Here is a 129,173-nt window from a genome sequence, read left to right on the forward strand (position 1 = left end):
TGGATAGACCTGGTCTGACTGCAGTCTTCTGTCATGGTGAGTTTTAGTGATTGGATAGACCTGGTATGACTGCAGTCTCCTGTCATGGTGAGTTTGAGTGATGGGATAGACCTGGTCTGACTGCAGTCTTCTGTCATGGTGAGTTTGAGTGATGGGATAGACCTGGTACGACTGCAGTCTTCTGTCATGGTGAGTTTGAGTGATGGGATAGTCCTGGTCTGACTGCAGTCTTCTGTCATGGTGAGTTTTAGTGTTTGGATAGACCTGGTATGACTGCAGTCTCCTGTCATGGTGAGTTTGAGTGATGGGATAGACCTGGTCTGACTGCAGTCTTCTGTCATGCTGAGTTTTAGTGATTGGATAGACCTGGTACGACTGCAGTCTTCTGTCATGGTGAGTTTGAGTGATGGGATAGACCTGGTCTGATTTCAGTCTTCTGTCATGGTGAGTTTTAGTGATGGGATAGACCTGGTCTGACTGCAGTCTTCTGTCATGGTGAGTTTGAGTGATGGGATAGACCTGGTCTGACTGCAGTCTTTTGTCCTGGTGAGTTTGAGTGATGGGATAGACCTGGTACGACTGCAGTCTTCTGTCATGGTGAGTTTGAGTGATGGGATAGACCTGGTACGACTGCAGTCTTCTGTCATGGTGAGGTTGAGTGATTGGATAGACCTGGTACGACTGTAGTCTTTTGTCATGGTGAGTTTGAGTGATGGGATAGACCTGGTCTGACTGCAGTCTTCTGTCATGGTGAGTTTGAGTGATGGGATAGACCTGGTCTGACTGCAGTCTTCTGTCATGGTGAGTTTGAGTGATGGGATAGACCTGGTCTGACTGCAGTCTTCTGTCATGGTGAGTTTGAGTGATGGGATAGACCTGGTCTGACTGCAGTCTTCTGTCATGGTGAGTTTTAGTGATTGGATAGACCTGGTCTGACTGTAGTCTTCTGTCATGGTGAGTTTGAGTGATGGGATAGACCTGGTACGACTGCAGTCTTCTGTCATGGTGAGTTTGAGTGATGGGATAGACCTGGTACGACTGTAGTCTTCTGTCATGGTGAGTTTGAGTGATTGGATAGTCCTGGTCTGACTGCAGTCTTCTGTCATGGTGAGTTTGAGTGATTGGATAGACCTGGTCTGACTGTAGTCTTCTGTCATGGTGAGTTTGAGTGATGGGATAAACCTGGTACGACTGCAGTCTTCTGTCATGGTGAGTTTGAGTGATTGGATAGTCCTGGTCTGACTGCAGTCTTCTGTCATGGTGAGTTTTAGTGATTGGATAGACCTGGTACGACTGCAGTCTTCTGTCATAGTGAGTTTGAGTGATGGGATAGACCTGGTCTGACTGCAGTCTTCTGTCATGGTGAGTTTGAGTGATGGGATAGACCTGGTCTGACTACAGTCTCCTGTCATGGTGAGTTTGAGTGATGGGATAGACCTGGTACGACTGCAGTCTTCTGTCATGGTGAGTTTGAGTGATGGGATAGACCTGGTCTGACTGCAGTCTTCTGTCATGGTGAGTTTGAGTGATGGGATAGACCTGGTCTGACTGCAGTCTTTTGTCCTGGTGAGTTTGAGTGATGGGATAGACCTGGTACGACTGCAGTCTTCTGTCATGGTGAGTTTGAGTGATGGGATACACCTGGTACGACTGCAGTCTTCTGTCATGGTGAGGTTGAGGAATCAAGTATTCCTTGCAAAGCTCTTTGGTTGTACTAGCTTCTAGAATTCTAGTGAAATACACCATTCAACGGTGTTTTGTGCTCTGTTGTGCATATGATGTTTTTGTGATAAATTTTGCTCTTCTAGATTGATGAATGTGATGTATTCTTAACCACCTGTACAATTCGACAAGTAGACTGCATGTACATGGAAGTCTGATCAGAACATGACTAACTTTCATGAGAATGGTATTCTATTCAGGATACCCGAACTCCAAACCAAGCTTCACAGCAAGTATACACTTTGCAACTTTCAAAATTCATGAGTTTCTTATTGAAATCCAACTTGTGTCAATTAGTTAGTTTGATTAATTGACAAAGCTGATCACTAAGTACAATTCGTTGAGAAATGTTTAAAATTCTCTGTCATTACTTTCCCTTTTCTGTGTCTCAGTTTGATACAGAGATGAGTGAAGACACCACGAAGTGCTGAAGACCTCGCCAGTGAGCTGACAGTGTGGGAGTGTGCTGTACAACTAGCCAGTGAGCTGACAGTGTGGGAGTGTGCTGTACAACTAGCCAGTGAGCTGACAGTGTGGGAGTGTGCTGTACAACTAGCCAGTGAGCTGACAGTGTGGGAGTGTGCTGTACATCTAGCCAGTGAGCTGACAGTGTGGGAGTGTGCTGTACATTATACCTGTAGGTCTCTGCACTGCAGGAAAGATCACCTTGAGATACAGCAGCATACTATAGGGGAGTGTGCTGACATCACACCTACAGGTCTCTTCACTGCAGGCAGGATCCATATTAAGAACACCTTGAGATACAGCAGCATTGGAGAGAAGTGCTCAAGTTTGACAGTGAGTGTAATGGTTTGTATGGTATGTGGAGATAGCTGTACAATTGTAATACATGTATGTATGCCTACAGACCCTCAGCATTGTCAAAATGAAAACTATTCTCACAAGAAGGCAATGTATATAATATATATTTATATCTTTTCTTACTCTGAGTGCAATGTGTGTGTGTTTGTCTTTTTTTCACATGGGGGGGGGGGGGGGGGGGGGGGGTTGTAAAGAATAATTTTGCTGTATCACAAAATGATGAGTAGTTTAGTATATATTACAGCAGCCAAAGCAGAATTTACCCCAATTGGAAAGATGTTATTTTGAGCAAAACCTGTTGTGGTTAAGCAGTAATTTGCTTAGATTTTAGTGAAATCATTTGTTTTTGTTTTTTTTAATTCACTTCAATTTTGTATTAAATGATGTATTTTATTATTGGCTTTTCAAAAAGCCAACATGGTTGTATAATGTATTCTCTCGTAAAATATGAATTTTCTTTGTACAGAAAGTATCCAAGAAGAATATTTTTAGAGGTTGTTAAAAAGTGTTTTCTGGGCACATTCAGGGGAATATACACAGTGTAGGACCACTGTCTGCCATGTCTTGTACGGTGTCAGGGAGTCTTTCACTGTGGAGTTGATTTGTTCATCTCTTTGTTTTTAGGCTGTACAATCCAAATGCATGTATTAAAGTGATTTGCTACTTTATAAGCTCATCTCAGCTCAGCTTGAAGAACAAAGCAAATCTCCCAATTCTTAGCCCTCTGACCAACTTTGCACACCAAAGAGTTCACTTCTAGTCCTCTCCTCTACTTTCATGGCCAGATTATGATTCATAATACTCATACTTCATATGTTAATGTCATTTTTAAACCAGCTGGAAGAAAGACAGTCAAGTTATGTGCGTTAGGGAGGGGAAGGGGAGGGAAGGGAGGGGAGGGGAGGGGAGGGGAGGGGAGGGGAGGGGAGGGGAGGGGTGGAGCTGTGCCCAAGGTGCTATCATTGGTATCCAAAACAAGACAGAGACGGGTATTAAATAGTGTCATGTCTTTTATTGTATGTCTGGTGAGCACATGCAATGTTAGTAAGATGATTTCTTCCTTTTGTGATACCCTCTGTGAGTAAATTGTAGAACTAACTCTGTCCTGTGCACGTACTCAAACTTGGCTGAATTTTAAGGGGAAATGCACAATTAAAGCATGGGCATGAATTTCTTCATAATTTTCACAGAAAGGAAGTTTACCAGACATGTTTAGAGGTACATCTAGTGTATCTAAAGACATTGAGAAAATATAAGATATGTATTGTTGTTGTTTTCATTGATGTATTGCCTATGTTTATTCATCAGTGTATGTAGAATGAATTGTGTACCTTTTATTGATCACACTTGAAGAGGCTAGTGTTAGTGGTATGTAGTTTATAATTGTTTGTAGTGAGATTAGCGACTAGTTCTCCCCTCTTCCCATATGACCGTTTCTTGTTTCTTGAAATGATTCCATATTGAGCCTGCTGATATGTCAGACCTTGTTTACCGCTTCAAAGGATTATTCAACTTTCAGAAGGCTAGCAATGCTCAGCCTTCTGCCTCACTAGAGATCAGATCTGATAGCTGCAATGTGTACCACTCTGTGGAAAGATGTTTTTAATGCTGTTTCAAAGAATATCACAAAATGATATTCAGAAGTAATGCTAAGTAATACCGTGTTTATGAGGAGTTCAAGAAGCTTAAATTTCTATTATCCAGAAGGCATAACAATGTTTCCATTATGTAACTGCGATATCAGACAAGAAGGAAACCCATTTGAATACTGTAACCACTGAAGTAAGTTAGAAAGAAGTGAGGCATTCTGGAAGTTTGGTTACAAACAACAACAAAACAAAAAATATACATTTAAATAGTAATGTGGTCTCAGAATATGGCCATGCATTTCCAGTTATGTAACACCTTATGTTGATTAATGTGTTCAGTATGTAGCCAACTTTGTGCTTTCATGTTTTTTACTTGTATGTAGGCCTACATTGTGATTTTTTTTTTCTGTGTATGTGTGTGTTGTGGCCTTCTGCGTGCATCGCACACATCTATGAGTCCCTAGAATTCACTTATTGATTATGCTGTGCAGATAACTATACTAACATGAATGAATGGACCAGACCTCCAGAATGGCAATACTCTGTGAGTTATAAAAAGTCTTGAAAATAATTTTCATTACAGTCTAGCTTGACAAATATGATATGGTTTTTAATGTGTTCAGGGGCTTTCAAAAGAACGGCAGTAAACATCATCCTTGTGCCGACTACTGAATGTGTCTATAATTAGAAGTGAGATTACGATCCTGCTCCAGATGAGAGAAAAAGAAAATGATCTAATTAACACATGGATCAGATTTGCTTACCTTGGAGTGTATTATAAGAGGCAGGATCAGAATGAGGTGTCGTTTGTCTCATCTTTTGTCACTGGTTGTCTACCAGTCTATGGCAATATTTGCTGCAGTTTGAAATCTCTTGTGTTAATGTGTGTTTGTGTAACAAATAGTATTGAATAGACAGGAATTCTTAAGTCAAATGTAGGGTAGTTATGAACAACAATTGTGCACTGCAGGAACATTAACATATGTTCATCCATCTGTAAGTGTGATGAAACCATCACATACTGTAACTGTAGATTCATTTTATTGTATTCACATACTTGGCAGTTGTATTTTTTGAACACAAATCTTTATGAATATAAATTCAAGTTTTTGTATCGTGAATGTAATTTATTGCAAGACAACAGAAGGTTGTACATACATGCATTTAGCTAAATGTTGATACATTGTATTGTCAACAGTACTACAATTTTATCAGGTTTTGAAACAAGTATGAGCTTTGTATTTTTTTAAACAGCTGATTAAATTTCACCAAAGTAAGTTAAGTACCTTTCACTTTCATAAAGCCTGACGCTTTAGGAATCAATTATTTTTTTCTCTCTAGAATGTAATACATTGTTCAAAATCTGATTAAGGGTGACATGATTAGTAAGAAACTATTAATATTTGTGGTTTCTACTAAACAAGAATTTAATAAGTGTAATCTTCAGGTCGGCATTACTAGGATCACAAGTCACAACATCTCATTCCATGATTTTGATGAGACAAAAGCCAGTTTAATGGGAGTATACAAGTCAATCTCTGCCTAGGTCAGTGATCCACAATCATTGGCCCGAATTCACGGAGGTAGTACAAATGAAACCATGGTTTAAACCATGGACAAAAACCATTGAGTGCCAAGTGTCGCACAGAATATTTCTTTACGGAATTGGTAATTTCGTCGACAAAATAATTGTTTCGTTAACAGAATTATCATTACGTGGATGAAATGTTCATTTAGTTACAAAATGTTGTCATTTTGACACAAAGTAATCATTTCATCGACGAAATGACTGATTTTGTAACGAAATATTTCATGCGACACTTGGCGCTCCATGGTTTTTGTCCATGGTTTAAACCATGGTTTCATTTGTACCACCTTCGTGAATTAGGGCCATTGGGTTTGTCTTTTGTGTGTGTGAGATTATGCTGTTCTAGTAGAATTCAATGTCAACTAATAAAAATCCAAATTTTGTGGGCAGCTTTTAAGTGTCTGTATATCTGATGCTTTTCCAATATGACAATCTGTACAATAATCATGATGCATGTATTCTGTATGCATTCATGCAGTAAGTTTATGATTCTCGTATCATAAACGGTATGCTGTCAACATAATGTCTGTAAAGCTGTACATAAAGTCAGACATACAGACTTGTAACAAGTTACCCTCATTCTACAACATTCCTCATTCCTACATCCTCTACAAACTACCTGTTTCTTGAAGATCATTCAGGGCAGCTGGTGATAATGATCTGTGAACCAAATAAAAGTAAATCGTACATCAAAATATTGGAAGTACAATGTGAAATTGCCTCTTTCTGTGTTTCATAAACTTTGAAAATGCATCCATGATGCAATGTAAATCCATTGAGGAATAATGTTTTCCTCCAAGCACACAGGTGCAAAGAATAACTAAGTGGAGTTAAATCTGTGGGGCATTTCATGAAGCGTTTTGTCAGATATTTCGTCTGTCAAACTGTTATAAGCTACCGAAATCCTTGCATCTGATTGGGTGACAGCAAATTTGTACGACAAAGTTGTCAGACAAAATGCTTCATGAAATGCCCCCCTCCCCCGTATACTGCTGTCTGCTGAGCTGCTTTATTACTGCCCCCCTCCCCCCGTCTCTCTCTCTCTTTCTCTCTATCAATATTAGACTATATCTTGTCAAGCTCCCTTGACTTGTGTTGAACCACTAATTCGTGGGACTTTGATACAAAAATAGGATAATTATGTAGAATACAAACAACCACAAAGGCAAAAACATGCACAAGGAGTCACTGGATGAAAGAAAGACGGAGAGATTGCTTGCACATAGCTCAAGAGATAAGAACATTCATGTAAACAATCACTGGTAAGGGCCAGAAAACTACACTGACTGGACAAAAAGACTAGATTGACATTTTAAAATGAGGGATGGAAGTAGAGAAACCAACATGTATGTTGTAGATGTGATTTTACAGCAATTTTGTGAGTGGTTGAATTGGCACCACGAGATCTTTAGTCCATTGTCATGCATTGTGACGACAAATTCTATCATGGGAACCAGAATGTTAAATGGTGCATACACTGAAGTGATCAAGATAATACCGAGCTTGGGATCTGCGACGCGAACGCTAAGACGACGCTAATTAGGGGGGGGGGGGGGGGGGGGGGGGGGGAGTCACACAAATAGATAAAAATTAAATAAATGAATAAAGGGAAAAGGAAAAAAATGGTGTTTTGCACATGCGCGAGACAGTTATTTCCGTTGTTCAACCCGGGAGGAGGCGCCGCAGCGTCGTCTTAGCGTTCGCGACGTAGATCTAAGACTCGAACTCGACGCGCCGGTCGACACGTTTCTGTCACATCCATTCGGCTTACGGTCTTAAATTAGAGCACTGTATGGCTGCACTTCGGCTAAGTATGTATTTGTCGTGTTTGTTTCTGAGCATTTGAAAGCACGTACTGACATGATAAATCGTAATCATGATTCGTGAGACGAAAAATCGGCCAGCTCTTGTGGGCCAGATTTGTGGGCCAGATTTGTGTTGCATTAGAAGGCAAGAAAACGCCTGTGTAGTTATCAAAACTCCACTATACTCTTTAAACTTTGTCACAGAGGGCTACTGGTGTGAAACTGACTTTTAGAAGGGTTATCTCAGAGTAAGAGAGATAATCATATTGAGTGAAAATTTGATCACAATAAAAAGTTCCATATAGTCTTGTGAAAAAGGTCACATTCATCGAACTTGTTAGGACTAAAGAAATGAAACGTAGCCAACTAAACTTGTAAACCAACATGCTTTTATAGAGCTGTGGTGATATACAACACCCGGTTGTCTGTCCTTTAAAGACCTAGTAGCGTGGAGAAACATGAGTGGTCTCATTGAATGATCTTTATTCGCTGCTCATCAGGGTACATTCGAAAACCACTATAGCACCTGTCAGCCACGACCGTGTCAGCAAATTGTGTTCATTGAAGCGCATGCCCATCGGTAACGGTCGATTCTAGACGAGATTCTTCGGCTGTACTAACAGAAAAACCTGCACAATATCAGAGACTCCAACTCTCCCGCTTTCGACGGGAGATCTCCCGCCGAAACCCCATTTTTGCAAAATCTCCCGTTCTCCCGCTTGTGAGTTAATTTCTCCCGCCCTGGTTCTGTGTCTCCCGCTTGAAATTCTTTCTGACTTATTACCACCGTATGTTGCAAAAATAAGCCTTAGATAGCATGAGAGAGCATCTAGAACCTTAGAGCTTCCAGGGCCCTTAAGCGGACCCTGGACCCGGGCCGCAAGGAAATTCGCGCTCGTGATGTGCGCTTCGTGCACATCAAGTTGAAGTCTCCCGTTTGTTAGGGGTTTCAGGCGAGAGAATCTCCAGATCAGAAGGTGCTTGGGGTTGGAGTCTCTGCAATATATACGGGGAATCTCATATCAGAGTCGGGACTACCTTCCTACTCCATGGTCCTCAAGCTACAGGATCTATAAAGAGGAATCCACCCAAAAAATAGATAAACTCAAAAAGCAAGAGAGAAAATTCCCTACAGAACGATCCAAAAATGACAAAAATCGGATAAGAAATACAGAAGTTTTGACGTTTTGAAACTTCACTTCTTCTTTTTTTCGGGAAAACATTTCTTGACCAGTTCTTATGAATATTCAAATAAGCCAATTGATGTCATGCCCTCACAATTTTGTATGTCATGATATATGAAATTCGAAAAATTGTTATTTTTAGCAGATACAGGTAAAAGCATATTCCTATACCAAATTATATCAGAGGTGATATTTGTCCTGTTTTATTTTAGGTGGAATTTAGCCAAGTTTTACATTCGTACAGCTAAAATATGAAACCTTGTCATTTCGGTATAATCAATTATGTATAGTGAATACGAAATTGTGAGAGTATGACATCATCAACCTGCTGATTTGAATGATTATTCATAACGAGTGGTGAAGAAGTGTTTTCCGAAAAAAAAAAAGAAATTTCAGATTTATGTCGATAATCTCCTTATTTCGTATCCGATTTTGATCAGTTTTGCACTATTTTGCAGGGATATTTTTCTTTCTTATGAAATTGATGAATTATTTTGAGTGGGTTTGCTGTGGAATTGTCTTTTATAAAAGATTATGCGTTTCAGGAATTGCATAACAGACACTGTAAATGTACACATATATCACACCCTTTACAGGTGTATATCACACGACTGTGTTGTGAAATTTGCATTTATTGCATATCAACATTTCAAAGAAAAATTCAACTCCTTTGCTTGGCAGAAGCAAAACGTCATTATCCCGTACGTATTCTAAAGACTTAAACTTCACATCTGCTTGAGTCAGCATAGGAACCAATACTCCTCGTTATTTCGGAATAGCTAAACATCCAAAGTTACACTCTAAACTCTAAATTAACAAAATTAAATAACGGATGTCACACTGACGCTATAGCTTTAACAGAAAAGCAATCACTACCAGTATCGATTACAGCTTATTCAAAGTTACAATGTAAACTGGTATGAAAGCTGACTATCCCACTCGGCTAAAAGGAAAGTTACATTTTGGTTTTCACTTGAACCTAATGAGCCAGAGCGTCCTCGCCTTGTATTTCCAAACGAAAATAAGGTTATGCATTGAATAACATTGCATGGATAGACTAAGTGAATTCATACGTCATTCACTGTCATCTAATAACATGAGGTAGAAGGATCGTTACTATACTTGAAATCTTGTCATCTTGATATGTGCAACACGGCATATCTAAGACATTTTTCTGAGAATACAAGACTTTTTAGCTACAGAAAAATTCATAATACTAATAAAATTAGTCAATGTCGTGCAGACTGCCATTTTCTAGTCATTGTATTACTATATACAAAATTATTGCTCTGACATTTACATTGTTATAAATATTTAACGAATCTGTCAACTGCACATTTTTTCCACATGTTTTTGACATTAACCATGATACGATATTAGCCACGAGTTCAAGCACAGTGTCAAAAGAACACTTGCAAGGATAAAAGAAAAAAAAATCTCTTTTTGCTGAGAATAAAAGTTATCTCTATGTGAGACTTCCCATTATTGGGAAAAAACAAACAAACAAACAAACAAACAAACAAACAAACAAACAAATAAATAAATAAACAAACAAACAAACAAACAAACAATCCTATGAACAAAGGGATACAACCAGGAAGGTAGGCGGGAGACATACATCACTTGATTTTATTAATGTAACATGACAGATGAGAGACAAGCAGTGGCGATCTTCAAGTGACAGCTGTGTGAACATACCAGTTTCTACTTTCTTGGATTGCAGCTGTATTAAGATCAAAATTATGTCGTGTGAGCACTCGTATTCATTAGTTTGCTGTGTATAACTTCTTTTGTGCCCCTCTAAAAATACAGTGTAGAAAGCTGAACATTGTTTCAGTCGTCACTCGATGTCTGTCGCAAGTTTATTTAATTTTATTCTCGGCAAGACGAACTGACATCTTGAATAATGCCACAACACCATTTTTTGTCTGGGATGTTTCCTGTTTGCTGTGTATGATAATTAAACGGAGTGTCAGCTGATTTCATGGAGACGTTTAACTTTAGTCTAGTCTCGCCTTATACAATCTGGCATTTGGTACCCAAACATTGTGGCATCTGTTGCAAAACCACGGCTAACTGTCAAATGATCTAGATCTTGGTCGGTAAGCTGCGAGTAAAATTTCGCAAGAGTTTCTTCATCTGAACTGTAGGTCGGTTTCTTTTGTGGTGTGGGGAATCGGACATTTGCTGGCGCATTGGCGAGATCGAGAATGAAATCCGAATCCGGTTTCAGCGTTTCGTAGTGACCAATGAAATCATAATTGACGTGGCATGGAAAACACAACTTGTTCATGTCCTCCCAATGTTGGTTCTTTTCACCGGCTTTCATGTAATGAGTGACGAACTCTCGGTATGTAAACGGCTGGCTTTGGTTTTCATGCGTCTGACCAGGATGATGTTCCTTGAACCACTCAGTGAGCTCGTTCTGAATCTTCGATTCAGGATGATAGAGAACCTTTTCAAGATATGCCGACAGCACGCGGGAATACGGGTTTCGCACGAAAAAGAAGCTGGTGTAAGATGTGAAAATCTCCTGAGCAGCTGCCACCGTCATTCTCGACATCCGCACAAAACGTCTCCTCGCCAACATGTGAGCATCGGCACCACATGTGTCGTTAAGGAAACATGTGTAGCCATTGAGTGATAGAAGAAGACGTTTCCAGCTTGTACAGCTCACCTTTGGTACGTAGCAATAGATCAATTTCATGTCAGGAATGGCAAGTAGAAAGTCGAACTTTTTCAAAGTAGCTGAGTCCAGGTCAGTGGAAATGTTGTAGGTCATGTCGAAGCCCATTGCAGAGCAAGTCTGCCGAACTCGAGTGCGTCGTTCTCCCTGAATACGACGGTAGTCGTACGGCGTTTTCGTATCAACCTGCAAATGGTCAACGAATCACACAACGATGTCAATTCCCATGGCTTAGAATGCTGTCATAGGACGACGCTGTTTACTTCCATTTTATATTCATTTGTGTTCATTCCACTTGTATTATTTTTAATACTTTGTATTAGTAAAATTTTTGGTGCCACAACATGATGGCGACAAAGAGAGTGGATGGGTTTAGTAGAAATCATCTATGAATAACTTTCAATTACTCTTTACGACCAGGAGATTCGATGAGATAATGTCTCAGTGTGATTATTGTCCCTCAATATGTTGTTGTTTTGTTTGTGTCATTCATATTTGAGTGTTTGCGCCTTCATCTGCGTAATATCAATATATTCAGGGAGTGTAGAAATATAAACAGAACGCAATAGTGAAGAGGACAAATCGACTACTGTGTCCACTCAGAATCTTTGAATATTTAAAACGCAGATTAAGCCATACTTATGACGTCATTACTTATGCCGTCATTATTTGATAAACAGAAATAATGACGTCATAGCAAATTGATATCGGAAAGATATATAGGCCTATAACAAATTCCATATATTTTCATTTTATCTAGAACAATTATAGAGCTCATGCAGGAAAAGTACCTTCTTAAAAAGACCGGGGGATATTACTCTTAGCACAACAGTAAAATTTTAAGTCGAGATAGTGTTTGCTTTGCGAAAAAAAAAGAAATATCATGAATTTCTAGTTATATTTTCCCAAGCATTGAGAGTTGTAAATGATTTATTTTGTATTTACAGATTGTCTGATTATCTTCACTGATGTGTTCTTATAATTTCCCTGCGTTCACTGAATCCACTGAATTGAATTAAATCCCCTTTGATCGCCTGAGGGAGAAACATGCATGTGTTCTTGTTATTTTAGGAGCCCCGGGTTGCCACTCCAGAAATCCACTGCGTAAAATGCTGTCGACAAAAACTTGGCAATAACTGCTCATTGTCGGCTTCAATTCACATCTGCCTATACTCAACAGTAACTGTATTAATTTGCAAGCCCTTTCCGCGGTTATCATCGTTCCAGACTCATTAAATGGATGGTCAATATGGTAAAATGCTCATCGAGTAAAGGAATTAGGAGACTAGATGACGGAGATGGTTTTACCTTTGGTTTCTTGTTTGCCGTTGAGGGCCGCGCAGCTTCCTCCTGCTCGGCGGTGCGTCGTGATAGCTTCCTGTCGGTGAGTGCGCTGTCGCCCCGGTGCAAGGATGCGTCTGCATTTATAGGCATTGTTATTTTGAAAGAAGTAAACCCTATTCATCACGACATATATTCGCTGTATGATATCCATTTGCTTCTCAGCACATATAATGATGAATTGTTAAATGGCGTAATTTGATACGAATCATGCAACTCTTCTTCATTTAATTCTAATCTGTCGACTCGAAAAAGCGCTTATAATGTAGAAAATAGTATTGTATCTCTCTCCCTCTCTCTCTCTCTCTTCTTTCCTGCCGTTATTTTGTGAGCTTGCGTTGTCACTGCTTTCGTCACACTTTCTGTTTTGGTAAAGACGACAATGTTACTCTATTTCTATGATGCACAGGAAATTAACAGTCATGAGCAAGACTTCATAATCCACCCTAACTCATACCTCACCACTAGTCAAAATGTGCGTGAGTGCATCCGTGCGTAAGCAAACAACAAACCCTATAAAGCCCAAGCTGTTTTGACCCCTTCCAGGCTGGGGGTGGGGGCATTTTGTGCCCCTATAGAACGCCTTTATTATTTGATGTATATTAACGTTATACAAATTTGGCACATGAGTAGAAAAACTCAACATAGTCCACATGACCTACATTTAAACTTTCTCAAGGTCATTCATTGAGGGCACTATTCATTACAATATAAAGAAATATTTGAGACCTGTAATGTATTGTTTGGGAGAAGCACATAGGTATCGCGGCGGCACTGGAATATTGAGTTTGAAGACTGATATGATAAACAAAATGATACTACCAGCAAAACTTGTGTGAAAAATTCAAAACAGCACAAAATGAGATGTTAGTCTTTGGTATGGTAAATACTGTTTTTTCCCAATCATCTATATCATATCTACGGTTTGATGCCTACGTCAATGAAAAAAAAAAGGAATGGAGTTAAAATGGGCGTGAGCTTTCGATCCTAAATAGCAGAATCTTCGTCAAATCACATAGATACTACACACAACAAGAACATCAGTCCGGGGAGGTGGGACACAGAACAAAGAAAACAAAGGTGAGGGTTGGAAGTCATGGGCAAGGAGCTCAACTTTAAAGAGGGGGGTATTAGCAGGAGGGTGGACAGACAGAAGGCAGAGGAGGGTCAGTGATGATCCTGAGGACCATGGGGGGGGGGGGGCAACCTATGAAAGATGGGGAGGCAACATCAAACATAAAGGAACAACAGAGAGATAAAGAAAGAAAGGAATATAGTGAAATAGCAACAGCATAGTGTGTGTGTGTGGGGGGGGGGGGCTGAACATGCAGCGAGCCTTAAACCTGGTGAACCAAGAAGAGGCAACAAAATGAAAGTGAGTCAACTTTCCCAACCATGCCAACAGCCTAGTAACGAAGAGTTTCATTCACCTGCTCCCTCCCATTAGGCATACGTTCCAAAGACAGGAATTCACTTAGCTGTTGCTAGGTCGGGCAAGCCTCCGACAAGCTTTGTGGTTGTTAACTTAAGGCTGCGTTCACATAGAAGTATTCGGTATTCGTATTCGCTATTCGCTATTCGGGCACCGAGTACACCATCGCCCGCACCGTCAACTCACCATCCCATGCAGTGAGGATTTCTTCCTCCTACATCCCAGCAAATCTTATTAACAATTTCTAAACTGCATCAGACTGTCAGTCTACATGCTTATTTTTGCTAAAGGGCAAATCCAGACCAAAATTGTCATTATTTCATAAACGAGAGACGGTATACGCTGCAAGAAAATCGAACAAGCTCGATTCCCACTTTGCTATACTATTCGCAGCTATTCGGTACTTTCGAATAGTGCCCTCTTATGTGAACCGGTGTGAGGAAATCCTATCGTTCAATTCAAGCTATTCGCGTGCCCTCGAAAACGAGCCCCGAATACCCGAATAGTATACTTCTATGTGAACGCAGCCTTAGGGTAACTTTTGTGAACAAAACATGCATAAAATCCGAATAAATTACACCACAGAACCGGCCTAAAATTAATAGATTGGGAGAACACTTGCATTTCTCTCTGAACCAGTCTGAATGTTGAGCTGATGTTTTGTAATGCTTTCTACATTTATACACCAAAACATCAAATACCAACAGAGCACACGAGTAAACTAAATTGTTGATTGTATGCGTTTTGATGGACTCACTTTTATCAAGGATGATGTGACATGTGATAGGCAATTCACATATATTGCATACTGCATGAACTCCATTGGATCATTCGAGTTTCGATGTAAAAATATCGAATTATACAAATTATAGCTTTAAGCTCTTGTTGACGGTTGAGGCATATATATATATATATATATATATATATATATATATGTATATATATATATATATATATATATATATATATATAAATTGTGTGAGATATTCGTATTCTTATACATGTATGCCATATATGGATTCCAGAGTTATGTTACGAAACCTCTAAGAAACAAAGAACTTAAATGCGTAACCTCCTGCTTTAAAAAGGAATTCCACACCAGCTGAAAGTTTGTCAGAAAAGGAAGAATAAAATGTAATATATGGTAAGCCCAGCAGTGAAAATTTGATCACAATCGAATCAAAGGTATAAGGCAATTACGAAACATTCCCTAATTTTCTTTTATAATAGTTCTTGAACAGTCGGTTAATGAGTGGGCTGATGAAGCCATCACCTCACAAATTTCCACTGATCGTGAAAAAAAAAAAATGTTGAAAATTCAATTTTCCGCTTTAGAATTATGAAACGCCACGTTATTCCCGGTTGAATAACTTTAAAATGATAAGTCATGTAATTATGTATTTTGTTTTAAGCAGGATCGATTTGAGTCGGGTGCGTAATTACGTACGATTACAACAAAATGGAGATTTTATGATTGTACAATGTATGTACATATTCATTGGCGTCAGGCACACTGTGAGGGGCTGACATCAATTCACTATTCTTATGAATGTTCAAGAGCCTTTTCCTGAAAATTAGCGAAACATCACAATTTCATAACTTCCTTAGACTTCATGCCGCTTTGATCAAACTTTCACTGTTACACGGGTAAGATTTCATTGTTTCACTCTAGGCTCTATCTAATAAGCCAGTTCGGGGTTCCAGTTTGAGCATGAGCAGAAAAAGGTCATTTGTACCGAGAGACAGGTTGGATTTTAATTTCACTGAGATAAGCATCTGTAATGCTTTGATTATTCATGGAATCCTTATAAATGGTGCCTGCCAGCACATCCACCTGACAGCAAGCCTGGTATTTGGCATTGTTATCGGCAAAAGTTTGTTAATGTATTCAAAACAGCACAATGAAATAGATGCCTCCCAAAGTGTTGATTGACGAACCATTCCGGTCACTTCATCTGCACATGTTCATTCTTTGTTAGAATACGAGTTCCATAAATTGCTATGTTGGACAAGCTGCTGCATTATGTCGCTTTGAATTGAGTAAAGTGCCTAACCAACTGAGAAAAATGAAAGGTCATTTGTACCCATGTGCACATGAGCTATCTCCGAACTGGCTTATTATCATGGATTGGTCTTTAAGTGTCGTTGAGCAGTGCCCTTACTGCCGCTGCTGCCGAACCGAACTCAGGGCCTCCAGAGAGTTCGTGGTTCTTTTCGGTTAACCATATCCACTCCTCTGACCAAGAACATCCATGCTATGATTCAAGTAATGGTCACCTGGTCATCTAGAACGGATGGTCCAACAATTATTGGAATGAAATCTTGAATGTTGCCTACTTTATCAATAACGTACAAATCTAAATTTATACGCTAACAGAGAGCTGCGTCACTATTCACTGTCTAAATCTCAATAACTGTTAACTATTGAATCAAATCTTATTATTAGATAAACGTTGACAAACTGGGAACACCTTACCATAAGAATGAATAAAATGTGGAGAAAATCAAACTTTCAGTACGTGACATGTCGATAATAAGCTCACCTCTTTTCACCATATACACGATGACAACCAGAGCTAAAAGGAGCATTGAGTAGGTGACCACTCCACAGAAGGCATGGGAAAGCTTTCGCGCCATTACGCTCACTGCCGCTAAAATTTGGCCCAATCAAGTCTGGCCCACAACTCGTGGAGTTGCTGTAATGACTACTGTCTCAGCCTTACTGACGCGAATATTACCAGTTACAGGTTAGACACCCGAGCTCCGGTCTCTCGCTGCCAGGTAGACGCTTCGATTTGACTGGTTGTGAACTCCCAACTTCTCCTCGATTGAGGCAACTTGCATACTTCCTGTCAGCTACAGTGCACGAAGGTCGTTCAAAGAAAGCACATAGCTCACTTGCGAAATTTGTAGCGCTAGTTCGAAAGTGCGAAACATTGTCTTGTGCGACGAGGTCCTGGAAGGATGAATAGTTCCTGTCCCCCGTTCCAAGGGATATTCACTCGTATCGTAACAGATGCCCCTTTATGGCAAGACAAAGAAGCTAATGAAAGCTTCAAGCTTCAAGTATGTAAACCAGGGAGGGGCAGGTGGCATCTCCCTGGTGCACAAGGTGCATGACTTACCATTGTTAAAGGCCGTGTCACACCATAACGCGGGCTTTTGGCGAGGAGGTAGTTTCCAGCACGTAGAAGATTTTCAGCGGGCGAACAAGAATGTTTGCAATTTTCATTCATGCCTTTACATACCGTACGGGGGAACTTCTGCGGCTTGACTTGCGGGGAAACAAATTTACTCCAAAGGGCTTTTTACACTTGTGTTTCTTAACCCCGGACTTTCTCTGACCCAGGACTATCGTTAGTCCCGTACCAATTTTTTCAGCTTTTTACACTCGCCAATTAGTCCCGTACTATCTCTTGTCCGGGGCTAAGGAGAAAATTGACCTTTTAACACTCGTATTTCTTAGCCCCGGGCTTTCCAAACTACATGAATATTCATAATTACGCTGTGTACTGTACACGTACACGCACGCACCGGCAGCACTTGATTACCTCGTTTCTGATTGGTCAGTGAGGGTCGGACTTCGTCTCCGTCGCTTAGCCCAGGATTATTTTTTCGTTCTGTTTACACTCACTTGCTTGGCACCGCAATTGCGGTGCTAACCCCTGCTATTTTGCAGGGCCAGATAGTACCGTACTATCGGTGGGGCTAGCCCACTTTGGCAAAAACGAGTGTAAACAGAAAGTGGGCTAAGGATAGTCCCGTACCAACGGTGGGGCTAAGGCCCCCCCCCCCTTAGCCCCACCGTTGGTCCGGGGCTAAGCAAAAATTTACAAGTGTAAAGGGCTTTTTACACTTGTGTTTCTTAACCCCGGACTTTCTCTGACCCAGGACTATCGTTAGTCCCGTACCAATTTTTTCAGCTTTTTACACTCGCCAATTAGTCCCGTACTATCTCTTGTCCGGGGCTAAGGAGAAAACTGACCTTTTAACACTCGTATTTCTTAGCCCCGGACTTTCCAAACTACATGAATATTCATAATTACGCTGTGTACTGTACACGTACACGCACGCACCGGCAGCACTTGATTACCTCGTTTCTGATTGGTCAGTGAGGGTCGGACTTCGTCTCCGTCGCTTAGCCCAGGATTATTTTTTCGTTCTGTTTACACTCACTTGCTTGGCACCGCAATTGCGGTGCTAACCCCTGCTATTTTGCAGGGCCAGATAGTACCGTACTATCGGTGGGGCTAGCCCACTTTGGCAAAAACGAGTGTAAACAGAAAGTGGGCTAAGGATAGTCCCGTACCAACGGTGGGGCTAAGGCCCCCCCCCCCCTTAGCCCCACCGTTGGTCCGGGGCTAAGCAAAAATTTACAAGTGTAAAGGGCTTTTTACACTTGTGTTTCTTAACCCCGGACTTTCTCTGACCCAGGACTATCGTTAGTCCCGTACCAATTTTTTCAGCTTTTTACACTCGCCAATTAGTCCCGTACTATCTCTTGTCCGGGGCTAAGGAGAAAACTGACCTTTTAACACTCGTATTTCTTAGCCCCGGACTTTCCAAACTACATGAATATTCATAATTACGCTGTGTACTGTACACGTACACGCACGCACCGGCAGCACTTGATTACCTCGTTTCTGATTGGTCAGTGAGGGTCGGACTTCGTCTCCGTCGCTTAGCCCAGGATTATTTTTTCGTTCTGTTTACACTCACTTGCTTGGCACCGCAATTGCGGTGCTAACCCCTGCTATTTTGCAGGGCCAGACAGTACCGTACTATCGGTGGGGCTAGCCCACTTTGGCAAAAACGAGTGTAGACAGAAAGTGGGCTAAGGATAGCCCCGGACCAACGGTGGGGCTAAGGGGGGGGGGGCCTTAGCCCCACCGTTGGTCCGGGGCTAAGCACAAATTTACAAGTGTAAAAAGCCCTTAAAAAGCCCTCAAGTAGCTCTCCGCAGTTGGTCCGCACCTGACAGTATCTAGCGCGTAGTTGCCCGGAGGTGCTCACGCAAGTCCGATTTAACCGCAGCCAAGTTTTGAGCATGACCAAAACTTTTTCCGGGTGAGTCACGGGAATGCCCGTAGAGGTCCACGCAGAACGCCAGTAGGAGACCCTTAGCGGCAGTACTTCCCAGGCAATTCCCACGCAGGTACTTCGCAGTCCCGTATGCAGCCAAGATAACGAAATTCTGTGAGATTTCAGCCATTCCATTAGAGGAATTCCTTCACTATATATATATATATATATATATATATATATATATATATATATATATATATATACATATATATACACTCAGCAAAAAAAAGTAAGTTCCCCCCTAACATTTTTGGATATATCTCAAAAAAGTATTTTACGGATGTTCATAATTCGAACTGGAATGGATAGGGAATTTCATTACTCATAATATGAATGGCATATCATTGTCACCAGATATCATTATTGGTGTAAAAAAATCGCATTTTATGTCAAAATGCATGGGAAACAAGTTGCACTTTAGGCCATAGGAAGCATATTGTATACATTTCCTATGTAAGTTATCAAATGATCTTTTTAACTTGTGTAATACTTAGGAATTTCTTCAGGTACAATGCCCTTCCCTATTAAACAGATCTTATGTATACTTTTTGAACAATAGGCCTTCTCAATATGAAAATATTGGTAGAAGCCATGTGATTTGCAATTCCAATTTAGGTTGATCACATTAATGTGCCTGTGGGCATTTTGCATCATGCCCTCAAGTTGTAGATCAGTTTGCTGAGGGAAATGGCATCGAACGTATGGAGTGGCCTGCAAGATCCCCTGACTGTAATCCAGTAGAGAATCTTTGGATATCATTAAGGGGAAAGCGAGCAAGAAGTTGAAAGATGACACTTCACTGCAAGAATTTCAGCGCATCTTGAAGAGAGCATGGGCCAACATTGAGCAGCGCCAAGTACAAACTTTAGTTAACAGTATGAGGAGGAGATGGCGGCTGGTCATTGCGGGTGGTGGACATATCAATTATCAAATACTTCACTATATGCTCATGAAAAGAAAGAGATGGAGAAATATGCAATAACCCATACTTAAATGTTCAGAATCATGAGTGATTGTTTGATTATTTGTGTAAAAGTCATTGCAAGTCACTAAAGTGCAACTTTTGTTTCCATGCATTTTGACATAAAATGCATTTTTTCACAGCAATAATGATATCTGGTGGCCATGATTTGCCACTCATGTTATGAGTAATAAAATTCCTTATCCATTTCCGTTTGAATTATGAAAATCGGTTGAATACTTTTTGAGATTATGTCCACAAATGCTAGGGGGAACTTACTTTTTTTCGCTGAGTGTATATATAAGTTGTCAGCCCCCACGCGACTGGTACAAAGGTCACACAGTATACTCGCAAGTATATAACGCGTCCAGCAAGTAAGACACATGCGCTGACTCGCACAAATCCTTTTCCGCCCTCAGGAATGTCCGGTATGCTAGAAAATCCCTACACGTAACAAGCCGCGTAGCTTGCCCGGAAAGGTGTGACAGGGCCTAAACACGGTTGCGGGTAAAAAAAATATGCGTGCGCACCTCCGGGCGTCTACTTTCGAGATACATGCTAGGTACTGTCATGTGCGGATATCTACGGGGACCTCCGGGTAGTCAAAATTGTTCTTTGCAAGTCGCACGCAAGGCTGGTGTGACACGGCCTTAACTGATAGCTGACATGAATTGGTGTCTACGGCATGGAATTACTGGGTTTGTTTCAAACTGTCCAGTCACGACCAATTCACTATTTGCCTCCATAGAGGAGCATTCGCTCTGTACAATTCACAATGTTAAATAGCAAGAAGACAGCTATTCTATACACATTATTCAGTTTCGCGAAACTCGGTATACAATGGAAGCAAATAAAATGACTTCACTGGTTGAATACCTGCGGCAGCTGATTGATGATTTACGTTGCGTTCTCTTTACAGTGCAATACCCTAGTCATAATGTATTTGAGTATGGGTTTGCTTCATCTGGACAATGTAGCCAATGACTGTTCTCTGTTCAATAGGCTGCGTTCACATAGAAGTATACTATTCGGGTATTCGGGCTCGTTTTTCGAGGGCACGCGAATAGCTTGAATCGAACGATAGGATTTCCTCACACCGGTTCACATAGGAGGGCACTATTCGAAAGTACCGAATAGCTGCGAAAAGTATAGCAAAGTGGGAATCGAACTTGTTCGATTTTCTTGCAGCGTATACCGTCTCTCGTTTATGAAATAATGACACTTTTGGTCTGGATTTGCCCTTTAGCAAAAATAAGCATGTAGACTGACATTCTGATGCAGTTTAGAAATTGTTAATAAGATTTGCTGGGATGTAGGAGGAAGAAATCCTCACTGCATGGGATGGTGAGTTGACGGTGCGGGTGATGGTGTCCTCGGTGCCCGAATAGCGAATAGCGAATACCGAATACCGAACACCGAACACCGAATACCGAATACCGAATACTTCTATGTGAACGCAGCCTTACAGAAGCTCCTCTGGTCTAAATGTACTGGAATGTCTGCTGTGTACATGGAAAAAAAAAGAAAAAAAATACTAAGTCGGGTATGCCCTCTGCAAGCTTTAGGCTGCGTTCACATAGAAGTATATACTATTCGGGTATTCGGGGCTCGTTTTCGAGGGCACGCGAATAGCTTGAATCGAACGATAGGATTTCCTCACACCGGTTCACATAAGAGGGCACTATTCGAAAGTGCCGAATAGCTGCATATAGTATAGCAAAGTGGGAATCGAGCTTGTTCGATTTTCTTGCAGCGTATACCGTCTCTCGTTTAGGCTGCGTTCACATAGAAGTATACTAGCTATTCGGGTATTCGGGGCTCGTTTTCGAGGGCACGCGAATAGCTTGAATGTAACGATAGGATTTCCTCACACCGGTTCACATAAGAGGGCCCTATTCGAAAGTACCGAATAGCTGCGAATAGTATCGCAAAGTGGGAATCGAGCTTGTTCGATTTCCTTGCAGCGTATACCGTCTCTCGTTTATGAAATAATGACAATTTGGTCTGGACTTTCCCTATAGCAAAAATAAGCATGTAGACTGACATTCTGATGCAGTTTAGAAATTGTTAATAAGATTTGCTGGGATGTAGGGGGAAGAAATCCTCACTGCATGGGATGGTGAGTTGACGGTGCGGGTGATGGTGTCCTCGGTGCCCGAATAGCGAATAGCGAATAGCGAATAGCGAATACCGAATACTTCTATGTGAACGCAGCCTTAGAGATGCCCTGGATATGATATATATTTATATATATATATATATACACACACACACATATATATATATATATTATATATATATATATACATATATATATATATATTTTTTTTTTTTTTTTTTTGGGGGGGGGGGGGGGTTACCATGCAAGATATTTTAGTGCATTACGAAAGCGATCGATTTTAAATTTATCTCAAATTTTGGTTGGATGGGCCTATGACACAACTATATCTTCTTAGTAATACTAATATAAATTATCACCAAAATGTTTAAACTGTTTTAAAAGGAGATATAAACAATATTTTTGTTGAATAATGTGTCATAATTTTCATAGGAAATTACATCATGTGTGTGTGTGTGTGTATTGTGTTTAGTGTATAATTGTTATGATTATCTCAGGGTCTTAGCTTTTATGTAAGGCCTCGGCCTTTCTGCTGATTCCTTACACTTGCATAATTTCTCCTTGTACAATTGTCATGACCTTTGTATTGTTTTATTTTGCGATGTATCTTTGTATGTTTTATGCCAAGTGTTAAATAAAAGGACTTGAACTTGAACTTGAACTTGGATCGTCTTAAATGAGCAGGGGATATGTCTACTTGTTTCTGCATTTCTCTAACTGGTTTTGATCAAATAAGTAATAACAATCCTTAAGAACTTATGTTGTTATGTAATTATGTTGTTTCTATTTTTTGTGAATGTTGTATGTTGATTGTACAGCGCTTTGATCACGCTCAATAAAAATAGTTACTATTATTATTATTATTACTATTACTATTACTATTATTATCATTGTTATTATTATTATTGTTATAAATATTATCATTATAAGACGTACTTTCCTTAGTGGTTGGTTATTATGCTAATAAGAGACATGAATCAACTGTCTTCCTATCTGTGTGGCAGATCCAGTTAAGCACATACTTCAAATTGATACTTTTGAGTGGTATTAAAGACATGGGTTCAAAGGGGCTTGTTACTCCTCTCTAATCTCTTTGGTAAGACATACTAATGGAGCATGGCTTTTTTTGTTTCATTTGGTTGACTTTTCCTAAATATGCATCAAACTGGTACAAAGTATTCGAATTGCTTGTTCTTTACCCTACGCATCCATAGTTTGTCAATGACATGTCTGCCGTTCTTGACTCATAATAGCGGGTATTTCCGATTCGTAATATCATCACCATGCACTATAGGCTACTAAATGCTTTGGTAAGTACATCCATTGACTAGACTGGGCTTTGGTAAAGCTTGCTTGCATAACGTCTTTCACCTTGACCTTACTTAATGACAACCGCCGAGAATGCTGCTGCACAAAATGTTAGGAAGAAACTCCAAGAAGATTCCACGCAATGCTCCCTTTCCAAATGTCACTGCTTCCTAGAAGCTAGAAAATCACATCATTCTGCTCTATACTCAAACTTTTGTTACAATACATGTCAACACCTGGAATAATCATGGTATGCATTAGCTACATGTATTGCTACAAATGGTATGTTTAGCGAGCCTCGGGGAAGCATTTGGCAAGCTCATAGGTTGCCAGGAAAGCTAGTTATTGAGAAATGCATACAATTTGAATCATGTTCATAGTAAACCGGTCAAAAGTTTCTGAGCTGATGACCAGGCAATGTGCTTTCGTGTGCCGTAATACGTCATTTTGGATCTATTTTTGAGGGGGATTGGAGGTGGGTAGCTGCAGGGAGGTGAGACAAAACCTCACCTCCCTGGTAGCTGATAGCGACCACCCCGCCCCCTCGGGGTCATTGACAGACGGAACCCCTACCACAACTACCATTAACGTACGGTACTTTTGAAGTCTAATTGTAATGAGGCATTTTGGACTGATGAGAACTCTGTCATCATTATAATTCATTTGCTGAGTAATAATGACACTACGATATGACTTCTCATAGGGATTATGTACTATTTTATGGATGGTTCTATGTCGCTATAGATTTAATGTTTACGGTAAGGTACTCTTGTGCAGGCCCTACCTATTATCAGATGCGGATCCAGGAATCCGTAAAGGGGGGGGGGCGCAAACAATATTTGTGGGCCCCGTTTTATCAAAAGATAAAATCGATTTTAAATTTCCTTACCACACAGGCTGCCATAGACTTACAGCTGAAATCAATTATATAATCAATTTTAACTGTTCATAAAACAGGGCCCTGGTGCTACTTCCGGTTTCATCTCATTTTTTCTTTTTATTTCTTGTGTTTTAACAACAAATAAAGAGGGCGCGCGCGCCCGGTGCGCCCCCTCTAGATCCGCCACTGTATACTGTATCAGTGTACGTCAGCGGCGACCAGACCAGACTTTAATGCTGTGCAGGAGTACAGACACGGAGTACATAGGATTTATATTTAGGTGCCCTTCTGTACCTGTCCAGGTACCTACAATGTGTATTATGTCGAATGACTCTCCCTTCTGCCACTCGACCTCCTCTTCCGACATTCGATTCTCCTCACTCATTTTCCTCGACCATACAACCTAACTCCATTTGTACTCCTGTCTGCTAATACTCTGTCTCCTTTCACCCAAATATGCATTCCATCTTTCTCACTCCTCATGTTCAGTCGTCTTTCTCTCTCTCTCCTTCCACCAATTATCGCCTCTTTCCTCACCTTCTTTCTCTCTCTCCTTCCACCAATTATCGCCTCTTTCCTCACTTTCTTTCTCTCTCTCCTTCCACCAATTATCGCCTCTTTCCTCACCTTCTTTCTCTCTCTCCTTCCATCAATTATCGCCTCTTTCCTCACCTTCTTTCTCTCTCTCCTTCCACCAATTATCGCCTCTTTCCTCACCTTCTTTCTCTCTCTCCTTCCACCAATCATTGCCTCTTTCCTCACCTTCTTTCTCTCTCTCCTTCCACCAATTATCGCCTCTTTCCTCACCTTCTTTCTCTCTCTCCTTCCATCAATTATCGCCTCTTTCCTCACCTTCTTTCTCATCTCTCCTTCCACTAATCATCGCCTCTTTCCTCACCTTCTTTCTCTCTCTCTCTCCTTACACTCTGTATCCTTGTATCTCCTTACAATATTAGGAAAATCTAATAGCATACCATTAACAACGTTTATCAATATTTTTGTGATGAAATGAGTATGCGCATAGTAGTTCGTTAACGATGCTGAAATGTCTTTTTCGAGAGGAGATTTTATTTCTCAGTGATTTGTTTGCCAACACAGAATTTCAAAAGGGAATTTAGTTCCAGTTAAAAATTTTGCCAACAGTGACTTCAATGTTATCAACTGGCTTTAATCAAGTTTCACAATTAAAAATAAAATTCTTTCTGTGTTGATAACGAATGTAAACTTGCACGATTATGTTCAATTGTCACCGAAGTTATGAAATTGATTTATGTTTTGTTGTAAAAGAAGAGAAATGTACAATGAATCGAAATCAAACTATACAGGTATCGCTGAGTAATTATTTTAACATATTTATTCAGATTGGACATGCATTTGAAAGTATACAAAATGCAAAAATAACGATGTTCATAATGTTTCATCTATACAATCAACTTAAAAAATACCCCACACCTATAATCTGTCCCCTCCTCCCTCCCCCGAAAAACATAAAAGAACAGACGGTACTCAAAAGGATGGTTGTAATAATGGGTCTCTCTGAAAGAAAGAAAAGACGATGAGAAGCTTACAACTATGGAGTGCGGAAGAGAAAGAGGAACAGAAGAGAGTCATGTCGACTTGGTTTGACTTGACTTGACTTGACATTCTCTTCTTAGCAGTGTAAACGTTGTACATTCACAAAAAATAATCTTCTTCAGTTATTAAGTCTTGCATAAGAATAGAATATCATACATAGGAGTATATCATAATTAGATAATATAACATTTTTTAGGGTGTTACTGTTTCTTATAGAATAATTGGAATATGAGAAGAAAAAAAAGAAGTCACAGTCCGCCGATACCAGCTTTTGGTATTCTTTGTTTTCTTTCTTTGTGCTCAAGACACAGAGATAATGAATGAAATGAGATTGACAAAGTCTATGAAACTAAAGTCCAAACGAACAAACGTAACTTACAAAAAGTGCATTTGCAGAGATGTGGTTTACGACCTTGTCCTGAAGGAAGAATTCTGTGATTTCACTATAGAGCTGAAAAGATATGAAAATATTCGGCTCACCTTCTAACTTAAACTTAAAGGATATCACATAGTAACTCAAACATCTTGAGACAGAGGTCTTCTGTCCGAGTAATTGAATACCATCATATATATAAATTCTTCATGAGAGCTTGTTCATCTCTCTCGAGTGATCAATCAATGGAATTTTATTCATGTTTTCCAGAGTGATTGTCTCTTCCAGAGACGTGTATAGTTCTCTCAAGTTCTCTCTTGAGGTGGTGCGAAGGCGGGATTATCTCTGCCTTTCCGTTGGGAGAGTTGGTAACCGATGAGACCATCTAAGACACGGGAGGGGTAGGGGGAGGGGGAGAAGAATACGAGTGGCAATGAATGTTTCAAATACATTTTACACGACAAGAAGGTAAGATGTTATCGATAAAACGAAGAAATCTATATACAGTTCAAATAGACACACGTACACTCGATCATGGAATGTTTCTGTATATTTTTGTTCTGCACTGGCGTAACTGTTGTCTTCTTGATATGGCGGCACCAAAACTTTAAAAAATGTAACTTCTGAACAGACAACGACGAATGATTTTCCTCAAATTTCACAGATATGTTAATGTTGCTGCATTCATTAAATCCACAAGATCATGTAGGGGAACCTCTAACAAAACCAAGAATCATGTCCCATTTCCGCAGTGCTCTAATCAAAATTTGGATTTGGGTTACAAAGTATTCGATAATTGAGATCATGTCCACACGAGTTTGATTAATTTTGTGCAAGTAACAGAACGAATATAATCTAAAATAGCATTTTTATTAATTGACAACAATTTTGACATATAATGCAAATACAAGTTTGAAAAAGAAACATCGAATGTCATATGCTCGTGTGTGTATGTGCGCGCGCGCGTGTGTGTGTGTGTGTTTTGGCTTTTTTTTTTTGTTAGAAAAGAAAAACATCGTAGCTGAGTTATGATGTTCACGAACGTACCTTCTGAGTTACCTGCCTCTACCCAGTCCCTGCTCTACCGCAGATCTGGTCGGGTGAGACGACCAGCTGAAGCAGCAGCCAATAGAAGAAAAAAGGACCGGTAGAAAGACCAGACTGTGCAGCATTCCGAAGACCATCACTAGGAGCATGATCTTGAAGAAAGCTCGGAAGATGTAGCTAGGCGACCAGTAGAGGACGATGATGGCAATGATTGTTGAAAGGGCTCCTTGGAGGATGGGCATTCCGAGAGAGTAGAGCGCCATCACAGCGTGCTGAGAGGAGACGGAGAGTTTATTTTGATGCCTGCCATCGTAATTCTCCCTACCAGTCCGAAAAGAGTAAGTGATGTGGGCAGAGAAGTCAACACTAAATCCTATGCAGAGGATGAGGTTGATCATAGAGATGCTGTCAAGGTTGACATCCCAGAGTGACATGTAGCCGATGATACCAATCTCGATAGATGCTATGCAGATTATGACCACCAGGGAGCAGGTGGGGTTTGGAATCAGGAAGAAAGCCACGACGAACATGCTTGCTACGGCAATGCAAAGATTTTGGATCGTGACGGGACGAATCCTAGAATACTGCTCGTAAATAATGAAAAATGGTGAAAATGCAATCAAAGTTATGTCGGCATCCCTTGCCTTTTGACGCACGTCCTCCATCATCTGTACTTGCTGGTTCGTAGTCGACAAACCGCCTGCAGTGATTATGAATCGAGAAGCCGCTATCTCACTTTTGTTCGAGTCATTTCTAAAAACAATATCTTGGTTGAACTTCGAGAAGGAGGGGTTTGCCAGGAAGTGGTCAACAAGGAGGCTAGAAAATTGTCCAGGATCTGTCCTTGCACTGGTAGAAATGTTTGCTCTGTCGAGGAAGCTTAGAAACTCTCGAAGCCAGAATTCGGTATACATAGAAGGAAATATGTATTCACTGCTTTCAAATTCTTCTACGATGCTTTCTAACTCTTGTTGTACAGTAGGGTCGCTGTAATTAAGAGTTTCTTGGATTAAGACTGACACGAACGGTCCATAATCTGAAAAATAAGCAGACTGACGCTCAAAGAATTCGTAAGCCTTGGAACCGGTTCGGGCTAACAGCTTCAGCTCCAGACCCTCGGTAATATTCAAGCATCCGTAGATTGCACCGGCCAGATAGGCACAGAAAACTATCAAGGTGAGGATCTTTGAGAAGGGCGTCAGTAGTATCGGTCCGTAGTATTCTTTGAAGAACATCATGAGACCAGTCTCACATGTCTTCTTTTTATTGTCACGGCGGTCCTCCTCCGACAGACCGCCCGCACAGCATAGCTTGTATGCCGTAGAGGGCGCTTCCTCGCGAGGTATCACTTTTATCAGAGTCCACACGTGACGATTTGCTGCCTCCCTGCGACCAGTGAGCGCCATGCAGGCTCCGAAGAAAGTGATCTGGAAAATGTAGTCGAAGATGACAGCGACGCCGGTGTAGAGACAGAAGACGCGGACTGCCGGAAGTGGGTTGATCGACCCTATACCGAAGGCGAGAGCGTCGGTGATGCTGGTAATGGTGATGGAGACTGCCGCCTCGGAGAAGGCCTTCCCCATTCGCTCCTCTACACTCTCACATGGACTGGTCTTCCGCCAAGCAGCAAGCATGATGAACATGTCATCAATCCCAATACCTTAAAAAAGATCAAAATGGAAATCAAATGAGGGTTTCCGTTCCTGGTTGATAAGTATTTCTGCATAGGATTCGAAAATGCACGACAGTTTAAGAAGGTTCTTCCCCCCCCCCCCCCCGGCTCGTATCAAGTAAAAAGAAGGAACCTTCGGTGACAAAATGTTGTTTATATTCATCATGTTCATAGATATTAGATTGGCCTAGACGTCACTGTGGCTGAATTTAGATGTGAATACTACTCAAATGGTATAAATGGTTTACCAGGTTACGCCAAACTTTACTCTCTGTCTTCCTTTTCTGTCTCACTCTCCAAATCAAATAAAGTAAAGAAGAGATAATTTGGAAATGACAACTTCCTTCTTTTACTGAACAAACTCTGCTTGGGCGGGGTAAAAGCTCAATCTTCTTGTTTTTGTTTGTTTGTTTGTTTGTTCGTTTGTTTGTTTTTTGCCAGTATTTTTTTTTACCAGCACTTAGAAACATGACACAACAAGATAATTAGGTTTTTAGCGCGTGTTTTTATCACAAGCAAAATATCACAGATCACAGAAATGTAAAGGACGAATAATTTAATTTCCTTCTAATGTAAATTTCACTTTATTATATTATAAGAACATTTTGTTATAGTAAATTATAAGAAACCATAATGATACATTGTTGCCCTATATAGTCTGTCGTATATACAGACAGCGATAAGTCGAAACCTCTTGTGCACTTTAGCAGTTCAGGACAGGGACGCATTATGCTAGTATAATACAGTTGTAGTATAATATTTCTAGATCAAGACTTTTCAGTGAATGCAATCGGAACCTTTACCAACGATTAGGAACGGCATTGACGTGGCCACAATGTTAAAGTTGACACCAGCGTAGGAGAGTAGACCCAAAGATGAGGCGACAGCTAAAGATGCAGAAATTGTTCCCAAAATACCAAGCCAGGGTTTACTGAAAACCCAATCTGCTACCACACAAGATGTGATTGCAAAGGTGAAAAGAAGAGTATATGAGATGGAAAAGAGTGGGATAACGTCCTGTGTTGAATGTCCTACTTCGCTATCAAGTGAATGGGAATGGATGTACGAGATAGAAATGACTGTTGAGTCAAAGTTTGCTGCGAACTGCTCAAATTTGTTTTCCCAGTCCTCGCCCTCTCTCTCTAATGTCGAAGTTGTTTGCAAGATATACGTCAGAGCAAGTAGTCCTGCTGTCACGACTGTGGAATTGTCGTCAGCTAAGTCCACATTCCCAAGAGTGGCACCCAAAAAGGAAAGTTCTGCATCTGATGATTTGAAGAATGGATACGTGAGAGTGACGCTGTTCACATAACTTTCGTTGTACTTGAGAATCTCAAGAACAGGATTCTCCACACAGTTATTTCCCTCCACAGCACAAAGAGACTCGTAGGTATGTCGTACACCACTAGTGTTGATAACTGTCACGTTCTTTAATTCACGATCGAAGCGAATTATTTCAGAAATCACCTCCTCCACCAGCACGTTTCCTCCACCTGCTGGCTCCACGATAATGTTTGCTGATAAATCATTTGTGCCATTCCCACGTGATGCTGAGTAATGGTCATAATCTACTGGGAAAAGATCGTCAAAAATGATCGCGTCATCGCGTGCCGTGCTAACATCGGGCGTGAAGAGAAAGATGACATCAGAGTCTACGCGAAGAAAAATAATTCCAGTCGATAAAAATCCCGCCATAATCAAAGAGGTAAGGAGGAAGATAAGAGGCCATCTCGAAATGAATTTCCCATAGTTGTAGAAGACCTTCGCCAACCCGCGGTCAATACAGTCACAAACGGCCATCCTCACTCGTAGAACAATTTCGAGTTTGATAGTTTTGATTAGTCGTTCAACCCTGTCCAGAGACGCAGGGGACTATTCATGGATTAAACTTGGATGTCCCACCCAAGACTTCTGAAAAAAGGTAAACAAGAACAGAAAGGGAAAGGAAAGAGAAAAACATTAAGGGGTCAATACATGAAATATCAAATCAATTACATGTTCATCAAATCAATAAGCTGCCAACAATGTTGGTCACTTGGACAGGGAAGACAAACGACCATATAGCAAAACCGTTTTCTTCATACGAGGCGTGAATCAACTCCAATATAAGAACGATAATGAAACTACTTTCAATCGAAAAACGTGACGGCTTAAAGCAAACCAAAATCATCGAGCAAATAAATTTTCGTACTGTCAGTATACCTGTGAAAATGGTATATCATATCATATTCATTATGTCTTCACGTTAAAATGCACACATGCAATAATCTATTTTACAACATTCGTTTGACACATATACCACAAGAAAACTAACAAAAATAGGCATTATATGGGAGTGTGGTCGTTGACAGCAGTACAAACGAAAAGCACGAAAATAACAGTTTCTACAGAGAAACTGAATTAACCTCAGACACTCAGTATTTGAACACACGTGATTGGAAACAGTCAACGTTAGCTCACATGTGAATGAAAGTCATTACCAACAAGGCATCCAAGCGCTTAATCCGCCTAATGCAATTTTGTGGATGATACGTAAAGATTCAGAGATTCTGAAATTATTGTTACCTTCTCTTTAGATCCACTCAGTTTTCTTCTAAAGCTTGTAACACAACACACGAATCAATCGTTTCCGATATCATTCTACTTATGTCTCCCAATAGCTGTAGTCTAGTCGTGAGGTATAGAAGAGAGTTTATACACACTGAATGCGCGTCGAGTATGGCTGACCGCAAATCATTGTGTAAAATACGAGGGTTGAGTGAGCGCTGTGAGACACAATCTGTATCAATTGGTAAACGTACCTATGAATATGAATAATCGGACTGATAAAAAATTGTAATTTCAATATCCACAAACATTCAGACATTTTCAAATGTGGGTGTATTCATACCTGATCTGATCAAATACTGAAACGGAGATGAGAAGATAAAGAGAAAAACGAGAGAGATAGGAAGATTCCAGTAGGTGTGCAAAATGGCCACACAGTAGAAACTGATTGTGACATGTTTTCCCCTCCCATGACATGAGTTCTCATCTTGAATTCGTTGACGATTTTATGGCAACCACAAAACAAAAGACCAAAAGGAACAACAAAAAGTGATTGGAAACATAACAATTCGTCATGCACCTTTTTTTTTTTTTTGCTCTCTTTTCGTAACATTGGAATCTTCAGCATTGCCACCACTCTTTTCTGTACTTTAAATATATCATAATGATCAAAATAAGTATAATCATAACAGCATAACAACGATAGAAAGCAGAAAAATCAGACGAAATGCAAATGCTCCTTACCTCAAAAAATATGATCTCTTTTGTAGAAAAAAGATATTTTCACACCCATACTGTATGGGCTGCACAAAATGTTCGCTGCGAAATAAACGTGTTGTCTGCATTCAGGTTGGTCGAAGCTATTGTACCAATAGCCTTCAAATCCAGTTCGCTTTGTTAAGGGACTCCGTCGCTCAATGCTAGTTTGCATGCTGTTCACTTCTCGCTTGCCTTGACCTGCATGCATTAAAGATATATTGACTCCAGGTATAGATATCAATAGAGCTCTCACGTATACTTTGACATGTGAACAAATTTTGTACAGATTCGTTCATCATTCACTTCTCCGCATAATGAAAGAACACTTGACTTGTCTCTTTCAGAAGGCAGGGGGATGAAATATGCCCTTTCCTATGAATTATATTTTGTGAAATTCTCTTAATATTTTCCTTATATCGTTCCACGCATGTGATATCATACACTCTACTAGTCTTCTCATCCAGAAGTGACTGCGCAGAAACCGCAAATGTCATTACTTTTGAACGGATCGTCCGATTTTACCCAAACTTTCACTGATGTGTTTTACTAATATTGCTGCATTCACTCGATCCACATGTATATGAAGGTGGACTTGTCCTTTAAGCACGCTAGACCACTGACGTCACAAAAATTCCTACAGCACACAACTAAAATGGTGAGATAAGAAAATTTTGTCATCAGGAAGGTCATATTATTTCTAGTGAACAATGAGCATTGAAAATCAACAGCGCAAAGCAGCTTTTCTTTTTCAGCTGCATATTTGACACGGTAGTTCATAAAAAGGCTTTTCTCGTGGGGCGCCGTACTGACTTTAGAATGCTGTAGTAAACAAGAAGGTCTCATTTCTGGTAATGGATGTGGTTGATCGATTCGTTGACTGCGTGGACATGACCTATTTCAGTACTTGTGTTCTATAGACAGCTGATAGAGGCCAAAGTACACAATTTTGTATCTTGTTTTTGTGATATAAAATGGAGCCGCCGTCTATCTAGCTATTGAAGATGATTAATCGATTTGTTCATCAATCGACAACAGTTACTGTTCTGAAAGCATCTCCATTGTTTCACCTTATCCCTCTCCGTGCCACATTAATGATATGTCTATAAGTTTGTGTGTGACATTTGACTCATTGACACAGAAATACAAGTAAATTCCTTTATGAAGTTCAAGTTGCAGATTCATACTTTAGTACTAAACAATTGCTAAAAGTGATCGTTACACTGAGTCTAAACATTTAAGCGTATCGTCAGTAGATAGAGATGTAAGACGTCTCTATTTATTTCTGTTTGAAGAGAACTTCTCTCGGTTTACTCCACAGCAAGCAAAATACAATTTTCCTTCTAATGAACATGATGTTTACTGGATGACTTCAGCTCAAGGTATTACACACAGTGTTGAACGGAAAGAAGAGTGCGGGCCGCCTGTACCTAATTAGCTGAATGAACGTTGAGTGTTGCTTGACCAAAGTCAAATAGCTGTTCCTATGAGTACTGACAGGGGTTTGTTGGCATCCTGACCACTTATAAACAGGTTGACGAGGCTGGTACTTTAACCATTTTTTAATTCTTTATTCGAATTTCGTTCAATGCCACAAAAATCGACATTCACAAAAGCAAAACAGAACATTTTACACAGACAAAATGCATTTATGATATACACAAACATTGTACAGAAATATATCAATCTTACATTATGACTCATTTGACCAACAACTAAATCCGGTTTTTTCTTCTTTCTTTTTAAAGCACACATCCACAGACACCAGGCTCCATTAATATAAGTACAGACACGTTATTAAGACATACATGTACATGTAATTCCGGGGTCATCCCACTAGATCGACACCCACGAGTCATACAGCCCACGAGTTCGACATTGGAAACAGGTCCATGAGTCACGGGTCATACAGCTCATAAGTTCGACACTAGGCAAATAAAGCCCATGAGTTCGACACTATAGGTATAAACAGCCCACGAATTCGACAGATACAGCACGGGGCTTAATGTGTCGGTCTCGTGGGCCTCGCTAGCTTAGTGTCGAACTAATGGGCTGTATGACTCGTGAGCTGTATAGCTCATGGGCTGTATGACTTGTGAGCTGTATGACTCTTGGGCTGTATGACTCGTGGGTCTCGGTCTCGTGACGTGCACCCGTAATTTCCTCACTCGAAACAATCTGAAATACTATTTGTCACACGCAAATCACAAGCATGCTCACATATGCAGTCAAAGCGCCCCCTCATTTGCCTCAAACACTCCCAGTGATATCAAGTAACGATTAAACAAAAAAGTACTGAAAACAAGGCACTTTGATGACATATTCCTGATATCTAATACATTGTAACAAAAAAAACAATCATCTTTTCTTCGAATGCCTGATTTTAAGAGCATAATGGTTAACGGGTTTTCAGAAGAGGATAAAAGTGCATTATTATTATTATTATTATTATTATTATTATCATCGTCATTAGTAGTATTAGTATTAGTATCATCATTATTATCATCATCATTATTATTATCATTTTAAATGTAACATGTACTGGAGAGTTGTTTAAGCTGCATGTGAGTACATGGGAGCATTGGATTACCGATACAAGTTGAAGTCAGGTAAAGCAAACGCGCTTATTTTACCCTTAGAATAAGCATTAATTATGCTTATAGGCCTATACACGTCAGCTTGTCACAAACACTTCTGAAAGACAAAGCAAACGATCAGATACAACCAGAACGGCTAATTTGCCCGTTCACTATACTACGTTCATTACAACTGAGGGGTTAAAACACTGTGCACAGAAAGACAGTTGCCACCGAAAAGGGCTACACGTTTTGTTCACATGATCAGGGATCTGAATTACTTACAATACACAGAAAACTGCATGTGTACATTAATCACCAGCAGCTTGAGAGCAAGGCTCGTCGTCTCAGTCTTCAAGCCAAATCAATTCGCAAGATCAACGGAGGCCCATATTGTTTTGAATCCCGTTGCTACAAAGTACACCTGTATACTTAATTTGCGCTTGTGATATCCATAATGCCTTAAACAAGAAGTATAGATTTATACGTCGTGCTTAGGCCCTATCAATACTGAACGAAATGTTACAGTTGATTAGAGATATTTTAGATTAAAGCTGTTACAAACAAAGAAAACAATCAAAATATATGATTTTGCAATATTTTCAAAACTATTTCTTGTTATGTTAAGAATGCGTTATCATGGGAATGTGTTATTCTTGTCTATTATGGTAATGACCTTACTTAAGAAATCAAAATGGCGTTCGCCTGTTTCGCATTCAAACTCTTTAGATGACGTAAGTAGTTAGTAGATGACTAAGTAGATGACGTAAGTAGTTAGATGACGTAAAGTCATTTTCTTATTAATACATGTCAAATGTCAAAGATGTCTGTATAGGAAATACAGCTTTAACGCTATTGTCCGTACTAACGTATTCTGCTTTGAAGTATTGTAATCACAATTTACTACCTTCGCAATATTCTCATGAGTAGTCACGCTATAAGCTGACATCAATTTCACTATGTATGAGGATGACTCATGTCTTTACGTTTGTCAGTAACTTTGATGTCCACAATCAACATCTAACATTCTCCTCGAATCACTCAAGGGTATTCTTCCAATGAAGGACTGGTCTTCTTGAGAGAGGGCGCTTCAGACAACATAAGAGTGTTTTGTGAAATACGGTTCATGGATTACAACCACTCATTTTAGCTGAGCTCAAACTCATTTCTAACATAACTTTGCACAGGCCAGACACATATAAATAGCGTAGAGCTGATTATATTCATGCATTCATGTGAAAACTCTGGTGAGGGAAGATAACCAGGTAAGAGGCTCTCGGTCCAATTGCGCCCCGATTCGTCTTCGCTCACAAGAATTTTCGCCTTCGGGACAGTGAGAGGCTACAGCTTGGTTGTCGGATCAACAATGTACCGTAATATAACGGAGTCTGGATGGCACAGACTGATCAAGACCAGTGCCGTATAAAAGCACCAACGACGCAGCATAATCATCTAGAGTGAAGAATTTTCATCAGGAGCACACTCCATAAAACATGTCTGTCATGGCTATGTCTCTCGCTCCGATCTGGATGGTCGGGTGTTCTATAGAGGCGTGCCATTCGATGTGCTTTCCTTGTCATCTGTTTGCTGGATGTCACGAGGCCCTCCCAGCATCACTGTGAGAGAAAATAACACAAGCTAAATAAGTATCAACCCGTTTATTCACCCTCCATCTATAAGTAATTAAGTCAATGGCTACAGACACGGCAAAATTGTTCCGCAGTTTTAATTGGATAAAAAACCCAAATCATTTACAGAGAACAACGATGAAAACAATCAAATCGGAGAAGAAATAAGGACGTTATGAAATTTTAAAGATTAGCTGGTTTTGGCACAAAAAAAGAAGAAGAAAGAAGTTCTCAAACAATTCGTGATTTGAATTGATATTGGAGTGAACTGATGATGTCACCACATCCCAATTGTCCATTGAGTTTTAAAAAAAAACCTTTCGACTATTAAGATGTAAAACAACGTATTTTTCATTGCTCAATAGGTTGCACGTATTCGATGGTCAGTTATAAGTAGGAACTGAAACTGGGGGAGAATTAGATTTTTAAAAAAAGAGAGAAATGGACATTTCAAGATTTTGGACAAAATATACGGCGAGTTGTGAGACGATGGCATCATAAACTTAGGTCTACTCACCTGCATAATATCTCATTTCTACAATTCAAGAACTATTCGTGAAAAGTCGCGAAATGTCAAAACTGTAGAATTTCTCTCATTTTTATTTGACTTGACTGCTCAAATTGCATCGGTCTTACATTCGATATGTTCGAGATTTGGCATGCTTGGTAGACAGTTCATTGCACTCTACATGGAAAAAAAATCTATTCAAATTCGTCTCAGAATAGCTCTTATTTGTCTAGCCTCTGTTGAGGTCTCTTCTGTGCCTCTCTACTCCTACCAACTCCGTTTCCATAAGTCTACATACTCAAAACAGCAATTGATAATTGATTGTTGACTTATCGTTGTAATCTCTAATTTTTTAAAATTCGGTTTAAAACAAAGATAATTCCATCGTAAATTAAGCAAATCAAGTCCTAAGATTTGATGGTCAGGACGTCAAGCTTACTGTGAAATTTAGGATGCTTTGGGTTGCCTTCGAGAAAACACTCACAATGAGAAGTAGCTATCGAATTAGCGATATCAATTTGGCACCGTCTGCTGATGTGAACAAAGCTGTCAGTTATTTTACCGTTAACACAATCTCCGCGCCTTATCATTGGTTCAAAGGATCCCATCCATCATCTTTACAAAATAGTGAGTGTACACATTTCATATTTGACGAGGTGACATAATTACTATGCTATATTCATTACCTTCCCCGGGGCCATTGTTTAGGGTGGCAGACTCTGAGGTTGAGAGTGGTACCTTGATGCATCCCCCCAGGCAAGACAGAAGTGTAGGCAAGAACACAAGACTGTGAAGCATTCCGAAGAGCATTACCATAAACATGATTTTAAAGAATGTCCGAAAGATGTAACTAGGCGACCAGACGAGGACAAGCATTGCGACAATGGTAGAGACTGCTCCCTGAAGGATCGGCATCCCTAAGGAGTAGAGCGCCATCACAGCTCTTTGTTCGGGAAAGGAAAGTCTTCCTCTGTACCTGCCATTGTACGTCTCCGTGCCAGTAAGAAATGAATATGTGATGTGGGCGGAGAAGTCTACACTGAATCCGATGCAGAGGATAATGTTTATCATAGAAATGCCATCGAGACGCACATCCCAAAGTGACATATATCCGATAATTCCAGCCTGGATTGAAATGATGCAGACTGTTACCATGACAGCACAAAACGGGTGCGGGATGAGAATGAGAGCCACGAGAAACATGCAGGCAACAGCAATGGACAAGTTCTGGATAGTGAGGGGTCGCACACTCGCGTACTGTTCATAGATAATAAACAATTGTGTAAATGCTGACAAATTATACTTTGCATTGTCAGCCTTCTCGCGAACATCAGCCATCATTTTCATTTGTTCAGTGGTGGTCACCAAGCTATCGCCCAAAATGATAAAGCGAGAGGCTTCAATCGTAATTTCACTTGTGTTCTTGAATTTTATGTCTTGGTTATATTTTAAGAATGCGGGGTGTTTTAAGAACTGGTCTACAAGAATGGAATGAAACTGTTCTTGCACTACATGGCTTGGTAGGTTCAGGGTTTTAAGATATCTTACGTAGTCTCTTAGCCAGAACTCTGTAAAATTTGATGAATGCACGTAGTGGCTATCTTCAAATGTTTTAACTATATTGTCTAAATCTCTCTGTACATTCGCGTCACTGTAATCCAAAGAATCATGAATCGCGACTGAAACAGATGGACCGTATTCTGAGAAAAAATTGCTCTGCTCTTCAAAAAACCGATAGGCGGAGGAGCCATCACTGGCCAGCAATTTCAGTTCCAGTCCCTCAGTAATATTAAAACACCCGTAAATAGCTCCTCCCAGATACAGACCAAACGCCAAAATTGTTGCCACTTTAACAAAAGGATTTATCATTGCTGGACCGTAGCTGTCTCTGAAAAATGCCATGATTGCAGTTTCGCAGGACTGCTTAACATTCCTAACTCGTTCATCTTGAGTGAGTCCACCAGCACAAAATATTTTATACATCATTGATTTTGCTTCTTTCCGGGGAATCACCCTAGTTAGAGTTAAACAGTGGCGATTCGCCGCCTCCCTGCGACCGCTGTACACCATGCAGGCCCCAAAGAAAGTGATCTGGAAAATGTAGTCGAAGATAACAGCAACGCCGGTGTAGAGACAGAAGATGCGGATTGCTGGTAGAGGGGTGATCGACCCTATACCAAACGCTAGAGCATCGGTGATGCTGGTGATGGTGATGGAGACTGCTGCTTCCGAGTACGTCTTTCCCATCCTTTCTTCTACCGATTCTCCTGGACTAGTCTTCCTCCAAGCAGATAGCATGATAAACATATCATCCAAACCGAGACCTTCAGAATAATAGGAATCACAAAAAACCCAAACATATTATGATATGATAAAAGCTGCCAAAACATCGTTGAATTATGATGTTACGCAGTTGAATGTTTGATTTTGCATGATATTATGAAGGGAAAAATTACATATTGTGAACGTACAGTACGTGTATATACGGGTGCACGTCACGAGACCGACACCCACGAGTCATACAGCCCACAAGTCATACAGCTCACAAGTCATACAGCCCATGAAATCGACACTAAGCCAACAAGGCCCACGAGACCGATACATTACGCGCCGTGTTGTATCTGTCGAACTCGTGGGCTGTTTTTACCTGGTGTCGAACTCATGGGCTTTATTTGCCTAGTGTCGAACTCATGAGCTGTATGACTCGTGAGCTGTATGACTCATGGACCTGTTTTCAATGTCGAACTCGTGGGCGGTATGACTCGTGGGAGTCTGTCTAGTGGGATGACCCCGTCTATACAAGAGCGACTTCACGAGACCGACACCCACGAGTCATACAGCCCAAGAGTCACACAGCTCATAAGTCATACAGCCCATGAGTTATACAGCTCACAAGTCATACAGCCCATGAGTTCGACACTAAGCCAATAAGGCCCACGAGACTGACACATTACGCGCCGTGTTGTATCTGTCGAACTCGTGGGCTGTTTTCACTTTAATAGTGACGGTCTCATGGGCTTTATTTGCCTAGTGTCGAACTTATGAGCTGTATAACCCGTGAGCTGTATGACTCATGGACATGTTTTCAATGTCGAACTCGTGGGCTGTATGACTCGTGGGTGTCGGTCTACTGGGATGACCCCACAAATTAGGCCTACTTGGGCTTTGTTCAAAATAATGAATTGATCTAATGCCTCCTAGCGGAGGCTCCTACAGTATAAAGCAAAGGTGGAAAGGAAATGTGTTTCCTTGCATAAACATAAAATCTAAGTTCTTATAGATGGAAATTATGTATAATGTTCATACTGTCAAGGATCATACGTTGTAGCAAACTATAAGGGAGGGGATATATTGGCGAGTAAGAGTTTGATTGCAATATGTTTCAACTTGAGCATTATATCTGATTTGGAGAAAACCATTAATTGGTTTTAATAATTAAGTCAACGCCTTATACACTCTGTAAGTACAATAGTTTGACGCTTACACAGTTCTGTCTGACTATACTGCCTTACTTTGTAAGTTCACAAGAATCACAAGAGGTATGACTTATACCTTCTGTACAGTTTTTGTGCCAGGTTAGCTGTTGACAAGAAACCAACAAAACAAGCCATCAACAAGCAATGGATCCATAACCTACTCGTTAGATTCACTTTTATCATTCAATTCCTTGTAGTATCAGTGTATTATCATTTTCCCTTCTTCGGACTCCCATATGTATCCAAACCAACAATCTACGTATGAACCCATACATTGCGTTATTGCAGATGCAGTGCGGAGCGGAACATGATAATGACCGTACGAAGGATCCCTCCCCCGACACACCCTGCTACGTTGACAGGAGGAAGCTTTGTGTTTTTAGAATTAAAATTTAGTGATCTATGCCCTATTTCATATAAACAAGTTGCTATAAAATAAAATCTTGCCGGAATAGCATTTTTTTTGGGGTCATTGTAATGGCAAGAATTCAGATTATCTGTTGCTACGTGAAGTTCTATTCTATCAAAAGTTGCTATCCTAACATCTTTTATGAATTATAGTTATGAATCTAGGTGCGGGTGTACACTGTTGATGGAATATTCGGAAAATTTAAAAAGTAAGGCGACACGTTCGTATATTTGCAAAAAAAAAAACAATAACTAAATTTTGTCATTTTTTGCGTAATTTTCTCATTTACTGGTCAAATTATGTGAAATATTTAATATCTATAAGAGCAGCGACTAAGCAGGTGAAGGGTATGGGGGAGCTAAATTGGACAATAAAGAGGATAATTTTGGTTGAAGGTTTGGAAAATTTTTAGCAAAAAAAGCAAGATGAAAAATTAATTACTATCCGTCTTATTATCTTACTATCAATCTTTCAATACAATTCTAAAGTCTGTGTATTGTGCAACGCAGGAACATATATACTTTAATTGTTGCATTTTCTTGGTCATGTTTGAAAATGTAATAATATCTGAGTCGGAAGAAGGAGAGGACAGACATTTTTTTTTTATTTATTTATTTATTCTTTTTTTTGGGGGGGGGGGGGCAAACGCCCTGCTGCATACAATACGGCTAAGAGTATATTGTACTAAGCAATCTGGTTATTTGATATTGTAAGTTTATCATGATTATGAATAATTACTACACAGTATGATTATTTGAAGAAGGCGGCAGTCATACTTCTCTTTGTACAACCCGACTTCGATTTCGACCAGTTATCATTGTGTATTACGTATGTATTTTGTTGTTGTTTGTATATTATTGACAAAGTGCAAGAACTTGTATGTGTTATTACTTTTAATGTAATATTGGTATATGAGAAGTATGAAACAAATTGAACTTGAACTTGAACTATAAACTGTTACACAATTGGAAAGATAACTCGTATAGTGGCGTAAACAATCACTCCTAAGAAATGCATTTTATTGGATGGTGATGAATGATATGGAACACCATTCGGTTTCTTTTGTCTGACAGATCAAAAGTCTTATCTCAAACTGAAGAAAAAGTTTTTATTTGTATTGACAAAGTCTTTTAACATCTAATTTCATTGAAAGGACTATCAAGGGAAGATGACTAAACCGCATTAATTGACTCGACAGTGAGTAATCTACCCCGTTGTTACATTTCACCAAATCTGTTAATGAATCATGCACGCTTAATTTAAAAATATGTGTTTCCTCATCAACTGGTTACCATATATAATGCATGGTTACATGCTGATTTGTATTTAGTTGTCAATTGACTTATCATACAAGCTGTCATATAAATCTATTCATAATTAGGACTACAAGATAGAGCCTTCATCACTGCAAAAGCTTACCAAAATCTTCTGCTGTATACTCGCAAATCATTCCTCAAAGCTTGCACAGCAGCATGTAAAAGGAGTAAAACACACACACACAAATATGCACGCACACACACACGCACAACGAAATTAAAGAGGATGATTAATATTATTGCAAGATGTGACAATTTAGAGGTTTTCAGTTGAGAAGAGTAAATTGTCGTTTAGTGCGAAATAGTTGACTTTACAGTAAGCTATCTATTAGTATAATAAGAAACCAAAGATGACTGTCAAAGCCTCACCTATAATGAGAAAGGGCATTGATGCCACAACGAGATTGAAGCTGGCTCCCACGTAACCAAGGAGACCCACAGAAGAGGCGATGGCTAGCGACGCCGACAAAATGCCAAGAGAGCCCAACTCGGCCTTGCTGAAGACCCAGTCCGCCATGGCACAAGATGTGATGGCAAAGGTGAAGAGAATGGTGTATGCGATTGTGAAGTATGGAAAAACTGCCAAGGTCAGTGATTTCATTTCGTTATCCAACGACTGTGATACTATGTATGATACCATGGTGATATTGGAATCAAAGTCTTTGATGTAGTCGATGAATGTGTTTTCCCAAGTTCTGCACGAAGTCTCAAGCTCTGGAGTCGTCTGTAAGTAGTAGTTCAAGGCGAAATATCCTGCCCTCGTAATCTTCGAATCATGTTCATCTGTTAGGGAAACATCACCGATGGAAGCTCCTATAAAAAGTTCGGTGCTAGTGTTAGGCAAACGAAATACTGGATGTGTCAGTGCAATGTCATTTATGCGACTTGCATTGTACCGCAAAACCTGCAATACAGGATTTTCCTGGCAAGACCCCTGCCATTTTGAGCACAGATTGCTATACCTGAGTGCAGTGCCGTTTGGAGTTTTAATCGTAATGTTTCGTACAGCTTTATCGAGCCTAAGTATTTCAGCCATGATATCCTCAACGAGAACGTTATTATTGACTCTCGATCTGACGATAACGTTCGCACCGAAATCAGCAGTTCCCTTCCCGCGACTTGGGAGATACTCGTCATAGCGAACGGGAAAGACATCGTCCATCAGATCTGCATCATCTCTAGCCTGGCTCTCATCCGGTGCAAAGAGGAAAACTGAGTCTGTCTCAAGTCGTATAAACACAATGCCAGCGCCTAGAACTGCTGCCATCATTAAAGAAATGATGAGTACTGTAAATGGCCACCTGGCGATGAATTTTCCATAACTTGTGAAGGACTTGGAAAGTCCTCGTTCAATGCAGTCAAAAGCAGCCATTGCGCCTTCTTTCAACCAGTTACGAGGGACACCTGATGGAAAAAATGGAGAGGGAGAGTGAGAGTGAGAGAGAGAGAGAGAGAGAGAGAGAGAGAGAGAAACCAGTTCATCACAGTTCCTTCTAATGCTCCTGGTTTAGACCAACAGGTGCTTTATGTAGTTCTAGATTCCTGACGGTAAGACTGTTATATGCACTATGAGTGAATAGATGGATATATCAATATAATAATGTGTACACAACGATGCATACATGCATACATACGTAAATTATGTATGTATGCTCGTGATATTAAAATTAAAATAATATCACAATTAAAATTAAATCAAATTAAATTGATATCAAAACTATTTATGGAAATTAACATTGCTTTCTAATACTTTTTTATTACTATTACACTCTTGTGACTTGTCTTAGGTTTAAAAACGCAGAATGCCTGTCAACCTATCTGTACATGTATAAAGTGTATGAGTGTGTGTGTGTGTGTGTGTGTGTGTGTGTAGTGTGTGTGTCTGTGTGTGCCTGCGTGTGTATACCTAATACAATTGTGAATGTAGGTTGTGTGCATATGCCATACATATTACACATTCATGATCACTCTGCGCATATGAATTTCTTTGGAAAGGTTATGCTGGTCTAAAAGCCAGAAAATGGGAGATCCAAGAAAGCTTTAACGTCCTGCGGTGTCATCTACGTCTACCTCCTATTCCACTGGTGTATGTATGTATATAGGGTGGCTGCCATTTCAGATATGCAAAAAAAAAAGCTGGTCCTTTTTTTTCACGTCTGTGTAATTGCATTTCAATGGCAGATATAACACTATAGTCACTCATTACATTAAAAAAACAACACTAAACTGATACAGCGATCTCATTTTTTTAGTTCCTGTTTAAACACTAGTATGTAAGGCATAACCAAATATATAATAATAATAATAATAATAATAATAATATATATATATATATATATATATATATATATATAACACAAAACTCAAAATTCAACAGCACATAATTATGTTTCTATATAGTTCGTGGCAAAACATGTCACCTGTTCACATGCATGAATAGCTGAAACTGATCCGTTTTTGTGTTAAAATCATCTCTTGATGGTAAATCAGTCGTCATTGCAAGCAGTTTGACATTCAAGTCATACGGCAACCGTAAAGGGTATTCAAAAGAAATAACATAATTATGTGCACTGATATGACATGGTAATACGTTGCACCACATGATACACCAAATCAGAGGATACACACACAGTAAAATGCCTGTTCAAATACTGTACACGATTATACGTGCTTTGGAAAGCCGTGGCATGTAGCCTCTTACGACTGCCAAGTGCTCATTTCATCACTGGATGATACCCTATCTTTGAACGATGTTTACAAAAACTATAGCAGAGGCTGTGATGTAGCAGCATGTCACCTTCCTTATGTGACATCAAATGGTCTACATGCATTCTTTTATCTATGATGAACTACAATATGAAAAAAATATTAAATATATTCATATCACGCTTTCTCTTTAAGAAGGTGAAATAATAATAAAATAAGACTAACAGCAGTGAGCAAGGAGCCAGTCTCAACCCAATAATGATTTCTTACCAACCTTTCTCAATCGAAACGTGACCAGCATGCAGATATTAACGAAGATGAATTCCAGTCCTGTATATTTCTTCCCACAGGACATGGCTCGATGGCCGGCCATGTAACGTCCACGCCGCACAAACGCCTTCGCAGTTTATTCATACCGTGGATCCCATACGTAGGGTCCATGTTCATGCATACTAGTACACTACGGTAATTAGATGCAACCCGAGAAACATTATGCAATGCCGTACGGTGTGTCGTGTGTTATTATTATTATAATGATATGCAGACTTTCGCTAGTCCGCCGCGTGGCGCACTGCACTGAAGAAGACGCTGATATAATATGATGGGTTTTAGTTTCGATCAGTATAAAATCTGTGGCTATACAGACATATACACTGTAGCATATATTCTATGTGACGGCGGCTTGGACGGGAACTAAGCTATCATTTCATGTTTAAGAATGGTATGATATTTGTAGTATTGATATGCACACAGCAGAAAAAAAAAAGTATTATAGCCTTTGGCAGGATGAATTCAGGTGAATTAATGGAGATTTAGAACGGGAAAGGTACCTATGCGAGCAGAGTAAAATTTACGTATTTACGTATTTCTCTTATTTGTAACTCAAGACCTTTAGCATTGGTATCAATACATGATCAATATCAAGTATCGGTTTCTTCTGCAAGCACCTTATGGGTTAAGACGACCGTAACTTTGGAGGCACGTCATTCTTAACCTAAAGGAATTTGGACATTTTTCTTTGGTGTATATTATGCGTGGCCGTATATTGCTACTCACCTATATGTTGATTCAATCAAACAAAATATCTAATCATCATAAGAGCAAAGTCAAACATTATTTTTTTTCATACCACTGGCAGTTTTACCCAATGCCTCGGGTATAAGACGGGCCAGTGGAAGTGACAAAACGGATCTCTAGGCCCGCCTTTTTGCTCCAGGCAGTTCAGAAAAAAAAAAGACATGGAAAACACGGTTTGAGCAGCCTCAGAACACACGCAACCAAACTCCATAAAAACATTTGCGCAGCATCCAATAACACTATTTACACACAGATTCAATGAATGAAACATATGTAAGTATATCTGCAAGTCAACATAGCCAATTCGTGATTATCTCTTTTATTTAAAAAAAAAGTCTTGTGTGGCAATACAACCATATACAGTAATAACAATATTTGAAACACAAAATGAACAAAAATAACCTAAACAAATCGACAGACAGGAATACTAACTCTTAACATATCTTTAACGATGATTAACTTATACAGATTATTCATATAAACATACGAATGGTAGTCTTACATATGAAACAACCAGAGCAAAACTAAACATTACGTTTATCTTGCTGTTCGGCGAAGTAAAAGATTAATCAATTATTCTTCTTTCATTATTGTTGTTATTGTGATGACAACCTAATCAACTGTTTATAAACAAAGCCGTGTAAGCCTGTTATGTGTTCAACCAAGGATCGTTGTTACTGCAAACTACACAACCAAATTTGATTTGATTTCAATGTCATTCGTGGTGTATTTTTTTTTTGTTCCATAAATCTCATCCTATTCGATCATTGTCTAATAAATAAATCATTATTAAACTGCATTTTGTGTGCTTCATAATTGGGCATATAAACTTGATTATCAATGTAGCCATGTATGCATGTATTGAAGAGTTTTATTGCAAAATGAGCTAAGCGCCATTTTAAAAGAAAGTCCATCATCAGACAGAGCAAAATCAAACCTTTCCAGTAATATCTCACTTGTGACATAACAAGGTATGCTAAAAGTTATGATTAAAAATATCCTGTATTTTCTTATCATTTTCCTTGTTTTTAGCAGCCTTAATCACAAATACATATGTATCTCAACTTAACAAGAATGGAGTTAGCTCGTTTGCGATAACAGTCTTCATTTGGTTGTTTGATTTAATTTTTTCAACATAATTTCATATCTATATAGAAATAAGATTTCTTTATAATGTAGCAAATACATCAACATAAAAAATACATGATTCGAAGAAAGCTAATAAATAAACAGTGAATTTCATTAACAAGATTTATTCTGTATTGACAAATTAGCAAATAGTCAACTAAAAATTTATACAAAAGATTAAGGACTGCCACTTAAAGGGATCATATAGTTTTGGTTGAGACCTAACTTCAGGTATCTAGCATTTTTTTTTTTTTTAGATAATGAGAAACATCTATATAAAATATGAAATAGCATGTAATTCCAAATGGGATTCAACGCTTATTTGATAAATTGGTTTTGAAATGGCCGAAATATCCAAAACAGAACAACCCTAATAAAAGGTGGGATCCACCTTTTCTTCGGATCGCTTTGTTTTACTTTGTTTTCGATGTCACAGCTATTCCAAAACTGATTTCCATCTCATAAACTTTGAATTCCTAGAGAATGGTGTGCTCTGTATTTTTTCAAAGTTTTTTTTTTGTATCTCGAAAAAAAGTGAAAAGCCCAATCCTCATCTCCACCAATACTATACCACCCCTTTAAGCGGTTGCCTATTGCACGTGGGAGTCCAGAAAACCTATGGGGGGGGGGGGAGTGGTGACACGGGAGTATAGGAGAATTATACGACGTTGTACTGTAATACATTTTGTTTAGCATGAATGGGGTGAGAGAATTGAAAGTGCGTAAAAGCTTTTGTATGTTTTATATTCACCACTAGAGCATAGATACTACACTGTGTGTTCATAATGAATTACATGTATATGCTCAAACAATGAGCATTGATGCAAATTACAGTCAAATATAATTTCAGAGGAATTTGTGGTGTACACTTTCATTTTGTCCCTAGCCAATAGTTTCAAGAATTCAGTAACTGCCTATCTAACTACGACTCAGCGTGTAAGGACGCAATGCATTTGATGTGCAAGTCTCCTTACTTTACAGTCTTGATATATGCATGGCCTGTAGCATAATGTTAAAGGCATAATTTACTATTTGCAGATGAAGCAAAAACTCAGCATTAGTGCTTCAAAATACATGTAGTTCTTAAATGTGAGTGAGGAAAAGAAACAACCAATGTGAAAATTTGAGTCAGTATAATCAATGTTAAATTTTGTTAATATACAAAATGTGAACAATAGTTATAATGAAAATGTTTCCAGACTAAATGGTTTAATGAGAAAAACAGTGACATGTCCACATGTCTTAAGCTTTATTGCGACATGTTTATATGTTTTGTGATACAACCGACCTACACATATGCATCAAATGTGATCTTCATGAATTTCTCAATTTTCTTTCTGGTTTTTTTTTAACCATACTTAGCCTAGAAGCATAATAAAAAAAAAAAAAATCATAACCTATTTGACGATCCAAATAATTGTAAACCAGATTAGAATACAATTGCTTTCGTGATATTTTTGTGCCTCCGCCACGAAGTGTCACCGGAGGCATTATGTGTTCGGGTTGGGTGTCCGTGCTTCAGTCCGTCAGTAGGATAGTGGACAGCGTAACTCAACCGTTTGAGTTATCCACTTCACAACTACGCCTTAGATCATTATACATACACTGTACCAAGTTTAAAATGAATTTATTCAATACAATTAGAGTGTATGTACTGTGTGAGTACATGTAGTTCGCTCCACAAGGTTTTGGGAAAAATGTGGTTACCATGGCAACGCTTTCTCCGACAAACACCAAAAAAAAAACATGTCTTGCACATCTACACCCCAATGTCATCATGTACCTAAGTTTTCATCTAAATTGCTTCAAAATTGTAGGAGTTCGCAACGTAAGATTTGCAACGAACCGCCCGACCAACCACACGCCGATTCCTATTCCCCCTTGTACACTTCGTGTATGCGGGAGGTATAATTCAATATGGCATACCAGTCGCCATAGCAACATTTCTAGTTCTAATGTCATTTGATGTCGCCTATATAGTTTATATTTCTCCAATGAAAATTGTAGATGGACAGGAGAGTTCTTTTCTTATGAAAAAGAAAACTTGTGTGTTGTTTGATAAGAAAACATATTCAATAATTACAGACCAATATCGTTATTAACTTCAATTTCTAAAATTTTGGAAAGAATAGTATATATCCGAACTGTAAAATGCTTTAATATGAGTAATATATTCACGAATTTTCAATTTGGATTCAGAGAAAGTCACAACACCACCCACGCTTTACTTACCTTTGTGGAAAAGATTACACATACACTTGATACATTTTCGCATACAATAGGCATCTTCCTGGACTTTACCAAGGATTTTGATACGATTAATCACGGTATACTTCTCTCTGAGTTATCCCATTATGGTATTCGCGGAAAAGCCTTGCAATGGTTTACGAGTTATTTATCTGACAGATTTCAATATGTACATGTAAACAGTTTTGATTGTTCTATGAAGAAAATAGAATGTGGTGTTCCGCAAGGAAATTTGTTAGGCCCACTGTTATTTATAGTGTACATTAATGATTTTTATAGATCTTCAGATAAACTCTATTTCATATTATTCGCCGATGATTCCAATCTTTTTTATTCCCACCCTGACCCTAATACTTAAGTACAGTGAATTATGAATTGAAGAATGTCTCACAATGGATATATGCAAATAAACTGTCACTGAATATTTAGAAGACAAAGTATATGTTTTTCAGTAATTCTTTAGATAGATTACCAGGTAATGTTATATTTGACACTACTCCCCTAGAAGAGGTTTCGTCTATTAAATTCGGAGGTGTTTGTGTTGATAATAAGTTATCATGGAAGTGTCACATAAACGATATTTGTAATGTAATTGCACGTAACATAGGCATAATGAATAGATTGAAATATTATCTTCCTTCTTCGGCTTTGATTACGCTTTATTCAAGTTTGGTATTGCCGTACTTGAATTACAGAATTCTTGCTTGGGGGAATACATATTCGACATTAAACTTTTTCTTTTGCAAAAGATGGCGTTCAGAATTGTTTTTAACCTTCATATCCGAGCACATACTGACAAGCTTTTCCTTGAACACAAAATTCTGAAAATAAAAGAGTTGTATTTGTTTCAACTTGGTCAATTTATGTTTAATTACAACTGCAACCATCTACCCAAAATATTTTATTCTTTATTTCACTGTAACAGCCACGTACATAATTATCCCACGAGACAATCTAAAGAATTTCATCTTCCCTTGGTGAGAACTGTACACACTCAAAATACATTTGTTTATACCGGACCCAGATTTTGGAAAAGCTTAGATAATGATCTAAAAGAATCTGTGAAGTTAATTACATTTCAGTATAAACTCAAAAAATATTTGTTTTCTAAATATACCAGTTAATTCTGTTCAATGAAAAACCCCGTCATGTTTCACTTTTCCTTGAGATTTTGTAGTGTGTCCACAGACCTTTTCCATCCCTCTCCTTTTCCCTCTCCTTTTCCTTCTCTATTCTTCCCTGCTCCATTTTCCTCGTTCTTCGTTGTCCAGTATCTGTCTGAGTGCATTTCCTCAAATTCTATTATTTCTGTGTATTGTGTTATTGTTATTGTTGTCGTCGTTATGTTTTTTTTGTGGCCGATTGCATATCTTCCTTTCCGTTCAATTTTCCTGGCACACCTGGCCCCATATAGTCCAGCGGATATAGAGCACATAATAGGGTGAATCATGCACATTATGGTAAAAGCACCATACTTGGTACACATGTACATGATGCCAATACAAGTCATTTCTGATATGGAAGCCACTCTGATTCTGCCTGTGGCGGCCGTGGCGGCCATTTTTCAAAATGGCCGCCATGTGATATAGCAATGATGTGTATTTTGGAAACTTCAAGTCCGATTGTCGTGATTATTGTACCAATGTATAGGTTTTGAGGGTCAAGGATTCCAATAAAATATTTTTGAGAGGATAAAACCATGGTAACCTACTTATTAGCGGCCATTTTGAAAAAAAAAGCATGGCTGCCGCTCTTCATTCTATTCATATATCTTTAAAACCAATGGATGCATCTTCATGATTCTGGTACAAAAATATGTTTTTGAGGTTCAATTATTTATATGGATACATCTTTTCGTGTATACAACCATCACATCCAATATGTTTTGGCTGCCATTTTAAAGGGACTGTACAGTACTGGTTGAGGTAGGGATTCATGTTTTGAACATTCCTAAGTGAGATAATGAAAAGCCTCTTATGAAATATGAAAGAGCATGTAATTTTTAAGAAGGATTCAACGTTTATTTGATGAAAATGGGTTTTCAAATGGCTGAGATATCCAAAAAAAAAGTGCTGATAATAAAAGGCGACATGCCCCAACTTTATTAGTATCTCTTTGTTTCACCTTGTTTTTGGATATCTCAGCCATTTCAAAACCGATTTTCATTGAATAAACTTTTGATACCCCATAGAACTGCATGCTCTTTGACATCTCATAGAGTGGTTTCTGAATATCTCACAAAACGTTAAAAGCTAAATCTTCACCTCGACCAGAACTGTACACACCCTTTAAAACATGGCCACCGCAATCCTACTATACTGTACGTCTTTGAAACTAATTGGGTCAATGATTTTAAACGAGCATTTGCTGATGAATAGAACTAACACATCTCGTTTTCAGGTCCATTTTGATAAATATGACTGCGACACTACATAGAGTATATATATATACACACACACACACGCACACACACACACGCATTATATACAATGTGGCATAGAATTAATGGAAACGCGAGTTTTCGCAAATAATTTGCACATTTGCATTACTTTATGCAAAAATGAATGACATAAAGTTATAGAGAATTTATCTAGAAGAAGAATGACACCAAAATCATCCGATTCGGTTGAGTAGTTTTTATTCTACAGATGTTTTTGTAAAGACGGGTTGAGCGTAAATTTCTTAGCTCAATTCAACAAATTTCAGCATCGAACAAAAGCCACTGCCTTGGGAGACTAACAAAGAATTGAGGCCGCACATCACAATGTGGAATGCTTGAATAGGATTATTGTCGAAAATTCACCTTCAATTGTTGGGTAGTCTCCGTTGCTGAGCTTTGATAAAATAAAGTAAAAAATTAATGATCAACAAAAACATGTCTCGAAAGAAAAGAACTCAACCAAATTGGACAATTTCGTTTTGGTTTCGAAAAAAATATTCCTTTCCGTTTTCTGAGGGGCCACCATATATAATTATTATATATATATATATATATATATATATATATATACCCTCACTTGCCATATGTAGTGTCCCATTGACAAGAATCGTTCACCTGTTATTGGTAAATGAACCTCCTTTGTTGTTGCGGCGTTTAGTTCTTTATTGTTCATTGATTGTTGTTGATTGATCATACCTCTATCACATTCACTATTCAAGTATAGGTATTGAACATCACAGAAGTACAATTGTTACATAACTGGAATACTATAAAGATAATTATGTTGAATATCAGTTAGGTAGAGTAAATGGTGAGAATGGAATAGAAGACTTTCCCCCCAATTTTGGATGCATAGACAGGAGAGCACAATAAGTGTAATGTCATAGTTTCCAGCCACAAAAACATGATTATTGCAGTCTTATAAGACCTATTGATTTCTAAAGTTCTCAGTTCTTTTTCATTATTACAAAATTATAATGAATCATATAAAGGAATCGAATGAGCTCTGACAATCCAAAACAATTATTGTTCCTGATCATCCATTGATGAGCAGTGATGAACGTTAATGCATAATTATGTAGATGCAGGTGCGCTTTGGAGAATGTCTTCAGTATTTCTACTGGTGCTGATGGTAAGTAGAAAGATCGATATACTGAATATTTCATTCTGCAGTTTTATCTTCCAATAATTATGAACCCCAACATTTGTATTTCTTTTAGGTTTTCCTTAAATTCATAAATTAGCATAATTTTTCTTGTAGTTTATATTTTGGATGGGTGCTATTACGTTATAAAATTGCGTTGAAACGCCCACTGTCCATTTACCTGTAGAAGTTGCTTTTGAATTATGAAACCTTAATCCTTATTCCATATGAGAATGGCAAATGCATGAAATATATATTTGTATAGTTTCTTTTGGGTTAGGGTAGGGTGAAATTCAGTTCAAGAGGCTAAAATCATTGATAAAAATTAATGCATATAGATCAACTATAACAAGTAATGTATTCAGAGTAGAACTACACACAGAAACAGATGATTTGATTTTTCCTTGTTCTTGTTCTTTACAAATTACTGTACATCAAAAGGTAAAATTCACAACCACAAATCCATTTAACGAAAATGTTTGTCACATTTCTAGAAAAAATGTACACATAATTTTTTTTCTTTACCTCTGTGAAGCACATTTACATAAAATGTTATCTTTTTAAGTAATTGGTAATTGGGTTTATTTGTAGGATAACATGGCTTCAAAAGCAAAGCTCATTTCAACCGAGACAAACCAGCTCCCAGGAAAGAAACAGATTGGACCAAGTACATCATATTCATATATCAAAATGATGACACAAAAAAACCTATCATGTCCAGCTTTGTCTAAAAGAAATGATGTTGGTATAGGATACAAAACTTTGGCAGAAGATCTGATTTGTTTTCATGAGGCTGATTCTTTACCCACTACGCTTCAAATCACAATTGGATGTAAACCTATAAAGATGTATTGTATACTACCTATTGTATTTACTTTATCGTTTGATGTACAAGATTCAGTGTAGTTGTAAGTATCAGAACAGCCTGGTCAATTATGAATTTTACAGGCATACATAATTGTAGTGTGTTTACATTTTATGTAAGTGACCCAATAAGCTTTAGAAGTTTTCTCACACTTAGTGTCATATTTCCAAAGGAAACAGATGTACTATATTGGTTGGAAACTATGATTTTCATTCCATGGTCCAGGGGCCAGAGAAAGCGAGAGTCTATATTTCCAGAAACTGTATAATCGTGAGAAATATGTACTTCAGACATGAAATTGTGAAGATCACAGGCATAATTGTAGTGTGTTTACATTTTATGTAAGTGACCCAATAAGCTTTAGAAGTTTTCTCACACTTAGTGTCATATTTCCAAAGGAAACAGATGTACTATATTGGTTGGAAACTATGATTTTCATTCCATGGTCCAGGGACCAGAGAAAGCGAGAGTCTATATTTCTAGAAACTGTATAATCGTGAGAAATATGTACTTCAGACATGAAATTGTGAAGATCATGTTTTTCACATACACTGTACACACATAAATCCTATAAAGGAAGTTGAGCATATTTTCCAAAATGCTTCCAAAGTTGACTATGCCCAGATGTTCCACATTAGAATACTAAAAATGAGTGAATAAGTAATTGTTGAACTCTAAAACAAACGTTTACACCAGAATCAATCCACAATGGGCATCCCGCTTTCATAACACTCGTACGCTATATAACTGGAGGGAGGCCATATTTATCAAGCTTAATGGCCGCCAAAACAAAGGATGTGATGAACCTATTCACTTTGCTAAAACATCATTAAATTGAAAACCTTCACCCCAAAACTATACTTTTACACTTGAATCGTGATTATATATCTTTTGAGTTCGAAGGTATACAATATTCATTTTTTTGTTGCATGGCAGCCATATGCATTAAAATGGCCGCCAAAACGTAGGATGAAGCGATTCATATTCACTTACAGTTGAATTTATGGGAGTCCTTGACCCCAAAAACATATAAGTTGGTACCAGAGTCATGACCCTTTGTCCATACGTTAGTAAGGATATGTTTTTATCTAACATGGTGGCCATATTTTTTTTTCAAAATGGCCGCCAATAAGTAGGTTGCCATGGTTTTATCCTCTCAAAAATTATTTTATTGGAATCCTTGACCCTCAAAACCTATACTTTGGTACAAGAATCACGACAATCGGACTTATAGTTTCCAAAATACACACCATTGCTATATCACATGGCGGCCATTTTGAAAAATGGCCGCCACGGCCGCCAAAGGGAGAATCAGAGTGGCTTCCATATCAGAAATGACTTATATTGGCATCATGTACATGTGTACCAAGTATGGTGCTTTTACCATAAAGTGCATGATTTTTTCTATATCTGCTGGACTAATAGTGTCTGTGCCACAAATGTGATATGTTACATAGTTTATACGTTTGCATTCTAAAATCCTAGTAAGTATTGCTCATAGTATCAGCATCATATATCAATGAGTAAAATGTACAATAATATATAGAAGAATTTGAAATGACTATGTCTTATTGGTATAACAAATTGGTGCTAAATTGTTCTTTTGTTCCAGTGTTCCACGTCTTACAAGCTTGGTTTTTTTAATGGAACACTGTTTTCCATCATTGTGATTATTTACTATTTTTGTTGCCATGGCAAAGTGCATTGTTTCTTTTTTACGGCATCATTCGTGTATAATATACTTTATATTGTATTGAAAAAATCCTTTATTAGACGAGTGTAAGAGAAATGGAAAAAAAATTGTATCACTTTGGATTATGTCAACTTTTTCTTTTCTTTTCTTTGTGATGATGGAAATAAATAAACTATTGAATTGAATTGAATATTCCATTTCATTGATTTTTTTCGTAGGTCATGTTTTGATTTCAAAAGGGGCTGTTTCTTATTTTCAACTGTGAGAAAATGTGTGAATACAATGTATTGCACTCTGTTACATGTTACAGCTGTAACTGGCAGCTCATTTTTTCCTTTGCATACAGGTATTTCTTTCTTCATTATTTCTTTACAGAAAGCTTAAAAAAAAAAGAAGCTCAGAAGATAAAAGCAAATCCTGAGCTAGCTTCAGAGTCTACTCCTTCAACAAGTGGTGAGATGTGTTTCTATGCCTCCCTTGTCATGAATGTGTTCAGCTTTTATCAGCCTTCTATTGTATGTGTGACAAAGTTAATCATCATCCTGGAAGGAAAAAAATATCTCCACATTATGCTGATACGCATTGAATATTTAATTGGAGTTTTTGTATAGGTTAATAGGCCTACTGGAGATGTCTCACTCTTACCTTTTCTCTCATCCTTGTATACTTGTACCCTTAAAAAGTGTTTTTGCATAATGGTTTTTTTTTTTTTCTCAAAAATCTTTATTCAGTATATGAGATATTTTACTCTTTACTTATTATGCCCCTCCGGTTTCAAAATTACTTTCGAACAGCGAAAAAAAAAAAACAAAGTAAAAAAAAAAAAGAAAAAGAAAAAAAAAAGAGGGAGAAAAAAAGTGGTTACTGCGATGGCATTATTCCTATCGGCTTATTCACATAAAGAATGTTATCAGCTAGTACAGTGTGCATAATGACCTAGGATAATGACTTCAATTTTAGTCACTGTTGTCCAATCAGCGTTGCCAGATGGTGATCTTGGCAACCAAAAATGGTGGAATTTCTTAATACACACATTAAGCTTGGTACCTAAATCAATACAGGACTTGCATTTGGTAATTGTGGTTATTTTTAGTGATTTCAGAACCAACAAAAAATAATTACAATAAATAAAAACGAATTTTCCCCAAAGTTTTCCCCTTACACTACATTGCAAGTTCCTGTAGATACATAACATGTGCGTCTTTTGTAACTCACACACACGAGAAACAGGCCATACTGTAGACCTACATGTATACCCATGTACACATCTTGTACACATGTTTTGCATCGGGTGTGACTACATGTTCTGCATGACTTTTGTTGCTGTGAAGTTACAAATTGTTCTAATCTACTGATCTATGGTTTGTAATGCTCTGCAGGGGACATCAAGTCAGTGAATTACATCTTACAATTCAGCTTATGGAACATTCTGCAGGCCTATGTTCCCTTTCACGTCAATGCATGTATCTGACAAACAACAAGTGGAGTGAAATCAATGCAATACATGTACATTAAATGAATTGACATTTATTCATTGTCCTGATACACATTGTTCTGGTGTACATAATCATTCCTACAAATTAAAACAATATCCTTCACAGGTTGGAACACGTGAGGTACAGTATTCACATAAATATGCACGCACACACACACACACACACTCACCCCCCCCCCCCCCCCCACACACACACACACTTACAGTCTTCCATTACCTAATGAAAAGGAAAGCATTTTTAATCTAAACTTTTCTCACAGAAAGAAAAGAAAAGAAAAGAAGCATGTACATGTACACTGGATTTACATTTCAAGAGGGCAAGAGAGGGGAGTGAATTACAAGATTTACACTGAAGCCTACAACTCAAGGCATGCACTCCTCTTGCAAACCAGTAACCAAAGTGAGGTGGTGTGAAGACCATGGTATGTCAGGAAGTGAGAGATATTAAGGACCAGCTGAGCAGGGAAAGACCATGGACAAGAGGTCAGCAGGTGATCTGTCAATGGTCTATAAGATTTCCATGTCATGTGTATAGGTCAGACAGGAGGATGGTGTATTGGTTCATAATTCATTGATTTACATCTAATGGAGATCTGACATCAAGTTGAATGAGCTAAAACTCAAGTTTATCATTACATCTCATTAAAACACAAACACAGAATAATAAACATGGGAAAATTAGGCACATATTCATGTCATGCAGATTTACACACAGCAATATAACATTTACAGCAGCACTGGCCAGAATACAGAGTAATCCTTTTACATGTACAAAGACAGCTGTAAAAACACTTTAACTGATAAACAAATTACATGCAGTTTCATAATGGGAAGGAATGGGTTCCTTTTTGTATTCTTTATCATCAACATAATGTCCTGGTCTCATGGAATTCTAAGCACTAAATTTTCACTGTACAGTGTAAAGAGTTTAAACCCTAACTAGGCTGCGCTATTAAGGTAGATGATAGAGCTGGGGGGCTCTCCAGGTCTCGGTTGACCGTGCAATCGCAACGAAAATTGGCACACACATTGCCTGTTACATAATCTTAAAAAATGTGATGTTGATTTTTCAAAAAATTATCCATTTATGCTAATTTATGCATAATGATGTGAAATCAGACTATTTGGTATAACTCACTAAATAAAGCTCAGAACAGGCACATTTTTTGTGTGAATATTCTTTTTAGTGTCCTTAGCAAATGTAAGAAAAAAAATTGTGCTAACAGAAACATTTCTTAAGTATTTAAATGTTTTTTTAATTTCTTACGTATTTCTGTTTCTTCGACTTTTTGTTTTTCATTGCTTTTTCGATGAAATTTGTCCACAACATTGTTCCAGACATGCAAGTATGTTATTAATTGATTTTAATCAATAAACCCCCCAAATAATCATGCTTTTATGAGTTTTGCCTTTAAGCACAGTTTGCATTGAAATTGTACATGAATTCACGTTTTTGAGCAAGTTTTGGTCTGACATGCATGTACATATTTATGCATAACTTCGGAACCGCGCCTCCGGGCATCGCAATTTTGGTGACAAAAGATGTGGGAGACTCAAAAGAAAAAAGTCAAGAATTATCGCAGCGATAGCTTTTTGCGATAGCGATACATCGCACAGAACGTCGAAGGTTGGGGGGGGGGGCAGGGCTTCGGAGCCAAATTTCAAATGTACTTGTGATATGACATGGTCTTCTTTACATATCAGATGGTTCTATTGCTTTGCTACAGCCCCTGCTACGTTTACACCCCCCCCCCCCCCCAAAAAAAAGGAAGAAATTTAATAGTGCAGTTATATTGTAGAATTAGACACAAGGAATAAGTCTGCTGATACAGGTAGAACATGGTGACATTATTGTATAAAAATAATTTCTAATGGCAAAACTGGAATATAATGTCAACCCATATCGTCGCTGGGGCAACAAGACCTCGTATCTACAAAATGTCAAATGTTCAGGAGAGCCAAAAAACATGGTTGCCAAAGTACTATACTGAATGGGATAGCCTTTCCTTTGACACGCCGTGGTGGCTTCATTTTTGGGGTAAGACAGCTAAAATTTGGACAGGACATCACTTAACCTATTATCAGACCATCATTCTAAAAAAAGTCATTTTGACCAAAATTTGAGATACAAGGTCTTGTCATCCCAGCGACGATATGTATGTTCACACTGCCAACTTTTAACGCAGACGAGTACACACACATATCATCCTGTGAGCAAGTTCACACTGATGCCTCATAGCATAGAAGGGATTGTACTTTACCCAGTGAGCGTATTAACTTACAGGTGCCTCGTAGCATAGTAGGGTCGTATGTCATCCAGTGAGCTTGTTCACATGGGTACCTCATACATTGTATCACAAAAAAGGATTGTATGTCACCCAAAGTGTGTTCATACGGGTGCATCAGGGCATAGCAGGGATTGTATGTTACCCAGTGCATTTGTTCACACTAGTGTCTCATGGCATAGTAGGGATTGTATGTTACCCAGTGCGCTTGTTCACCTTCCTTGCTATCCTTTGAGAGAAAGAGTGATTTGTAAACTTTGCTATTCTTGGAGTTATACTCTGGTGCCATAATGCTGGGGTCTAAGGTAGTCTTCTGTGTCTGGGATTGTGGAAGTCCTGGTTTCTTGTCTGACGTTGCCTTTATGTTATCCTCCTTCCTGGCTGCAACAAACTTTTTGTTGAGACAACTTGTGCGATTCAGACCATTGCTACCTGCATCTTCTGTATATAAAATACAAAGGGATAGATAATATACATGTACAATCAAGCATTATAACCTTATACCTGTAAATGGAAAGGTTGTTGTATTAGTCACTGACATAAAACTCACTAAGTAACATCTCATAAAAAAGTGCAAGTGTGAGTTTAAACAAGATTGTAACATGGACCATGTGTGAACACTTATTCTACATCATAGTTGGAGGACTATTATGGGGAGACCATATAATGAAAAGGTTGGCCCGTCACAAAATATCTTAGGAAATCCAAGTAATGCTTTACAAAACACTTGGGCAATGGACTTTTGCAAATTAAAAAAAAAATCAGAGAAAATTATCAATCAGATAAGACCTTCCTTCACTCAACCCACCAGTCCATGCCAAGGATCTATTCTGTTATTGCTTTGGTGCATATGTGACCCTGCATCACAAAACCAACAAAAATTCACCAGACATTGATTTTAAAGTTAAGGGCAGATTCTGAAAGAACAGACTCTAAGCTTTAAAATGATGTATAACTTGATTCAAATTGACCCTCCTAACGTATTTAAATATTGGAAGGAAAGCACACACTTTCGGAAAGTGTGAACAGAAAAAAGAGGTTCTGAAGTACAGGGTCTATTCAAGCACTTAATCTTTACCAAACTGGGCTAGCTGTGTAATGAATGGGACAAAAAACATGATGTAAGCCACTGGAGTAACAACAATGAAGGGATTATCAGATTAAGCTGAAATTGATCATGCTTATTAGCACATTTTGTCCATGATTAATAGCAACTTTCAAAACAGTAGCATTATGGTACTGCATGTATTTCAAAAGTTTTTAGAGTTGAAAGTGAAGAGTGTGTATAAAGGATTTTAAGAAATGAAAAGAGGCCTCTAAGATATACCTAATCACACTACTCTACAAAAAAAAAAAAAAAAAAGGTTGTAGAAAAATATTCAAAATCAAACTTTCCAATTCGTTTTATGATCCCAACCTTAAGAATAATGTAGAAGGACAGCTCTTTCAGGAAATACGAAAAACTCAAGATTGAAATGGTTGACCTGTTTCACCTTTTTGAATCCTCACGTAAAATCAAGTGGTGCAACTTTTTGTTGGTTTTGTGATGCACAGTCACATACTCTCTGATGGTCAGGTCTATACTAGCAGGCCTGCCCTATTTGTGTTTGTTAAGACTGGTGTGCAATGAATTAAGACTGCTTCAAACAAAGGACCATACTATCTGCTGAGTAGTCCCTTTAAGGGGATTAGCCTTTGGAAGCTTTAAGAATCATGACTTACCTCACTGACATAAAAAGTGACATGGGACAGAAGGAGAGCACACGACTGACAATGGTTCATCAATAGACTACATGTATCAATTGAGAACTAGCCGAAGGGAATGGTGCTATCACAATAACTACTGTTGTTTTTTTTTTTGCTATTGGAAAGTAATTTTGAAACTGAATGGGCATAATAGTTAAAAAAAATACTCATACACTGAATACAGAATAAATCAAAATGTCAACCATTGTGCAAAAACACTTAAGGATGCATGGATGAGGGAAAAGCTAGCAGGGAGACATCTGTATTATGTTACAAATATCATCTGATCAAACAGTATAAAAATCCAATTTGATAATGCATATCAAACATGTGGAGATATATTTTTTCCTTCCATGATGATGATTAACTTTGTAACACATACAATAGAAGGCTGATAAAAGCTGAACACATTCATGACAAGGGAGGCATAGAAACACATCTCACCACTTGTTGAAGGAGTAGACTCTGAAGCTAGCTCAGGATTTGCTTTTCTCTTCTGCGCTTTTTTAGCTTTCTACAAAGAAAAGATGAGAAAGAAAAGATGAGAAAAAAAAGAAATATGCAAAGAAAAAACAAGATGCAAATTATCATTCGTTATTTTTGTTTTCGACAGAGTGCAACATTTACACATTTTCTTACAGTTTGAATACAAAACAGCCTCTTGTGAGATCAGAACATAACTTACATAAAAAAAAAAATCAAAGAAATGAAATGTTTTCTTTGCTATAGAACTCTCCTGTCTGTCAACAATTTTCATAGAAAAAACAAACACTTTAAGCAACATCAAATGCTGCCACTAGAACTAGAAACATTGCTATGGCGACCAGTATGCCTCTGCCATATCGCATTTATATTCTCCAAATAGGTCTACAGTACATATTGCCAATGTGAGACAACAATTTCACACAATTGGCAAACAGGCGCGCCGGAAGCAGTTTTGGATTGGGGGGGCAAACATTGGAGGGGGCTCAAGATTAGACCATGCATATGTTACACAATATACACATACACACACACACACACACACACACACACACACACACACGCAAACACATCTATTATATAATATATATGTAAAGTGGCGTACGGTGGGTCGAAACATGGGGGGAACCATAAAGTAATTTTGACGGTCTGTATGCTTGTGCATGTGTGCGTGAGAATTAATGGGACTACAATACATTCAACAACGCAGTCATTGAGGAACATTGTAAGTTTTCCTTACATGGATTATGGAATGACGGTGTGAAACGATCGACAAATTATATACTGTCAGCAACATAAGGTGAATGGCATAACAATAAAATGCGAGCGAGCGAAGCGAGCGAGCATGAAAATTTTGATATTCTACAGTTCCAAAACTGGAGTTTTAATTGTAGCTATATATTTCGCTTTGGAAATAGATGGGGGCGCATCGGGCACAACTGCTGGCAGTTATTGGCAGCAACATTAGGAGAATGGCATAACGATTCAATGGAGCGAGCGAAGCGAGCAAGCTTGAAAATTTTGACATTCTACAGTCCCCACACTGGGGTTTGTAGCTATATCTTTCACTTTGGAAATTAATGGGGCGGCGCATCGGGCGCAACTGCTGGCAATTACTGGCAGCAACATTAGGAGAATAGCATAACGATTCAATGCGAGCGAGCGAAGTGAGCGAGCTTGAAAATTTTGACATGTTACAGTCCAAAAACTCCCGATTGTACCATAACTATACCTTTCGCTTTGGAAATTAAGGGGGGCATCGGGCGCAACTGCTGGCAATTACTGGCAGCAACATTAGGAGAGTGGCATAACGATTCAATGCGAGCTTGAAAATTTTGACATTTTATACAGTCCCAAAACTCCCGTTTGCAGCTATATTTATCTTTCGCTTTGGAAATTAAGGGGTGGGGGCATCGGGCGCAACTACTGGCAATAACTGTCAGCAACATTAGGAGAATGGCATAGCGATTCAATGCGAGCGAGCGAAGTGAGCGAGCATGAAAATTTTGACATTCTAGAGTCCAACAACTGCCGTCGTAGCTAAGTTTTTCGCTTTAGAAATTAAGGGGGAGGCGCACCGGGCTCAACTGCTGGATGCGAGCGAGCGAAGCGAGCAAGCTTGAAAATTTTGACATTTTACAGTCCAAAAGCTGCCGTTCGTAGCCATATTTTTTCCCTTTTATTCATATACATAAATTTTATTTTCTTTGTTTATTCATTTATCTTTATTATTATTATTACTATTATTTTTTTTTTTTTGGGGGGGGGGGCTTTTTGGGGGGCAAAAATGCGTTTTGCCCCCCCCCCCACTTTTTTGATTGGGGGGGCGGCCGCCCCCCCCCTGCCCCCCCACTTCCGGCGCCTATGTTGGCAAATAATCATTTTATAAACCAATTTTCATGACAATACTACAAGTCACTTTCAAAATATGGAAAACAGGTAACATTAAGCATTTTCACTTGGCCTTTGACCTTTGGCCTTTGACTTTTAGTTTTATGGTCCGAAACTTCCCCTAGAAATTCCTAATTTGGTAATAGATGGCTCAGTATGCATACAAAAAGTTTCATGGGAAAACACTGAGGCATTGTAGAGATATTGGGTGAAATCGTGAAATGTTAGCATTTGACCTTGACCTGTGACCTTTCATCTTGAGCATGTGCACCCAAAAGTTGATACATGTAGGCACAACTTTGTCCACTTACACAAACATACGCCAAGTCAAATTGGATACATCAATTGGTTTTTAAGTCACGCTGTCCTAGAACTCCATTACAGACGTACCGATGGTTGGACGGTTAGACGGAAAACCCAAACACATTAAGCCTCCAGCAACACTTTGTGGCAGAGGAAATCAATAAAGATATCATGAAAACACTTAGGAATTTATTACAAACATGACAGTGCTAACATTTTCTTTTACACACTACTGTCTCTACTTTTGTTTCTCTCTCTCTCTCTCTCTCTTTTTTTTTTTCTAGTCCTAAGGTCCATCAATGACACATACCTTCTGGGCTTTAGCTAGAGCCCTGCGCTGCTCCATGCGGACAGTCAGTAGTTTGACGTCCTCTTCTGTTCCATGGATGATAATACCATCATCACTAGAGAAAGGCTGGCCACACTAAACATGTTAGAAAAGAGTAATGTAGAGAATTCTCAAATATCAAGTTTGAATTTCCTTTTTTCAACTCTCCATTGACATCCTACCCATGTGATACTAACTAGTGGTAAAAGTTGTACCAGTATACATAGACTCATGCAAATCAGCTGTTGTAAGTTTGTAACCTGTCATCATACAGACAATAAACCAGAGAAACCAAAGAATGAGCTAATATGGCTGACAAGTCAAAATTAGACATTTTAAAAAGGATATAGATGTCTGATATCTTCACTACATCCAAGCTTAATTTAAAAGTCTGCAAATATGTTCGGAACTTGACATTCCCTTTCCTGAGAAGCATGTTACAATTAAACATACCATGTAGGCCCCTACTGCATTTTATGTGAATAGTGTATACGCTGTTATTCTCGGGTACACATAATTATTTTCATGAATGAGGAGGTCATAGAAATTTTCATGAGATGTTTGGCGAATTGACACCGGCGCTAGCGTACTAAATGCACTACTACCCTAGCGCATGGAGACATTTTCGGGTGTTGCTACACTCCTGATCTAAGTGTAATAAAAAAAAAAAATCACCAGAAAATTAAATCTTCACCGAAATAACAGCTAATATTGTAGCCATTCATGTGCCCTAAAAGTTTATCACCAGAGCCAGACTATTCAGAGATTTAAGATGAATTACAGTATTTGAGCCAAGCAAAAGACTTCATCAAAGACAAATAATGGAAGTTATATAATGTCTGGAGATCAGTAAATATGCATGTATGTATGGATGTTGGATTGTAGCAGATTATCGTACATATTGAACTCTTTCATACTCTGTGAAACATGCACTGTAAATGTACTGTTTATGTTTGTTTGGGTTTTTTTTTGTGTGTATGTGCATGTGTGTTCAGCAAATACATTTCCATAGATGTCCTCTTGTCACCTCGAAGTAACATTCTCTCCACAGTTCGAAACATGTGATATTCTAACCATTGTATAATACTTTACCAATGTTTCTGTCTCACATACATTGCTAACTTTCAAAAGGAGAAGCAATGAATTCACAAAAGAAACTGCTTACCCGAAAGTAGCAATCACAGTATGAAAAACAATAAATTTTCATGGTATTTTGATTTCTCATATCTTACCTTGTGACAAATGTCTGACTTGACTTCTTTGAAAGCCTTTTCTGACATTACACAGCCACAGTTCCACATGAAGCAAAATCTAGCAGTAAAAAGAAATAGAGAACACACTATAAAGATATGTGTATACAGGTGAAGAGACACTTCATCAAAATCCAAGCAGCCTCACCACTCTGTACAAAATATAATAGAAGGAGTAATTCAAGCCCCTCTCTGCACACTACAAGGGAATGAAGAACAGGAAAACTAAGCCAATTCTACTGCCATGCAAAGATGACTTGGCCTTTGGCACTTCACCCTGTCATTTCAGGCAACTATGGTTTAAGTCTTTATTCATTTCTATCCTTACCAGATAATAATAATGCATTAGACGTTCCGAGCTGAGGTGGTGACAACTTGAAGTACAATAACTTTTAACCTAAATAATTATCCAGATATTTTACCTTTCCCATTAATCAAGATTACATTATCACGAAAGATATCAAGCAGGGCTGCACACTAACCCATTTTTTCCAGTGGTTCGACCTGTCTGTCGGACCAGTAGGTACCCAGTTTTGCCATATTTTACAGGTGTATTTCTGAAAAAGTTACTGGTCCGACAGTGATTTTTACTGGTCAGGAACTGTCGGACCAGTGCCAGTGTGCAGCATTGCATAAAGACAGTTTCAGTTTCTTTCATTAATATGTTCTTGCATTGAGTGAATGAATGAATGATCAAGACTGTTTACTGACAGCATACAACATCTTACATACAAAAAAGAAACACAATCCTTCTACTGGCACTGATTAAGAGAAAATAGTCGCCATGACAACATTGCATGACTGTATGATAATGAACATGAGATGGCGCATTAACGAGATCTGGGATGGGCAGGATACACATCCTGAAAACATATTACCACAGGCACCATCCAAGATGGAGACCTTGGATTCTCAGAATAAGACAACATACATGTAACTCACAAATGACTACAATGTTATACAAACAAGATGATCTGCAAGTCATTCTTACCATAAGAACTTTTGTGACCATCTTAGTAAGCCATTATTATGGGAAAATACAGTGTATGAACCTGTGTTTATTATTCGGTGTTCATCTACAAATTGCAATGTCCTTTCCTTGAACAATTTCTTGTTCAATAAATCTGTGAAATGCCAGAAATGTTTAGGGTAGGGGAAATACTAACCGATATTTTCCATTCATCTCAAGTCCTGTAACAGGGCAGATGTATGGTGCTGTGTGTCTATCCACGTAGGAATCACCCTTGTCTCCTTTCTCACCTTTGTATGCTGGGTTGTCAGTGAGGTTCAGTTGACGGATATCCTATGAAAAGAAAGAGCAAATCAAAACACAACATGGCATGTTACAGGAGTATGACACCATGGACACATAGACAACTGCAAGGAAAACTTATACATGTATATCAGAAACAAAATCATTCCTCTATATTCACTGAGTCATGACACATCCTCTGCCTAATCAAATTTCATTACACCAATGGTCCAAGAAATGCTTCAAAATAATTTCATAGGAATACCATTGTAAATGTTTTCATTCATTTTGTGAAAGGAAAGAAGTCTAAAATTTCTGAACTATTGGCTCATGTTCTTTAAAAGTAGAAACAACACAAAACTTTACATGCACAAAGGTGCACAATCAATTCTGACTGGAGCTTTTATAGCTGTACACCAAAAGCCAGGTAAACTGCTCATGGCAGATAAGTATGGTGTAAATAACCTGCATTTCAATACAGCTACACAAACTGTTGATACATGTAGAACTTTGACTGTAACATGTAAGTTTGAATTTCAGATAATTTTCACAACATTCAGTTCAAAGGTTTCTACTCTCTGGGGCCCGTTGCATAAAAGTTACAATTATGGTAACTTTGCCATCCAATGGTAACTACTATGGTAACAATACTCAACAGCCAATCAAAATCAGGAATTCCATGGAAGTTACCATTGGATGGCAAAGTTACCATAATTGTAACTTTTATGCAACGGACTCCTGCACTGTATTTACCATCACATTAATGCTGAACATAAGATTACAATGTATAATTTATGGAAGTCACTTTTAGATGTATTTTCATAATTTGTTGCTTTAATTCATACAATGTATATCTTACCTTTAAACTCTTTATATGCTGGGCAGAGTCACACTTTGATTTATCAAGAAGATATTCCAGTACTGCCTCCTTGTTATATAATCTATTCATGGAATGACAAACACAATTACAGAACAGTTATGTCACATTCTGATGATGAATGTGTGACCATGCATCAAAAAACCTATAATCTATTATACATTATATGAATGAATGAATACATAAATAATAATAAAAAAGACAATAAAGAATCACATATATTGATACAAAATGTATGTGTTTTGGGGGCCAACAAGTTCTTTTTCTAGTTTCTAGTATTTCCTGAAAAAAAGTTAATGTTCTTCTATCTTTTATCTACATTTAATGTAAACCATGGCTTTGATATTGTTTTTTGGGAAGAACAGTCTACTTAAAAGTCTACTTGCTCAATTACTGGCAAGCATTTTATCATCATCATTATCATTTTTTGAATACAGATTCAAACATCAATCTACTCTTTTAAGTGGATTTGAAACGTTCAACTTGGAAGAGTCACATATCATTCTATTATGGCTGAAAATCTCTTCTGTCAATGTTTAAACAAACTCAAACATTTTCTCTCCTGACTCTTATCGTTTTTGTTTTATACAAGGCAAAATCTGGTGAAATTGTGTTTCTATAAACAGCATTATATGTCCACATCTTCAAATGATAAGTAAAGAAAATATACAAAAACACAATTTAAACTAGAACTACTCCTAACTAAAAATATAATAGAAACCCAAGTTTAATACATTTTTGATTACAACTACTAGTTCTACTACAGTACGAGAGCTCTGAATACATGAATTGGAATTACAATGCAGACTTAGATTGTTCTTTGTTTGTTTTTTGTTTAATTATAAATATAATACAATTTTGGTTTTCATTTATTTTCATCCTGTTTCATAACATTATAATATCGGTCATGTATACATCATGAAATGAAGAGTCATTCTAGTATTAGTAGTAAGGAAGACTCTTTACCTTCCAAGTTCACAAGATACAATGGGCTGTCGGAGCTTCTCCTGGGTGATGGCACAGTGATGCCACTTGGCAACTCTCTCCATATTATGGTCTGCCTGCAAAGAGAAAGAAAACCCATTTGCAATACACTGTATGACCAGGATGGCACCAGGTACATGTATGATGGAGAATGAGAACTTTTTGTGCACCATACAACTTGGCCCCCTCCCCCCCCCCCCCCCACATTTTTTTCAACAGTGGAAGTACGTAAGTGGCAGTGCAGTAAAAAGAAATAGAGAGAAATCTTGAAGTGTGAGCGCGGCCGGTTAGGTTATGCTTTTGCAATGAAGACCTTTTTTTTTTTTCCTTGTAACGTTAGAGCTGAAGAAACCTGGAAGTTGAAGATTTTTTTTTTGCTTGTCAGGTGAAGAAACCGCAACACTGGAAATTGAAGCTGGGAGAGATGAGGTGAAGACCCTTTTTTTTTTTTTTTTTTTTGCTTGTCATCTGAACTTAAGAATCGGGAAGCGGAAGGAGAAAGAATCAAGATGAGCTGAAGACCGCCCCCTCTTTTTGCTTTTTAGCTCATGAAATCCTGAAGTGCCCCCCCCCCCCCCCCCGCCACTTTTGAAAACGCTCCGCCGGCGCCGCACCGGCCCTGTTATTAAAGGGACTGTACAGTACTGATTGAGGTAGGGATTCATGTTTTGAACATTCCTAAGTGAGATAATGAAAAGTCTCTTATGAAATATGAAAGAGCATGCAATTTTAAGAAGGATTCAACGTTTATCTGATGAAAATTGGTTTTCAAATGGCTGAGATATCCCAAAAAGTGTTAATAATAAAAGGCGACATGCCACAACTTTATTAGGATCTCTTTGTTTCACCTTGTTTTTGGATATCTCAGCCATTCCAAAACCGATTTTCATCGAATAAACTTTTGATACCCCTTAGAACTGCATGCTCTTTGACATATCATAGAGTGGTTTCTGAATATCTCGCAAAACGTTAAAAGTTAAATCTTCACCTCGACCAGAACTGTTCACACCCTTTAAAGTATGTGATGCTCAGCATGGATTTCTACCTAAAAAAACAGTTAGTAACTGTGTTACTAGTAGGGTTGGACCTACTACTCATCGACCGCCTAATGTTTATTTGCTTGATAAGAATATTTAACACTGAAATTCACATAAAAAACTTGACCTACGTGATTGAGAAAATCCAGCTCTATCAAATGCCGTTGTTCCCTTTTCAATTCGAAGTTTCAGTGCAAAAATATCGCAGACGAACTTGCGTGGCCTCGTTTCAGCTCCTCGCGGTAAATTGCGTTATTAGGATCGACCGCTGTTTTGACAATGCACGCAAACGAGTTGTACTGAACACCGTGTTGTACGAAGCTTTTTAGAAGCCTTTTAGAAACTTCCATAGACATTACATTGTGCTGTCATTACGATTTGGTGAAAATATTCATTCGAAATTTTGTCCTTGATTAAAACCATTAATGAACAGTGAATCATCGCGTTTTCCCACACCATCCTCATCTACATTCAAAGCCAATCCATTTTTATGTGCTTTGCGCGCAGAGAAGTGCGTACTAATAAGTGTCTAGTGCGCGAATTATACACGATCGGTTTAAAAGAAGGTGGTCGATATGTAGTAGGGCTACCATACAAGATTTTGTGTCACACTAATAAGAAATCTTTAAGGAATGTGGAATGCGTCTCTCGATGAAGGTTGTGAGTTTGTTGACCGAAAGATCGGTCTCTATCTGTCCGTCGGGGAATGTTCCGCGGAGACTGCGTCTGGCTTCACGGATCCCCTCTGTCTACGGAGGACAGCGTTAATGGCAAAATATAAAAGAGTCCTCCGGACAGACGGATCTTTCTGTCTAGTGAGTTTGATGCCATTTATCTTGACTTCTCTAAAGTTCGACTCTATGCCCTATGTTCATGACTGCCTTGTTTGGCTTGTGTAAATGAATAAACTCCATTGCATTTTTATGGACAATGCAGCTGCGCACAGCTGCAGCTGCACAGGCAAGGCGTCTGGTCGGGCTGTTGATATAGGGCATAGCCAGATTAGGAGACACGATAGTCTAACCTTAGTGGTGGCACTGGTGATAGTAACATAATAGACCTATACAATATACAACGTTTTTAGCAGTTGAGTAGATTCTAGTGCTAGTGGTAGTGGGCTGTAGCGTTAGACTACTTTTCAAATCCTCATCAACAAAATACAAAATGTTCACGTTCACATACTCTCTCGGGCTTCCTCCTTGTCCTCACAAGATCTTGACGACCAGGAATACTTCCTCCGTCCCCTCCCATTGTATTTACTGTCTTCCTCCACAAATCTGGTAAGAAATGGTGCAGACGTTGATCCCCTTAATTCACTGGACAACACGTAAATATCGGTACGGGTCTACGCATAGGACGTTCCGGACGTCTGTTCGTTACCAAAGATCGATCGTAGTGTACACTGCACTGAGTATAGAACATTTTTGGTGTACATGCATATTGTACGATCTTTACGTTTATGCTCACTTCCGATGAGACACGCCAACTACGGCTAGTGTAGTGGGCAACAGCTGTTTACGTTTAGCTAGGCTAGCTAGCGCATGTAGTTGGGCATGTTAGACGAGTCAGCTGTCTAGCTAGCGTTTAGACAGGGGGCCTACCTATTCTCCCGTACTCCTACAGATGGGTCATCGGTGCCAGGGCAGTGGTAAAGAAAGAGATGCCAAGTTTGTTTAAATGACTGGGAGTGAGAACTGAGGACAGTGAGGTGACTCCGGTAGTGGTGGTTCCCGAAATTTTGGTCAAGAATTCCAGAAAGGTGAATGGGTGAATCATTGACATTGATTGAATGAGTCTGTGACTTTCTAGATCTATAGTGTGAGTGTGAGTTCTTGAACGTCAACAACACAATTTGGCAGTAGGCGCCTAACAATCAAACGTTACGTGTAACATATAAACGTTTATGGCCCTATTTTCAACTATCCCTCACCTCTTTTTGGGGACTAGTTATTATTAGACCCTATATTGTTATTTTTTGTAAAAAGAATTATATTACCCTGGCCTAGGCTAAACTAACTCAGTCTCAGTAACTGATTACCGGTACTAAACATGAAATTTTAGGCCTTTTGTACCGGTATCCTCTAACGTTAGGAAGGCTCTATCCAACAAAAATCATAGGGCCTATCGTTCCCCTGGCAACTGTCCCTTGGATAGGATATAAATTTAAAATGTTGTTATGGAGATTCTGTTTGTGAGAGAGTCAAAAGTCACAATTCATGCACGTACATGGTACCTGCCGCTTCATTCATTCATCGCAAAGTCTAAAAATATTATGGAAGAGTAGGGACAGGGACATGTCGGGGTGCTAGAGGATCCTAGTAGTAGAAGTGCAAGTGGTCAACAGCTAGTGAGCTAACGTTACACTTTTTGGTACCCGTGCACGTACACACACAAAAAAACAACAACAAACAAAAACACAAGCAAATTAACAAACAAAAACAGTGTGTGTATCTTCAAGCATGAAACCTGCACTTTAATGGAAGAAGAAGAAAAAAACAATTATGAAAAAAATTATCTAGGGGCCTACTGGTTCAGCATGCCATAGGGTTGATAGTGCTAGTGCCAGTGGTGTGCTTCCCGTTCGATTATTGATCTGTGCCCCCCCCCCCCCCCCCCCCCCCCCCGCTCTGAGAAGGAGGTGTGAGAAAGTGATTGCTGAGAGTACAATATCATACTACATTGTCATTGTAAGTACCAGTAATGTGGAAGAGTCTAGTTTCCAACTTGAATCCACGTTGGGGAGTGGGACTGGCATCAGGGTGTGAGGCTTGATTGGTACACAATATGTGACCGTGCACCTCAAAACGAACATAAAGTCGCACACACTGATTTTGCGTAAGGACTGAAAATAAGTGAAATGGGTCAATTTAGCCGAACTTGACTTTTTCATATTTTCTGAAAGAGCGGGTCTTCTTTTACATTATGCTAAAATTTGGTATCATAAAACGGGCAGGAAAGTGTGTTTTTTTAGCAGTTTATCTCGAACATTTTTGGTAGAATAGTGTGATTAGGTGTGTCTATAGAATCCCTTTTTCATTTCTGAAAAACCTTGTCCACACTCTTCACTTTCAACTCTAATAACTTTTGAAAGGATAGTGCTACTGCTTTGAAAGTTGGCATTGATTATGGACAGAATGTGTTAATGAGGCATGCTTAATTTCAGTTTTATCTAATAATCTCTTCATTGCTGTTACTCTGGTGGTTTACTTCCTGTTTTTTGTCCCATTCATCACACAGCCAGCACGGTTTGGTAAAGATTAAGTGCTTGAATAGACACTGTACTTCAGAGCCTCTTTTCTCAGTTCACACTTTTCCTGAGTTTGTGCTTTCTTTCCAATATTTAGATAGGATAGGAGAGTCCATTTGATTTGAGTTATACATCATTTTAAAGTTTAAAGTCTACTCTTTCAGAATATGATCTTAACTGAAAATTCATGTCTGGCGACTTTTTGTTTGTTTTGAGGTGCAGGGTCACATATACACTGTAGGTCTAAAATGTACATAATATAGATGATCTACTTTGAATAAAAGTAGTTTAATCAAGGAGATAGTTCCTTGCTTGAAAAGACTTCAGTTTTAGCTAGCAATATTAAAGTAGCATGACTGTCTGATCATTTGACATTGCAGCTAGCTGGCGGCAGCTAACGTGAAAGAGACTGGTTTAAACCAATTGGACATGGAGGATTTGGATAGTGCATTACACACAGACTTCCTGTCTACTCTTGGAGAACCTGTATTCAAGGATGGCTGCATATTTTGCAAGATAGCGCAGGGTAAAGAGCCAAGAACAAATATTCTATTTCAGGTGAGAATAAACTCTTACAATTGTACGTGTATCATATATACTCAACGTTAACACGGCCTCGACCTCGGGTTCTGTCAATGAAAAATTTCCATACATGCATCTTGTGACCATATGATTTTAATATGTCTCCCCCACTAATTTTGCCATGTAGTAGTTGTACCATGGTACCAGATTACAACTCTGCTCACTGTACTGTATGTATGCCATATATTTCGCGAGTCTAAATTTTCGCGAATCGGGAATTCCGGACAATTTCGCGAGTGGTTATATTCGCAATCGTGGAGTCCTGTACTGAACAGAGAAACGTACACGCAAACAGGATGTAAGTCACATTTACATCGGGATCAGAGTCAATATTTTCGGGTGTCTTTAATTTTGCGAATAGCACCTGACGCGTGAAATTCATGAAAATAAAAACCTTGCGAAATATTTGGCATATAACTAACAGTAACCTAACCCTACCCATCCCTTATTGTTAATAGTTGAAATGCATGGATGCTCTCATGTACAGTACATGCACATTTGGCGACAGTGTGCATGCATGAGTATTTATATAAAGCTAACAATATGGTATACAGACCAAGGGTAGTCATAGACCACATGTATGTACCTACCCGTTATAGAGTGGTGATATGACAGAATAAATTGGGAGGGGATAGGTAGGGGACATACAATAATGTGAAGGAAGTCTTTCAAGTGAAAGGATGAAAGATCAGCTCACAATTGTACATGTATGCTACCTTTCCTCTCATTTGACAGTGACTTGTGTTTAGTTTGTTTGGTGCAAATGGGACATGCTCGTCCATGTTAGTACGCAAAAGTTGACAAAGTGTGCACAGTAGAGAGTCTGTAGATTTCTAATAGGTCTGTACTTATACTAGATATTTGTTTTGTGTATACTAGAATTTAACTTGATAACTGTTCTGTGTAGCCCACAATCTACCCTCCCATTCATTATTATTATGTTACATTAAATACCATTACCAATGCTCTGATTCTCATTATTCTATATTATTGCATGGAAACTGGCGTACTATTCTAATGTTTCTTTGCATTGCTGTAGAATGAAGCTGTGACAGTTTTTCATGATATACGACCAGCAACCAAGGAGCATCTCCTCATCATTCCCAAGTCACACCATGGTCCCGTCAAGTCTCTATCTGCAACAGATCTCCCTCTCAGTAAGTGGATTCAGGTCTTCACAGTAGTGCTGTCCATATAAAGCTTGATGTACTTCTGATGTACTTTAGTAATACTGGTATGTCTTCAGGGATGAGAGTTAGGCCACCAAAAAAAAAAAGAAAAAAAAAGAAAAAAAGAAAACTTGATAGAAGATCTAAATCTTCCAACTTTATTTTGTCATATTTCACATATATGTGGATTGATGGCATTACAGTCAAACCTGCCTAAAGCGGCCACCCAAGGGAGACCAAAAAAGTGGCTGTTGTAGACAGGTGGCTGCCATAGACAGGGTCATTAACATGGCTTTTCTCTTGGGGGGCATTGTGTATAGTGGTTGCATAGGCAGGTGGTCGCTATTGACAGGTTTGACTGTAACTGGAGCTTTATCTGACAAAGATTCCTACATAAAACCATTCTGACCTTAAAAACATTGCAGCTTTGTTTGAAAGTGGCAAAGACATTGTTCCAACCTCAACCATTCTGTTACCTGCAGACCTATTAAAATCAGCCTTATATTGTGCAATAAGTAATCTAGGGAGGCAAAGTACTAGAGACATTTAAAATTTTTCACTTTTTGTATCACAATTACAGTGTACTTGTATATATACATGTATATATATTTTTTTTTCCTAGTGGGAAAACTAGGCAGTGTGAACATCTGAGACAGAGACATGTGAGGAGTATGTCATTCAAAGTTAGCAGCTACAGACATGGGTGTGTGTGTTTGTGTATGGATTAGTATGTGTTGAGGGACTGACCAACCCAGGTGCAGTGATTCTGGGGACAAAATCCCTGTTGAAGGTCTTGAGGTCTTGATACATATGTAGTGTGTTTGTAACCTACAGGTACAATGCATTTCAGATTTTATGTCTAATATTTGTTTTTTAATTGCGTGTGTGTGTGTGTGTGTGTGTGATTTGTTTAAATGGTGTAATGATTGTGTGTGTGTGTGTGTGCATGTAGTTCCCGTAATTCATTCTGCCCTATGGCGAAAGGAAGCAAGTGACATTTTTATGAATATTGACTTTTTTTTTATTGATTTGGCATATTTGAGACATGCTCTATTTAACTGAAAAATCCCAAAGTTACAATTTTGGCCCATTTCTGAGATATTTGGGTGGCAAAAGGAAGCAAGTGCACAAAATTGCATGAAAAAAATTGGCAAAAGGAAGCAAGTAACTGCAAACTAAATTGACCAATCACAATCCACCACTCCTACTGCTCAGGCCCTCCTAATGCTTCAGCAGCCAATCGTCGTGAACAGCAATTACATGCACATTCACAGTGATCAGTGCACTGATATAGTGGATCAGTGACACAATGCATGCATGATATGTATTCTTCATTAAACATCATAAAAACATGCTGTAATTTCCAAAATATATCAATATAAACGTATTTCTTTAATAAGTTGAAAAATCACAATTTCAGAATGTCACGGTTACCTCATAGCAATGACGGTTGCCATGGTAACAACTGTTTTAAAAAGAAAATAACAATATTTTCATGAAAAGCATTTATGAAAACATGAAAAGATCGCGTAGCATAGGGGGCCAAGATTGGGTAGCATAGGGGGCCTACATGTATATTCATTAGAAATTATTATATTCCACATACTAAGAATGTTGCAATAGGATTGGTCCAGAGCTGATCACGTGATGAAGCGTACAAGTGTAGTTTTGCCCATCACATCACCTGCGAAGAAAAGTTCGTTACACTCTATGTTGATAGTCCCTTTTGTTTCGCTGATCTCCACACAGTTCACACAGTCCTAACGCAAGATGAGTGCGCGCGAAATAAAAGTGCGTTGCACTGTGGACTATCATGTGACCTAGGTCACTTGATAGTACACAGTGCAACGCGCTTTCACTTCGGTGCCGCGCAGTGCGCGCAGCAAATTCATTGTTTTGTCATCTATGCGCACACGTAGCCTAAGGCAAGCCCTATTAAGGATACCTAAAAAAGACAGCTAAAACAGTTTCAGATGTGGAATAAAATGGGAATTTCTAGGACCTTAGATGTGGAATACAAGGCAAATAATCAACTTTTAGTTTCAGGCAATGAGACAAACTATCACTTCCTCGGCGATACCCTGAATGTGTACGCTATCTTTCCTCAGCTGCCCTTCAGAAAGATAGCTACATCCAGATCGCCTCGGAAGTGATAGTTTGTCCCATCACCTTCACCAACGTTGATTATTAGTTTACTATGATGATTATCAGCTTTTTGTTTACTACAACTGTATGTTCATCCCACATTATTATTGTTGCTATGGCAACTAACAACATGAGGAAAACTTTTTGTACAAAGAAAAGGTATTTCATTAAAAATGAAAGAAAGAATAAAATAAACAATAAATTTCTGTAGAGTTTAAATTTTTGTGCTCTTTCCTCTATTTTGGGAATGCTGAACAGGAATTCACCTGTTGAAATTTTTCTGAATTACTTCTTTGGCTTTTGCCATGGCAGCAAATTATTTTCTTTAAAAGATCATGTGTTCTTCTTTAATCATCATAAAAAACATGCTGTGAATGCCAAAATATGTCAATATAAACATATCTCTTTAATTGAATAAAAAAACAAATTTTCCTTATGATACAGTACGCTGTATGATTGTCACTTGCTTCCTTTTGCTAGATTTTTCATGTTTGCCACAAATCTATAATACTTTGGCAAAAGGAAGCAAGTTACATAATAATGAGTTTCAATGGGAATATCAAAATTCTTCGATTGTCATAAATGCATCACCATATGACTTGCATGAATACTGACAATATTTCTCATCACAAATTTATATAGAACTGCATACCAAAAAACACATTTTTTTCATTCGTAGCATTTGTACTCGATGTCACTTGCTTCCTTTTGCCAAAGTAGGGCAGCATTGTTCAGATAATGGTTTATAAACACTGCCATAGACGTGTCATTAAGGCATTTGAAAGCACAGTGTCATGGGCACATTTGTAGACCTTTGCAGCATTACCGAGTACTGTATGTATTAAAAAGCCTTGGATGATATACCATAAGTTTTGTTGTCCCCGCCGAACGAGTTCGAGCAGGGGACTATGAAACGGGCTCCGTACGTGTGTGTGTCCGTGTGTCCGTCCGTCCGTGTGTCCGTCCGTCCGTGTGTCCGTCCGTGTGTCCGTGTGTGCGTCCGTGTGTGATCAAAATCTTCAATTTGCTACTTCTCTGTCATTTATGAGCCAATTTTGATTCTGTTTGCTTTATATGATAGCACTACATGGGAGCTTTGAAACTTCTACACAGAATTTCAGTCGTGACCTTTGACCTTGACCTTTGACCTATATTGTACATTTTGCTACAAAATGCTACTCCTTCGCCATTTCTAACCCGATTTCGATTCCGTTTGCTTTATGTGATGGCACTAGGTGAGGGCTTCAAAACTTCTACACAGAATTTTGACCTTTGACTTCTTTGACCTTTGACCTTGATTTTTTGACCTATATTGTACATTTTGCTACAAAATGCTACTCCTTCGCCATTTCTAACCCGATTTCGATTCCGTTTGCTTTATGTGATGGCACTAGGTGAGGGCTTCAAAACTTCTACACAGAATTTTGACCTTTGACTTCTTTGACCTTTGACCTTGATTTTTGACCTATATTGTACATTTTGCTACGAAATGCTACTCCTTCGCCATTTTTAACCCGATTTCGATTCCGTTTGCTTTATATGATGGCACTAGTTGAGGGCTTCAAAACTTCTACACAGAATTTTGACCTTTGACTTCTTTGACCTTTGACCTTGATTTTTGACCTATATTGTACATTTTGCTACGAAATGCTACTCCTTCGCCATTTCTAACCCGATTTCGATTCCGTTTGCTTTATGTGATAGCACTAGGTGAGGGCTTCAAAACTTCTACACAGAATTTTGACCTTTGTCTTCGTTGACCTTTGACCTTGATTTTTGACCTATATTGTACATTGGCTACAAAATGCTACTCCTTCGCCATTTCTAACCCAATTTCGATTCCATTTGCTTTATGTGATGGCACTAGGTGAGGGCTTCAAAACTTCTACACAGAATTTTGACCTTTGACTTCTTTGACCTTTGACCTTGATTTTTTACCTATATTGCACATTTTGTTACAAAATGCTACTTCCGGCGGGGACATATGTTACGCACCGCGTAATTTCTACTTTTCCTTGTTTCTCTCTGTATTAAACTTGCCTTTCATGACAAAGTGGACTACCTCAGACAAGTTGGCAAGGCTGTCATCGAAGCAAGAGGTGGAATTCTGGAGGAATCCAGGTACATTGTATGCTAGCACAGAGTAATAACATTAGACTTTTGGTGTACTTCATGCAGGATGATAATTAACTCAAAAGATACGAGTTTATTACTGTCAAGAAGCAAGTATTTGAGCAGATTGTAGGCTCTTTGGCTTTCCAAAACTGTATGCTGTACAAACACAATCACATCATATTTCCTCTCCAACAAAGCAATCCTTACATTATATTATAAACAAATCCATTCCATCTGGTTTTCAGTTTCTCATAAAATTCCAGATCAATCAAATGCCATAGGGGAATATAAAAACAAACAAGCAAAACAAACACCTGCCCATCCACCCCCTCCCCCACAAAAAAAAAAAAGGAAAAGCAGGAAGTTTGCAAATTCCATTTTTCTTGCCAAATTTACTGTCTGCTGACATGACTGGAAAAAGAAAACAAATCAAAAAAGAGAGAGAAAAAAAAAACACCTCCAACAACAAAAAACATTGACTGGGCAAGTCAGAAAAATAGAAGAAGAAAGAACAGGACCAGTAAATTTCAGGTTCAGAAAAGTGAGTCATGGAAAAACTGAGCATCTGGTCTGTCTGCTGATCTGACAGGAACAGGCTGGACCAGTAGAAAAGTGGGTTTAGTGTTCAGCCCTGTATAGAAGCATTTCACTTGTAGACTCCAATTCCAATTAACATTGATTATAGAATGTATAAAGGATTTTCATAGAGAAGTCTACCAACTGAAACGTGTTTCTGTTCCTATTGCAGAGTTGGGTTTCATTGGCCTCCATTTTACAGTGTAGAACATCTACATCTGCATGTCATCTATCCAGAGAAACAAATGGGATTTCTTGCCCGTCTCATCTTCAAGCCAAACACATACTGGTTTGTGTCAGTGAGTATTGGTGAATTACATTCTAATATTCCCAAAATACAGTGGAGTCTCCAATTCACACTAAATGTTTAATAAATGTCACACAAATCTTGCAAGATTAGTATTACAACAAGTACGATTATTGTTTTGTGTAATACATGAAAAGAGTATTCTACTTCAGGTACAATGTATCATCACTAAGTTTGAGTTTTCTTTCTTGTTTTTTTTTTTGGTGTAGAAGTACAATTAGTTTGTACATTGTAGTTGGTATAGGAGCTTGAGATTTATCTAGATTTCTTTTGTATTTGTATTTTCATTATCAAAACGTGCTTTGCTTCATTAGAGTCATTTCTAAAGGGCTTTTACACTTGCAAATTTTTACTTAGTCCCGTACCAACAGTGGGGCTAAGGGGGGGGGGGGGGGGGGGGGCCTTAGCCCCACCGTTGGTACCGGACTTTCCTTAGCCCACTTTCTGTTTACACTTGTTTTTGCCAAAGTGGGCTAGCCCCACCGATAATCCCGTACTATCTGGCCCTGCAAAAAAACAGGGTTTGCACCGTAATTGCAGTGCTAACCCCGCAATTGCGTTGCCAAGCAAGCGAGTGTAAACAGAACGAAGAAATAATCCAGGGCTAAGCGACAGAGATGAAGTCCGAACCCCATTGACCAATCAGAAACGAGGTAATCAAGTGCTGCCGGTGCGTGCGTGTACTTGTACAGTGCACAGCGTAATCATGAATATTCATGTGGTTTGGAAAGTACGGGACTAAGAAATACGAGTGTAAAAAGGTCAGTTTTCTCTTTAGCCCAGGACAAGAGCATAGTACGGGATTTATTGGCGAGTGCAAAAAGCTGAAAAAATTGGTACGGGATTAACGATAGTCCTGGATCAGAAAAAGTACGGGGTTAAGAAACACAAGTGTAAAAAGGGCTTAACAGATGTCAAAGCTGAGCTGGTTTAGACTGCATTTGAAAACACTTTCTATGTTTTTATTTTGTAACCAGAGAACTCTTTCATTCTGTACAGTTATTTTGAAAACATGATACTGTACTACTTGTGTGTGTGTGTGTGTGTGTGTTTAAAGATTGGCAACAAAAATATCCGTCCATCATCCATTGTTTTCAGTTTTTGTGGTAACATGTTTAAACCTTTCCATATCAGGTGTGTGGCTCAATTGTAATGACGCCTTTACTTTTCAATAACTGATTTTTTTTTTTTAGTTCAGTGCAAGTGAGATTGACTGTATTCTTTGACTTCTATTAGAATACAGTGTATATGTGTTTAATCTCCCTAAGTTCACTCTCTTTCTCTTTCTCCCTCTCACACACACATCTCTCCCAACCCACCTTCTTATACATGTCAGTATGATTGGGCATTTGACTGGCTTCAGCGTAGAGACAGACCAAGACGAGAAAGCGTAAAGGAAGTATCAGAGGCAAGCAGTAGAGACAGTGGGACTGGGACACACATATGACTGTTCACAATCAAGCTTCTCTTTACAATTTATTGTAGTGGCTTTTGTCTTTCATTGATACTGGCAGTGCAATACCCACTTATCTCATGTTTGTTGCACTGTGATAGCGTTCATTTTGGTAAGCATTGTGTTTTAACAAAATGCTGCTGTCACTTGAAAGTTGTTCATCAGCAAACAGTCATTTCATGATACTGTTTGGTCATATTGTTGAACACAGACTATCTTGCATGAGTGTATTTGTCTGCTGTATATTTTAAATAACTTTGAAGGAGGAAAAGAGAAAGACCCATATTCAAGTAATACCTTACTTCTTGAACAAGAGATTGTTGGCCTTCCGTACAAATCTTGATGATTATGTGTCAGCCGCAATTTACAGATGGCATTTACACACAAGAGCCACCAGTTTGTACCTTCAAGGCTTTATCTGATACTGTTTGTTAAAACTGCACAAATGGCTGTGATACAAAATTGTGTATGTCTTTTATTCAAACTGACCAAGTTGCAACTTTCATTGAACTTCAACTCCTCTGCTGTTGATATATGTCAGGCTCTTGTGTTGATGTTTATTATTAGATTATATTTGTCAGTCAGCCTGAAATGAGTGTTAGGAAAACTGTTTAAGTTGTTGGTTTTAAAAACACTATTGGCTATTTATGTCAGTATTAAAGCAAAAACTAAACTAAGTTTGCACAGTGCTGCTGTCTGCGAGTGCTTTTGTTTTTGTTTTTTGCTTTAGTAGAAGAAAAAAGTATCATTTATGCATTGTTTAAAAAGTTATAAGCTGCGTTTACACCATGTTTCCGGCAACCACGACAACCCCGTTTCAGGCCACCGTGGAGAAAATGGGATGGACTTGAAACAACACAGTGATACGGGATTGTCAAATGTGACAGGCCGTGGTTGCCGTGGATGCGGTGTCAGGTTTTCAAACTGTCATGAAGTGATAAAACGGGAGGAATGCATGAAAATGGGGCAACAGGTGATAGCCGTAACAAAACTTGGAAGCTGCCCATAGCAGGACGTGACTAAAGATATTGATAGTCTAGCCTGACCAGACACAGTAAGAACAGCGTATGATAGCTAAATGTTCACTGGGGCGAGGACTGAATGAACAAGACTAGAGTGTGAAGGGGAAAAACAAGAGAATGTCTCATCTATCCATGGGACTCACCGTTCGGGCAAATGGGCTGCTGTGGCCGCCTAGAACATGGTGTAAAGGCAGTTTAATTTTGAGTTAAAAAAACTTCTCTCTTGTGTCCTACTTTAAACTCCTTTTACTCATGTACACATATCAGCAGCATTTGTGAAGACTTAATTCAGTACCTTTATGATAATTGTACGGTGTATCTCCAAAACTAACTTTACACCATGTAGGCCTATCGTATGAATATGTATATATAAAAAGAAATTGCACAAATGTTGTTATTCTGATCTTGTTAAAAAGAATAGTGTATAGCCTTATCTTTGTCCTTGGTCTTTCTGTCAATGTGTAAGCATGGATATCAGACTTAAAGATAAACAGCCCACCAATTCTTTTTCTATAGCACTTTTTTTTTTGGGGGGGGGGGGGGCTGGCCTTCGACAAGTGTATGAGGATCAAACCTGCTATTTATTTGTCAATGTATTTTTCTGCTGGGTGTTATTCCATTTTTGTTATTTGGTGTAATGATAGAAATGAATTGGAAACAATCCTTGGTCAGTGGTCAGGATTAATGAACTTCAAATGTATTCCAAATTTAAATGAAGGGCTATCTTCTCCTGGCAGATGTTGTTGTTAACAATGTAGTGAAAAATGGAGGCCTCCCAGTGGACTGCACAACAGTTGAATTGCTTCTGTCATCAAACACTATGAAATATACATTATTCCACATTCCTACATCTGTCTTGAAAGGTCTTTTGTTGTTCAAGTTGACATTTACAGATTTTAATTTAGATCAAAATGCATTGCAAAATCAATCACTTTGGTGAATAATGAAATGGTTGCAGGAAATCTTGTCTTGTTGCCCTGTTTTATCAGGTCTTGTGATTGCCAGTGTGATGCCATAGTTGTGCATTTAGAGTAAGCCAGAGTAGTCGGTATGTATTAACGACATGTACTTTGTGATGTTGACCCCTCATCCTCTGCAGAGTGGACTGAATAATGGTGTGTGTGTGTGTGTGTGTGTGTGTGTGTTTGTGTTTGTTCATGTGTGTATAAAGTAAATTGAAAATTAAAATTAATAATGAAGTTAGAATTATTTTTCTGTTTCTTCATGCCATCACTGCACTGTGCATGATAAAAAAGACAAAGTCTGTGTTTCTACCCTACTAGAGGTAATCAATTGTTAGTATACAAACGTGTACGTATGTACAGCTGTATTGCACAAGTATAAACTAAGCTGTGCATCATAATGGCAAAGATTAAATATGCACTGTTTCAATATGTTTTGCTGTTGTGCTGGGGTCTGATTTATCTCTAAATGAGGCAAAGACTTTTGTATTTTTAACTCATGCATTGCATAGCATTGTACATGTATTTTACAGTCATCCATTAAATCATAAAATGCAAAAACTGGTAGTTTTATAATAACATATCTGGACCGTACATAACAAAACCAACAAAATGTCACACACACTGATTTTGTGTGAGGACTCAAAACAGGTGATATGGTTCAATGTAGTCAATCGTGAGTTTTTCATGTTTTATGAAAGAGCAAGACCATCTTCATTATGATAAGGTGTCGGATCATAAAAAGAATGGGAAGTTTTGTTTTAGCATTTTTTTTATAGCATTTTTTTTTTTTTTTAAATACAGCCTTTTCCACCAGTCCTACACATAGACACACTTGTATTAGTTTGTTTGTATATGTGCATACAGTGCACTCTCGTTATAACGAACACGGTTATAACGAAATTCTGGTTAAAACATAATAATTCAGGCCGCAAGATTATCGGCTCTTTGTATTTTATTGTTTATTTGTTTGCTTATTACAAAATTTTGATACAATGAAAGAAAACTGCCAGTCCCGAGGACTTTAAGTTATAACGGGAGTCCACTGTACACATATATGCATTATACGTGATACATGCATGCACATCAACATATGCATATTTCTCTCTCTTTGGATTAATATGTGTTTTTCCCCCCTTTTGGTTTTTTCATAATTATTCATATCATTATCATTACTATTTTCAGTATCATCATTATTGTTACTGTTATTATTTTATAACTTTACCTTGATATGTTTGATAACTTGCATTTGTTGGTTGACTCTCCCTTTCATTTTGTTGCCCCTACTTGGTACACCCAGCAGTATACACCAGCGGTACACCAGGATAGAGCTCGCTGCTTGCTCAAAGCCCCCCCCCCCCCCCCCCACACACACACACATGCACACACACTCATGCTTTTGCTATTTCACTCTTCCTTTCTTTATCCCTCCCTTCTTCCTTTGATTTCTTGTTTGATGTTGCCTCCCTATTCATCCTTATCCTTCACAGGTTGCCCCCCATGGTCCTTGGGATCATCACTGCCCCTCCTCTGCCTTTTGTCTATCCACCCTCCTGCTTTAATCTTCTTGCTCCTTGCCCATGACCTCCAATCCTTCCCTTTTGTTTTCTTTCTTCTGTTCCCCTAGCCCTCCCCTTGATTGCTCTTGTTGTGTGTACAAATGTAATCCTTATGTGATTGCTTTCCCTGCTGTTTTTTATTTTGCCTCTGACAAAGATTGTGCTATAGGATCAAAAGCTCAGGCCCCTTTTGACTCCATTTTTCAGCTCACCCAAGCCAAAGGCACAAGTGAGCTATTGCGATCGCTCCTCGTCTGGCATCCGGCGTGCGTCGTGCATTGTAAGTTGTTCAAATGGGCTCCATGCCCCATCTGTGGGGCCCCCAGGGGGCCCAAACCCCCCAAAATTAAGGAATCTTTAAAACTCTTCTTCTCTAGAACCAAAAGTGATAGAGCTACTTTATATGAGTTAGTGCATTGATCACTGTAGTTTCAAGTTTGTTCAGGATGGAATCAGGGGTGCCCCCCCCCCCCCCCTTGGGACCCAGGGGAGGGGTCCTAATGGGGCCTAAAGTACACATTTTCATCTTTTTGAAAAACCCTGTGATTAATTTTTACCAAACTTAGCATGTAGCATTCCTAGGGAGATAGAATCTCAATTCCTTCTAATGGGCACCATGTCCCACCTGGGGTTCCCAGGGAGGCCCACCTCCTATATATAAAACCTATATATATGACTAGATTGTAGAGCTTATTTTCTCAGTAAATACTTTTCCAGAGTATATGTGTTTTTTCTTTTTTTTTTTCTTTTTTTTGCAATATTTGTATAGGTTAGTGGAGTCCAACTGAATTGGCCAATATGTCATTTTAAAGCTTGAAGTCTTTTCTTTCAGAATCTGTCCTTAACTAAAAATCCATGTCTGGCTACTTTTTTTTTGGTTTGCCCCCATTTGGTGCAGGGTCACATATAATTATGTACAGTATATGAAAATATTGGAAGCAGAGTGGACAGCCCCATTATGATGTGATATATAATATTGTGTGTTTGAATGGAGGTACCATCTTGCCTACAATGTATATGCCCTACTTGGGTCACCAAGAGTATAAATTAAATGAAAAGGTGCATTATTGTACAATATGAATATATAGAAGAACTGTCATACAGATGCACATGTTTTCAAAAACTCTTCACTTTTTGCTCACATTTTTCCAAATTCTTGCTGTTCTCCCCCTCCCCCACAATATAAATACACCTTTTGGAAGATATTCATGGATTTAACTTTGATTTATATGCATATGTTCATGTTGCTTAAATCATACACATGCACACATCACACACAAACACACTCAAACGAGTACACACACTCTCCCCCTCTCAATAAACATTAGTATAATTAGTAGAGAGAGAGAAATTATAGGACAAGTTCACTTTCATAGACATGTAGGTTGAGTGAATGCAGCAATATTAGTAGAACACATCAGTGAGAGTTTGAGGAAAATTCGACAATTCGTTTGAAAGTTATGAATTTTTAAAGTTTCTGCTCACTCAAGGCTGGATGAGAAGACTACTATAGCTTGTGATGTCACATGTGTACAACGATATAAAGAAAGAATAAAGAAAATTCAACATATTTTCACTTTTCTCGCATATAACAAAAGAACATTTGACTTCTCTCTTTCAGAAGGCAGGGGGAATGATATTACCCTTAACATATTATGTCAGTAACAATTCAAAGAAATGTGCACAGCTTTATTCAAAAAGTGAGGTTTTGTGAAATTTTCTTTTTATTTTCTTTATATCGTGCGCATATGACATCATATACTGTATAGTAGTCTTCTCATCCAGCAGTGACTGCGCAGATACTTCAAAAATTCATAACTTTTGAATGGATTGTCCGATTTCCCCCAAACTTTCACTGATTCGTTCTACTAATATTGTTGCATTCACACAATCCATATGTATATGAAGGTGGACTTGTTCTTTAAGAAAGATCTCCAGAGTGCATGAGAAAGGGAACTCCCTTGAACCACGTATTGATACACACTCTTTTGTTTAATACAAAACTGCCAAAACACTAAAGTATCTATGTGTGTGTGTGTGTGTGTGCATGTGTTTGTGTGTGTTGTGTGGGTGTTTGTTTGTGTAAAGAGTGAGATTGAGAGACAGAGAGATGGAGAGAGAAAGAGAGAGGAGAGGGGAACTTGGTATACATGATACATTGTGTGTACAAGACGTGCCAAGTATACATGTACCTGTTTCTACAGGAGGTTTCTTAAAAAAGGAATATTTTCTCATACTGACCAAAAATAAATATATATATATATATATATGAATGAATGAATAAATGAATGAATAATTCATGAATAAATATATTGATTGATAAATACAGCTGTAATAATGAATAGTAATGTCATGATAATAAATAAAAACTTGACTCACAAATTTTCTTCATTATGAAAGTAAACATATTCCCTTGGCTCCTCACTGTGGAAGCAGTTAATTACTCTCTACATGTCTACTGGTGGAAATAGATGGTGTGTGGGTGTGTGTCTGTTTCTTTTTTTTTTCTTTTTGCTGTTGCTCACCTAATATAAATATAGCTATAGGCCGATAATTTTCACCAAGAATTAAAGTTTACAAAGACAACTCAACAACTTAATTCCTTTTATAGTTATCTGGATTTGTATTCTCATGCACAAATTATTAAAAATGTGAATAATCGTAATTCCTATAAACTAAAGCTTGTAGGCATATACACCACAAAAATTACACATTAGGCCTAATAATTCTTTATTATATCATGCTTACAAAACTTATGTGACACTATTGTATAGGGGTCTAATCATTGATAATGATTGACATCGTCATCATCATCATCATCATCATCAACATCATCATCATCAACATCAGTGTTTAGGCCCTGTATGATGATATAAATGTTGCTCGTTTCATTGCAATTTTACACAATTCCGTCATATCCCCCTCCCCCCCCCCCCCCCCCAAAAAAAGAATGAAATCTGCGTCCACTATATATAAATGATTTAAAAAAAAACACAAAATAGTCCCCACAGATGCTCAATGGAAAATGAATCGTCACAGTATATAAAGAGAACTAAGAAAGAAAGAAAAAAAAAATAAAAAGATCTAATTTTACTGCGCATTTGCAATTAATAGGAATCACAATATGGATTTGCTCTCATGATCTGAATTTGTTTGTTTTGCTTAATTGCCACTAGTAGAGCGCTCATTTGCTGATAGCAGCTCTGAGCTAAATTACATTTTGAAATAAAAGAAAAAAGAAGAGCACAAATTTTAATCCCATTGTGAGGGTTGTTCACTTTTCGTGGCAAACGTCCACAATTTTGTTGGGTTAGAAAATCAGACTGAGTACTAGTACTAAAGTACCTGTAGTGGCCGCGTCGAAGCGGCCAGCGCGTTTTGTGACGTTGGCAGGCAGGCTTAGTGTAATACGCAACCTTTCACACATTGACACACGTTACTTCCGGTTGCAAGTGGGTGTACACAATTCTGACGAACTGCCGCACCGGCCTCTCATTTCGTTAGGATATTTGTTCAGGCAAGGAGTGCAAGATGTCAAGATCACATTCTGAGAAAGACAAAAAACATCAAGAAAAATATCAGGCCATCTTATCGAGATTGCTGCGAGAGGAGGACAATAAATATTGTGTAGACTGCGATGCAAAAGGTAAGGTGTACGAACTTCCCTATTTACATGTAGGCTGTACCGTAACTGCATTGCAGCAATGGCATTATGTGAACATGGTTTAGACTGAAACGTTAATGCGGCTGCGGTAACAACAGTGAATGCATGCAATATGCATGGCTTCAGCTCAGTTGAATCGCATTCCCCGACCATGTGTCATGCGTTTGAGGCGGAGGTGTGAGAATGAAATGCGGTGTAACGATAGATTTGAAGCATATGTTACATGTGGGAACCATCACTTAGTGGTAGGCCTAAATTTACAGCAAAATTAGCCAGTGTATTGGTCGACAAATAAGTGAACAGTGGTGAATAAAAGTGTAGGGGCCTATGGCCCGGGCTATGCCCCTAGACCTATCTAGTTGCCAAGTTGGGTGTCCAACACATCGTCATCGACACCCTAATGTTTTTCTATCAATGATACTTAAAATATCTCACAATTTGCCTGAAATTTTACTCACATGTAAAAAAAAATACTCTGAATTCACAGCACTCATTTATGCGATTTGCGGTATACATTCCAAGATACTGTAACTAACTGCTTCGAAGGTGTGGGTTGTTGTTTTGATGCGCTCAGCTCAGTTGCGCCGTATTTTGAAACCAGCACCCCTAGTCCTACCCTCCATTGACAATACAGAGATTAGAGTGGTGTCTCTGTACAATATACAATGAAAACACAAACACAAATTTAAAGGGGATGGCTGGTAACTGATCAGTGGGAATCAGTAGTAGGAATGCTGGGGGATGATTGTTCCAATCCTTGTGGGATTCATTTAAGAGTATATAGTCTATATATCTATTGTTATGTGAAAATTATTTGCTTCAGAATGGACCATTCAATGGTCTCATATTCAAGAAATGTGCAGTTCAATGTTTCCAGGTTTAGCATGCCTGTACAGTGACGGGGCGATCATTAACGGGCCGTTAACGATCGCCCCATCACTGTACAGACATTCTATTGAAATGTAAGTACTTTAATAGAATGTATACAACGATGATGCATACATGTACATTGTATACATGTACGTAGGTACCAGGTAATTCACACAAAAGTCAGGTAATCTGTGTACAGCGGCCACCTGTCTATGACGGCCACTTTTTTTGTTTCCCGTGGGTGGCTGCTGTAGACAGGTTTGACTGTAGGCCTATGATTTCATGTTTCCAAATGTTACATTTTTAACCAACAAATGAATTGCACCTCAATAGTAAATTGTTCAAAATTAGGATGAGTTAGTAAAGGTGAAAGAATTTGCAGAATATGCAGTTCAGTTACAAATGTTACATACATGTATGTGGCCTACACAAAACATTATTCTGTATGAAGAATTATTTGAAAAAGGCTGCTTTTTGATACCGATAACATGTACATTGTAGATATTCTAGTATACTAAAAAACAATATACATGTATGCCAATTAAACACAATTTTTATAATACTGCTCACAGAACATGATTTTCTTTTACACCCATCCTGAGGAAAAAGAGATTGATATGTTAATTAGTGAATCATATTAAATGTTGTTGGTCAGGAATGAAAATTCTTAATCCTGTGATTACAACGTATATATGCGAAACAATGTACAAGTGTACATGTCCCCACAAGGGGTTTGTGTTTTACTGATTTGTGAAAACAAATTGAAATTGAATTTAATTGAAATTGAATGGACTTAGAGTGATTGCCTTGGTGTATTTAAGCAAATAACCTGCATGTAGAATCACCCTGTACAGACCAAACATCTAACAGGACAATTACATGTATGTATTGCAACACCACCCTAGGATCATAGAACAGAAGATGTCAAAATTATTCTGAGATTGATATCAATTGTGCTTTTTCTTTCAGTCAGATATTATGGAGCAGGGCAAGTCCAAGATAACGTGCGCGTTACGTACAAGTGTATGGGACATTCAGAGACTTTTATGACCTGAAAAATAGTGTTTCTGGCCTTTGATCATATTGAACTTTATCATAGTCATTGATATCTAGGAGAAGTACATGTATATAATCATGTAAAAAATGGAGAAAAATGACCTTGACAATTATATTCTAGAAGAGAAAATATGTGCCGTTACGTATGACACCAGACATTTTTTTTTAAACATTTTTTTCAACCTCAAAACTCACTGAAAATATTTCATTCTACAACTTGTAACTCACTGTGATGAAAGTCACAACACTCAAGATTATCAGAGGTAAGTTTCAAATCATGAGGCAAAAAGCACTAATTACAGGTTCTACATTGTAAAGACAGACATGACGTGTTACGTATGGGACACTTTGTCCTCCAATCGTTTAGTGTGTGGAGAACCATGTTTATGGGTATTTTGCATAATTATTGAAGTAGAATCAGTTGAAATTACTCAAATACTGATCCAGATTGTCAAGGGAATCAGTATTCCCCAAATATTTACCATCATAATCATATTTAATCATATTCTATATTTTTATGACCAACCTGAATATGCATGCCCTGTATTTTTATCAGAATAGTTACTACTAAAAAATTGAATAGTAAAGTGTTTACTTCCTTTGATGAAGGGCAGTTTGCCATTCAGTTTCAATAAAAAACAACTTGACACAAAGAATAGTAATTTTAATAAATATGCAATACCTGCTGCGTGGAACCCCAGTGATCGAGTAGATGTACAACTGTATGATGTCTGTCTAGCAATCAGGTTGTTGATTCGAGTCACACCTCAATGTCTACCCATGATTTTATCGTGGCTACTACTAAAAACTGAATAACTGAATAATTGAGATATCCAGAAACGTGGTGTCCTAATAAAAGGTGGGTCACATTTTTCATTAGGACCACTTCGTTTTACTTTGTATTTGTTTGTTTTTTTATATCTCAGCCATGTCAAATTGGATCTTCATCAAATAAACTTTGAATTCCTCTTTAATGATTAATATAAGTTGTTTCCAATCATCTTGTAAAATGTTGAAAACTGAAGCCCCATTTGTACGAAAATTATACCTTCCCTTTAATGCTGATTTTCATTGTGTATTTTGGCATCTCCCCCTCCCCCTTTCTGAAAATTGTTCAATCAAGTACATGTATTGTTTTAAGTGTCTATAACTCAAAAGTAGCTCTGCAAAGTTGGGATACTTTATGCAGGATGATTGACGATTTGTGTACCATACTGGGAGACCTTCCCAGCTAGCTTCATGCATTCACATGCAATATGTATGATGATGTCCCATACGTAACGCATTTGTCCCATACATAACATTATTTAATTGCCTAATAAAAAATATTTCTTTTACTATTTTTTCTTCTTTCTGTGGTATTTAACTTCTTTAAACAATAAATTAGAACTTCCCAAAAGGGCGTTCAAATAACCTTAGAAATTTCAGAAAAAACCTAAAAAAAATGACCTCAATTTGTTACGTATGAGGCATCTTATGATAGGACACAAGCTAATTTGCATTTTAATCATTGCATAATTCTGTACCAAGTTAACTATTTGATGAACTTCTTATGTCCACATATTAATCAAATATAACTTGCTTTCCTTTGAATAAATATGAAATTTTATGAATGTCCCATACATGTGTATGTAATGCTGTATTTTACATTTATGCAAGTGAAGCCCTTGAAATTTGCATAAATTTACATAATATATATTCCTCCCTGGAAATCAAAACTTCAACTAATAAGCTTCAAAATGATACCAAACACGTCAATATTCAGCAAAGATGAAATTTTGCCTTCTGAGGGGACCTTATCTTGGGACTTGCCCAGCAGTTATTTACCCTTTGATTTTCTACATTTCATCTCGTACTGTAGGACCAAGATGGGCCTCGTGGAACCTGGGTATTTTCCTTTGCATACGGTGTGCAGGAATACATCGCAATCTAGGAGTGCACATATCAAAAGTCAAGTCAGTCAACCTGGATTCATGGACGGAGGAGCAAATACAAGTATGTTGAGATGTCGGGAAGTAGGTCGTAGTCATCTTCTACGAAGTATTCTGTAGGCTTATTACCTGTCCGTGTTTTCCAGCAACTCCCCCCCCCCCCCATATTTGTGTGTTTGTGAGTGTGTATGTGTGTGTTGTTCTTATGGGGGGGGGGGGGGGGGGGGGGGAGGATAAAAGTCTCAAATAAAGGATGGAATTGGAATTTTTAACTTTTTCTTAAAATCAGCAGATATTTGTAGGAAAAGGGTTACTTTCTCAGAAGTTACCAGATTCTCAGAGTACCTGTATGTATCTTAAGGCCAACTTGAAATAGCCCATGTGACCTTTGTGGGTCTCATGGTGAATGATCTCATAATACCAGTATGCTGACTGATTACTTCAGAAGATGGCACATGGCATTTAAATTGCTTTTAATACAAGTGACACATTTGTCCAGTATTATTTGACCAGTGTCATTGTCTTTTCATTTCTCTTCTTTTGCATTAGAGTATGGAGAGTGTGGGAAATACACTGGCCAGGAAATACTACGAAGCCAATCTCCCATCCAGCTTTAGGAGGCCGCAGACAGACTCGTATCCTTCAGTAGATCAAATCTGGGAAACTGTCGGTACAAATAAGGCATGATGAGGTCAAATAATGACAGCTGAATGTTCTATACTCTTTTTCAATGTTTGTCCAAATTTTTTGCTCATTTATAAATAGGATTATTGTTGTATAGAAGATGTACAAATACATTTTTTTTTTTTTTTTTTTGGGGGGGGGGGGTCTTCTTCGTGCAAACTCTGGATGAAATGTAAAGAAGTGTATTTAGACTGTGAGGTACTTTTTGTGAAACTGAGACAGAATGTGTGATAGAGTCATCTTACAAAAGCTCTGCTGCATTCTAAATAATACAGTAAACTCTGCAAAAGTCAAATGTGCATATTCATGTCTATCAATAAAAATAAAAAGTTTTCATTCATATGCATATAATCCTCTGTACAAGTCATTTTTATGCCTCCGCCACGAAGTGGTGCCGGAGGCATTATGTTTTCGGGTTGTCCGTCCGTCCGTCCTTCCGTCCGTCCGTAATGAATTTTGTGGACAAGGTAACTATCAAAACCTGTTGAGGTATCCTAATGAAACTTGGCATGTATGTGTATTAGGGGGTGAAGTTGTGCCTATCAACTTTTGGGTGCACATACTCAAGGTCAAAGGTCAAAAGGTCAAGGTCAAATACATAAAATTTCAGTATTTCCACCATATCTATTGCATGCCTGAAGATATTTTCTTGAAACTTAGTGTATACATGTATTACCCAATTAAGATTCTCTGGTGAAAGTTTGGGTCATGAGGTCAAAGGTCAAAGGTCAAAAGGTCAGGGTCAAATACATAAAATTTCACTATTTCCACCATATCTATTGAATGCCTGAAGATATTTTCTTGAAACTTAGTGTATACATGTATTACCCAATTAAGATTCTCTGGTGAAAGTTTGGGTCATGAGGTCAAAGGTCAAAAGGTCAAGTAAAAATATTAAAACTTTTTTTTTTTTTCCGTACCTTGGAAAATTGTTCAAGGTATCTTCATGGAACATAGTATATACATGTACTGACTGGAAGTGATTATCTAGAGAATGTAGGGTTCATGGGGTCAAAGGTCAGGGGTCAAAGGTCAAGTGCAACACTTCAAAATTTTACTATTTCCCTCATATTTATGCAATGCCAGCAGGGTTATTTTTTTTTTTACACTTGGTGTATGCATGTGTAACCAAATAGAAATTCTTTGGAAAGTTTTTTTTTTTCTTCTTTTTTTGCCTCAAAGATCAAAAGGTCAAAGATCAAGTGAAAGTGCTGAACTAACTTTTTCCTCCATATCTCGGAAGTGGCTCAAGTTATCTTGAAACTTAGTACACATTATGCATGTTCTACCTGAAAGTGATTATCTTATGAATTTTAGGGTCAAGGGCCAGATGAAAATGGTAACAATTTACTATTCAATTCAGAAATTGCACTTTTTCTCCACACCTGTACCTTGAGAATTACTCGATGCCTAAATGTATGAATGGGTCAAAGTCAAGTTAAAGTCCTTAAATCCCTAGATACATGCTCTCCTATTCATCCAATTAAACCTAGGTCAAGGAAGGTGAACATTCAACACATTTGTGACAAACTTGTCATTTCAATATTTTGCCAATTTTGTGAAAATGTAATCACGCATTGTCCACATGTACTATCTAGACATATTGGGAAAATCATGCATTATGGCGGAGGCATACCAGTCGCCAAAGCGACATTTCTAGTGTTGTTGTTGTTATTGACTTATCACAGAAGTCGATCAATTTCTGTGGAAAATTTCAAAAAATCATTACATTTGAACTGTCTTTTAAAAGTCAAACTATGCCACAAAGTGTAATCAATCACTGTCAAAGTGCACCATGCTTTTATTTTGTATTTAGACACAAGTCCCCAGACGTGCCTACCTGCCCCAGTTTAAACTGTGAAAGCCAGTGGGAGCATATTGGAAAGATATTAGATGGTCAAACAGGACTTCAAGAAAGTGATATTTTGCTTTCTTTTTTCAAAGTATGCTATTTCTCTTGACTGATTCTATACCAGTCCCCTGGACAATTTCATCAGGGCAAAGTATGAGCACAAAAAATACATTGACAAGAACATGGCCCCTCCTGGAGCCACCAAGGTAAGTGGGTTTTTTTTTTTTTCTCTCTCTCTCTCTCTCTCTCTCTCTCTCTCTCAAAAGTCCATGTGTGTGTATTCTTTATTTTCTCGTATTGGTATGTTCTTCTTTTTTTTTAAGCAAATGAAATGTGTCAAAATGTGCAGAAAAAAAAATCAAGACATGTGTACATGGGAACAGCTGTAGTTGTAGTGGGACCAAAACAAGAAAAAAAAAAGACAAAAGAGAAGAAATGTTAGAGCAGGGGTCTTTGAGCCCTTTTTGTCTTTAAACAAGGAAGTAAGTGACACCAGCTTTAATTGAGTATCTTTTCTGACAGATTTTGCAATAAAAGATGTATTAATCCCACTTTATACTCGGGCACATTTCTGCTTTCTACTTCTTGCTATTAACTACACTTTCATGTAAAGTTATCCTTTAGTTTTAGTTTGTCTTATTAATGCAAGAGAGTATCATTGTATGGGGGGGGGGGGTACTTCAAATTTTAGTAAGGTACCACTTTTCCCTAGTACCATTCAAAGCCATGGTTATTTGACTACTGGAAGGTGTAAAACTTGTAGGATGTATTATTTCTGTGGATGAAGAATGCTTCAAATATTTGTGTTCTATCATTTCTAGGTGAAGAGAGAAGACAAGGAAAACAGTCGAGACAGTGACAAGGAAAAGAGAAAAGTAAAGAAGGCAGAGAAAAATAATATTTCCATCCCAAGGCCATCAGAAGTAAGTATATACATGTAGTGCAGATTATTATCATATATTTCAGTCTATACTTCTTCAGACAAATGTAATTAAATTCACAATTATTTACCGTTAGCAAGGCTTTGAAGGTAATCACATGCTTACAGCATACATGCAGTGGCGGATCCAGAGGTGGGCGCAACCAGCGCACGCCCCCCCCCCCCCTTTATTTTTCGTTAAAAACAAAAGAAATAAAAAGAAAAAAAATGAAATGAAACCCGGAAGTGGCACCAGAAATATTAGTTACGCCCCCCCCCCCCCCCCCTTTACAGAATTTCTGGATCCGCCCCTGTACATGTCATGTACTTTGATATAAATCCCTTCAGAAAACTACTGTGCCATAGACAGTGTTTACAGTAGCTACATATCCAACATACATACCACCCATCAAATCTCAGTACAGTTAGTAGTTAATTGGTGGCTAAGTATTGCCTGATACTGGAGAGTTCATTATATACTGGTATTGTGCATTACAAAATATCCATACATGCTGAGACATAAAAAAACAACAACTTCAGACTATTCCTTTTTAAATAATTCAAAGTTCAATTGTGGGTTTATGACAATACCTTCGGACTGCAAACTTAAAGAAACCAGATCCATTGATCATTGAAACTGTCACTTTCTCTGTGTGGTCTGTAGATGGCACCCGAGAGGTGTCTCTGATGTTTTTGGCAAGTATTCTAGCAGTTGTTTTAAAACTTTTGAACAAATTCACTGATAACAAAATTCCATTCAATGTTTATACAGTGGCCAAGCTTGATTGGGATGGGTTTGGCGACAGCTTTTTTCCTGTCATGGCAGGGCTCCTGTGTTAGTAGTGGCCCCCACATGAAACCCAATATGTGGGCATCACACTAATCCATGCACAGTATACACCTTTGTACATAATTTTAAAAAAAAAAGGAAAAATGTCTGTCATATTCTTTGTCCAATCATCACTCCTAAGTTCACTGTCTGTCACAAACACACACACACACACACACACACACACACACACCCACACCCACACCCACACACATCCACTTTATACACACATTACATGCCGGTACATATCATAGCTAGTGATGAATAGGCCTATAGAGGGAGAGTACAATGTATCATTGGTATAGACTGTATGTGGGCAAGGTGACTCTCTGTACTCACACTAGTGGAATATATGTATGAATGGGGGGGGGGGGGAGGGGAGCTGAGAGTGCTCAATATAGCTGCCAGCATAATGTCACTGTGCTGTGTAGTCTTGCAAATATAAATGTATACTGCCCAAATCTATTTAACTTTTATAGACTTCAGTTAAGATGGGAATATTGTGCACAAAGTTGTAGAGAAAATGCCAAGCTTTGCTTTGATTCAAATTGTATGGCAAATCTATGACTGTTTTTCTTTCAAATGACCAGTAGCTACATTACTGAAAGGCATAACTTCTGCAAACAAACCTGTGGCAGGACTGTAAAATCTATAATCAAATCCAGTAGTGAACAGTGCTTGCTACTCGATCACACGCATAAAATGCAAGCTACAAGTATATGCTTGAGAGGAACAGAATCTTGAGAAACGCTTTCATTGTACTGTGCCATTTAGCGATTTATTGATCGGTTTGGGCGGGTTTGTGCGTATGAGTAGAATATGCGAACTTGGCACGCCGTAGACTGAGTCGGGCGTGCGAACTTGGCACACAAAGAGCTAATTTAAAAAAAGTAATCATTCTTCTATCATATCCATTTGATTATTCTTATGGATTTAGATATCATTTTTAAGCATCAATGGGGCTCAATGGAAGTGCGTCAGCCCAAATATGTCAGTTTGTAGTTTCAGTTAGTTTTAGAAAATATCATGTACAAAATTTGTTACACTGAGTGTTGTTGCACTCGATGTTTCCACCCGAAAATGATCAAAATTGTACAAATTTATGCTGAGATGGCTGTGAGGAGCTTGCCAGAAATGATAAGAGGATGGCATTAGAATGGCAAGATGTTTCTTTCTGATAACCATCTGGACTAATGCTTGTTGAGTCCTGCTTGTAGATTATAGTACCTGTATGTCTCTTAGATGTATGCAGTGAAAACAAAATTATTTCTCTTCTCCTGATTACTGCTATAATGTACATCATTGCCAGATGTGATAGATTATCTGAGAACAGAAGGCTGTGCACTTTGAAAAAAAAAAGAATGAAAAGTGTGTTCAAGAATTTTGTTTACCTCTCTTTGGTGGCACAAAGTGATTAGATGAGTGGAAAAAAAAAATGTTGGTCTACTGTACATTTAATTATATAGAGTACAGTTCCATTGATGCAATATATTTCAAAGTTTATGAGATGGTTTAACAGACCAGAAATGTCACAGACACATTATTAAAAGCTGAATAGTACACAGACTTTTTATGAAAGTGCACACTCATTAGGGATGAAGTGGGCTTACATTCTATGTATGATTGCTCTTATTCCAATTTTCTCCTCATTTCTTTATGAAATGACTCCACCAATGCTTGTCTTATATTGGAATTATATTTCAGTATTTGTCAGTGTCTTTCATTCATAGTTTTAGTTACTAGGACATTTCTGAGTTATCAAGCAAAAAGTGAAGACATTAGATTTTTTATTTTGAAAATTCAGTGCATGAAACTACAGGAAAAGTGTAGAATAGAATTACAGTGTAAGTGTAAATTTACTTAAAGGTACCTTGCCAATTAAATCACTTTACCTGGCATGGACTGCATACTTTCAGGAAATCAAAAAGATGTTAGAGTGAAAATCATGACTATTTAAATGCTAGTCATTGGTTGCTTCTAATCTAGACTGGTTACATGTACACTGTCTGTTTACAGAACCTGGCTCCAGTAAGGAAACACCAGTCACCTGGGGTACAAACTCTCGCAGCCCAAGCTGCCACAGTGACGGCGGTACAGAGTGCTCCTACTGCTGCTGCTCCACCACCATCTGAGCCGAGGGCTGCAGCCCCCTCCTCAAATCAGCTTGACCTTTTTGGGCTTGGTAACCACCCTTGTCTTTCCTTTCTTTACACTCTATGCCATGGAAGTCAACTCTATTGTGGGGTATGCACTCACTGGTTATAAATATGGATGATAATTTCTTGATTAATAATTGCATTTATAACAGAAAGAGAATACTTCAGATGAACCAATCATTGTATCAGAAATGTCTTATGCATGATTAAGAGAAGATTTCAGTGTGTTAAGAATACCTCCCCTTGCCTTGTCTGGATAATCCATATTTGGAACAGTTCTGTCAGGTAAATTACTAATTTATTTGCAAGCTAATGTGAGCTATTTGCAATCACTCATATGCAAAAAAATAATTTTGTATCATAGTGTCATACCTTTAGAGGAAAGTTACCACAAGAGACTCTCAGCTAGTTATAATCTGATGTACACATGTATAAACTAACATTTGAGTTGAATGCCAATTTTGCTGTGGAAATGCAGTAGATATATATTTTAACACATGGATTAACAAGTACTCCCAAGGGCACTGGCATACGAGGTAATTTGATATTATCGTTTCATGACTTTTTTATTTGAAATCTTGCGCAACTTTTGGCACTAAATTTTTGAAGATCAGATCAAGCAGTATAAGGTCACATGAAAATCAAGGGTCAAAGGTCATCCAAAAGTAGTTACTTTTCCACACATGGATGTGTGTATTACGCAATGGACATTTCATAAACATTGTGAAAAATAATCCATTTCCCCCATATAATAGTATATTTGCATTGTCTTTGTGGTTGTCATTTCCAGTATCATTGTCAAAATAATACAAAACATAGAAAATAAACAACAATAGATTACAAAAGAAATGTAAACAAAAGAATACATAATAAATTCCAACAAAATCCTGGAAATACTATTTATACTTGAGAATTATTGTCGATATCTTCTCTGTTGCTTTATGTATCATCCATGTTGAAAAGTAAAGTGTGGTTAGTTTTGAATATTACAAAACTCTTCACTCTTTTTCTTGGGAAAATTAAAAAAAAAACAGCAAAAATTACTGTTCTTGGTACAATGTAACTGATATGGGCACCATTTGCATATTTTACATTTGCTCATTAAAATGAAAACATGAATGTGTCACTAATACTTCAGTGTACCTTTAATTCAAACTTTTGCATGAACCAGATCATCGGTCACCATGAAACTTGGTTTCAAGTAGCCCAGTTGAAAATGGGTTTAATTTTGAAGGGCTTCTATGTGTTCAAGCCTATCCCAATTTTTTTCCCCCTATAAAATGATGCTTTCATGCATGATATCTTCCACTTCTTCAATGAACAACAGATGCGCCAGCTTCAGTAGGAAATGGAGACCTTCTTGGTATGCACACACCTCAAAAGCCACCTTCCAACCAAATCTCACCTATCCACAATGCCAATCCTGCCCCAGCTGACAATGCAATAGAAGAGTCATTATTTGGCACAGAGACAAAGTCTACTTCATCCAAAGCCTCCAAGGAGTCTATCCTAGCTCTCTATGGTTCATCTGGCCAGTCCAGCCAACCTATTTATGGTGTTCCAGGTATGTATCAATCAGACTATTTATACCCGCTGTACTGGGTATTTATCCTTGGATGCTATTGTGTGAATTGTTTGTGTTCTAGATATGTTTGCAAACCAGTGATAATACATATGAAGTTCATCCCCCGAACAGAGTTCAGGGGATACTATGGATTTGGCCTCGTCGCGCCGCGTCCGCCGCCGCCGCCACAGAGATTTCTTTGTGAGCGCTCTACCAGCTGCGTTTCTTTTCCGATCATCTTCAAATTTGGCATAAAGGTGTATTATGGATAAACGAAGACGCCTATTGTTTTTGGTGATGGCGCCCTCGCTTGTTCTGTCTTTCAATATGAAAAGGTAAATTCAATAGGGTCTGCTTGTGAGCGCTCTACTGGCTGCAGTTCTTCTTCGATCATCTTCAAATTTAGCATTAAGGTGTATTATGGTATTAAAGATGAAGAGGCCTATCATTTTTGGTGATGGCACCCTCGCTTGTTCCGTCTTTATACATGAAAAGGTAAATTCAATAGGGTCTGCTTGTGAGCGCTCTACTGGCTGCAGTTTTTCTTCGATCATCTTCAAATTTGGCATGAAGGTGTATTGTGGTAAGACGAAGATGCCTATTGTTTTTGTTGATGGCGCCCTCGCTTGTTCCGTCTTTATACATGAAAAGGTAACTTTTAAAGGGTCTGCTTGTGTGTGTGACGCTGGCCTTGTTTCTAGACCAATTTTTTTCAAATATGGTATGCAAATATATCATAGTCAAATCTATACATCTATACCTATTGATAATGCTGCCCTCACTGTTCCACCTTTTACAGGGTCAAAGGTCATCTTGATCATGTCAAAATTTGCAAAAATGCTTATTTATGCAATAACTTGATTGTTACGTAACAGATTTTATTCAGACTTGCTAGGGAGGAGTATGGGTGATCATTCTACATGAAGGACACAACAGTTTGTGGTGACGGCGCCCTCTGTGTTCCGACTTTGGATGCCAATGCTCATTTTTTGTGTGTGCTCTATCAGCCACATTTCTTATTAAAGATTTTCTTCAAATTTGGCAAAAAGGTGCATTATAGTGAAATGAAGATGCCCATATTGTTTTTGGTGGTGGCGCCCTCGCTTGTTCCGTCTTTATACATGAATAGGTAAATTTTACAGGGTCTGCTTGTGTGTGCGACCCTGCCTTGTTTCTTGACCGATTTTTTTCAAATTTGGTATGTAAATGTATCATAGTCAAATCTATACTTCTACACCTATTTGGAATTTATTGTATCCTGCAACAGTTGCCATATCATACAAAATTCTGGCCTTAAAAGTAATCCAGATGGAGTATGGGAGACGGGTTTGGGGAATGCATGTGCTCGATTGCGAGTGCTTCTAGTTAAATGATGTCACTTCACCACCTGCAGTCTCTATAAATGCTGTGTGTTAAAGAAGATGATGAAGAAAGCAAATGTCTGTGCACCCTTCATCTTGGTAGTCTCACCACAAGCAACTATCTTTCTTTAATGAAGTGAAGTATGATAAACATACACATGGATCATGTCAGGTCCTGTACTCTGATAGTCTTGCAACAAGGCCAGTCACATTTGTGTTATCAAATATTATGGAGGTATGGCATGGAATAAATGATGGAGGCAGATATCTTACGAACCCTTGGTTTCCATTTTACAGGAGGCATGTACATTCCATCACAGCAGAATCAAATGGTGAATGGCTACCCAGCCACAGGTGCAATACAGCAACAGGGTGGCATACCACAAGGTGGTATACCACAGCAGACAGGCATGCCACAACAAATGGCCATGCAGCAGTCTAATACAGGATACCCACAGGCCAACAACTTTGGTGGTATGGGCATGATGGCACCACCCCCACACCAAGGCATGATGGCAGGGCAAGGAATGATGGGTAATCCAAGTGGCATGATGGGAATGTACAACCCTAACCAGGGACACTTACAGCAGCAACAACAGAACATGTACTTACAACAGGTGTGTGAAAGTAGCTGTGTTTCTTCATATTAGATATATAATTTGCCATAGACAATGCATCTCTGATTAGAAGTTGGCATAACTTATAATGATATCACATGGTGATTCTGTAAAATGTCGTGTATGAGGTGAATCCCAAAGTTCAAGAAAAGAGAAAGTTAGTGTGTGACTTGTTCTGTGCTCCTGATGCAAAGTCATGTCTTTATCTCCAGCTTAGGGTTATGGTAACTGAGTAAAAATAAAAAAGGCTACATTGTACATTTACTGTTACCATCAGCAGCTCCGCTCTCTCTCTCTCTCTCTCTTTCTTCTTGGCTTCTCCTTCTTCCTTTGCTTGTTCTTCTGTCACTCATCCCCAGCATTTGAAGAGGGATGCAAGACCTTAGCTGATTGACAGGCTGCAGAAATAGTGAAAGACACGTTTCCCATAGAATTCATGTTTCTGTGTATCAAACTTCCACGATATCAATGACTGGTAGAATGTTTAATTAACAGTCTCAACATTCTTTGCTTTCTATAGTCAGCAGCTTGTCAGCAACTTATTTTTTTTTTCTCACATGATTTTCTTTTAGCTGTTTGCAGGTTTTAAAGTTTACAGATTTTGTTAAATAAAATGGTTAAATTGGGTGTGGCTCCTTTCACTACATTCACTGCAGTCATTAGGACACACTTCTCTACTACAACAAAAATCATTCAAGGACAGATGGTGATCCTGCTGTGCTTATGAAAAAAAGCTCATACCCACTTTTTGTATTTTCCTACTAGACAACAATGTGTCATGTACATGATTTTTTTATATTATTTGTCAATTCATCATACATTATCAAACTGCTTTGCTGTTATACACGTCGTATCCCTTCAAGCAAGACATGTGATATGAAATGTGCTGTACACTAGGTGTAGATGGTCTCAAGCTTTCATGAGTCAAGCTCGGCTAGTGATATGATTAGTCATCGTAATCACATCATGTCATATGACCACCAACATAAATTAACTCTGCTTTATCATTATCACCAATGCCTCTGAGCTATATGAGGAGTGACATCACATTATCCATTAAGACAACTATTAATTTCCTTGTTGTTTTTTGTTTTTATTGATGATAAAAAAAGAACTAAGTCAATTTGTTGCCAAGGTCATGAAATTTAATGTTAATTACACTCACTTCTCTGCTGGGAAAAAGTGAATTTATAACTTTTCTTGAGAATGATCTCTTTATTGTGGGGAAAAAAAAGAAAAAAAAGCAAGATTGTGAATAAATGCAGTAACGTGAAATACAAACGTGGTTTCTTCCATGCAACATAAAGGTAGTACTCCTTGAATCAGAATTAATTACATGCCATTATTTTTCCTCACTTCATTCATATTCATGACTATTTGGTGCTAACGTCAGCTTTCATGAAGAAAGATTGATTTGTTATTTCTTTTTTTCTACCTTGCCTTCATCATTGTGTTGATAAACAAAATCCAATGATGCAAAACGGAGCAAGAGTAGTTTGTTTAACAAATTAACCCTAACGAGGCTGGGTGGGTGGGGGGGGGGGGGGGGGGGGCTCCGAGGCCTGGAAGGTCCCCCTAGCTCTATCATCTACCTAAATAACCCTGCGTAAATAGGGTTAAGTCACACAGATAAGATCTAAAATCTCGCGTAATAATTAAATTCTGGGATTAAAAAGCATATAATTCTTCTACCTTAACATGACACAAAATGTAGTGATAGTGCAAATAGTGTGCCATAGAGTATGTTTTGAAGCACCCTGTGCAGAAACTCCCAAATAAAAATGTGTTTGTGTCTAAGACTAGAATTGCTTAAATTTATACCTGGTCCAGTGCTGTGCAGAAAGCCATACAGTTGTAGGGCCAATAGACCATGCCATTTATAAAACTGTTTTTCTTTTCCTTAGCTGTGTAATTTGTCACCATTGGATATGCACAGTACTTTTTTTTTTCAAACCTCATAATCAATGAGCAGTGGAGGAAGCAGCACCACAATTTATTTTTCTCACATAAACATAATGTAAATATATTCCATGATAACAGAACTCTTGCTATCTGTTTGACACCAGTTCTCATTCACACCATTAATATTGCAGTGCTGTGTGAAGTGGCCGCATGTAATATGATGAGACATTATCTTTTCTATTTCTCATCACTAAAGAGTGCCAAACTATTAACCACATCTTAATTTTCACAAAATGTTATCACCACTCAATTGCAGCAACAACATCAACAGCAACAAGCTCAGGCCCAAGCTCTCCAACAGGTTTGCAAGCTAACACATCCCTCATTATTTATGTTGTCGTATCCATCGTATTCCCATAGCTATGTACATATACCATACTGTTGTAGGCTTTCTCGTCTTGCATGTTTCCAGTAAGTCTCTTTGGTATTGTCAGAATATGTTGAGAGTCTTACCATATGAACTGTGTATTGTGATACTAATTGAATCTGGGAAAACCTTTGAAAAGACAAAAATAGACAGTTATGCATTGTCAATGTTGACGTAGGGTTTACACTGTCTATTGTGTGGTATGAGGTTGATAATGAGAATAGTAACGTTCCAATTTTTTTTATTAACATTCTCAGATTTTCATTGTGTAGACTTATTTTGTTAGTTATCTGTACCATAACCCATTGCTCCCAGTACATTGAAAGCTCACCCTGCCAGATTAACCTTTGAAACAACCAATTTGAATGGAGTAGAGCAGCAGTACATTTGCTGTCATTCCTACATGTACACTGTATTCTATATTATAATGCCATGTATATTTCATGAATTTGAAATAGTATCTAAAGACAATTTGATGAATGGGTAAATTTGCAATGGAGAACCATGCTGATGGAGTAAACTTTTTTATGTAGTCGGTTTAATAAAATAATGTCCCTCTGTGGAGGAGACAAGCATTAAAATTTTGATATGTGATGCAATAGTTTCCAAATGTTGATTTTTAGAATATAAGTTGATATGTGAAATTGGCAAAACAGAATGCATGTCTGCAAGATGTTTAGTGCATGCAGGGAAGTTTTAGTGTGTAATATTGACTCACATGCTCCATACAGTAGATATTCATAGTTTTAATGTGTAATATTGACTCACATGCTCCATACAGTAGATATTCATAGATATCTAGGACATCATTTTGTTGACAGTGAGACTGTATCTTTTAGTTCATAATTCAGAAATTTCTGTTGAAATATGGGATTGGATGTTTGTAATGATACAAGCAGTGCACACGAAGAAAAAAAAAGGCCTTGTCATGAAGAAGACATGATAATTATTCAGAGCACAACTAAGTTTGTCATTGCATCACGTATCATGCTTCAAAGCCTGCCTCCTGCCTTTGCTAGATTCTTTGTGTAATCCTTTCAATCACTATTGACACTCAGATGACTAGGGAGTTGGGATTTGTTGGGATGTTTGCTATGTACGTTGTATTTTCATGCCTGTAGACAGCTTTCTGTACATATTATAATAATTATTGTATATTGGCATCATATTTGAGCCGAACATGAGACTTGGTGAGCAATGGGTTAATCTAAAGTTAATGTCAATTGTATCTTGTGTATGTGATATATCCTTGTTGTATGGTCTTTACATTTTGGTTGTCTTACACTGTACTTTGCTTTGTCCTTAACTTCCCCTGCACCCCACATCCAATCCTTATAACCCAAACCATGCTATCCCACAACCCCGTGCACCCTACCTCTTGCACCAAACTTGAAGGTACCCCTACCCACAATGCAGCAGCAGCAGTATCAGTGGGAGCAGATGCAGCTCATGCATATGCAAGAGATGCAAATGCAGCAGCAGTACGATGTAATGCTCCAGGTTGGCTTAAAACAGCAAATTATGCATGCCTCATATCATTTTGCATTTGTACTCGAGTAAACTCTGTTGCATTTCCTGACTTTCCTTAAGTCTATGTATTTCATGGGACAGTTGCCACTTAGTATACAGATTTAGAAAAAGTGCACCTGTGAACCAAGCACATTTTTTTGTCATAATCCATTTGATCATTTTATTTCCCCTTTTTAGACTGATTTTCGATGGTCAGTGTACAGAGCATCTGCAGATTTGTGACATATTTACCATCATGTAATTGGGATTGAACTTGGTGTAATCTCATTGTCATCAGTGCATTTGAGTGAACTACTATTTAATTTATATGGAATCTCTTCAGAAATGTTACTATAAAGACTGGCTCAAATAGGCTAGCATAATAATTAGATGTCGATGAAGGGGGGGGGGGGGGGGGAGGAGGCTGTCACCCTAAACCAGAAATGCTCTTGAAATACTGTGCAATGTACATGAGAGAGTGTACTTTCAAGTTTGTTCATGACAGATCTGCAGCTGTTCCCCTTGGGCCTGGGACCAAATTAGGGACCAGATTTCACATTTGGGGAATGCATGGTCAAACCTTCTAGAAGGTTATTGCCAGTATGAGAGACTATGCCAATGGACACCATACCCCCAAAGCCCCCTAAGTTTGATATATTCTTCTTGGGTAATAGTTTGCAAGAATACAGTTTGTATGTGGTAGATGAACGTGCGATGCTCAGGTGAGTGCAAGTCCCACCAGGTGTCTTGTGTATTCATTAATTTTTTTTTTTTTCCAGTTTAATACCAAAGTAGAATTGCATGAAAGAACATGTTTGAGAGTCAACCAATCAAAGGTAAAGTTCATACAACACTTTTAATGGAGAGAAGATTGATTAAAATGCTAATACTTTGCCTAGTGGACAATTAGATTTAAAGCTAGACCCAGGATGGATGCATTTTGTAAGAAAATGTAAGGTTTCTCTAGCTTATAAATCCAGTACATGTACTTAAATCAGATGACTGAGTTGATAGCCAGGGAAAGGTGGGACATTGAGTCATTCAAGTGGGCCAAGGGTAGACATTGATTATGGGTGGAGGTTGGACCAAATTATGATAGCAGACACCAAAAGAAAAAATTAACAATCTAATGTTCATGAAATATCAGGAATCTTTGCTGCAATTCTCAAAATACTTGAAGTTGTGAGAAGAGTTTACTTCTGTGATCTTTACAGATCTTTACAGAATTTAGAAATCATGTTTGGTTTGAATTTTAATTCTCTAGATTTCATGCATCACTGAAGGTAGTTCTCAGAATTTAATTAAACTGTTGGTATCAAGATCAAAATGATTAGTCAGAGTGTAAATAACTGTGAGCTTGATGTCACTAAAACCTAATCCAAACATAATGCCAAAGTTTGAGATGAGTATGTCATGTAATAACTTGAGAATAACTTGGAGACACAGTGCACTTTCTATGACATAGTCATGGTTACTACAACATTCAGATTAGATAAAGTTCTGGTGCCAAAACCATTCACATTGAAGTCTGTAGTCAGTAGAAAAAATTGTGTGTAATGAGCATGGGCATAGTGAAGTCTGTTGCCTAGTCAGGAGCTCATTGTGCAGCAGATGAATAGAGAAGAAAATAGAAATGTGTTCATCATCACAAACTTGAGATAGGATAAAGAGAACAGAACCAACTGCAGTTGAAAACAACTCAGTTGGTTCATGAGTGAAATCAGAATATGTGTTAATAGTGTGGCCAGTATCTAAATACATCTTTGCATCATTCTCTGATAGATGTTTTTATACGAGGTGTTGACAAGCACTGACATGTGACTTCACACTCCATCTTGTACGTTATGGGCCTTTGGGTGTATTCATGAAATATTAGTTTCTCTTCATTGCCCCTCACTTTGGACATTTTCTAACACATCAGCATTTAGTGCACAGTCCAATCAACATACATGGGTCAATCCACGTCAAATCAACCAATTTTCAGACAATTTGTAACCCGACCCCCTTCAATTTTTTTTTTAAAACTCGCACCAAATGTGCCCCCAAGTGTCTGATGGAAGATTCTGAAATATTTTGCCCCAAGGTCAAATGGTTGCTAAGATACAGCCTCCCTTAGCAACCAATGCGTGGCCCCCACAACTGAGTTTAAATAAAATTTACTATTTTTGATTGACTGCTGCAGCCAGGTTAGATGAGATACATTGCTCATTTTCTGTAAATTGGAAGAACTTTTATGACCTTAAAATGCACAATATATTATGGCGCGGATCTGACAATCAGTTCTTGCGTAAGAGGACACCGAAAGTGGTGTTAAGTGTTTTGCGGTTTTCAGCTACATTTTCAAGGTCATTGCCAATAATTCAAAACAATTTGTGATGTATATCCTTTTGGTCCTAATTACAGACTATCATCACAGAAGATACCATTGTGTCTTGGCACTTCATCTCTGATTTATCACAATATGAAATGTGCTGAAAACCCCAGGTGTCATTTTACGTTGATTTTGGGGTGTTTATGACCATGCGTAAACCAGCTATCAAACATTCCGGTCACAAAAGTTTTTGGTAACCAATGAAAATATAGGTGAATATCTATCAATACACAAAAATTGGTGTCACTCCTCGATGGGACGAGGGGTGGTTTGTGACCTTGAACTTGGCGACTTTTTGAAAAAAATCCAATTCTGAGGGCGCCCTACAAGAAAACGACACATACTTTTTGGCCGATTTTTGGTAGGTGTGTAGAGCAAGTGAGAGTCTCCAAATACGCATAATATTTCAATAGGGTCTCAGCTAATTGAATTTTGAAGTTATCAGCTTCCAAACATGCACCCAAAAACATTAACTTTGACACTTAACACCATTTTCGGTGACCTCTTGCGCAATAACGGATTGTCAGATCCGCGCCATAATATATTGTGCATTTTAAGGTCATAAAGTTCTTCCAATTTACAGAAAATGAGCAATGTATCTCATCTAACCTGGCTGCAGCAGTCAATCAAAAATAGTAAATTTTATTTAAACTCAGTTGTGGGGGCCACGCATTGGTTGCTAAGGGAGGCTGTATCTTAGTAACCGTTTGACCTTGGGGCAAAATATTTCAGAATCTTCCGTCTGACACTTGGGGGCACATTTGGTGCGAGTTTTAAGAAAATTGAAGGGGACGGGTTAACAGCATTGGTTGATTTGATGTGGATTGACCCACATGTACAGGCTTTCAAGTGGCCCTACTTTTCCTACTTTTTCCTACTTTTTTACTGCTGTCCCTACTTTTCCTACTTTTTTGCTCAAAATCCTACTTTTTCCTACTTTTTCCTACTTTTTTGGTGAAAAACCCCGCAAAAAAAAATGTGCAAGGCTACTTGAATAATTTATATTCAGAAATGATGAGTAGACTCTAGTTGCAGATTCTCACTGTTGGGGAGAGCCTCTTCAGCATGAAAGAGGGATAACACACACCAATCAACCACAAGACTGCTGCCAGCCTCAGCTTTTGCTCCTGTGCAGATGTGATTGATCCCACTGATATTGCAGCCTAGGACTTGGAGCAGTGCTCAACCAGCTCTCACCATTAAAATTACCAGGCTCTCCCAGGAGCAAAAGTGAGGCTGAGGCAGCAGGGTTGTGAGTACAAATTAAGATTTACATGTACCATCAAGAGTTCTGGTGAGTGTCGACGAAAACTACTCCAAAAAGCCTGCACATGTCCTGACTTATTCCTACTTTTTTTTCTTTAATGCCCTACTTTTTCCCTCTTTAAGTCCTACTTTTTCCTACTTTTTTAGAGATTTCGTTCCTACTTTATTCCTACTTTTTTACGTTATCCCACTTGAAAGCCTGCATGTAGTATTCCTGTCAGTACTTTTGAGCACTATGAGGTCTTTTTGCATGTATTTTACTACACTTTTTGCATGTATATTTCACTTTGCAGGTTTTCAATTTTACACTCTCAATAAGTATTGATGCGAATTGCCTGGTATTGTCTTCTGTTAATTTTGAATCCACAAAAAAAAATAGACAAAATACTCATGTCTTTTGCATTGTTGTTGTTTTTTCTCCCTGTTGCCTGTTTGATTGCTTAATCATTATGAAATTTTGATGATGAAATTTTGATGAAAAAAGTAAAAGTGCAAGTCCCAAGGATGATGTTTGTTATTCTGGAAGTGCGAATTTGATCCCTGTAGCACATTAATGACCTTAATAAACCCAGCATGGCATCAATGTGTTGTCCTTTTTTTTTTCTTTTGCTGGAGGGCAATAATTCAAATATGAACTGTGTCATTATTATTTTTATTTTTTTCTTAATTGCTGCTCTTTCAAGATAGTCGGGCATATCTGCTTTAATGTGTCTTAGTTTATAATCTCACTCACTGGATGGTGGGACACGTGCGGTTCTAAACAGTGGCAGTCTGTTGTCTGTCTCAAATATCAAAGTGTAATCTAAAGACTCTTACAGCAAAGATGTGGTCAGATGAGCACTTCAGACTCTTGGGTTTTATTGTTTTGGTTTTTATTCAGGGAATGGTTTCATCCAAACTTATAGATCGATGCATTGTGCAAACCTTCATGCCTTGATTCTGGTTCCTTTCATTTCAAGTGTCTGTCAAACTTTGAGTATTTGCTGTGGTATTTACTGTATTTTGTTTGTGCATAAGTATGTATTTTCCAATCATAGCCAAGCCTGTGTCATAATTGAATTGTATGAGCATACATGTCATGGTGCCGGTACGCGTATGGGACACGTCAATGTCAAAGGTTTTGTGTGGTTAATTTATAATTTGAAATGTCAGCTATGATCCACAAAAAGCATTTCCTCAAACTTACTTCCACCCTATTATGTATTTGTGACAGTTTTTTGTAATGCAAATTTGTACAATTATGTGTCTAGTCTAAAACTGTACAATATACCACTAATACATTTTTTTTTCTCCTTTTTCCCTGCATTTATCCATTTTCGATGAAATGTGCTAATGAAATTTCCCCAATCAGAATTTTTAGACAGTGTGTCATTTTTATCAATTATCTTTTTTTTTTTTGGTGGTGGTGGTGGTGATGTGCAGCATGCTTCTATAGAGTCGCTCACATACACGTATGTCTTTGGCTGAGTTACCTTGTGCAATTGTTTCTTGAAGTCTTCATGGAATGTAGGACAGAAAACTGTTGTATGGAAATTACATGCAGATAGCATAAAAGAACAAAGCAAATCTTATTTATAGTAAAGACCCTCATGCATTTGTTTGAAGTGTTGTGCTGCATTCAATTTTAGATTACTCCAGAGGGGGGAAAAATAGTATCTGTTTGTTATTGGTAGTTATATTTCAGACATAGACACGCAACTTTGAATTGATTTTCCTGAAAGCAGATCATGTCTTATGATGCCGTTAGATTGGCAGCATGACAATGAACTTGGGTAAACTTATTATGAATCATCATAATTGCTTCTTTGATTATTGTCTTCCCATCATACAATGTAGGTGCAAGCACAAATGCAGAACTTGCGTGTTGGAGGTGGGGGCACTCCTCAGCAAGCAGTCCAACAGCCAACAGGGGGAGGTTGGGGCATGCCTAGCAACCCTCCTCAGGCCAGCATGCAAGGGAGTTTTACAGCTACACCTTCTGGGATAGGAGCAGCAGCCAATGGTGGAATGGGATGGAACACACCAGGAATGTCAGGTCAAACATTGAGTACCCAGCTCTGGAAATGATAGCTGGAGCTGTACAAATGAAAGTTAAATTGAATCCAAGGAGTTCTTAGTGTGTTTTCTACCTGTTTCTCTGGAACAGCCATTTCTTGGTCTACATGCAAAATATTCGCACACTTTATGTTGTAACATACATGTAGCATGTATACTTACCGGCCATGCACTTTCAAAGGAACCACCTCAAAGTTTGTCCGTTAATATAATTAAAAATACATGTTGAGCTTCCTGCTTGAGTTATGTCAATCAGGGCTTCAGTTACAGAGACCATTAGAGTTTGCAAAATGATATAACCTGCTGCATTTTTAACAGCTGTGAAAACAATGTTACATGTGTATGATAGGTTTATATCTGCACCATAAAGTGCTGCTAGATATTACATGGTGCCAGGTGCTCAACTCTTTAGGGCTTACGTATTGTTTGATAGATACTTTATTTTCTGCAAATCAATATACATTGTACATAAACTGAATAATCGTGAACATGGGAAATATACAAAGTATATTTGAAACAGAGTCGTTTGACTTGCATAAACAATGATATAAAAGGAAATTAATGATATTACAGTATGCATGTCTATGCAGCTGGGATTACAATAACAATATTATATTTAGGAAATGATAATGCAGAGGGCCGCCATTGTAAGCATTGCTTGAAAAGATGGCCGGCCCGAGGAAAAGGTAGGTATAGGTAAATTGGTAAACAATACAAATTCTGCTGCGAGGATAGCAGGGGAATATAAACTCTGATGTGTGAAGGTGGTGAATGTGCGTGCGAGTGCTTGAGAGTGCACAGGGGCAGATAGGCTGGGATTTGGAATGATAAAATTGGTTTGCTGGAAGAGGGAATGACTTACGATGTTGCTACTATCGGGAGACCAACATAAGTCATATAAATTATTCGGGCTTAATTCGTATTTGAAGTATACTGTGATAAAATATGCTTCTTTAAGTTTGCTTTGAATGAAAACAAGGAGGCACACTGTTTCAACTCTTCGGGAAGAGTGTTCCATGTATCCGGACCGTGATGACGTATGTGCCACATCCGCACGATTGACTTATTCGATGGCATGCGGATGCCAAGGTTGTATATCTTGTTAAAACACACAATCCCGCCAAAACCGATCGATAAAAAGCGCCAAATGACACCGTACGATGACAGCTTCACTTGCTGTTCCATTTCTGACATAGATAGTTTGCGTTGCATGGTGATTTAATAGGGGAATTCCATAGGGGTTCTTTGTGTACATGTACATTCTAATTTTCTGTCATAGTTGTGCACATGTCTGCAAAAAACATGCCTCCCAGACCAGAATGATAATGTTACTACTGACAATATGCAAGGAAAATAATCATAGCTTTGTCGTAAAATTGACATCACAGCAAAGCCTTGAATTTTCTCTCCAACTTTGCTCACTGCATGTCTTGCATAATGTTTCTGTAAAAAGTTACATGGCTGTGAGAAACCGAATGCTTTCTAGAAGTACTCATGCACTGTGTACTAAGAATAATGTGGCACATGGGGTTTACATGTAGTAGCACAGAGTTAAACTGACGTAAAACTTGTACTGCATATCGAATTATTTAGAATCACAGTTGCACTAAATACTATACTGTATGGCTATGTTCGTATCAGAGACTTTTTTTTTTTTTTTGGTATGGTGCCCTGTAATGGGCAGTGATTGCCTATGTATTAAAGATAGGTATATGTAATATACACTGTATCTGAATTTCATAGCCTGGGAACATGGTTATCATCAGTGTTGCCGAGTGCACATTGTGATAAAACAATTGTGAATATAATGCATCAATCAGGAGCTGAAACTAGTGTAAAAGTTGATATTTTTGCATTAGTATTTTTAATTTTTTTTTTTTTCACTGGGCTGGGTAAAGTGAATTTTGTATGTTTTTGATTCTAAGGAATCAAGAAATCAGATAGTGGTACAAATTACAAGCGAAAATATTCGTATGGCTTTATTTTCCAGCACCTTCTGGTCATGCAAAATGTGTGAAAATTTCCGCTTTTACAGAACTTATATGCCAACATAATGCTGGGGCTACAGTTGTGAGGCTTACACAGTTAGATATGTGCCTGTGTTAAACATCTATAAATTGATATCAGACAGACACAGATGTTCACTAGATGTATTATGACCATTGCCCTTCCTGCCCTCCAAGCATTCCGAGTGTCAGAGAATTGATGTGCAAAAGGAAGTTAGTGAAAGCACCTCAGATACTCACAGATTCTATTTAATATTCATACACAATAGATGGCCCAGATCAGAAGAAATGTGCCATTTCAAAGAAATGCAGCTTTGTCCAATGATAGACTTGAGGAGAATTCATCAATTTTTGGGTCGTTGTTTTATGATCTTAGCATGCCTATGATGCCAGTGATGAGCAACGCTCATTTGTTCACTCCAAGATAAATGATTTTTTTTTCTTTTTGAACATGGCACGTGTCTTACAGAAAATATTAGCAGCCTGTCACAATACTGTTCCTGATAAGTTTACTAAACTGAGTTGGAAGTCTGCGCTTCTTTGTCATATTCATCAGTTGGGGGGGGGGGGGGGGGGGCGCTGTGGCGTAGTTGATAAGACTCCTGTCTCCCAATTGGAGGGCCCAAGTTTGATTCCCGTCTAGTGTTTATGTCCTTGGACAAGATGTTTTTACCCACCATCGCCACTTGATCTTGATCCCATGAAATTTACGGATATGCTTTTGTGAACTTACAATAGTCTAGATGTCAAATGGCGACATCTCACAAAAATGTCTGTGACCTCCTCATTCACAAAAACATCTGTATGGGGAAAAAACGTCCAGCTTTTACTGTAGATTTCATGGTTGTGTGTGCATGCAAATACAACGTAGATGTTTGTGTGCCCACATCATAAGAGTATGTGATGTGAATGTGGTGTGTATGTGACTGTATGGGATATGTGCATATTGCTTCTGCTTACAGAAATGTGTGGACATTTGTGCAAGGGGTATAAAATGGTAGTTGAATTGTAGAGTTCAGATACCATTCTTCATGTCCCCCCCCCCCCCCATGCAGTACAGTACCTGTGCAGCAACTGAAAGCAAACAGTAGTGTAGGTATTGAAGTGTAGGTAGCTGGTACTAACCTGATGCTGAATCAATTTGTACCTTTCTCCCTTTGTAGGTTAATTTTGTCAAAAGCACAAACACTGTGTAATCTTTCAAATGCAAACTCATAGCTCACTTCTGTTTTAGCATTGCTTGTGTGACCATGACAAAAGTACAAGATACTTTGAATACCCTTTTCATTCTGGCAGTAAAGTCTCATGATTTTCTATGATCAGAATACAGCTATGATACAGTTTATTTCCAAGTACAAGCAATTTTTACGTAAAGAAAAAGTGGAATGCAAATACAGACCTGATTATGTTGCTGGTCGGCTCTGTCTCAATCTTCAAGAAATAGAATCAAGGCAAATTGATATTAAGTAAAAGAAAATGAACGAGTTTTGAAAAGTGTGTTTTCAAGTGCTAAAGTTTACTTTGTGTTATAGAGCCTTGTCCTAACCATATTTATTTCATATCCTGAAGGTTAACTTTAGTCAGCATGACATGGTCTAATTTGTATTTGGTAAGGCCTGTCTATATCATATTGTCTGCATAAAATATGTTCTGTGCTCACGTGCCAGATGCTCTTACACTCGTCTATCTATAACTATGTGTAAAGTAAATCTCACAAGAACTCATTACTTCTTTTACCATAGATTTCTTGGCAGAAGAATCCTCTTCAAGTGGCTAAGCAAATGATTCTGTGTACATGATTATGCATGAGAAATGCTATATTGCACATCATACAACAGGATTCAAAGATATGTCTAATGAGGCAAAGTGTGAATTTTAGATAACTTTAACAAATAGGTTACGCAGAGAACAAGTTACTCTACAGCTGTTTTTTTTTATTCTTCTTGCAGTTTGAGAGAAAGAGGGAGAGAGAGAGAAAGAGAGAGGAAAAAATTCATAGAGCATGAGCATGTGTACTTATACCTCCTATGTTATATATTTCTAGATTTTGTCTACTTCCCTATCTTCCCTTCATCATACATATTTAGTATCCTTTCTACTTACATTATCATTCATTTCCAGTGCATGTATGTACTTGTTTGTGTTGTCACTGTTCTTTTTGTACCAGACCTACTATGATTCAATTTCCACACCACGAAAGTTTTCTATCACCTTACAGGAAGAATGTCAGCAGTCAGCGCAGCATGACATACTTTGGAAATGAATTACAATTCTTGATTCTTTTAAGATTTGTTAGAAATCACTTTACATTATTCATAATGTTTGATACGAAAACAAGATTTAATGTGTAAACTTGTTAAACTTAGTTAGTCTCAAATAGTGAAAGTTGTTCTGTCAGTTCCACTTTATTCATACACCTCTTTCGTGGATGTGTTGTCTGTAGATAATGTCATCAAAACTTGTGAGATCTGAGTTCTCCTTGAAAGAAGCCTAAAATCTGGGTCATGTGAATCGTCCAACTTTCCTTTGTTGTATCAGGCTATAACAGTTATTCATAGTTTCATTGGTCTATGTGTGCTGTAGAGAAGTCTGTTTAAAAGTATGTTACTCTTTGCAACCATGTTTGTCTCTTATGACATCAGTCACATATGCACAGCTGTTTGAAGTCTTGTGATGTAACCATTACTGCAAAATACAAATGTACATCCTTTTGCTTAAAGAAAAAGTATTACTGATTGGATACATTTTGCACACTAAGAAGTTGTCATGGACCAGCTTTAATCTTAGCCCCTTCCATACTGTGAAGTATCATCATCAACATATATTTTTCCTTTCATGGTCTCTAAGAAGTTTGAGAGGATTTGGTCTGTTGGCTGGTTATTTAGATCTTTTGTTTGTGCATCGTTTTGATCCCCCCCCCAAAAAAAAAAAAATCAAATTAAATAAAGTAAAAGCCACAAATTTTGAATTCTGCAAAGGGTGCTTTCATTTGTGAAATTATTCCTTTTGTAGGATAATTTGTTGATGTCGACTCTTTCAGCCAAAGCTTTGATATATTGTAAAATAAACATAAATGTATATTTATGTATTATAGATTTAATATATGTTTTCTCACATAAGTTGTACTATATTCATAATGCTGAACAGATGATTGATTCGTGTGTAACTGCTCCACATAGAATTAATGCTAAGTTTGGTAAGACTGATCAATGATAACAGTTCAGTATTGTAGGGATTGATAGACTAAATTTGAATATAATTGAATCACCAAGCCTCTACATGCAGAAGTGGGTGTTAAGCATTGTGTTTTGGACAAAAACAAATTATTACATCAAAATATCAAGCTATTCATTTCTAATGGGGTCGTATGATTAAAAGGTGACACCCCATCTGACATGTTGGGGACTGCATTTGTAATTCTAGATTAAGTTCTTATTTTGTTGGGTGGAGGGTTGTTTAACCCAAACTATGTTTGCACATTGAAAATTAAATTTTAGTACAAACATACAGCTGTAGCAAAGTATGATTGCTATTTAAGCATGTGGTACACTGTGATAGTAAGAATAGCTGTTAATATGGAAAATACAGTAAACCTCGGATAAGTCGACGTCGAGTGAGTCGAAAATCACTTAACTCGAAGCAAAATAAAAAGTCCCGATTTTTCCCTATGTATTTTCTCTAAGAAATATTTGGATAAGCCGAAGTACGAGAGTCGAATTTCGGCTGTGTCGAAGTAAAACAGTCAGTCCCTTTTGTACAAAATACACGTAGTTTACATCACTTGAGCCGAAGAAGATTTGTCTGGCATTCTCATTACATTTAGAGGAGAACAAAATAATCGGCATGTCGCAGAACCCCGTCCCTGGCCTGCTGCAGGTAAGCATGCACACTCACCGTACCGCTCTGCACGCATGTCGAGTACATACACATGTATGTATACACACAGCACATCGATCCATGTACTAGTACTTTATCCATACACACAGCACATCCATACTTTATCCATGTCAAGCCAGAACTCCTTGGTCAACCAATCGCTGCTTTAATATTTTAGTGACAGGCCAAGTGGGTGGAGCTTGTTTGTGCGTGCCCGGCTGGCTGTATAGTTTTGTTCAATGGAGGTAGGATGGGCCTGGGAGAGTGTTTGTCTCAGGGTAGGTTGACAGAGATGGCTACCTATGTTGCACCATAGACATAGCACATGCACATTGCCGCATTAGCGCAGACATTCTCAGCGAACTACGTTTAACTACTAGGTACTAGTATTGATACAAATTCCATGTTCAATTTAGAACAAAATAAGAACATTATCTTCAAGAACAGACAAATTTGAATGCAAACACACACAAGCACGCACACACACACACACACACATGCATGCAAATGTCCTATACTACATGTACATAACTGTGAGTCGAAAAAAAAATCGACTCTCGCGAGAGTCGAATTTCACTTAAGTCGACGCATTTTTGTCAGTCCCGAGAGCTTCGACTCATGCGAGGTTTACTGTACTTCAAATCTAAACTGTTAGTTAGTATGTACTCTCGATTGACGTTGGTAACTATCTTATTATTGCTTATCACGGATAACCGGATTTGTAGTCACACAAAGCATGCCTGTTGGAGCTGATGGGTGTCACAGAAAATCTATCAGTGCATGTATAACTCATTGCTATAAATCTTTAACTGGGGAAAGCATGATCTTCAAATCTAGCAGTGAGGTTTAGGAAAGTGTCAGCTGCAGTATGATAGTGTAAAGTGTATGCTGACTTATATGGCAGTACTGTCATGTTTAATCTTTTGCTTTGAGTATGAAAGCTGATGACTAATTACTAGCCATGGTGTTTGCTTAAGCCGTGTGGATAAGAAGAATTCACTCCTGTCATTAAATTTGAGGTATACATTTCATACATATTCATAATTTGCACACATTCCATTAAAACTTTTAGTGATATTTACCATATATCTTTGTAGATATTCTCTTTCTTTTTTTAAATCAGAATTTAGGGAAAAGTATGAAGCAGTAGTTTGAGTTGAGTCAGCATCAAGCGTGGACATAATGTATAAAATATATGTAATGATGATGTACACGTATGAAATATGTAGTCATTTATTCAATCCCACCAAAGAAGATGGTCACACATTTCTTTATCTATAACTGCTTATTAACATATCTGAGATCGCTGGAGCTGTGGGATGTTTTCCTTTTTATGACTTTCCAGTGAAAGATAGTTGGAATTTTGTATAGTTACACATGTTTAATGAGGTGTGATGGTTGTACAATTTTTTTCCCTGACATAATTATGTGTGTATTTTAAGATGGGAACTTACTCATATTATATGGATGGATTTGATGTTCACATTAACCTTATTTTATTTACAATACTATGCTCAAAGTTATAAGGTATGGATGGGTCTGTCTCCTCATTTATCTAGGTACACTCTCTACATTGTACAATGTGTGCACAATCATGTGAACATGTACATTAAGCTGTAGATGAACTATACATGTCTGTATTTCAGTGATGTAAACCTTTGTTTCAGTCAAATGTGATAGTTGATCTTTTGAGGACTTTTCCCCAAGTACTGTATTTTGGTCTGTAATGTGTGAAACAATTTCCTGCATATTCTTACCTTTCCATGAGAACACAGTTTTAGAATATTGCCATCCAACAGTCATTTGTTAAATTTTGTAGTATCTGACGTGATTGCAATTCTTGGTGAAAGGTTTAGATAGTTGTGTCACAGAAATTATAGCCATTAGGAAAACCATATCTTCAAATGAATCGTGTCACGTTGTACCAGATGGGATATTGCATTCATGTGTCAAGATAAACCTAGGAATTTTGCAAAAGATTTGTCTATTTTTTAGCATTATGCTCTATAGGACAATGTAATTATTACATATTTGTTGATATTATTCTTCATGTACATGTGCTCCAATAAAGATGTAAATAAAATATGAAGTAATAAGCTACCCAACATTTCGGCTTGGTTTATTTTCTCATTTTTTATTCAAGGTTTAGTTAACACACAGTCACACACTCATTCACATGACCACCACTTGCGGCCAGTGTACGAGCCAACTACTTGCAATCGCAGAAAAAGAAAGAAAAAGAAAAGGAGAGCGAAAAAGGGGTGTTTATTTTCCCGAAAGTGATTATGGTGTACTTGAAAGCATATATTTGAACATTGTGTTTGGGGCAATTAAGGTACATTAGTGTGGGAGTAATAGAAGGAAATGCTTAGTTTGTATGCATTTTTGTCCCCGCCGAACGAGTTCAAGCAGGGGACTATGAAACGGGCTCCGTACGTGTGTGTGTCCGTCTGTCCGTCTGTCTGTGTGTGCGTCCGTGTGTGATCAAAATGTTCAATTTGCTACTTCTTTGTCATTTATGAGCCAATTTTGATTCTGCTTGCTTTATACAGTTAAACTCGCCTAAGTCGACGTCGCATATGTCGAATAATATATCGCGCAAGTCGATGATTTTAAAAAGGTCCCGATTTTTCCCCATTGACTTACGTGTATTCACTCACAAGTCGAATTTTTAAATCCAAGAACACTTTCACGGAAAAACCATTGAATTCACTGTGCCTAAGTCGAATAAGATTTTCTTGTGTAATAAATCACTGTCAAAATCACGAGACGCCAGTTTTTGTTTACATACAGTATATACATGTACCAAAAGAAACTTTGCGTAAATAAACATAAACGTTTCATCAACGCAAGCGGTTTCACCTGAATCGTTAGAAACGCAAACTAACGATCTAGTCTAGCGGATCTAGGGCACATATAGGGTGAATCATGCACATTGTGGTAAAAGCACCATATTTGGTACACATGTATATGATGCCAATACAAGTCATTTCTGATATGAAAGCCACTCTGATTCTGCCTTTGGCGGCCGTGGCGGCCATTTTTCAAAATGGCCGCCATGTGATACAGCAATGCTGTGTATTTTAGAAACTATAAGTCCGATTGTCGTGATTCTTGTACCAAAGTATAGGTTTTGAGGGTCAAGGATTCCAATAAAATAATTTTTGAGAGGATAAAACCATGGCAACCAACTTATTGGCGGCCATTTTGAAAAAATATGGCCACCATGCGAGATATAACATATCCTTAAAACGTATGGACAAAGGGTCATGACTCTGATACGAACTTACATGTTTTTGGGTCAAGAGCTTCGATAAATTCAACTGAAAGTGAGTATGAATCGTTTCATCCTACGTTTTGGCGGCCATTTTAATAAATATGGCTGCCATACAACAGATCATGAATATAGTATATCTTCGAACTCAATGAATATATAATCACGATTCAAGTGTAAAAGTATAGATTTGGGGTGAAGGTTTTCAATATAATGATGTTTTAGCAAAGTGAATAGGTTCATCACATCCTTTTTTTGGCGGCCATTAAAAATATGGCCTCCCTCCAGTTAAACATGGCTGCCGCTCTACATTCTATTTATATATCTTTAAAACCAATGGATGCATCTTCATGATTCTGGTACAAATATATTATGAAGAGTTTGTTCGCAAAAACCGATTAGTCCATTTTTGAAGTACGGTCTCTGTCATAAACCACAAAATAATACCTTTTAGTATATATTGCTCCCTACATATAAAGGTACATTTTTGAAGTTATGGTCAAAAGAAGCAAAATTTTTCTTATTGTTCTCTTTATATTTCTTGACCTTTAGTCGCAAATATCTCCATTTGGCAAATATGGACTTATCGGTTTTTGCAAACAAACTCTTCATATGTTTTTGAGGTTCAATTAATTAAATGGATACATCTTTTCGTGTATACAACCATCACAACCTATGTTTTGGCTGCCATTTTAAAATATGGCCACCGCAATTATATACTATACTGTACGTCTTTGAAACTAACTCAATGATTTTAAACAAGCATTTGTTGATGAATAGAACTAACACATTTCGTTTTCACGCCCATTTTGATAAATATGACTGCTGCACTACATAGAGTATGCACACACACACACACACACACACACACACACACACATTATATACAGTGTGGCCAAGAATTAACGGAAACACGAGTTTTCGCAAATATCTGCACATTTGCATTACTTTGATGCCAAAATGAATGACAGAGTTGTAGAGAATTTATCTAGAAGAAGAATGACACCAAAATCATCCGATTTGGTTGAGTAGTTTTCATTCTACAGATGTTTTTGTAAAGACGGGTCGAGCGTAAATTTCTTAGTTCAATTCAACAAATTTCAGCATCGGACAAAAGCCACTTGGGAGACTAACAAAGAATTGAGGCCGCACATCACAATGTGGAATGCTTGAATAGGATTATTGTCGAAAATTAACCTTCAATTGTTGGGTAGTCTCCATTGCTGAGCTTTGATAAAATAAAGTAAGAAATTAATGATTAACAAAAACATGTCTAGAAAGAAAAGTACTCAACCAAATTGGCAATTTCGTTTTGGTTTTGGAAAAATATTCGTTCCATTTTGTGAGGGGCCACCCTGTATGTATATATACACCCACACTTGCCATATGTATTGTCCCAATGACAAGAATTGTTCACCTATTATTGGTAAATGAACCTCCCATGTCGTTGCGGCATTTAGTTCTTTATCGTTCATTGATTGTTGTTGATTGACCATACCTCTATCACATTCACTATTCAAGTAGGTATTGAACATTATATAAGTACAATTGTTGCATGTACGTGGAATACTAAAGATAATTATGTTGAGTATCAAAGGCAGCTGAAAGGTAGAATAAAATGGTGGGAATGGAATAGAAGACTCCCCCCCCCCCCCCCAATTTTGGATGCATAGACAGGAGAGTACAATTAGTGTACTGTTATAGTTTCCAGCCACAAAGACATGATTATTGCAGTTGTTGTTGTTGTTGTTGTTGTTCATTTTCCATCTGTGAAGATGGCTGGATAGCCCATATTCAGCTACACTAAGCTGGTCTTCCATGGGGTCCAGTTGGAAGTGGGGTGGGGCCACTTCACCGGGTTAGACACCCTGCTCTTTGCGATGAATGAATGAAGCGGGATCTTTTACGTGCATGAGCTGTGACTCTCTCATACACGGGACCTCCATTTTATGTCCTATCCGAGGGACAGAGTGTTTTGCCTCTTGCTAGAGGGGACGGTATAGTGTGTTTACACACAACATTGCTCAGTCCAGACTCGGGTTCGAACCCGGGCCGCGTGATCGTAAGGCAGACGCGCTACCGACTGAGCCAACTCACCGCAGTCTTATAAGACCTACTGATTTCTAAAGTTTGTTTTCAGTTCTTGTTCATTATTTCATAGTATGACCTTGTCAAAACTGTTACACAAAATCATATGGAATCATATGAAGGAATCGAATTAGCTCTGACAATCCAAAACAATGATTGTTCCTGATCATCCATTCCTGAGCGGTGATGAACGTGAAGGCATATATAGATGCAGGTGCGCTTTAGAGAACGTCTTCAGTATTTCTACTGGTGCCGGTAAGTAAGATCGATTTAATATTCTATTCTGCAGTTTTATCTTCCAATAATTATGAACCTAAAAATTTGTATTTCTTTGAGGTTTTCCTTTATATTCATAAATTAGCATAATTTTTCTTGTAGTTTATATTTTGCTAGTAGACTCATGTGGAGCTGCAAATGACAATTAGATGTAAACCTATAAAGATGTATTGTATAATACCTATTATATTTGCCGGAGAGATGATGAACTACAACACCTTAAGCCCCCGTTCCACTATCACGATTTGGACCCCGATCTGTCCCGATCTAGCAGATCGGGAGAGAGCGGCAAAAGCGTACGGGGATCGGAAGCATCGTAGCAGCAGCGTGTGGAGGTCGGGGTTGGAGCGGGCAGTTTTTCAGATCAAATTTCTTCCCGATCTCCCGGATCAAAATTGACATATTTTTAATCGTGCGGCAAGCGGGGAGAGCGTAGTGACAGCGTAAACGCAGCGGGGAGAGCGTAATGACGACGTAAACGCAGCGGGAAGAGCGTAACAAGGTCTTTCTGAGCGTAGTAACATCGGCACAAGAACGGGAAGCAATTTTAGCTGTAATTTTCGAAGAAGAAGAAGAGATTAAGAAAAAGAAGAGAAGAAAGCAGCGAAGCAGCTACCCAAAAGGCGAAGAAAGAGAGACTGCACGTGATGCTGAAAGAGGAGGAAGAGGACATAGCAGAATTTTGAAGAATATGAAATCATCTACAACTGGAGGAAGACGGACTATAAAAGCAAGGACATCAAGAAAAATCCTTCGAAAAATCAGCACGTCTTTGTTTATACAATGCATTGCTGCAAAAGAACCGTGAGTTGAGGAGGCTCTTCAAGTTCAAGTTCAAGTTGATTTATTTCACTTCACGTCTTCCAACAAACAAATAATAAAAAATACAAAGAAACACTCATATACACAGACGTCATGAAATCAGTACCACAATGCGATGAACAGAATAACATTGTAAAAGAGATACAGGCAAATCATCAACAGAGATACAAATAACAGTTACGTCACTGTGGTAAATGCATACAAAATATTGCTGGAAATGGAGGGGACTGCTAAAAAGCAGAGCTTGTAGTATCAGAATGCAGTCCCCTCATAGAGAAAAATATATAATTGCAAAAAACAACAGCAACAAATTTCCCTAAGCTTGTAAGCGGTAGTAAAAAAAAAGACAGACAGAGTAATACACACATACATGCACACATACGGACGCACATTAACAAACACATGGCGGCTCTCTTGTAAGGAAAAAATTGATGAGAGGATAGAAAGATATAGTAGTGAAGAAGGTAGTAAGTCCGAGGTGGACAAGGGGGGGGGGGAGGGGAGAGGAGAGGGAAATGGTGGGTCATAACCAGGGCACTGGAGGCACAGAAGCACGGGCTCACTGATGAAGAAAGAGTAGTGAGAATAACGAAGCAACAACAACTTTGAAAATCAAAAGTAAAAAAAGAAGAATGAATCTTCGAGGTCCACAGTATATTTCTTCGGTTCTGCATGCTAATAAGTTGACTGACTGCTGACCCACAGTCGAATCGGGGTACATCGGGGCACATCGGGCACTTTTCAGCTCTCTGAACGGGGTAAGAGCGTGATAAGATCGTATAGATCGTTCAGAGCGTAGATACAGCGTGCATTGATCGGATAACATCGGCAACATCGCACTAACAGCGTAGCTACATCGTTCTAAAGCGTACCGGCAGCGGCAGAGATCGCAATGTCTAATTCCCGATCATCGTAGTAAGAGCGTAGCAAGCACTTGGTAGTCGTAACTGCAGCGTACTTAGAGCGTTCTAACATTGTACTGTGTCCAGATCGGCTCAGGTTTTACCCAATCCTTCTCGATCTGAGAAAATAATTGTCAAATCGTAGCGAGAACGGCATAGTGGAACGGGGGCTTAACCGCCTTAGGGGTTCCGCTCCGGATTTGGATAAGGTTTACTCCCTATAGCCTTTGATTAACCAAAAAACTGCCCGCAAGGAAGCGGGAGACTCGTGGAAGGCGGGGACGTCTTTCTACCCGTACAGGACCAGAAGGACCTGCCCACTGCCACTATTTACTTTATCGTTTGATGTATAAGATTCAGTGTAGTTATAAGTATCAGAACAGCCTGGTCAATCATGGATTTTATAGACATTGTACATAATTTTATATACATGTAGTGTGTTTACATTTGATGTAAGTGACCCAAGAAGTTTTAGAAGTTTCTCACACTTAGTGTCAATTTCCCATAGAAAACAGATGTACGAATTGGTTGGAAACTATGATTTTCATTCCATAGTCCAGGGACCAGAGAAAGCGAGAGTCTATATTTCTAGAAAATATATACTTCAGACATGAAATTATTGTGAAGATCATGTTCTTCACATACACTGTACACACAGAAATCCTATAAAGGAAGTTGAGCATATTTTCCAAAATGCTTACAAAGTTAACTATGCCCAGATGTCCCACATTAAAATACTAAAAATGAGTGAACAAGTAATTGTTGACCCCTAAAACAAACGTTTACACCAGAATCAATCCACAATGGGCATCCCGCTTTCATAACACTCGTATATACGCTATTTATTAAATGGCCGCCAAAACAAAGGATGTGATGAACCTATTCACTTTGATAAAACATCATTATATTGAAAACCTTCACCCCAAAACTATACTTCTACATTTGAATCGTGATTATATATCTTTTGAGTTCGAAGATATAAAATATTTATCATCTGTTGTATGCAGCCATATTCATTAAAATGGCCGTCAAAACGTAGGATGAAACGATTCATACTCACTTTCAGTTGAATCTATCAAAATCCTTGACCCAAAAACATATAAGTTGGTACCAGAGTCATGACCCCTTGTCCATACGTTTTAAGGATATGTTATATCTAGCATGGTGGCCATATTTTTTCAAAATGGCCGCCAATAAGTAGGTTGCCATGGTTTTATCCTCTCAAAAATTATTTTATTGGAATCCTTGACCCTTAAAACCTATACTTTGGTACAAGAATCACGACAATCGGACTTATAGTTTCCAAAATACACAGCATTGCTATATCACATGGCGGCCATTTTGAAAAATGGCCGCCCCAAAGGGAGAATCAGAGTGGCTTCCATATCAGAAATGACTTGTATTGGCATCATGTACATTTGTACCAAATATGGTGCTTTTACCATTAAGTGCATGATTTTTTCTATATCCGCTGGACTAATCGGGAAAATTAACGTTTGTAGTAACGATGAGTAACAATCCCTAGCGCAAATTAACGATGTTTCGTTAACATTAACGATAGGTAACGCAAGAACTCACGCGAGATTTTGGTTTTGTAACGAGACCTGGTGAAAGGACGACGTAGCCCCTGCCGAGTGTAGCGATCTATGCCTTACATTTAGCGGAGTCTTTTCGCGAATCGAATCACGATTTCGCGAATGGTTAATTTGCGACCGGGGTCACCAAAAACGCACGCCGGGCCACCAAAAAAGCCGGATGTTTGCCTTCAGTTTTGGAAATGAACAGCGGTAACAATCGGCTCCATAAAACGCTAAAATAAATGTCAGATGTTTGCTCTTTTAATTTTGGAATTGAATAATGGTAATATTCGATTCCGTATAATACTAAAATAAATGTCTGATGTTTGCTTATAATTTTGGAAATGAATAATGGTGAGGTTCAGTTCCGTACGGTGCTGAAATTAATGTCAGATATTTGATTTTGCGTTCGGAAATTAATAAGGATAAAATACGGCTCGGGAAGATGCTGAAATAAATGTCGAATGTTTGCTTTGACGTTCGGATATGAATAATAATGATATTCAACTCCATACGATGATAAAATAGATGCCGGATGTTTACTTTTACGTTCGAAAGTAAATAACAATAACATTCAGCTCCGGAAGATGCTAAAGTAAATGTCGAATTATCCCTTTGACGTTCGGAAATGAATAACGATAATCAACTTCGTACGACGATGAGATAAATGTCGGATGTTTGCTTTTACTTTCGAAAGTAAATAGCAATAACATTTGGCTCCAGAAGATACTAAACTAAATGTCAGATGATTGTTTTTACGTTCGGAAGTGAATAGAAGTAATATTCTTCTCCATACGATGCTAAATAACTGCCGGATGTTTGCTTTTAAATTTCGAAATGAATAACAGTAACATTTAGCTGCGTTTGATGGTAAAGTTAATGTTTGATATTTGCTTTGACGTTCGGAAATGAATAACAATAGTATTCAACTCCGTCCGATGATAAAATCAATGTCTTATGTTTGCTTTTATGTTCGAAAGTAAATAGCAATAACATTCAGCTCCGGAAGATGCTAAAATAAATGTTGAATGTTTGCTTTGGCGTTCGGAAATGAATAACAATAGTATTCAACTCAGTACGACGATGAAATAAATGCCGGATGTTCGCTTTTACGTTCGAAAGTAAATAGCAATAACATTCACCTCCGGAAGATGCTAAAATATATGTAGAATGATCCCTATGACATTCTGAAATGAATAACAATAATATTCAACTCCGTACAATGATAAAATAAATGCCGAATGTTCGCTTTTACGATCGAAAGTAAATAGCATGTAACATTCGGCTCCTGAGGATGCCAAAATAAATGTCAGGTGATTACTTTTACGTTCGGAAGTGAATAGCAGTAACATTCTGCTCCATAATTAAGATGCTAAAATAAATATCAGACATTTGATATTTAACATTTTGAAATGAATAACAATAACATTCAGCTGCGTTTGATGGTAAAGTAAATGTCGGATGTCTTCCTTGACGTTCGAATATGAAAAACAGTATAACATTCGGCTCCTTACGATGCTGAAATAATTGTCAGATGATTCATTTCACTTTCGGAAGTGGACAGCAGTAACATTTGGCTCATTACGATCATAAAATAAATGTCGGGTGTTTGCTTATGAATTTGGAAATCAAATAACGGTAATATTCTGCTCCGTACGATGCTAAAATAAGTAACAGATTGTTTCTTTTACATTTGGAAATGAACGTAGGACCGATTTAGTTTTGCTTGTTTGTTTGTTTTTTTCGGGCCACCAAAAAATAAAAGTCAATCATTTTGGGGCCACCAAAATAAAAGTTAGTGTGGAGCCCTGGCCTGCATCAATGTGGATAAAGTGTCTTGCTGAAGGGCAAATATCGGGCACACCGCTCAGCTCTCGGCTCCAGAGTAGACAACATACGTATACATTATACATGACTTCTTTGACCTTTGACCTTGATCTTTTTACCTATATTGTACATTTTGCTACTAAATGCTACTTCCGGCGAGGACATATATTATGCACGCGTAATTTCTACTTTTCCTTGTTTGTTTGTTTGTTTTTTTTACTCCCACGCCAAGTACGTGTTGGGGCGATATGGTCACAATTTGTATAATGTGAAGAGTTGGATCTCAAAATGTGTTAACCCCAGTCTGGTCAATTTGAGATACTGTGTACTTGTATTTGCGATTAAACCTGCTTAGAACAAAACAAAAAATAAAACATGGATTTTATTATACATGTAATTTCAAGAATATTATGCAACAAGTAGGTATCATTGGAAAGGTTATTGTTTACATGTACATACAATAGGCTTTCTTTTAAAAAATCGGCACTTTGCGATCAATCTGTGCATACATGTACAATATTTATGTCAAAAGAAAAATACAATTAGATTTCCGCATTGATAACTTTCTGAATGCAATTTTGGGGATATGGAACTGCACCACTACAAATATTGTAGGCCCTAAGACTCATGTCCCCCTTAAGGAGACTATTTACCCCGTTGTGACTTCCGTGTACACGAAAAGTGCCCAACGTGTACCCCAAAAGGGACTTCTGTGTCCCT

General features: G+C 38.2%; 6 protein-coding genes across 8 annotated transcripts; 2 read left to right on the plus strand and 4 right to left on the minus strand.

The window, feature by feature from the left end:
* Positions 1-10,715: 10,715 nt before the first annotated feature.
* LOC139744229 (carbohydrate sulfotransferase 11-like) lies at positions 10,716-12,830 on the minus strand. The gene is made up of 2 exons (XM_071654673.1): positions 12,705-12,830; positions 10,716-11,582 (listed from the first exon to the last, which is right to left on the minus strand). The coding sequence occupies exons 1-2, from the start codon at positions 12,828-12,830 to the stop codon at positions 10,716-10,718; spliced, it is 993 nt and encodes a 330-aa protein (XP_071510774.1).
* A 13,945-nt stretch (positions 12,831-26,775) lies between these two features.
* Positions 26,776-30,884, minus strand: LOC139744230 (patched domain-containing protein 3-like). Its single transcript, XM_071654674.1, has 3 exons — positions 29,993-30,884; positions 27,540-29,177; positions 26,776-26,855 (listed from the first exon to the last, which is right to left on the minus strand). The coding sequence occupies exons 1-3, from the start codon at positions 30,882-30,884 to the stop codon at positions 26,776-26,778; spliced, it is 2,610 nt and encodes an 869-aa protein (XP_071510775.1).
* A 5,482-nt stretch (positions 30,885-36,366) lies between these two features.
* Positions 36,367-43,777, minus strand: LOC139744221 (patched domain-containing protein 3-like). Its single transcript, XM_071654663.1, has 3 exons — positions 42,775-43,777; positions 37,891-39,528; positions 36,367-36,684 (listed from the first exon to the last, which is right to left on the minus strand). The coding sequence occupies exons 1-3, from the start codon at positions 43,775-43,777 to the stop codon at positions 36,611-36,613; spliced, it is 2,715 nt and encodes a 904-aa protein (XP_071510764.1). The 3' UTR covers positions 36,367-36,610.
* A 15,871-nt stretch (positions 43,778-59,648) lies between these two features.
* On the minus strand, positions 59,649-70,935 carry LOC139744222 (replication termination factor 2-like). The gene is made up of 8 exons (XM_071654664.1): positions 70,818-70,935; positions 68,581-68,675; positions 67,597-67,678; positions 66,652-66,788; positions 65,468-65,546; positions 64,218-64,331; positions 61,676-61,745; positions 59,649-59,926 (listed from the first exon to the last, which is right to left on the minus strand). Exons 1-8 carry the CDS (start codon positions 70,884-70,886, stop codon positions 59,649-59,651), a joined length of 924 nt encoding a protein of 307 aa, XP_071510765.1. The 5' UTR covers positions 70,887-70,935.
* Positions 70,936-73,295: 2,360 nt separating this feature from the next.
* Positions 73,296-81,238, plus strand: LOC139744223 (adenosine 5'-monophosphoramidase HINT3-like). Its single transcript, XM_071654665.1, has 5 exons — positions 73,296-73,440; positions 74,504-74,621; positions 78,833-78,899; positions 79,642-79,768; positions 81,113-81,238. The coding sequence occupies exons 1-5, from the start codon at positions 73,312-73,314 to the stop codon at positions 81,221-81,223; spliced, it is 552 nt and encodes a 183-aa protein (XP_071510766.1). The 5' UTR covers positions 73,296-73,311; the 3' UTR covers positions 81,224-81,238.
* A 6,992-nt stretch (positions 81,239-88,230) lies between these two features.
* Positions 88,231-112,105, plus strand: LOC139744224 (stromal membrane-associated protein 1-like). 3 transcript variants are annotated; one of them, XM_071654666.1, is made up of 11 exons: positions 88,231-88,418; positions 92,224-92,357; positions 92,843-92,928; positions 94,954-95,035; positions 95,651-95,752; positions 98,594-98,759; positions 100,061-100,297; positions 101,956-102,275; positions 104,494-104,538; positions 106,000-106,104; positions 111,587-112,105. In XM_071654666.1, exons 1-11 carry the CDS (start codon positions 88,304-88,306, stop codon positions 111,815-111,817), a joined length of 1,623 nt encoding a protein of 540 aa, XP_071510767.1. In that variant the 5' UTR covers positions 88,231-88,303; the 3' UTR covers positions 111,818-112,105. The 3 variants fall into 3 exon arrangements, with proteins under 3 accessions (XP_071510767.1, XP_071510768.1, XP_071510769.1); XM_071654667.1 differs by lacking the exon at positions 106,000-106,104; XM_071654668.1 differs by lacking the exons at positions 104,494-104,538; positions 106,000-106,104.
* The last annotated feature ends 17,068 nt before the right edge of the window (positions 112,106-129,173 follow it).

This window comes from Diadema antillarum, unplaced genomic scaffold, assembly GCF_040938485.1.
Source record: "Diadema antillarum isolate AM-2024a unplaced genomic scaffold, OU_Dant_1.0 seq00001147_RagTag, whole genome shotgun sequence".
In the NCBI taxonomy this organism is placed as follows: domain Eukaryota; kingdom Metazoa; phylum Echinodermata; class Echinoidea; order Diadematoida; family Diadematidae; genus Diadema; species Diadema antillarum.

What these genes read in the sequence shown, in the direction of transcription:
- LOC139744229 (XM_071654673.1), bottom strand. Translation starts at nt 12,830, where the DNA reads ATGCCTATAAATGCAGACGCATCCTTGCACCGGGGCGACAGCGCACTC. An exon ending in CGGCAAACAAGAAACCAAAG is followed by an intron (nt 11,583 to 12,704) that starts GTAAAACCATCT and finishes GACCATTTGCAG; the next exon opens with GTTGATACGAAAACGCCGTA.
- LOC139744230 (XM_071654674.1), bottom strand. Translation starts at nt 30,884, where the DNA reads ATGGCGGGATTTTTATCGACTGGAATTATTTTTCTTCGCGTAGACTCT. An exon ending in AATGCCGTTCCTAATCGTTG is followed by an intron (nt 29,178 to 29,992) that starts GTAAAGGTTCCG and finishes ATCTTTTTTAAG; the next exon opens with GTATTGGGATTGATGACATG. An exon ending in TGCGGTAGAGCAGGGACTGG is followed by an intron (nt 26,856 to 27,539) that starts GTAGAGGCAGGT and finishes CCCGTGTCTTAG; the next exon opens with ATGGTCTCATCGGTTACCAA.
- LOC139744221 (XM_071654663.1), bottom strand. Translation starts at nt 43,777, where the DNA reads ATGGCTGCTTTTGACTGCATTGAACGAGGACTTTCCAAGTCCTTCACA. An exon ending in AATGCCCTTTCTCATTATAG is followed by an intron (nt 39,529 to 42,774) that starts GTGAGGCTTTGA and finishes ATTATTCTGAAG; the next exon opens with GTCTCGGTTTGGATGATATG. An exon ending in AAACAATGGCCCCGGGGAAG is followed by an intron (nt 36,685 to 37,890) that starts GTAATGAATATA and finishes TTTCTCTCACAG; the next exon opens with TGATGCTGGGAGGGCCTCGT.
- LOC139744222 (XM_071654664.1), bottom strand. Translation starts at nt 70,886, where the DNA reads ATGGGAGGGGACGGAGGAAGTATTCCTGGTCGTCAAGATCTTGTGAGG. An exon ending in CAAGGAGGAAGCCCGAGAGA is followed by an intron (nt 68,676 to 70,817) that starts GTATGTGAACGT and finishes TTCTCTTTGCAG; the next exon opens with GCAGACCATAATATGGAGAG. An exon ending in AGCATATAAAGAGTTTAAAG is followed by an intron (nt 66,789 to 67,596) that starts GTAAGATATACA and finishes TTCTTTTCATAG; the next exon opens with GATATCCGTCAACTGAACCT.
- LOC139744223 (XM_071654665.1), top strand. Translation starts at nt 73,312, where the DNA reads ATGGAGGATTTGGATAGTGCATTACACACAGACTTCCTGTCTACTCTT. An exon ending in GAACAAATATTCTATTTCAG is followed by an intron (nt 73,441 to 74,503) that starts GTGAGAATAAAC and finishes GCATTGCTGTAG; the next exon opens with AATGAAGCTGTGACAGTTTT. An exon ending in TGCAACAGATCTCCCTCTCA is followed by an intron (nt 74,622 to 78,832) that starts GTAAGTGGATTC and finishes TTCATGACAAAG; the next exon opens with TGGACTACCTCAGACAAGTT.
- LOC139744224 (XM_071654666.1), top strand. Translation starts at nt 88,304, where the DNA reads ATGTCAAGATCACATTCTGAGAAAGACAAAAAACATCAAGAAAAATAT. An exon ending in CCCCTCCTGGAGCCACCAAG is followed by an intron (nt 95,036 to 95,650) that starts GTAAGTGGGTTT and finishes TATCATTTCTAG; the next exon opens with GTGAAGAGAGAAGACAAGGA. An exon ending in GCTTGACCTTTTTGGGCTTG is followed by an intron (nt 98,760 to 100,060) that starts GTAACCACCCTT and finishes AATGAACAACAG; the next exon opens with ATGCGCCAGCTTCAGTAGGA.